The following is a 144179-nucleotide window of genomic DNA, read 5'->3' as shown; positions in this document are numbered from 1 at the left end:
AATAAGGACAAGGAAGGAGGAGTGCTGAAGGGGAAAGAACCCCACATGTCCCGGGAAGATGGAGAGAAAAGAGTTTTTATCTCCAAGTGGGGTGACCTCAATTAGCTATAGGCATAATGCCCAAGGCAGAAGTAGAACTGCATCAGTAATAATCATAGACTCATCCAGAGTCATGATGTACTTCCATGTACAAAACAATAATAGAAGGCAGTACTACTTACCAATGCCAGGTCACCGTAAATACCGGGTTAACACGTGGGGATCGGCATCCCAACACGTGTTTCGCGTTGGTGTGCTTCGTCGGAGGACGGATAAAAAGTGTGCACAGATACTGACCTTAAAAAGCCCAGGGGAACCTCCGAACCGCCCATTCCATTGCGCGTCACGGGGAGTTCTGTAACCAGAAGCACGCCGAGGTTCAGCGTCCACAGCGGAGACCAGATGGAAGAATACTTCCTGTGACGTCACTATTATTTCCGGGTCTCCGCTGTCAAGGACGCCACTGCGGTCATGCCTGGAGATCTGACACTCCCCGTGACGCGTCATGGGCACTGCCCACTTAAAAACGGGAATCACAATCAGCTCCCTCTATGCCTCAGAGGGTAAGCAGTACAGTGCTGGCCAAAAGTATTGGCACCCCTGCAATTCTGTCACAGAATTCTCAGTTTCTTCCTGAAAATGATTGCAGTCACAAATTCTTTGGTATAATTATCTTCATTTAATTTGTCTTCAATGAAAAAAATAAAAAAATTGTCATAAAGCCAAATTGGATATAATTCCACACCAAACATAAGAAAGGAGGTGGACAAAAGTATTGGCACTGTTTGAAAAATGATGTGATGCTTCTGTAATTTGTGTAATAACAGTGCCTGTAACTTACCTGTGGCACCTAACAGGTGTTGGCAATAATAAATCACACTTGCAGCAGGTGACATGGATTAAAGTTGACTCAACCTCTGTCCTGTGTCCTTGTGTGTACCACATTGAGCATGGAGAAAAGAAAGAAGACCAAAGAACTGTCTTGAGGACTTGAGAATCCAAATTGTGAGGAAGATATAGGTATACTCTTCTTATATAGATAAATTATATAGACTAAGGAAAAGGGGTAAGGTCAGGTGTTTAATACTTTACCATCTATGAGTGAGTGCAGGATGTGGGAAGAGGAAGGGAAAATGACGTTCTTCAAGATTTCTGCAAATAATATCATATAGAAATTAGTCTGGTATAACACATGTTGATCAATATTTTGGTAATAAAGGAAAGGTTAGTGTTAGACATCAACAACAGGGAGGACTGAGTATAGTCATAATGGCCAATCAATTTCTCTCTTCAGACCTCTTGGTGCCAGCGTTTGTGATTTATGTATCCGGTAGCTTAACTAGTATATAACTGATTATATGGTTAAACATTTCTATACATATGAATAACTTAAACCCATCTATTGTCACGAATTGTGCTGTATATCCCTGCTTACTATCTGATTCATACAACCACAGTGTATATCAATCCTTCCATCTCCTTCTCTGAGCTCTAACCTCATACCGTCAGTTTCTCTAAGTCCGACCATCACACTACCACGCATGCGCAATGCACGTCACTTAACATACCTTCTTTCATGCCGATATTTTCTAAGTGGGACAAAAACACCACTGCGCATGCGCGTCTATTTGTGGTATAGCGGTAACATACCGTTTATACCCTAATATAGCACATATGACCACAGACAATGGCGCATGTGCCGGCATCCTCCATCACTTCCGGGTCTGCAGCGTTAAATAGCCTGTTAACGCTGTAACACATTGCATACAGCCAAAACCTGGGAAGGCGGCGTACAGGTAATGTAATGAACTAACCATGCTCGTGCTCCCACTACCCACCTCCACCCTATTGAATACTTGTCTATTTTTGCCTTGTAGAGGAAGCTCCACTCCACCTATATAAGCGAACCCCTTATGAATGTTACGCAGGTAATATACATTAACCTTTATCTACCATAAATAATATCCCACATATAACCTCATAGCATCTGGAGGGACCTGCAGAGGCATTATGGTCACATACCCTTGTGGCGCCCTGGACTAGCCAGATAGTCACAGATAGGCCCTTGCACAACACCTGTCTTCTAAAAAGGTGTCATCAGCCAACCTTAAAACCCTAGTCACCTCCCTAAGGGTTTGATGGACACATCAGGGGGCGTGCCCAGGCAGTTGGACATGCCCACCGAGGAGTTCACAGGTCCTGAGACAGGAAAACACGGACAGATCAGTGAGAGTGAGTGAGGAGTAGAGGAGTAAAGTCTGACAGGTGTCTGGGTCGTAGCCTGGACACCTTGGCTAGGAGGCAGACTGTGGCCGCAGCCTGCAGGAGCCGGGAAGACAGCTCGGTGGAACCGTAAGGGACCGGGACAAGGTAGTGGCCCGCCGGTACCGAACTGGGGAACCGACTGGAAACAGTGGTATATTGACCCCCCCTTTTTGGGGGTATATAACTGGTCTTTCTGCTACATAATTAGCTGAAGTCTTTCATATTTGGCTGTTTGTTCTGTCTTGTGTATCCTTAAGGTTTTTTGTATGTAAAATTTTTTATAAAAAATATTTTTTGTATAATAAAAAGAATTGATATTTTAGAAACTGACTTTTTCTGTGAAATACTGGTAGTTCACTTCAAACCATTTTCTTCTGTGAAATACTTCAGCGGCGTGCTATTCCATCCGTTTTGCGCTTAGTTGCACAATCATTTATTTTTCAACAGTACAATGACCCCAAACACACCTCCAGGCTGTGTAAGGGCTATGTGACTAAGAAGGAGAGTGATGGGTGCTACGCCAGATGACCTGGCCTCCACAGTCACCAGACCTGAACCCAATCGAGTTGGTTTGGGGTGAGCTGGACCGCAGAGTGAAGGCAAAAGGGCCAACAAGTGCTAAGCATCTCTGGGAACTCCTTCAAGACTGTTGGAAAACCATTTCCGGTGACTACCTCTTGAAGCTCATCAAGAGAATGCCAAGAGTGTGCAAAGCAGTGATCAAAGCAAAAGGTGGCGACTGTGAAGAACATAGAATATAAGACAGATTTTCAGGTGTTTCACACTTTAAGTATTTCATTCCACATGTGATAATTCATAGTTTTGATGCCTTCAATGTGAATCTACAATTTTTAGTCATGAAAATAAAGAAAACTATTCGAATGAGGTGTGTCCAAACTTTTGGTCTGTACTGTAATATATATATATATATATATATATATATATAATGTGTATGTTTGTGTATATATGTATATATGTGTATATATGACAGCAAAACGTAACGGTGACCACTCTGCTTATTCTTCTTGACCTTTCTGCCGCCTTCGACACTGTTGATTACCATCTCCTTCTCTCTATGCTCCATTCTATCGGCCTAAAGGACACTGTTCTTTCCTGGTTCTCCTCCTATCTCTCGGGCTGCTCTCCTGGTTCTCTTCCTATCTTTCTGGCCGCTCATTCAGTGTATCATTTGCTGGCTCCACATCTTCTCCTCTTCCTCTCACTGTTGGGGTCCCTCAAGGTTCAGTCCTTGGCCCTCTTCTTTTCTCCCTCTACACTGCCCCAATTGGAATGACCATCAGCAGATTTGGCTTCCAGTACCATCTTTATGCTGATGACACACCGCTATACACCTCATCTCCTGAGCTCACCCCCGCTGTACTACAGAACACCAGTGACTGCCTGACTGCAGTTTGCAATGTCATGTCTGCTCTCTATCTGAAACTTAACCTTTCCAAAACTGAACTTCTCCTTTCCCTCCATCTCCCAACCTTCCTAAACCTGACATCTCCCTCTGTGTGTGGCACAACGATAAGTCCTAGGCCGCAGCCCGCTGCCTGGGGGTTATACTAGACACCGATCTCTCCTTCACCTCCCACATACAATCTCTTGCCGGCTCCTGCCGCTTGCACCTCAAGAACATCTCTAGAATCCGCCCCTTTCTCACTATGGAAACGACAAAAACCCTCACCGTGGCCCTGATCCACTCCCGCCTTGACTACTGTAACTCTCTATTAATTGGTCTCCCCCTAACTAGACTCTCTCTTCTACAGTCCATCCTTAATGCAGCAGCCAGGGTCACCTATCTGGCCAACCGCTACTCGGATGCCTCTGCTCTGTGCCAGCCATTGCACTGGCTGCCCATATATCACAGGATCCAATTCACACTGCTTGTTCTCACCCACAAAGCTCTCCACAGTGCAGCACCCCCTACATCTCCACCCTCACCCCACCCATCCTCTCCACAGTGCGGCACCCCCTACATCTCCACCCTCCTCTCTATCACCACAAAGCTCTCCACAGTGCGGCACCCCCTACATCTCCACCCTCCTCTCTATCAGCACAAAGCTCTCCACAGTGCAGCACCCCCTACATCTCCACCCTCACCCCACCCATCCTCTCCACAGTGCGGCACCCCCTACATCTCCACCCTCCTCTCTATCACCACAAAGCTCTCCACAGTGCAGCACCCCCTACATCTCCACCCTCCTCTCTATCACCAAAAAGCTCTCCACAGTGCGGCACCCCCTACATCTCCACCCTCCTCTCTATCACCACAAAGCTCTCCACAGTGCGGCACCCCCTACATCTCCACCCTCCTCTCTCTCACCACAAAGCTCTCCACAGTGCAGCACCCCCTACATCTCCACCCTCCTCTCTCTCACCACAAAGCTCACCACAGTGCAGCACCCCCTACATCTCCACCCTCCTCTCTATCACCACAAAGCTCTCCACAGTGCAGCACCCCCTACATCTCCACCCTCATCTCTATCACCACAAAGCTCTCCACAGTGCGGCACTCCCTACATCTCCTCCTCATCTCTGTCTATCACCACAAAGCTCTCCACAGTGCGGCACCCCCTACATCTCCACCCTCCTCTCTATCACCACAAAGCTCTCCACAGTGTGGCACCCCCTACATCTCCACCCTCCTCTCTATCACCACAAAGCTCTCCACAGTGCGGCACCCCCTACATCTCCACCCTCCTCTCTCTCACCACAAAGCTCTCCACAGTGCAGCACCCCCTACATCTCCACCCTCCTCTCTCTCACCACAAAGCTCTCCACAGTGCGGCACCCCCTACATCTCCACCCTCCTCTCTATCACCACAAAGCTCTCCACAGTGCGGCACCCCCTACATCTCCACCCTCCTCTCTATCACCACAAAGCTCTCCACAGTGCAGCACCCCCTACATCTCCACCCTCCTCTCTATCACCACAAAGCTCTCCACAGTGCGGCACTCCCCTACATCTCCACCCTCCTCTCTGTCTATCACCACAAAGCTCTCCACAGTGCAGCACCCCCTACATCTCCACCCTCCTCTCTATCACCACAAAGCTCTCCACAGTGCGGCACCCCCTACATCTCCACCCTCCTCTCTATCACCACAAAGCTCTCCACAGTGCGGCACCCCCTACATCTCCACCCTCCTCTCTATCACCACAAAGCTCTCCACAGTGCAGCACCCCCTACATCTCCACCCTCCTCTCTATCACCACAAAGCTCTCCACAGTGCGGCACCCCCTACATCTCCACCCTCATCACTATCACCACAAAGCTCTCCACAGTGCAGCACCCCCTACATCTCCACCCTCATCTCTGTCTATCACCACAAAGCTCTCCACAGTGCAGCACCCCCCTACATCTCCACCCTCCTCTCTATCACCACAAAGCTCTCCACAGTGCAGCACCCCCTACATCTCCACCCTCCTCTCTATCACCACAAAGCTCTCCACAGTGCGGCACCCCCTACATCTCCACCCTTCTCTCCATATATCACCACAAAGCTCTCCACAGTGCGGCACTCCCCTACATCTCCACCCTCCTCTCTGTCTATAACCACAAAGCTCTCCACAGTGCAGCACCCCCTACATCTCCACCCTCCTCTCTGTCTATCACCACAAAGCTCTCCACAGTGCGCCCCCCCCTACATCTCCACCCTCCTCTCTATCACCACAATGCTCTCCACAGTGCGGCACTCCCTACATCTCCACCCTCCTCTCTGTCTATCACCACAAAGCTCTCCACAGTGCGGCCCCCCCTACATCTCCACCCTCCTCTCTATCACCACAATGCTCTCCACAGTGCGGCCCCCCCTACATCTCCACCCTCCTCTCTATCACCACAAAGCTCTCCACAGTGCGGCACTCCCTACATCTCCACCCTCCTCTCTGTCTATCACCACAAAGCTCTCCACAGTGCGGCACCCCCTACATCTCCACCCTCCTCTCTGTCTATCACCACAAAGCTCTCCACAGTGCGGCACCCCCTACATCTCCACCCTCCTCTCTGTCTATCACCCCACCCGTTCTCTACGCTCTGCAAATGACTTTCGACTAACATCCACACTAATTCGACCCTCCCACTCCCGAATCCAAGACTTCTTCCGAGCTGCACCAAACCTCTGGAACGCTCTACCCCAAGAAGTTAGGACAAATCACAACTTACTCAGCTTCAGACGCTCCCTAAAAACGCATCTTTTTAGGGCGGCCTATCACACTCCCTAATCAAACTAATTTCACCTAATCCCTCTCCAACTTCTCAGGACATAACCCCACGTCAAACTCCATGGCACCCAAATGCATCTCAAGGTTCTGGCCAACTGGTCCAGGAAGCCATTATCTATCCCCCATGAGATGGCTGGATTGTCATTGTAAATAAGCACTTGTACCTTTCCCCTCCCCCCATCTCATTGTAGATTGTAAGCACTCACGAGCAGGGTTGCCATTTTTCCCTTTAAATATTGTATCTTCTATAATTGTTACTTGTTTGTATATGTTTATGTATATGATATGTATATGTATATGAGCCTCCTGAATTATAAAGCGCTGCGGAATATGTTGGCGCTATAGAAATAAAGATTATTATTTTTATATATATATATATATATATATATATATATATATATATATATATATATATATATATATAAAAATATATATATATATATATATATATATATCATGTGTGTCCAAACCTTTGGTCTGTACTATATATAAGGTATAATATAAATATGTACAGTATATATATATAACCCCTCCATTCTAATTACTTCACTAGGGAGCCGTGTACAGAGGAGTTGATATAATGAGGTCCTCAATCTATCCCCTCCATTCTAGTCTCCTCAGTGCAGAGCCCTCTACAGTGGAGTAGATATAATGAAGTGGTCACTATATCCCCTCCATTCTAGTCTCCTCAGGGCAGAGCCGTCTACAGTGGAGTAGATATAATGAGGTGGTCACTATATCCCCTCCATTCTAGTCTCCTCAGTGCAGAGCCGTCTACAGTGGAGTAGATATAATGAGGTGGTCACTATATCCCTCCATTCTAGTCTCCTCAGTACAGAGCCCTCTACAGTGGAGTAGATATAATGAGGTGGTCACTATATCCCCTCCATTCTGGTCTCCTCAGTGCAGAGCCGTCTACAGTGGAGTAGATATAATGAGGTGGTCACTATATCCCCTCCATTCTAGTCTCCTCAGTACAGAGCCCTCTACAGTGGAGTAGATATAATGAGGTGGTCACTATATCCTCTCCATTCTAGTCTCCTCAGTGCAGAGCCGTCTACAGTGGAGTAGATATAATGAGGTGGTCACTATATCCTCTCCATTCTAGTCTCCTCAGTACAGAGCCCTCTACAGTGGAGTAGATATAATGAGGTGGTCACTATATCCCCTCCATTCTGGTCTCCTCAGTGCAGAGCCGTCTACAGTGGAGTAGATATAATGAGGTGGTCACTATATCCCCTCCATTCTAGTCTCCTCAGGGCAGAGCCGTCTACAGTGGAGTAGATATAATGAGGTGGTCACTATATCCCTCCATTCTAGTCTCCTCAGTGCAGAGCCCTCTACAGTGGAGTAGATATAATGAGGTGGTCACTATATCCCCTCCATTCTAGTCTCCTCAGGGCAGAGCCGTCTACAGTGGAGTAGATATAATGAGGTGGTCACTATATCCCTCCATTCTAGTCTCCTCAGTGCAGAGCCCTCTACAGTGGAGTAGATATAATGAGGTGGTCACTATATCCCCTCCATTCTGGTCTCCTCAGTGCAGAGCCCTCTACAGTGGAGTAGATATAATGAGGTGGTCACTATATCCCTCCATTCTAGTCTCCTCAGGGCAGAGCCCTCTACAGTGGAGTAGATATAATGAGGTGGTCACTATATCCCTCCATTCTAGTCTCCTCAGTGCAGAGCCCTCTACAGTGGAGTAGATATAATGAGGTGGTCACTATATCCCTCCATTCTGGTCTCCTCAGTGCAGAGCCCTCTACAGTGGAGTAGATATAATGAGGTGGTCACTATACCCCTCCATTCTAGTCTCCTCAGTGCAGAGCCGTCTACAGTGGAGTAAATATAATGAGGTGGTCACTATATCCCCTCCATTCTGGTCTCCTCAGTGCAGAGCCGTCTACAGTGGAGTAGATATAATGAGGTGGTCACTATATCCCCTCCATTCTAGTCTCCTCAGGGCAGAGCCGTCTACAGTGGAGTAGATATAATGAGGTGGTCACTATATCCCCTCCATTCTAGTCTCCTCAGTGCAGAGCCGTCTACAATGGAGTAGATATAATGAGGTGGTCACTATATCCCCTCCATTCTAGTCTCCTCAGGGCAGAGCCGTCTACAGTGGAGTAGATATAATGAGGTGGTCACTATATCCCTCCATTCTAGTCTCCTCAGTGCAGAGCCGTCTACAGTGGAGTAGATATAATGAGGTGGTCACTATATCCCTCCATTCTGGTCTCCTCAGTGCAGAGCAGTCTACAGTGGAGTAGATATAATGAGGTGGTCACTATATCCCCTCCATTCTGGTCTCCTCAGGGCAGAGCCGTCTACAGGGGAGTAGATATAATGAGGTGGTCACTATATCCCTTCCATTCTAGTCTCCTCAGTACAGAGCCGTCTACAGTGGAGTAAATATATTGAGGTGGTCACTATATCCCCTCCATTCTGGTCTCCTCAGTGCAGAGCCGTCTACAAAGGAGTAGATATAATGAGGTGGTCACTATATCCCCTCCATTCTAGTGTCCTCAGGGCAGAGCCCTCTACAGTGGAGTAGATATAATGAGGTGGTCACTATATCCCCTCCATTCTAGTCTCCTCAGGGCAGAGCCCTCTACAGTGGAGTAGATATAATGAGGTGGTCACTATATCCCCTCCATTCTGGTCTCCTCAGTGCAGATCCGTCTACAGTGGAGTAGATATAATGAGGTGGTCACTATATCCCCTCCATTCTAGTCTCCTCAGGGCAGAGCCCTCTACAGTGGAGTAGATATAATGAGGTGGTCACTATATCCCCTCCATTCTAGTCTCCTCAGTGCAGAGCCCTCTACAGTGGAGTAGATATAATGAGGTGGTCACTATATCCCCTCCATTCTGGTCTCCTCAGTGCAGATCCGTCTACAGTGGAGTAGATATAATGAGGTGGTCACTATATCCCCTCCATTCTAGTCTCCTCAGGGCAGAGCCGTCTACAGTGGAGTAGATATAATGAGGTGGTCACTATATCCCCTCCATTCTAGTCTCCTCAGTGCAGAGCCGTCTACAGTGGAGTAGATATAATGAGGTGGTCACTATATCCCCTCCATTCTAGTCTCCTCAGGGCAGAGCCGTCTACAGTGGAGTAGATATAATGAGGTGGTCACTATATCCCCTCCATTCTAGTCTCCTCAGGGCAGAGCCCTCTACAGTGGAGTAGATATAATGAGGTGGTCACTATATCCCCTCCATTCTGGTCTCCTCAGTGCAGAGCCGTCTACAGTGGAGTAGATATAATGAGGTGGTCACTATATCCCCTCCATTCTAGTCTCCTCAGGGCAGAGCCGTCTACAGTGGAGTAGATATAATGAGGTGGTCACTATATCCCTCCATTCTAGTCTCCTCAGGGCAGAGCCGTCTACAGTGGAGTAGATATAATTAGGTGGTCATTATATCCCTCCATTCTGGTCTCCTCAGTACAGAGCCGTCTACAGTGGAGTAGATATAATGAGGTGGTCACTATATCCCCTCCATTCTGGTCTCCTCAGGGCAGAGCCCTCTACAGTGGAGTAGATATAATGAGGTGGTCACTATATCCCCTCCATTCTAGTCTCCTCAGTGCAGAGCCGTCTACAGTGGAGTAGATATAATGAGGTGGTCACTATATCCCTCCATTCTGGTCTCCTCAGTGCAGAGCCCTCTACAGTGGAGTAGATATAATGAGGTGGTCACTATATCCCCTCCATTCTAGTCTCCTCAGTGCAGAGCCCTCTACAGTGGAGTAGATATAATGAGGTGGTCACTATATCCCCTCCATTCTACTCTCCTCAGTGCAGAGCCCTCTACAGTGGAGTAGATATAATGAGGTGGTCACTATATCTCCTCCATTCTAGTCTCCTCAGTGCAGAGCCCTCTACAGTGGAGTAGATATAATGAGGTGGTCACTATATCCCCTCCATTCTGGTCTCCTCAGGGCAGAGCCATCTACAGTGGAGTAGATATAATGAGGTGGTCACTATATCCCTCCATTCTGGTCTCCTCAGTGCAGAGCCCTCTACAGTGGAGTAGATATAATAAGGTGGTCACTATATCCCCTCCATTCTAGTCTCCTCAGTGCAGAGCCGTCTACAGTGGAGTAGATATAATGAGGTGGTCACTATATCCCCTCCATTCTAGTCTCCTCAGTGCAGAGCCGTCTACAGTGGAGTAGATATAATGAGGTGGTCACTATATCCCCTCCATTCTAGTCTCCTCAGTGCAGAGCCCTCTACAGTGGAGTAGATATAATGAGGTGGTCATTATATCCCTCCATTCTGGTCTCCTCAGTACAGAGCCCTCTACAGTGGAGTAGATATAATGAGGTGGTCACTATATCCCTCCATTCTGGTCTCCTCAGTGCAGAGCCCTCTACAGTGGAGTAGATATAATGAGGTGGTCACTATATCTCCTCCATTCTAGTCTCCTCAGTGCAGAGCCCTCTACAGTGGAGTAGATATAATGAGGTGGTCACTATATCCCCTCCATTCTGGTCTCCTCAGGGCAGAGCCGTCTACAGTGGAGTAGATATAATGAGGTGGTCACTATATCCCGCCATTCTAGTCTCCTCAGTGCAGAGCCCTCTACAGTGGAGTAGATATAATGAGGTGGTCACTATATCTCCTCCATTCTGGTCTCCTCAGTGCAGAGCCGTCTACAGTGGAGTAGATATAATGAGGTGGTCACTATATCCCCTCCATTCTAGTCTCCTCAGTGCAGAGCCGTCTACAGTGGAGTAGATATAATGAGGTGGTCACTATATCCCCTCCATTCTAGTCTCCTCAGTGCAGAGCCGTCTACAGTGGAGTAGATATAATGAGGTGGTCACTATATCCCTCCATTCTGGTATCCTCAGGGCAGAGCCGTCTACAGTGGAGTAGATATAATGAGGTGGTCACTATATCCCCTCCAGTCTGGTCTCCTCAGTGCAGAGCCGTCTACAGTGGAGTAGATATAATGAGGTGGTCACTATATCCCTCCATTCTAGTCTCCGCAGTGCAGAGCCCTCTACAGTGGAGTAGATATAATGAGGTGGTCACTATATCCCTCCATTCTAGTCTCCTCAGTGCAGAGCCCTCTACAGTGGAGTAGATATAATGAGGTGGTCACTATATCCCCTCCATTCTAGTCTCCTCAGTGCAGAGCCCTCTACAGTGGAGTAGATATAATGAGGTGGTCACTATATCCCTCCATTCTGGTCTCCTCAGTGCAGAGCCCTCTACAGTGGAGTAGATATAATGAGGTGGTCACTATATCCCCTCCATTCTGGTCTCCTCAGTGCAGAGCCGTCTACAGTGGAGTAGATATAATGAGGTGGTCACTATATCCCTCCATTCTGGTCTCCTCAGTGCAGAGCCGTCTACAGTGGAGTAGATATAATGAGGTGGTCACTATATCCCCTCCATTCTGGTCTCCTCAGTGCAGAGCCGTCTACAGTGGAGTAGATATAATGAGGTGGTCACTATATCCCTCCATTCTAGTCTCCTCAGTGCAGAGCCGTCTACAGTGGAGTAGATATAATGAGGTGGTCACTATATCCCTCCATTCTGGTCTCCTCAGTGCAGAGCCGTCTACAGTGGAGTAGATATAATGAGGTGGTCACTATATCCCTCCATTCTGGTCTCCTCAGTGCAGAACCCTCTACAGTGGAGTAGATATAATGAGGTGGTCACTATATCCCCTCCATTCTAGTCTCCTCAGTGCAGAGCCGTCTACAGTGGAGTAGATATAATGAGGTGGTCACTATATCCCCTCCATTCTGGTCTCCTCAGGGCAGAGCCGTCTACAGTGGAGTAGATATAATGAGGTGGTGACTATATCCCTCCATTCTAGTCTCCTCAGTGCAGAGCCGTCTACAGTGGAGTAGATATAATGAGGTGGTCACTATATCCCCTCCATTCTGGTCTCCTCAGGGCAGAGCCGTCTACAGTGGAATAGATATGAGGTGGTCACTATATCCCCTCCATTCTAGTCTCCTCAGTGCAGAGCCGTCTACAGTGGAGTAGATATGAGGTGGTCACTATATCCCCTCCATTCTAGTCTCCTCAGTGCAGAGCCGTCTACAGTGGAGTAGATATGAGGTGGTCACTATATCCCCTCCATTCTAGTCTCCTCAGTGCAGAGCCGTCTACAGTGGAGTAGATATAATGAGGTGGTCACTATATCCCTCCATTCTAGTCTCCTCAGTGCAGAGCCCTCTACAGTGGAGTAGATATAATGAGGTGGTCACTATATCCCTCCATTCTGGTCTCCTCAGGGCAGAGCCCTCTACAGTGGAGTAGATATGAGGTGGTCACTATATCCCCTCCATTCTAGTCTCCTCAGTGCAGAGCCGTCTACAGTGGAGTAGATATGAGGTGGTCACTATATCCCCTCCATTCTAGTCTCCTCAGTGCAGAGCCGTCTACAGTGGAGTAGATATGAGGTGGTCACTATATCCCCTCCATTCTAGTCTCCTCAGTGCAGAGCCGTCTACAGTGGAGTAGATATAATGAGGTGGTCACTATATCCCTCCATTCTAGTCTCCTCAGTGCAGAGCCATCTACAGTGGAGTAGATATAATGAGGTGGTCACTATATCCCTCCATTCTAGTCTCCTCAGTGCAGAGCCCTCTACAGTGGAGTAGATATAATGAGGTGGTCACTATATCCCCTCCATTCTGGTCTCCTCAGTGCAGAGCCGTCTACAGTGGAGTAGATATAATGAGGTGGTCACTATATCCCTCCATTCTAGTCTCCTCAGTGCAGAGCCCTCTACAGTGGAGTAGATATAATGAGGTGGTCACTATATCCCTCCATTCTAGTCTCCTCAGTGCAGAGCCGTCTACAGTGGAGTAGATATAATGAGGTGGTCACTATATCCCCTCCATTCTGGTCTCCTCAGTGCAGAGCCCTCTACAGTGGAGTAGATATAATGAGGTGGTCACTATATCCCCTCCATTCTAGTCTCCTCAGTGCAGAGCCGTCTACAGTGGAGTAGATATAATGAGGTGGTCACTATATCCCTCCATTCTAGTCTCCTCAGGGCAGAGCCGTCTACAGTGGAGTAGATATAATGAGGTGGTCACTATATCCCTCCATTCTAGTCTCCTCAGTGCAGAGCCCTCTACAGTGGAGTAGATATAATGAGGTGGTCACTATATCCCTCCATTCTGGTCTCCTCAGGGCAGAGCCGTCTACAGTGGAGTAGATATAATGAGGTGGTCACTATATCTCCTCCATTCTGGTATCCTCAGGGCAGAGCCGTCTACAGTGGAGTAGATATGAGGTGGCCACTATATCCCCTCCATTCTAGTCTCCTCAGTGCAGAGCCGTCTACAGTGGAGTAGATATAATGAGGTGGTCACTATATCCCCTCCATTCTAGTCTCCTCAGTGCAGAGCCGTCTACAGTGGAGTAGATATGAGGTGGTCACTATATCCCCTCCATTCTAGTCTCCTCAGTGCAGAGCCGTCTACAGTGGAGTAGATATGAGGTGGTCACTATATCCCCTCCATTCTAGTCTCCTCAGTGCAGAGCCGTCTACAGTGGAGTAGATATGAGGTGGTCACTATATCCCCTCCATTCTAGTCTCCTCAGTGCAGAGCCGTCTACAGTGGAGTAGATATGAGGTGGTCACTATATCCCCTCCATTCTAGTCTCCTCAGTGCAGAGCCCTCTACAGTGGAGTAGATATAATGAGGTGGTCACTATATCCCCTCCATTCTAGTCTCCTCAGTGCAGAGCCCTCTACAGTGGAGTAGATATAATGAGGTGGTCACTATATCCCTCCATTCTAGTATCCACAGTGCAGAGCCATCTACAGTGGAGTAGATATAATGAGGTGGTCACTATATCCCCTCCATTCTGGTCTCCTCAGTGCAGAGCCCTCTACAGTGGAGTAGATATAATGAGGTGGTCACTATATCCCCTCCATTCTAGTCTCCTCAGTGCAGAGCCGTCTACAGTGGAGTAGATATAATGAGGTGGTCACTATATCCCTCCATTCTAGTCTCCTCAGGGCAGAGCCGTCTACAGTGGAGTAGATATAATGAGGTGGTCACTATATCCCTCCATTCTAGTCTCCTCAGTGCAGAGCCCTCTACAGTGGAGTAGATATAATGAGGTGGTCACTATATCCCTCCATTCTGGTCTCCTCAGGGCAGAGCCGTCTACAGTGGAGTAGATATAATGAGGTGGTCACTATATCCACTCCATTCTGGTCTCCTCAGGGCAGAGCCCTCTACAGTGGAGTAGATATAATGAGGTGGTCACTATATCCCCTCCATTCTGGTATCCTCAGGGCAGAGCCGTCTACAGTGGAGTAGATATGAGGTGGCCACTATATCCCCTCCATTCTAGTCTCCTCAGTGCAGAGCCGTCTACAGTGGAGTAGATATAATGAGGTGGTCACTATATCCCCTCCATTCTAGTCTCCTCAGTGCAGAGCCGTCTACAGTGGAGTAGATATGAGGTGGTCACTATATCCCCTCCATTCTAGTCTCCTCAGTGCAGAGCCGTCTACAGTGGAGTAGATATGAGGTGGTCACTATATCCCCTCCATTCTAGTCTCCTCAGTGCAGAGCCGTCTACAGTGGAGTAGATATGAGGTGGTCACTATATCCCCTCCATTCTAGTCTCCTCAGTGCAGAGCCGTCTACAGTGGAGTAGATATGAGGTGGTCACTATATCCCCTCCATTCTAGTCTCCTCAGTGCAGAGCCGTCTACAGTGGAGTAGATATAATGAGGTGGTCACTATATCCCTCCATTCTAGTCTCCTCTGTGCAGAGCCGTCTACAGTGGAGTAGATATAATGAGGTGGTCACTATATCCCCTCCATTCTAGTCTCCTCTGTGCAGAGCCCTCTACAGTGGAGTAGATATAATGAGGTGGTCACTATATCCCCTCCATTCTAGTCTCCTCAGTGCAGAGCCGTCTACAGTGGAGTAGATATAATGAGGTGGTCACTATATCCCCTCCATTCTGGTCTCCTCATGGCAGAGCCGTCTACAGTGGAGTAGATATAATGAGGTGGTCACTATATCCCCTCCATTCTGGTCTCCTCAGGGCAGAGCCGTCTACAGTGGAGTAGATATAATGAGGTGGTCACTATATCCCTCCATTCTAGTCTCCTCGGTGCAGAGCCGTCTACAGTGGAGTTGATATAATGAGGTGGTCACTATATCCCTCCATTCTAGTCTCCTCAGGGCAGAGCCGTCTACAGTGGAGTAGATATAATGAGGTGGTCACTATTTCCCCTCCATTCTGGTCTCCTCAGGGCAGAGCCCTCTACAGTGGAGTAGATATAATGAGGTGGTCACTATATCCCTCCATTCTGGTCTCCTCAGTGCAGAGCCCTCTACAGTGGAGTAGATATAATGAAGTGGTCTCTATTTCCCCTCCATTCTGGTCTCCTCAGGGCAGAGCCGTCTACAGTGGAGTAGATATAATGAGGTGGTCACTATATCTCTCCATTCCAGTCTCCTCAGTGCAGAGCCCTCTACAGTGGAGTAGATATAATGAGGTGGTCACTATATCCCCTCCATTCTGGTCTCCTCAGTGCAGAGCTGTCTACAGTGGAGTAGATATAATAAGGTGGTCACTATATCCCTCCATTCTAGTCTCCTCAGTGCAGAGCCCTCTACAGTGGAGTAGATATAATGAGGTGGTCACTATATCCCCTCCATTCTAGTCTCCTCAGTGCAGAGCCCTCTACAGTGGAGTACATATAATGAGGTGGTCACTATATCCCTCCATTCTGGTCTCCTCAGTGCAGAGCTGTCTACAGTGGAGTAGATATAATAAGGTGGTCACTATATCCCTCCATTCTAGTCTCCTCAGTGCAGAGCCCTCTACAGTGGAGTAGATATAATGAGGTGGTCACTATATCCCCTCCATTCTAGTCTCCTCAGTGCAGAGCCCTCTACAGTGGAGTACACATAATGAGGTGGTCACTATATAACTCCATTCTGGTCTCCTCAGGGCAGAGCCCTCTACAGTGGAGTAGATATAATGAGGTGGTCACTATATCCCCTCCAATCTGGTCTCCTCAGTGCAGAGCTCTCTACAGTGGAGTAGATATAATGAGGTGGTCACTATATCCCTCCATTCTAGTCTCCTCAGTGCAGAGCCCTCTACAGTGGAGTAGATATAATGTGGTGGTCACTATATCCCTCCATTCTAGTCTCCTCAGGGCAGAGCCGTCTACAGTGGAGTAGATATAATGAGGTGGTCACTATATCCCCTCAGTTCTAGTCTCCTCAGTGCAGAGCCGTCTACAGTGGAGAAGATATAATGAGGTGGTCCCTATATCCCTCCATTCTGGTCTCCTCAGGGCAGAGCCGTCTACAGTGGAGTAGATATAATGAGGTGGTCACTGTATCCCTCCATTCTGGTCTCCTCAGGGCAGAGCCGTCTACAGTGGAGTAGATATAATGAGGTGGTCACTATATCCCCTCCATTCTGGTCTCCTCAGTGCAGAGCCCTCTACAGTGGAGTAGATATATTGAGGTGGTCACTATATCCCCTCCATTCTAGTCTCCTCAGTGCAGAGCCCTCTACAGTGGAGTAGATATAATGAGGTGGTCACTATATCCCCTCCATTCTGGTCTCCTCAGTGCAGAGCCCTCTACAGTGGAGTAGATATATTGAGGTGGTCACTATATCCCCTCATTTCTAGTCTCCTCAGGGCAGAGCCGTCTACACTGGAGTAGATATAATGAGGTGGTCACTATATCCCTCCATTCTGGTCTCCTCAGTGCAGAGCCCTCTACAGTGGAGTAGATATATTGAGGTGGTCACTATATCCCCTCCATTCTAGTCTCCTCAGTGCAGAGCCCTCTACAGTGGAGTAGATATAATGAGGTGGTCACTATATCCCCTCCATTCTAGTCTCCTCGGTGCAGAGCCGTCTACAGTGGAGTTGATATAATGAGGTGGTCACTATATCCCTCCATTCTAGTCTCCTCAGGGCAGAGCCGTCTACAGTGGAGTAGATATAATGAGGTGGTCACTATTTCCCCTCCATTCTGGTCTCCTCAGGGCAGAGCCCTCTACAGTGGAGTAGATATAATGAGGTGGTCACTATATCCCTCCATTCTGGTCTCCTCAGTGCAGAGCCCTCTACAGTGGAGTAGATATAATGAAGTGGTCACTATTTCCCCTCCATTCTGGTCTCCTCAGGGCAGAGCCGTCTACAGTGGAGTAGATATAATGAGGTGGTCACTATATCTCTCCATTCCAGTCTCCTCAGTGCAGAGCCCTCTACAGTGGAGTAGATATAATGAGGTGGTCACTATATCCCCTCCATTCTGGTCTCCTCAGTGCAGAGCTGTCTACAGTGGAGTAGATATAATAAGGTGGTCACTATATCCCTCCATTCTAGTCTCCTCAGTGCAGAGCCCTCTACAGTGGAGTAGATATAATGAGGTGGTCACTATATCCCCTCCATTCTAGTCTCCTCAGTGCAGAGCCCTCTACAGTGGAGTACATATAATGAGGTGGTCACTATATAACTCCATTCTGGTCTCCTCAGGGCAGAGCCCTCTACAGTGGAGTAGATATAATGAGGTGGTCACTATATCCCCTCCAATCTGGTCTCCTCAGTGCAGAGCTCTCTACAGTGGAGTAGATATAATGAGGTGGTCACTATATCCCTCCATTCTAGTCTCCTCAGTGCAGAGCCCTCTACAGTGGAGTAGATATAATGTGGTGGTCACTATATCCCTCCATTCTAGTCTCCTCAGGGCAGAGCCGTCTACAGTGGAGTAGATATAATGAGGTGGTCACTATATCCCCTCAGTTCTAGTCTCCTCAGTGCAGAGCCGTCTACAGTGGAGAAGATATAATGAGGTGGTCCCTATATCCCTCCATTCTGGTCTCCTCAGGGCAGAGCCGTCTACAGTGGAGTAGATATAATGAGGTGGTCACTGTATCCCTCCATTCTGGTCTCCTCAGGGCAGAGCCGTCTACAGTGGAGTAGATATAATGAGGTGGTCACTATATCCCCTCCATTCTGGTCTCCTCAGTGCAGAGCCCTCTACAGTGGAGTAGATATATTGAGGTGGTCACTATATCCCCTCCATTCTAGTCTCCTCAGTGCAGAGCCCTCTACAGTGGAGTAGATATAATGAGGTGGTCACTATATCCCCTCCATTCTGGTCTCCTCAGTGCAGAGCCCTCTACAGTGGAGTAGATATATTGAGGTGGTCACTATATCCCCTCCATTCTAGTCTCCTCAGGGCAGAGCCGTCTACAGTGGAGTAGATATAATGAGGTGGTCACTATATCCCTCCATTCTGGTCTCCTCAGTGCAGAGCCCTCTACAGTGGAGTAGATATATTGAGGTGGTCACTATATCCCCTCCATTCTAGTCTCCTCAGTGCAGAGCCCTCTACAGTGGAGTAGATATAATGAGGTGGTCACTATATCCCTCCATTCTGGTCTCCTCAGGGCAGAGCCGTCTACAGTGTAGTAGATATAATGAGGTGGTCACTATATCCCTCCATTCTGGTCTTCACAGGGCAGAGCCGTCTACAGTGGAGTAGATATAATGAGGTGGTTACTATATCCCTCCATTCTGGTCTCCTAAGGGCAGAGCCCTTTACAGTGGAGTAGATATAATGAGGTGGTCACTATATCCCCTCCATTCTAGTCTCCTCAGGGCAGAGCAGTCTACAGTGGAGTAGAAATAATGAGGTGGTAACTATATCCCTCCATTCTAGTCTCCTCAGTGCAGAGCCCTCTACAGTGGAGTAGATATAATGAGGTGGTAACTATATCCCTCCATTCTAGTCTCCTCAGTGCAGAGCCGTCTACAGTGGAGTAGATATAATGAGGTGGTCACTATATCCCTCAATTCTAGTCTCCTCAGTGCAGAGCCCTCTACAGTGGAGTAGATATAATGAGGTGGTAACTATATCCCTCCATTCTAGTCTCCTCAGTGCAGAGCCGTCTACAGTGGAGTAGATATAATGAGGTGGTCACTATATCCCCTCCATTCTAGTCTCCTCAGGGCAGAGCCCTCTACAGTGGAGTAGATATAATGAGGTGGTCACTATATCCCCTCCATTCTAGTCTCCTCAGTGCAGAGCCCTCTACAGTGGAGTAGATATAATGAGGTGGTCACTATATCCCCTCCATTCTAGTCTACTCAGGGCAGAGCCGTCTACAGTGGAGTAGATATAATGAGGTGGTCACTATATCCCTCCATTCTGGTCTCCTCAGAGCAGAGCCGTCTACAGTGGAGTAGATAAAATGAGGTGGTCACTATATCCCCTCCATTCTGGTCTCCTCAGTGCAGAGCCGTCTACAGTGGAGTAGATATAATGAGGTGGTCACTATATCCCCTCCATTCTGGTCTCCTCAGGGCAGAGCCGTCTACAGTGGAGTAGATATAATGAGGTGGTCACTATATCCCCTCCATTCTGGTCTCCTCAGTGCAGAGCCGTCTACAGTGGAGTAGATATAATGAGGTGGTCACTATAACCCCTCCATTCTAGTCTCCTCAGTGCAGAGCCGTCTACAGTGGAGTAGATATAATGAGGTGATCACTATATCCCCTCCATTCTGGTCTCCTCAGGGCAGAGCCCTCTACAGTGGAGTAGATATAATGAGGTGGTCACTATATCCCTCCATTCTGGTCTCCTCAGTGCAGAGCTGTCTACAGTGGAGTAGATATAATAAGGTGGTCACTATATCCCTCCATTCTAGTCTCCTCAGTGCAGAGCCCTCTACAGTGGAGTAGATATAATGAGGTGGTCACTATATCCCCTCCATTCTAGTCTCCTCAGTGCAGAGCCCTCTACAGTGGAGTACACATAATGAGGTGGTCACTATATAACTCCATTCTGGTCTCCTCAGGGCAGAGCCCTCTACAGTGGAGTAGATATAATGAGGTGGTCACTATATCCCCTCCAATCTGGTCTCCTCAGTGCAGAGCTCTCTACAGTGGAGTAGATATAATGAGGTGGTCACTATATCCCTCCATTCTAGTCTCCTCAGTGCAGAGCCCTCTACAGTGGAGTAGATATAATGTGGTGGTCACTATATCCCTCCATTCTAGTCTCCTCAGGGCAGAGCCGTCTACAGTGGAGTAGATATAATGAGGTGGTCACTATATCCCCTCAGTTCTAGTCTCCTCAGTGCAGAGCCGTCTACAGTGGAGAAGATATAATGAGGTGGTCCCTATATCCCTCCATTCTGGTCTCCTCAGGGCAGAGCCGTCTACAGTGGAGTAGATATAATGAGGTGGTCACTGTATCCCTCCATTCTGGTCTCCTCAGGGCAGAGCCGTCTACAGTGGAGTAGATATAATGAGGTGGTCACTATATCCCCTCCATTCTGGTCTCCTCAGTGCAGAGCCCTCTACAGTGGAGTAGATATATTGAGGTGGTCACTATATCCCCTCCATTCTAGTCTCCTCAGTGCAGAGCCCTCTACAGTGGAGTAGATATAATGAGGTGGTCACTATATCCCCTCCATTCTGGTCTCCTCAGTGCAGAGCCCTCTACAGTGGAGTAGATATATTGAGGTGGTCACTATATCCCCTCATTTCTAGTCTCCTCAGGGCAGAGCCGTCTACACTGGAGTAGATATAATGAGGTGGTCACTATATCCCTCCATTCTGGTCTCCTCAGTGCAGAGCCCTCTACAGTGGAGTAGATATATTGAGGTGGTCACTATATCCCCTCCATTCTAGTCTCCTCAGTGCAGAGCCCTCTACAGTGGAGTAGATATAATGAGGTGGTCACTATATCCCCTCCATTCTAGTCTCCTCGGTGCAGAGCCGTCTACAGTGGAGTTGATATAATGAGGTGGTCACTATATCCCTCCATTCTAGTCTCCTCAGGGCAGAGCCGTCTACAGTGGAGTAGATATAATGAGGTGGTCACTATTTCCCCTCCATTCTGGTCTCCTCAGGGCAGAGCCCTCTACAGTGGAGTAGATATAATGAGGTGGTCACTATATCCCTCCATTCTGGTCTCCTCAGTGCAGAGCCCTCTACAGTGGAGTAGATATAATGAAGTGGTCACTATTTCCCCTCCATTCTGGTCTCCTCAGGGCAGAGCCGTCTACAGTGGAGTAGATATAATGAGGTGGTCACTATATCTCTCCATTCCAGTCTCCTCAGTGCAGAGCCCTCTACAGTGGAGTAGATATAATGAGGTGGTCACTATATCCCCTCCATTCTGGTCTCCTCAGTGCAGAGCTGTCTACAGTGGAGTAGATATAATAAGGTGGTCACTATATCCCTCCATTCTAGTCTCCTCAGTGCAGAGCCCTCTACAGTGGAGTAGATATAATGAGGTGGTCACTATATCCCCTCCATTCTAGTCTCCTCAGTGCAGAGCCCTCTACAGTGGAGTACATATAATGAGGTGGTCACTATATAACTCCATTCTGGTCTCCTCAGGGCAGAGCCCTCTACAGTGGAGTAGATATAATGAGGTGGTCACTATATCCCCTCCAATCTGGTCTCCTCAGTGCAGAGCTCTCTACAGTGGAGTAGATATAATGAGGTGGTCACTATATCCCTCCATTCTAGTCTCCTCAGTGCAGAGCCCTCTACAGTGGAGTAGATATAATGTGGTGGTCACTATATCCCTCCATTCTAGTCTCCTCAGGGCAGAGCCGTCTACAGTGGAGTAGATATAATGAGGTGGTCACTATATCCCCTCAGTTCTAGTCTCCTCAGTGCAGAGCCGTCTACAGTGGAGAAGATATAATGAGGTGGTCCCTATATCCCTCCATTCTGGTCTCCTCAGGGCAGAGCCGTCTACAGTGGAGTAGATATAATGAGGTGGTCACTGTATCCCTCCATTCTGGTCTCCTCAGGGCAGAGCCGTCTACAGTGGAGTAGATATAATGAGGTGGTCACTATATCCCCTCCATTCTGGTCTCCTCAGTGCAGAGCCCTCTACAGTGGAGTAGATATATTGAGGTGGTCACTATATCCCCTCCATTCTAGTCTCCTCAGTGCAGAGCCCTCTACAGTGGAGTAGATATAATGAGGTGGTCACTATATCCCCTCCATTCTGGTCTCCTCAGTGCAGAGCCCTCTACAGTGGAGTAGATATATTGAGGTGGTCACTATATCCCCTCCATTCTAGTCTCCTCAGGGCAGAGCCGTCTACAGTGGAGTAGATATAATGAGGTGGTCACTATATCCCTCCATTCTGGTCTCCTCAGTGCAGAGCCCTCTACAGTGGAGTAGATATATTGAGGTGGTCACTATATCCCCTCCATTCTAGTCTCCTCAGTGCATAGCCCTCTACAGTGGAGTAGATATAATGAGGTGGTCACTATATCCCTCCATTCTGGTCTCCTCAGGGCAGAGCCGTCTACAGTGTAGTAGATATAATGAGGTGGTCACTATATCCCTCCATTCTGGTCTTCACAGGGCAGAGCCGTCTACAGTGGAGTAGATATAATGAGGTGGTTACTATATCCCTCCATTCTGGTCTCCTAAGGGCAGAGCCCTTTACAGTGGAGTAGATATAATGAGGTGGTCACTATATCCCCTCCATTCTAGTCTCCTCAGGGCAGAGCAGTCTACAGTGGAGTAGAAATAATGAGGTGGTAACTATATCCCTCCATTCTAGTCTCCTCAGTGCAGAGCCCTCTACAGTGGAGTAGATATAATGAGGTGGTAACTATATCCCTCCATTCTAGTCTCCTCAGTGCAGAGCCGTCTACAGTGGAGTAGATATAATGAGGTGGTCACTATATCCCTCAATTCTAGTCTCCTCAGTGCAGAGCCCTCTACAGTGGAGTAGATATAATGAGGTGGTAACTATATCCCTCCATTCTAGTCTCCTCAGTGCAGAGCCGTCTACAGTGGAGTAGATATAATGAGGTGGTCACTATATCCCCTCCATTCTAGTCTCCTCAGGGCAGAGCCCTCTACAGTGGAGTAGATATAATGAGGTGGTCACTATATCCCCTCCATTCTAGTCTCCTCAGTGCAGAGCCCTCTACAGTGGAGTAGATATAATGAGGTGGTCACTATATCCCCTCCATTCTAGTCTACTCAGGGCAGAGCCGTCTACAGTGGAGTAGATATAATGAGGTGGTCACTATATCCCTCCATTCTGGTCTCCTCAGAGCAGAGCCGTCTACAGTGGAGTAGATAAAATGAGGTGGTCACTATATCCCCTCCATTCTGGTCTCCTCAGTGCAGAGCCGTCTACAGTGGAGTAGATATAATGAGGTGGTCACTATATCCCCTCCATTCTGGTCTCCTCAGGGCAGAGCCGTCTACAGTGGAGTAGATATAATGAGGTGGTCACTATATCCCCTCCATTCTGGTCTCCTCAGTGCAGAGCCGTCTACAGTGGAGTAGATATAATGAGGTGGTCACTATAACCCCTCCATTCTAGTCTCCTCAGTGCAGAGCCGTCTACAGTGGAGTAGATATAATGAGGTGATCACTATATCCCCTCCATTCTGGTCTCCTCAGGGCAGAGCCCTCTACAGTGGAGTAGATATAATGAGGTGGTCACTATATCTCCTCCATTCTGGTCTCCTCAGTGCAGAGCCCTCTACAGTGGAGTAGATATAATGAGGTGGTCACTATATCCCCTCCATTCTAGTCTCCTCAGGGCAGAGCCGTCTACAATGGAGTAGATATAATGAGGTGGTCACTATATCCCCTCCATTCTAGTCTCCTCAGGGCAGAGCCATCTACAGTGGAGTAGATATAATGAGGTGCTCACTATATCCCCTCCATTCTAGTCTCCTCAGTGCAGAGCCGTCTACAGTGGAGTAGATATAATGAGGTGGTCACTATATCCCCTCCATTCTAGTCTCCTCAGTGCAGAGCCGTCTACAGTGGAGTAGATATAATGAGGTGGTCACTATATCCCTCCATTCTGGTCTCCAGAGTGCAGAGCCGTCTACAGTGGAGTAGATATAATGAGGTGGTCACTATATCCCCTCCATTCTAGTCTCCTCAGTGCAGAGCCGTCTACAGTGGAGTAGATATAATGAGGTGGTCACTATATCCCTCCATTCTAGTCTCCTCAGGGCAGAGCCGTCTACAGTGGAGTAGATATAATGAGGTGCTCACTATATCCCTCCATTCTAGTCTCCTCAGTGCAGAGCAGTCTACAGTGGAGTAGATATAATGAGGTGGTCACTATATCCCCTCCATTCTAGTCTCCTCAGTGCAGAGCCATCTGCAGTGGAGTAGATATAATGAGGTGGTCACTATATCCCCTCCATTCTAGTCTCCTCAGTGTAGAGCCCTCTACAGTGGAGTAGATATAATGAGGTGGTCACTATATCCCTCCATTCTAGTCTCCTCAGTGCAGAGCCCTCTACAGGGGAGTAGATATAATGAGGTGGTCACTATATCCCTCCATTCTGGTCTCCTCAGGGCAGAGCCGTCTACAGTGGAGTAGAAATAATGAGGTGGTCACTATATCCCCTCCATTCTAGTCTCCTCAGTGCAGAGCCCTCTACAGGGGAGTAGATAAAATGAGGTGGTCACTATATCCCTCCATTCTAGTCTCCTCAGTGCAGAGCCCTCTACAGTGGAGTAGATATAATGAGGTGGTCACTATATCCCTCCATTCTGGTCTCCTCAGTGCAGAGCCCTCTACAGTGGAGTAGATATAATGAGGTGGTCACTATATCCCCTCCATTCTGTTCTCCTCAGGGCAGAGCCCTCTACAGTGGAGTAGATATAATGAGGTTATCACTGTATCCCCTCCATTCTAGTCTCCTCAGTGCAGAGCCCTCTACAGTGGAGTAGATATAATGAGGTGGTCACTATATCCCCTCCATTCTGGTCTCCTCAGGGCAGAGCCATCTACAGTGGAGTAGATATAATGAGGTGGTCACTATATCCCTCCATTCTAGTCTCCTCAGTGCAGAGCCGTCTACAGTGGAGTAGATATAATGAGGTGGTCACTATATCCCCTCCATTCTAATCACCTCAGGGCAGAGCCGTCTACAATGGAGTAGATATAATGAGGTGGTCACTATATCCCCTCCATTCTAGTCTCCTCAGGGCAGAGCCGTCTACAGTGGAGGGGCGATAATGAGGTGGTCACTAGATCCCTCCATTCTAGTCTCCTCAGTGCAGAGCCCTCTACAGTGGAGTAGATATAATGAGGTGGTCACTATATCCCTCCATTCTGGTCTCCTCAGTGCAGAGCCCTCTACAGTGGAGTAGATATAATGAGGTGGTCACTATATCCCCTCCATTCTAGTCTCCTCAGGGCAGAGCCGTCTACAGTGGAGTAGATATAATGAGGTGGTCACTATATCCCCTCCATTCTAGTCTCCTCAGTGCAGAGCCTTCTACAGTGGAGTAGATATAATGAGGTGGTCACTATATCCCTCCATTCTAGTCTCCTCAGGGCAGAGCCGTCTACAGTGGAGTAGATATAATGAGGTGGTCACTATATCCCCTCCATTCTAGTCTCCTCAGTGCAGAGCCGTCTACAATGGAGTAGATATAATGAGGTGGTCACTATATCCCCTCCATTCTAGTCTCCTCAGGGCAGAGCCGTCTACAGTGGAGGGGCGATAATGAGGTGGTCACTAGATCCCTCCATTCTAGTCTCCTCAGTGCAGAGCCCTCTACAGTGGAGTAGATATAATGAGGTGGTCACTATATCCCTCCATTCTGGTCTCCTCAGTGCAGAGCCCTCTACAGTGGAGTAGATATAATGAGGTGGTCACTATATCCCCTCCATTCTAGTCTCCTCAGGGCAGAGCCGTCTACAGTGGAGTAGATATAATGAGGTGGTCACTATATCCCCTCCATTCTAGTCTCCTCAGGGCAGAGCCGTCTACAGTGGAGGGGCGATAATGAGGTGGTCACTAGATCCCTCCATTCTAGTCTCCTCAGTGCAGAGCCGTCTACAGTGGAGTAGATATAATGAGGTGGTCACTATATCCCCTCCATTCTAGTCTCCTCAGTGCAGAGCCGTCTACAGTGGAGTAGATATAATGAGGTGGTCACTATATCCCTCCATTCTGGTCTCCTCAGTGCAGAGCCCTCTACAGTGGAGTAGATATAATGAGGTGGTCACTATATCCCCTCCATTCTAGTCTCCTCAGGGCAGAGCCGTCTACAGTGGAGTAGATATAATGAGGTGGTCACTATATCCCTCCATTCTAGTCTCCTCAGGGCAGAGCCGTCTACAGTGGAGTAGATATAATGAGGTGGTCACTATATCCCCTCCATTCTGGTCTCCTCAGTGCAGAGCCCTCTACAGTGGAGTAGATATAATGAGGAGGTCACTATATCCCTCCATTCTGGTCTCCTCAGTGCAGAGCCCTCTACAGTGGAGTAGATATAATGAGGTGGTCACTATATCCCCTCCATTCTGGTCTCCTCAGTGCAGAGCCCTCTACAGTGGAGTAGATATAATGAGGTGGTCACTATATCCCCTCCATTCTGGTCTCCTCAGTGCAGAGCCCTCTACAGTGGAGTAGATATAATGAGGTGGTCACTATATCCCCTCCATTCTAGTCTCCTCAGTGCAGAGCTGTCTACAGTGGAGTAGATATAATGAGGTGGTCACTATATCCCTCCATTCTGGTCTCCTCAGTGCAGAGCCCTCTACAGTGGAGTAGATATAATGAGGTGGTCACTATATCCCCTCCATTCTGGTCTCCTCAGTGCAGAGCCCTCTACAGTGGAGTAGATATAATGAGGTGGTCACTATATCCCCTCCATTCTGGTCTCCTCAGTGCAGAGCCGTCTACAGTGGAGTAGATATAATGAGGTGGTCACTATATCCCCTCCATTCTGGTCTCCTCAGTGCAGAGCCGTCTACAGTGGAGTAGATATAATGAGGTGGTCACTATATCCCCTCCATTCTGGTCTCCTCAGTGCAGAGCCGTCTACAGTGGAGTAGATATAATGAGGTGGTCACTATATCCCCTCCATTCTGGTCTCCTCAGTGCAGAGCCGTCTACAGTGGAGTAGATATAATGAGGTGGTCACTATATCCCCTCCATTCTAGTCTCCTCACTGCAGAGCCCTCTACAGTGGAGTAGATATAATGAGGTGGTCACTATATCCCCTCCATTCTGGTCTCCTCAGGGCAGAGCTGTCTACAGTGGAGTAGATATAATGAGGTGGTCACTATATCCCCTCCATTCTAGTCTTCTCAGGGCAGAGCCGTCTACAGTGGAGTAGATATAATGAGGTGGTCACTATATCCCCTCCATTCTAGTCTCCTCAGTGCAGAGCTGTCTACAGTGGAGTAGATATAATGAGGTGGTCACTATATCCCTCCATTCTGGTATCCTCAGTGCAGAGCCGTCTACAGTGGAGTAGATATAATGAGGTGGTCACTATATCCCTCCATTCTGGTCTCCTCAGTGCAGAGCTGTCTATAGTGGAGTAGATATAATGAGGTGGTCACTATATCCCTCCATTCTGGTCTCCTCAGTGCAGAGCTGTCTATAGTGGAGGGGCGATAATGAGGACCACAACAAATCCCCTCCATTGTAGGCGCAACCCTGCTGCTTCCTGCCCGCTGCACTGACGAGGCCCCGCCCCTTCCGGTGACGTGCTGCTTCCCGCCCACAGCGCTGCACTGACGAGGCCCCGCCCTTTCCGGTGACGTTATTCTTTCAGGAAATCCGCTCCACTCTAGACGCTCCCGCAGCCTGACAACTCCAGGCAGAATAAACATTGTATTTCTGAGTCCAGGTGATCACAGAGGTGATTATAATTGAAACGGGGGAGGGGGTGAGACCCCCATATGGAGGGGCGAATCCACAGAAGGGGGACTGCAGGGGGGGTGACACCACAGGAGGGGTGCTGCAAGGGGGGGGTGAGACCACAGGAGAGGGCTGCAGGGGGGGGGCGATACCACAGGAGAGGGCTGCTGGGGGGGGCGATACCACAGGAGAGGGCTGCTGGGGGGGGCGAAGCCACAGAAGGGGGGTATGCAGGAGGGGGCGATACCACAGGAGAGGGCTGCAGGGGGGGGCGAAGCCACAGAAGGGGGTATGCAGGAGGGGGTGAGACCACAGGAGAGGGCTGCAGGGGGGGGCGAAGCCACAGAAGGGGGGATGCAGGAGGGGGCGATACCACAGGAGAGGGCTGCAGGGGGTGGCGAAGCCACAGAAGGGGGGTATGCAGGAGGGGGTGAGACCACAGGAGAGGGCTGCAGGGGGGGGGGCGAAGCCACAGAAGGGGGGGATGCAGGAGGGGGCGATACCACAGGAGAGGGCTGCAGGGGGGAGCGAAGCCACAGAAGGGGGGTATGCAGGAGGGGGTGAGACTACAGGAGAGGGCTGCAGGGGGGGGCGAAGCCACAGAAGGGGGGTATGCAGGAGGGGGTGAGACTACAGGAGAGGGCTGCAGGAGGGGGTGAGACCACAGGAGAGGGCTGCAGGAGGGGGTGAGACCACAGGAGAGGGCTGCAGGGGGGGCAAAGCCACAGAAATGGGGGGGATGCAGGAGGGGGTGAGACCACAGGAGAGGGATGCAGGGGGGGAAAAGCCACAGAAATGGGGGGGATGCAGGAGTGAGTGAGATCACAGGAGGGGAGGCTGCAGGGGGGGGGCGAAGCTACAGGAAGGGGGGATGCAGGAGGGGCAAAGCCTGCATGATTATAGTTGACGCTCCATGTTGGAAGGGGGGCATGCACCGGGTGACGCTGTATGTTAAGGGCATGCACTGGGCGACGCTGCATGTTGGGGGGGGCTTGCACTGGGCGACGCTGCATGTTGGGGGGGCTTGCACTGGGCGACGCTGCATGTTGGGGGGGGGCTTGCACTGGGCGACGCTGCATTTTGGGGGGGGCTTGCACTGGGCGACGCTGCATGTTGGGGGGGGCTTGCACTGGGCGATGCTGCATTTTGGGGGGGGCTTGCACTGGGTGACGCTGCATGTTGGGGGGGCTTGCACTGGGTGAAGCTGCATGTTGGGGGGGCTTGCACTGGGTGACGCTGCATGTTGGGGGGGCATGCATTGGGGGCTTGCAGTCTCCCCTCCATCATTCCGCTCTAATGCACAGATATTAGAATATTCGTCTCCAAACACATGAAAAATTCTCCAAACCTGACCTGAGCCACTGCTTGTGATGGGGAAAGCTGTTTTCTCATTATGGCCTCCGGTGCGTGTTTAATCTTTTTTTGCACGTACCAGCGACACGGAGACACGTACACCAATGTTACCCTATGGTAACAGGCGCACACACGTAAAACCACACGGAACGTGTGTCCTTGTGGATTGTACGTGTGTGGGTTTTTAAACACGGCTGACATGTCCACGTATCTCCGGCATCACGCAGACACGGACCCGCTAAAGTCATTGGGTCCGTGTCTGCACGTATGTGATACGGACGTGTGTTTTCCGTACGGTCCGTGTGGGTTTTTTTGTTTTTAAAAAGGTGAAACTGCTTAAGACACACGGACTGAACACGAATATGACACGTGCGTATCTCACACATATATGGACATTCAACACGCACAGCAAGCATACGCCATCACACTGTCACACGTACCGGAGAAACGGACATCCAAAACGGAACACGGACCCGAAACCAGACCGCGAGACACGCACGTGTTTTCTGCGGACATGTGTTTCAGGCCTAAGGCTGCGCCGGAGGGGGTTATTGCCTGCGCCGGAGGGGGTTATTGCCTGCGCCGGAGGGGGTTAATGCCTGCGCCGGAGGGGGTTAATGCCTGCGCCGGAGGGGGTTAATGCCTGCGCCGGAGGGGGTTAATGCCTGCGCCGGAGGGGGTTATTGCCTGCGCCAGAATCCTCCCCAGCATCGTATATCCCAGCCAATCCACCCAGCATCGTACACCCCGTAAACCTGCCACCACAGGCATCCCCCACAGCATTTCACCCTCCTTGATTCCCCCCACCCCCATCCACCAGAGGCACCCCCACAGCATCGTACACCCTCCCCCTATATCCCACCATAGGCAAACCCCCAGTGTTGTACACCACCCAAATCCCGCCGCAGGCATCCCACCAACATCATACACCGCCAAAATTACATCGCAGACATCCCCCCAATGTCGTACACCGCCCAAATCCCACCGCAGGCATCTACCCCAGCGTCGAACACCGCCAAAATTACACCGCAACCATCCCCCCAGCGTCGTACATCGCCCAAATCCCACCGCAGGCTCCCCCCCCCCCAGCGTCGTACACCACCCAAATGCCACCGCATGCATCCCCCCCAGTGTCATACACTGCCCAAATCCCACCGCAGACATCCTCACTGCGACTTACACCGCCCATATCCCACCGCAGACATCCTCCCGGCGTCATACACCACTCAAATCTTCCGCAGGCATCCCCCTTAAGTGTAATACCCCCAAAACCACCAAGCATTGTACCACAAGCATCATACCATCCCAAACGTCGTACCCCCGAAAAAACTTCAAGCATTGTATACAAAGCGTCGTACCCCCCAAGCCCTTCCCAAGCGTCGTTCCCCCCCCCCCCCCCCTTCCCCCAAACCCACCTAAGTTCCACCACAGGCAATCCCCCTGCATTTTACACCACTACAAGCATCCTCCTCCATCATCTTACACCCCCCCCCCAAATTCCCCAGCATTGTACATTGTAACATCGCACTAGGGCCCCCCCCTTCCCGTGGAGCCCCAGCGGCATCGCATCAGGCCCCCCGACCAGAGGAGACCCCCAGTGGCATCACATTAGCCCCCCCACCAGAGGGGCCCCCAGTGAAATGGAATTATACCAATCTGCCTTTAGGCCCTTGAAGTCGCTCTGCTAACGTCAAGCCTTGAAGTCTGTGTCTTCTCAGGTGTTTCCCCTCTTGCAACCCCTAATTCAAGGAAAGAACCAACCATCGCTGAGTCCCAGTGTCCCTATTATCCTCAGTCCCTTAACAATATCCTCGTTGTTTGTTAGGACGAGGTCCAAGATGGCCGCTCCCCTCGTATATTCTTCTACTAGCTGAGAGGTGAAGTTGTCTGCAAGGAGGATAAAAATTGGCTGGAGCCTTTCCTCTTACCTGTGAGGGTTTCCCACTAAATGTCCGGGGAGGTGAAGTCTCCCATGATCACTATTTCATGTTTTTTTTTAAAATGTGGCCATTTGGTGTGAAATAATCTCTTCTGTGTGACCCGGTGGTGTGTAATAAACAGCTATTATCATGTGCTTCCCGTTATTTATTCCATGAATTCTCACCCAGATATCTTCTAATAGATTCTCATTCTTTGAAGCTTTAATTTCTGTGACATGTACAATGCCGCTCCTCCTCCTCATCTTTTGTTCTGTCCTTTGTGAATAAGTTGTCTTCTTCCATCTGTATGTTCCCATCGTGCCGGTCTCTCCACCAGGTTTCTGTGACGCGGATGACGCTATCCTCCTCCTTCTGTATTACCAGCTCTAGTTCTCCTTAATCCCAGGCTTTGTTCTCTATTGCTCCCTTTTCTTAGATTCCTTCTGAGTTTCCTGTCCTCTTTAGTATATCTCATATCCTTGTTTAGGCCTTCATCTGTATGTTCTCATTGTGCCAGTCACTCCACCAGGTTTCAGTGACACTGATGACGCCATCATTCTCCTCCAGTATTACTAGCTCTAGTTCTCCTTGTTTCCCAGGCTTTATGCTCTGTTTCTTCCCTTTTCTTAGATTCCTCCTGAGTATCCTGTCCTCTGTCCTCTTAACCACATTTAATACCATTGAGTAACGTAGTGTGGGCATACTGCCATGGGGGGGGATGTGTGTGTGCGCACCTCTTATCTATATGAGCTTCACATTGCATTCATCTCAGGGGACACTTAGGCCCCGTCACACACGAGATCGCTAACGAGATCGTTGCTGCGTCACAGTTTCCGTGACGCAGCAGCGATCTCGTTGTGTGAGATACCATCCAGCGATCAGGCCCCTGCTGTGACACCGCTAGTCGTTGCTGAATGGTTGGGACCATTTTCTTCAAAGGCGATGTCCTGCTGGGCAGGACGCATCGCGGTGTTTGACGCCTACGAACGACATCCTAACACAGACCCAATGCCCACTGAGATCGTTATACAGGTTGCTGATCGTTACTGCGTCGTTGGTAAGATCTGACTGTGTGACATCTCACCAGCGATCCTTATCCGGTCACATCGTTTTCGGGATCGCTGGTAAGTCGTTAAATGTGACGGGGGCTTTAGACTGTTCATTGGAAGGTCAGTGCATGTAGAAAATGGATCATCCTAGACATTTGACCATAGCCCCATTCATTGTGTGTCCAATACAACAGGAACCCATTGTTTATAAGCACCATATAGAAGACAGTATGGACACCACCGTTATACAGGTATCTACAGAGGGGTGAAAAGTGACAGCAGTGAGCATCCGACCGCTCGGACCGGCACCGATCAGAATGGGGAACTATTATCCCCGGTATAGAAGCAGCAGGGCGGCCGCCACTGCTCTGTTCAGTCTGTACGAGGAGGCTGGAAAAAGCCGAGTGTAGCGCGGAGATGGTGAATGATGGACGCCGGTCGTGTGTGCCCTGCACCTTCACCACAACCAGGGAAACAATCCCTGCTCTACCCATCCATGCCGATCCCACTGACCAATAACTTATCACCGCTCCTCTGGAGGCCGGGTAACTTATCACTAGAAATCCCCTTTAAATAATGAGATGCACAAATCCTAATAACTTACCTTTTATATTTTACCTCGAGCCAAAAAAAATTGTACACGAGCAATGAGCAGTGATGACGCCGCGTCTGCGTGTTCTTATGTCCCCGTGACCAGAAGACGTTTATGTCCTGTGTTACTGACGATAAGAGTCGTCCTGATCAGAGCGAAGCCGCAGAAATATGATCTTATGTCCTCTCTCCACACTAATAAGTGACCATCATAAAGCATCTGACAAGCCGAATCCCCCAATGTCACCTGTACGAATGATGATTCCCCCTGTCATATCCAGCTCCATCATAAAGACCCGGCACAACCGGAGCCGAGATCATCCAGAGAGCGACCAACAAGCATGGACGAGGACAAGAAGGAGACGACAAGAAGAATAACCGACCTCGCCCTACACATCATCTCCCTGCTGAGCGGAGAGGTAAACTCCTGTATATTCTATATTATCTGCTGAGTGGAGGGGTAAACTCCTGTATATTCTATATTATCTGCTGAGCGGAGAGGTAAACTCCTGTATATTCTATATTATCTGCTGAGTGGAGAGGTAAACTCCTGTATATTCTATATTATCTGCTGAGCGGAGAGGTAAACTCCTGTATATTCTATATTATCTGCTGAGTGGAGGGTAAACTCCTGTATATTCTATATTATCTGCTGAGTGGAGGGTAAACTCCTGTATATTCTATATTATCTGCTGAGTGGAGGGTAAACTCCTGTATATTCTATATTATCTGCTGAATGGAGGGTAAACTCCTGTATATTCTATATTATCTGCTGAGTGGAGGGTAAACTCCTGTATATTCTATATTATCTGCTGAGTGGAGGGGTAATCTCCTGTATATTCTATATTATCTGCTGAGTGGAGAGGTAAACTCCTGTATATTCTATATTATCTGCTGAGTGGAGAGGTAAACTCCTGTATATTCTATATTATCTGCTGAGCGGAGAGGTAAACTCCTGTATATTCTATATTATCTGCTGAGTGGAGAGGTAAACTCCTGTATATTCTATATTTTCTGCTGAGCAGAGAGGTAAACTCCTGTATATTCTATATTATCTGCTGAGTGGAGGGGTAAACTCCTGTATATTCTATATTATCTGCTGAGTGGAGAGGTAAACTCCTGTATATTCTATATTATCTGCTGAGTGGAGGGGTAAACTCCTGTATATTCTATATTATCTGCTGAGTGGAGAGGTAAACTCCTGTATATTCTATATTATCTGCTGAGTGGAGGGTAAACTCCTGTATATGCTATATTATCTGCTGAGTGGAGGGGTAAACTCCTGTATATTCTATATTATCTGCTGAGTGGAGGGTAAACTCCTGTATATTCTATATTATCTGCTGAGTGGAGAGGTAAACTCCTGTATATTCTATATTATCTGCTGAGTGGAGAGGTAAACTCCTGTATATTCTATATTATCTGCTGAGTGGAGAGGTAAACTCCTGTATATTCTATATTATCTGCTGAGTGGAGGGTAAACTCCTGTATATTCTATATTATCTGCTGAGTGGAGGGTAAACTCCTGTATATTCTATATTATCTGCTGAGTGGAGAGGTAAACTCCTGTATATTCTATATTATCTGCTTAGTGGAGAGGTAAACGCCTGTATATTCTATATTATCTGCTGAGTGGAGAGGTAAACTCCTGTATATTCTATATTATCTGCTGAGTGGAGGGTAAACTCCTGTATATGCTATATTATCTGCTGAGTGGAGGGGTAAACTCCTGTATATTCTATATTATCTGCTGAGTGGAGGGTAAACTCCTGTATATTCTATATTATCTGCTGAGTGGAGAGGTAAACTCCTGTATATTCTATATTATCTGCTGAGTGGAGAGGTAAACTCCTGTATATTCTATATTATCTGCTGAGTGGAGAGGTAAACTCCTGTATATTCTATATTATCTGCTGAGTGGAGGGTAAACTCCTGTATATTCTATATTATCTGCTGAGTGGAGGGTAAACTCCTGTATATTCTATATTATCTGCTGAGTGGAGAGGTAAACTCCTGTATATTCTATATTATCTGCTGAGTGGAGAGGTAAACTCCTGTATATTCTATATTATCTGCTGAGTGGAGGGTAAACTCCTGTATATTCTATATTATCTGCTGAGTGGAGGGTAAACTCCTGTATATTCTATATTATCTGCTGAGTGGAGGGTAAACTCCTGTATATGCTATATTATCTGCTGAGTGGAGAGGTAAACTCCTGTATAGTCTATATTATCTGCTGAGTGGAGAGGTAAACTCCTGTATATTCTATATTATCTGCTGAGTGGAGAGGTAAACTCCTGTATATTCTATATTATCTGCTGAGTGGAGAGGTAAACTCCTGTATATTCTATATTATCTGCTGAGTGGAGGGTAAACTCCTGTATATTCTATATTATCTGCTGAGGGGAGAGGTAAACTCCTGTATATTCTAAATTATCTGCTGAGTGGAGAGGTAAACTCCTGTATATTCTATATTATCTGCTGAGTGGAGAGGTAAACTCCTGTATATTCTATATTATCTGCTGAGCGGAGAGGTAAACTCCTGTATATTCTATATTTTCTGCTGAGTGGAGAGGTAAACTCCTGTATATTCTATATTTTCTGCTGAGGGGAGAGGTAAACTCCTGTATATTCTAAATTATCTGCTGAGTGGAGAGGTAAACTCCTGTATATTCTATATTATCTGCTGAGTGGAGAGGTAAACTCCTGTATATTCTATATTATTTGCTGAGTGGAGATGTAAACTCCTGTATGTCATGATGTATTTTACCTTCTCACTGTATTTGCTGTAATACTATGTCTTGGGATGTAAGTAACCATACCTTCCCCCCATCTCCTGTGTCTCTGGGCCCATAATGCAATTATCTCTTGTCCACACAGCCAGGGGAACTTCTCATTGTTTCGTAAGCAGTGGATAACGCCAACTACACAAACCTGTAGACATCTCGGAGCCAACCTTCTAGAATCTTCTAGTGGGCCCAACCATTGCATAGACCCCTACCCTTGAGGGGCGGGCCCACGAGCTCAGACAATTCACTCCTGTTTCTAAATGCAGTGTGGAGCTGAGTTTTGAAGAGGAAGGGAACGAGATCTGATTCTGCGGACAGATCTCGCCGTCCAGTGGATTGTGTGGGATTTCTGGGACTCTGAAGAGGACTATTTCGTCGTGATCTGGCACTTTGGATTATCGGGAGGTGCCCCCGAATCTGTTTTATTTGGACTTGTCGTGTGCTGTTCCTGTATTCCTGTTAGTAAACCTGTTGGATCATCCTCGGCCTGTTGTCTCTCTTTGCTCTGATGTACACCCCATCACAAACTGGTGGCAGCAGCGGGATCAGAGCAGAAGAAATGGAGGACAACGGCCAATCAACGTCTGAAACTAGAACCTCAGGATACAGGAACTGGACTGTGATGAGCCTACAAACAAAGGCCCGTGAATTAGGTGTCGGCTACAAAGGACTCTCTAAGGAGCAACTAATTGAGGCATTGGAAAACGCTTGCCTGCAAGATGGCACCGAGGAACAATTTCCACAGCAAGGGGAGCAAAGACGGGAGCTGGAGGTAAATACCCAAAAAAGTCAATGGGTTGTGTGGTACGAGGAGGAGATGGCCTTGCTGGGAGAGGAGACCACCATAGAATATAAGATGGAGGTCATGCGTGGAGCTAAAGAGAAGGAGCGCAGGATGGAGGAGATGGCACTGCTGGATAAGCAGCTCGCTGTGGATGCCGCGAGAGGTTCCAGACAGACTGTAACCCCAGCACCCATCATGAGGGAACTTCCCAGGGTGTCCCGCAAAGACTTCAAGCAGTTTAATGAGGCTGCTGGTGACATTGAGGGCTTCTTCCAGGACTTTGAGCATCAGTGTCGATTAATGGAAGTCCTAGAAAGGGAGCGCGTGCGGCATCTGGTTGGGCTCTTAGAGGATGGAGCTGCCGCAGCCTATAGAGCTATGGACCCTCGGTGGAACTGTGAGTATGCGGATATTAAACAGACTATTCTAGAACATTATGCTGTAACGCCAGACACTTACAGGACTCAGTTCCGTACTTTAGCATGTGATGAGGAAGTGTCCTTCAAGATGTATGCCCACAAACTCAAACATCTGTGGCATCGTTGGCTGGAGGCAGAGGAGGCAGAGAAGGCCTTAACCTTGGAGACCGTCCTCCAGGTCCTCCTAAAAGAGCAGTTTTACTTCAAGTGCCCCGCTGAGATCCGGGAATGGGTGCGTGAAAGGAGACCAGCCACTGTGGAGGAAGCTGCAGCTCTAGCTGATGAGGCTCTCACCATTAACCCTCAGTGGAAAAAACTACTACCCAGTGAGAAAAAAAAAACACCAACCCCCCAACGCTGGCGGCCCCTGGTCCTTCTGGCCCCAATGTTCACCATCACCCTAGACCGTCAACTCATGGGGACCTTCGTGTGACTGTGCCTCGCATTACTCGTGCTCCACCTTTGGGAATACGATGTGGAGGAAGAATCCCAGAGCGCAGATGTTATGGGTGTGGGCAGCCTGGGCACATGCAATTCCAATGTCCAGGTGTTCGGAGACAGAACAGCTACAGACCGCCTTTGCCTGTTCATTATCTACAGACACCTTCACCAGGAGAAGAGCTGGATTCTGTACCTGATGACTTGCCAAGTGACTCAGATATCCTGGCTCCCCTACCCGGAGTCTATGGGGTGCGAGCTCCAGCCACCTGTTCTTCTGATCTTCAGGACAAACATCTACAGGAGGTCGTGCTGGATGGCCAAAAAGTTGTTGGCTTCCGTGACACTGGGGCTTTCCTCACCATAGCCGATCCCCGAGTAATTCAACCACAAGCAATTCAAAAGGGACCAGGAATTGCCATTGAACTGGCAGGAGGTACCCAGAGATATATTCCAAGAGCGAGTGTGACCCTGGATTATGGCTTTGGGGCAAAACAATGTGTGGTCGGTGTGATGAGCGGCCTCCCTGCAGACGTTCTTCTAGGAAATGATGTGGGGAATCTTCATTGCCACTTTGTCGGTGCGGTAACCAGAAGTCAAGCCAAGAGAGCAGCCCATGTGGACGTGTACAACCCATCCATGGAAATGAGGCCACCAGAACTTCCATTACAGCCGTACTGTGGCCAAGCCTCTTACAGACCTGACCAAGAAAACAATGCCCCGGCTGGTGATCTGGACTCCAGCCTGTGATGAGGCTTTTAACCGGCTGAAGGACGCTCTGGTCTGCGATCCTGTCCTGGCTGCTCCAGACTACAAGCGGAGATTTATTGTGCAAACGGACGCCTCTGCTTATGGACTGGGAGCTGTCCTCAGCCAGGTGAATGCAGCTGGGGACGAACACCCCATTGCCTACCTCAGCAGGAAACTGCTGGACCGAGAAGTGGCCTATGCAACTGTTGAAAAAGAATGTCTGGCTGTAGTGTGGGCCCTTAAGAAACTACGGCCGTATCTGTATGGACGGGAATTCACTGTGGTTACTGATCACAATCCCCTCACCTGGCTGAACAGAGTCTCTGGGGACAATGGACGATTACTGCGATGGAGCCTGGCTCTGCAGCCCTATAACTTTACCATACAATATAGAAGGGGCAGCCAACACCAAAATGCAGATGGACTGTCCAGGCAAGAGGAGCCTTGAGTCCTGTCAGCCATGCCTGCGTGTACTTAACCAGCGACCTGTAGAGGTCCCTAGTACGTACACAAGTTGGGAGGGGAAGGAATTGTCATGATGTATTTTACCTTCTCACTGTATTTGCTGTAATACTATGTCTTGGGATGTAAGTAACCATACCTTCCCCCCCATCTCCTGTGTCTCTGGGCCCATAATGCAATTATCTCTTGTCCACACAGCCAGGGGAACTTCCCATTGTTTCGTAAGCAGTGGATAACGCCAACTACACAAACCTGTAGACATCTCGGAGCCAACCTTCTAGAATCTTCTAGTGGGCCCAACCATTGCATAGACCCCTACCCTTGAGGGGCGGGCCCACGAGCTCAGACAATTCACTCCTGTTTCTAAATGCAGTTGGGAGCTGAGTTTTGAAGAGGAAGGGAGCGAGATCTGATTCTGCGGACAGATCTCGCCGTCCAGTGGATTGTGTGGGATTTCTGGGACTCTGAAGAGGACTATTTCGTCGTGATCTGGCACTTTGGATTATCGGGAGGTGCCCCCGAATCTGTTTTATTTGGACTTGTCGTGTGCTGTTCCTGTATTCCTGTTAGTAAACCTGTTGGATCATCCTCGGCCTGTTGTCTCTCTTTGCTCTGATGTACACCCCGTCACACTGTATATTCTATATTATCTGCTGAGTGGAGAGGTAAACTCCTGTATATTCTATATTATCTGCTGAGTGGAGAGGTAAACTCCTGTATATTCTATATTATCTGCTTAGTGGAGGGTAAACTCCTGTATATTCTATATTATCTACTGAGTGGAGAGTAATCTCCTGTATATTCTATATTATCTGCTGAGTGGAGAGGTAAACTCCTGTATATTCTATATTATCTGCTGAGTGGAGAGGTAAACTCCTGTATATTCTATAGTATCTGCTGAGTGGAGGGTAAACTCCTGTATATTCTATATTATCTGCTGAGTGGAGGGTAAACTCCTGTATATTCTATATTATCTGCTGAGTGGAGAGGTAAACTCCTGTATATTCTATATTATCTGCTGAGTGGAGAGGTAAACTCCTGTATATTCTATATTATCTGCTGAGTGGAGAGGTAATCTCCTGTATATTCTATATTATCTGCTGAGTGGAGGGTAAACTCTTGTATATTCTATATTATCTGCTGAGTGGAGAGGTAAACTCTTGTATATTCTATATTATCTGCTGAGTGGAGGGGTAAACTCCTGTATATTCTATATTATCTGCTGAGTGGAGAGGTAAACTCCTGTATATTCTATATTATCTGCTGAGCGGAGAGGTAAACTCCTGTATATTCTATATTATCTGCTGAGTGGAGGGGTAAACTCCTGTATATTCTATATTATCTGCTGAGTGGAGAGGTAATCTCCTGTATATTCTATATTATCTGCTGAGTGGAGGGTAAACTCTTGTATATTCTATATTATCTGCTGAGTGGAGAGGTAAACTCTTGTATATTCTATATTATCTGCTGAGTGGAGGGGTAAACTCCTGTATATTCTATATTATCTGCTGAGTGGAGAGGTAAACTCCTGTATATTCTATATTATCTGCTGAGCGGAGAGGTAAACTCCTGTATATTCTATATTATCTGCTGAGTGGAGGGGTAAACTCCTGTATATTCTATATTATCTGCTGAGTGGAGGGGTAAATTCCTGTATATTCTATATTATCTGCTGAGTGGAGGGTAAACTCCTGTGTATTCTATATTATCTGCTGAGTGGAGAGGTAAACTCCTGTATATTCTATATTATCTGCTGAGGGGAGAGGTAAACTCCTGTATATTCTATATTATCTGCTGAGTGGAGGGGTAAACTCCTGTATATTCTATATTATCTGCTGAGTGGAGGGTAAACTCCTGTATATTCTATATTATCTGCTGAGTGGAGGGGTAAACTCCTGTATATTCTATATTATCTGCTGAGTGGAGGGTAAACTCCTGTATATTCTATATTATCTGCTGAGTGGAGGGTAAACTCCTGTATATTCTATATTATCTGCTGAGTGGAGAGGTAAACTCCTGTATATTCTATATTATCTGCTGAGTGGAGGGTAAACTCCTGTATATTCTATATTATCTGCTGAGTGGAGGGTAAACTCCTGTATATTCTATATTATCTGCTGAGTGGAGGGTAAACTCCTGTATATTCTATATTATCTGCTGAGGGGAGGGTAAACTCCTGTATATTCTATATTATCTGCTGAGTGGAGGGTAAACTCCTGTATATTCTATATTATCTGCTGTGTGGAGAGGTAAACTCCTGTATATTCTATATTATCTGCTGAGTGGAGAGGTAAACTCCTGTATATTCTATATTATCTGCTGAGCGGAGAGGTAAACTCCTGTATATTCTATATTATCTGCTGAGTGGAGAGGTAAACTCCTGTATATTCTATATTATCTGCTGAGTGGAGGGTAAACTCCTGTATATTCTATATTATCTGCTGAGTGGAGGGGTAAACTCCTGTATATTCTATATTATCTGCTGAGTGGAGGGGTAAACTCCTGTATATTCTATATTATCTGCTGAGTGGAGAGGTAAACTCCTGAATATTCTATATTATCTGCTGAGTGGAGGGTAAACTCCTGTATATTCTATATTATCTGCTGTGTGGAGAGGTAAACTCCTGTATATTCTATATTATCTGCTGAGTGGAGAGGTAAACTCCTGTATATTCTATATTATCTGCTGAGTGGAGAGATAAACTCCTGTATATTCTATATTATCTGCTGAGTGGAGGGTAAACTCCTGTATATTCTATATTATCTGCTGAGTGGAGAGGTAAACTCCTGTATATTCTATATTATCTGCTGAGTGGGGGGGTAAACTCCTGTATATTCTATATTATCTGCTGAGTGGAGGGGTAAACTCCTGTATATTCTATATTATCTGCTGAGTGGAGAGGTAAACTTCTGTATATTCTATATTATTTGCTGAGCGGAGCGTAAACTCCTGTATATTCTATATTATCTGCTGAGTGGAGGGGTAAACTGTAACATTATATCCCCCCAGCCTGTATCATATTGCAATCAGGCCTCAGCAGTAGCTATTGTCCTTGATTTGGTGGGGGTTGCATATATATTGTTCTCCTCTGCAGGGGGCTTCCCTAGTACACAATCTCTGGAGACTATAGGTGGTGTCACACACGACAACGACGTCGCTGCTAAGTCATCATTTTCTGTGACGTAGCAGCGAAGTCTCGTCGCTGTCGCTGTGTGTGACATCCAACATCGACCTGGCCCCTGCTGTGAGGTCGCCGGTCGTTGCTGAATGTCCAGCTTCATTTTTTGGACGTTGGTCTTCCACTGTGAAGCGCACATCGCTGTGTGTGACAGCAAGAGAGCGACGAACTGAAGCGAGCAGGGAGCCGGCGTCTGGCAGCCTGCGGTAAGCTGTAACCACGGTAAACATCGGGTAACCAAGAAGCTTTTTGCTTGGTTACCTGATATTTACCTTAGTTACTAGCGTCCGCCGCTCTCACGCTGCCAGTGCCGGATCCCTGCATACTGTGATAACATGCTCGGGGATCGCCTTTGCTGGGTTCAAAGGGCACGTATTCACCTCAGGCAGACAGCCGAATTCCAGGTGTAACTGACGCTTGGTCAGGTTTATTGCAGTGAAGCATAAACAAAAAAAAACACCAACAAAATAAATCCTTGCTTGTCCGGCGCTAACTATACAGGATGATATCCTAACTACAAACTGGAGGGTTTCCCCCTTCCAGCTAAACCTTACAAACATCGAGCACTGCTCCTACTCACAAGTGTCTCCTACACAGACAGGCTTTCTGTGTTCGCAGATGGAGCAGCCTCCCCCAACTTCCCAGACTCCTTTTACCTCCGTCCTTCACCTCCCATTAATCCATTAGTAGCCAGGTGATCCTGACCAGGCTAACTCACATAGGACCGATACCGGGGTGAGATATGCCTGCACTCATCCACTAATCTCACATGAATATCACAATACGTAGCTGGAGTACACATCGGGTAATTAACTCGATGTGTACTCTGGCTAGGAGTGCAGGGAGCCAGCGCTAAGCGGTGTGCTCTCACGCTGCCAGTGCCTGCTCCCTGCACACGTAGCTGGAGTACACATCGGGTAATTAGCCTGATGTGTACTCTAGCTAGGAGTGCAGGGAACAGGGAGCCGGCACTGGAAGCGTGAGAGCGGCGGACGCTAGTAAGTAAGGTAAATATCGGGTAACCAAGAGAAGTGCTTTCCTTGGTTACCCAATATTTACCTTAGTTACGCTTCTACGCGTCGCTGGGGGCTGGTCACTGGTCGCTGGTGAGATCTGCCTGTTTGACAGCTCACCAGCGACCATGTAACGACGCAGCAGTGATCCTGATAAGGTCTGATCGCTGGTCGTGATCGCTGCTGCGTCGCTATGTGTGACACCCCTTTAGTCTAGGATCTTCTTTCTAACTAGTAGCTACAAGTAGCAAATGTTAAGGGGGTGTATCTAAGGAGAGGTGGGAGATTCAGACACATGTTTTTTAGTTTAGTTATGCTTTGTTGGGTGAAGGGCGAGGACTTGTGCTGAGGCCAGCTCCTTTTTGCCCGTACATGGACAATTGGACATTGAGGATCAGCTGCCACGCTGCTGGATTTAGGGAACTCATCTGAGGACTGTTGTATTGTATGTAGATCTGTTTCCTTCCTGTGGACTCTAAAGAACCATTTGGATATTGGATGTTTTATGCTCCCTGCCTCAATAAATCTTCTTGGATTGTTCATCGGTCTGGTGTCCCTTACTGCTCTGTCGCATACCCCGTCACAAACTGGTGGCAGCAGCGGGATCAGAGCAGAAGAAATGGAGGGCAACGGCCCATCATTGTCTGAAACCAGAACCTCAGGATACAGGAACTGGACTGTGGTGAGCCTACAAATAAAGGCCCGTGAATTAGGAGTCTGCTACAAAGGACTCTCCAAGGAGCAACTAATTGAGGCATTGGAAAACGCTTGCCTGCAAGATGGCACCGAGGAACAATTTCCACAGCAAGGGGAGGAAAGACAGGAGCTGGAGGTAGATACCCAAAAAAGTCAATGGGTTGTGTGGTATGAGGAGGAGATGGCATTGCTAGGAGATGAGGTCACCACTGAATATAATATGGATGCCATTCGCAGATCTCAAGAGAGGGCATTGCTGGAGAGGAGGTTTTCTGTGGAAGCAGCTAGAGGCTCCAGACAAACTGTAACCACAGCACCAACTATGAGGGAATTCTCCAGAGTGTCCCGCAAGGACTTTAAGACATTTAATGAAGCTGCAGGCGGCATTGAGGGCTTCTTCCAGGGCTTTGAGCATCAGTGCCGATTAATGGAAGTCCCAGAAAGAGAGCGAGTCAGACACCTGGTGGGCCTCTTGGAGGGTGGAGCTGCCGACGCCTATAGAGCTATGGACCCTCAGTGGAATTGTGAGTATGGGGAGATAAAACAGACCATTTTGGAACATTATGCCGTGACCCCAGATACTTATAGGACTCAGTTCCGTACGTTAGCCTGTGATGGAGAAGTGTCTTTCAAGATGTATGCCCACCGACTGAACCAAGTATGCCATCGCTGGCTGGAGGGAGAGGGGGCCTTAACTTGGGAGATCTTCCTCCAGGTCATCCTGAAAGAGCAGTTCTATGCCAGGTGCCCTGCTGAAAACAGGGAATGGGTGCATGAGAGAAAGCCGTCAACTGTGGAACAAGCTGCCGCTCTAGCTGATGAGGTGCTCACTATCAAGCCTCAATGGAAAAGGCTACTAGTCAGTGAGAAAAAAACTACCAGCTCCCCAACACCAGTGGTCCCTTGTCCTTTGGCCTCCAATGTTCACCGTCCCACTAGACTACCAACACATGGCGGACCTCGTGGGAATGTGCCTCCTACTACTCCTGCCTCCACTTTGGGAGTACGACGTGGAGAAAGAATCATAGAACGCAGATGTTATGGATGTGGGCAGCCTGGTCATCTGCAAGCTCACTGTCCAGGTGTTCGGAGGCAAAACAGTTACAGACCCCCTTTGCCTGTCCATTATCTACAGACACCCTCAACAGGAGAAGAGCTGGATTCACTCCCTGATGATTTGCCAAGTGACTCTGATATGTTGACTTCCCTACCAGGAGTCTATGGGGTGCGAGCCACAGCCACCCGTTCTTCTGATCTTCAGCATAAACATCTACAGGAGGTCGTGCTGGATGGCCAAAAAGTTGTTGGCTTTCGTGACATTGGGGCTTTTCTCACCATAGCAGATCCCCGAGTAATTCAACCAGAAGCAATGCAAAAGGCACCAGGAATTGCCATTGAAATGGCTGGAGGTACTCAAAGATACATTCCAAGAGCGAGTGTGACCCTGGATTATGGCTTTGGGGCAAAACAATGCATGATTGGTGTGATGAGCGGCCTTCCTGCAGACATTTTTTTAGGGAATGATGTGGGGAATCTTCAATGCCACTTTTTCAGTGCGATAACCAGAAGTCAAGCCAAGAGAGCAGTAGATGTGGACGTGTTCAACCCATCACTGGAAATGAGACCACCCGAACTACCGTCACAGCCGGTGAGTGATTCTTCTTGTGGGTCTCATATGAATGTCACTTGGGATAAAGTTCAGTTTAGACAAGAGGTAGAGACTGACCCCACCCTGGCTAGCTTTAGAGCTCGGGCTGAAGTAGGGCAGTTAGGAGAAAATGGGGAAAAAATTATCAGAAAATGGACTTCTATATCGGATTACCAACGCTGACTCCTTAGATAAGCCCTGGACTTATAGCAAACAGCTGATCATTCCTCAGAAATACAGAATTTCCCTATTACACCTTGCTCATGACATTTCTACTGCTGGCCATCAAGGGAAAACCCGCACCGAGAGACGATTGACTCAAATTTTCTATTGGCCTCGAATTTCTCAAGCAGTGGCGCATTTCTGCCGAACCTGCGACATATGTCAGCGTTGAGGGCTACCTGGAGATAGGGAGTGGTTGCAAGGGTGCCTTTGTGCTATCATAGAAGAACCCTTTCAAAGAGTAGCTGTCGATATCATTGGACCTCTGGCTAAACCAAGTAAATCTGTAAAGCAGTATATTCTCACTGTTGTGGACTAGGCCACCCGATATCCAGAAGCCGTGGCCTTGTCAAGTATTTCTGTAGCCAAGGTGGCCGAGGCCCTTGTTACCATTTTCACCCGAGTAGGATTCCCAAGTAAGATCTTATCGGACCAAGGCTCCCAGTTCATGTCAGAGTTGGTGCAGTGTCTGTGGCACACCTGTGGAGTACGAGCAATTCGAACTACAGCATACCATCCTCAAACCAATGGACTTTGTGAATGGTTTAATCAAACACTGAAAAATATGCTAAGGGCTTTCACTGACAGGGATTCAGACTGGGAGAAGTACCTACCCCATCTCCTGTTCGCCTATCGGGACGTTCCCCAGGAGTCCACTGGGTTTTCCCCCTTTGAAATACTCTATGGAAGAAAGGTCAGAGGAACCTTAACTCTGCTAAAGGAATATTGGGAGGGGCAAGTTGAAGATACAGGAACCCCTGTTGTTCCATATGTCCTCAAGCTTCGGGAAACCCTGGCTCAACTTGCTAGTTTGGCTCAGGATCATGTCCGGATGGCTCAAACCAGACAGAAGACATGGTATGACCGCAAAGCACGCTATCGAGAATTTGTAGAGGGACAACAAGTCTTAATGATTGTTCCCCATTGGCAAAATAGAAAACTAAACGACACCAATTACCTTCTTGCTCTAGATGATCAGGGTCTAAGACAAAGGACTGTCCATGTGAATATGATTAAGGAGTACCATGATCGGACATTACCTATGATGGCAAGCTGTCGGCTGGCTTCAGAAGATGGTCAGGAGGATGAGGACCCATTACCTGATCTTGTTGAAGCAGCCAGAGGCCCATCGACTGTGGGACAAGTTCCTCTGAGAGATCACTTAGATTCCTTACAGAAAAAACAAATGCTGGGAGTGCTCCATCAGAGACAGGCTGCTTTCTCATCCCGACCAGGTCGAACCACAGTAACCCAACATCATGTGGACACTCAGGGCATCCGTCCCATACAACAGGCTCCCTACCGGGTACCAGAATCAGTTAGAAACACCATGCAGCATGAGCTGGAGGAGATGTTACAGCTTGGGGTGATTCAGGCCTCCCATAGTCCTTGGGCCTCTCCTGTTGTGTTAGTACCAAAGAAAGATGGGAGTACTCGATTTTGTTGAAGAGCGTATCCCCATCTGTATGGAATGTCTTTATCTATCTTTAACAAGGTCATTCCATGAAATATAAAACCAAGTGGCATATCAAACAGGTACGCGTTTCGGAGGGTTACCTCCTTACCTTTTCAATGGCCCTTCACTTGAATGGTTTTGTCTCAGACTAAGGAGGTAACCCTCTGAAACGCGTACCTGTTTGATATGCCACTTGGTTTTATATTTCATGGAATGACTTTTTAAGCAGTTGGAATAAAGAATTAGTTTTATATTCACTCTCGATTCTGGATGCTGGAATTTTTCTACAATATCCTACATGTAACATCTCTTAGGCAGAAAGGGTCAGACTGTTTGGGGTCCAGAGCCCTGTGCATACGATCCAATTAGACCCGATGTTCAGGATCACGCCAAAGAAGGTCATAAAAATACTCTGGTGCCCAGGACTCCAGCTGTGCTGTTTCCATTGACTCATTAAGGCCAATGATGCTCATTGTTGCAGCAGTGTCGATTTTTCAATGTCATCTAAATGGGTCATAATATCCTTTATTTTATGGTATGCTCTGACATATGGGATTCTATATGGGAAAACAGCTGTTGCTGTGTGTCCTCCATATCCGCCATTTGATGACCCACTTGTTTGATTTCTGCCTGCTGACTGGACATGTCTTGTTTCTGGGATGTTTTCCCAAGTAGTGTCTATTTCTTGTCTGGTCGGGATTGCTCTAGTATGTGCCTTCCATTCCCACACCTCGTCCCCACCGCACCTCTGTGTCTGGTCAGGCTGTGGGTGTTTGTTCCCTTCTCTCATGCGGCTTCGGGTCAGAGCACCTGAGCTGGGGCCCTGCTGTTCCTTGCTTGGTTGGCTGGACATTGTGCTCTCTGGGGGAAGCAGGCCCGCTCCCCGGGGCCGCAGTCTCTCTGCGTGGAGGGGACAGACTAGGGCTTTGATGTGTCCTGTCAGGGGAGTGCTGGGAGGTCTGTGAGGGGCTAAAGCTGCTTTCACACATCCGGATTTTTGCTCTGCGGCACAATACGGCGTTCTGCAGAAAAACCGCACCGGCTTTTGTAACGCCGATTGCGTTTTTTTTTTGCATAGACTTACATTAGTGCCGTATTGTGCCGCAGGGGCTTGCGTTCGGTCCGGTTTTTGCCGCATGCGGCAGATTTAGCCGATGCGGCGGCCGGATCGAACGTTCCCTGCAACGTTTTTTGCTCCGGCAAAAAACACCGCATCGCGCCGCATCCGGCCGCTGCGGTGCATTTTTCAATGCATCCCTATGGAGGCCGGATGCGGCGCGATGCGGAAAAAACCGCATCCGGTCGTCGCATGCGGTTTTTTCCACTGCGCATGCTCAGTAGCATGCCGCAACCGGAAAAAACCGGACCGGCCGCATGTAAAAACTTATGCAAAGGATGCGGTGTTTTCGCCGCATCCGTTGCATAGTTTTCACAGCCGGATTGAGCCGCAGGGCTCAAACCAGATGTGTGAAAGTAGCCTAACTGGGATCTCTCTGCTGCCTGCAGCTGAGGGGCCCTGTGAGTCTGTGGTTAGATAGTCATCTGACCTACCTAGGAGTGAAGCTGCTCCTTGTAAAGACTCCTGGATGGGCTGCTGCTGCCCATGTGTTCCCGTCAGTGCTATCTTTGAAGGCGCACTGCTGCTCGGCGGCACCGCTGCAGAGCCAAAGAAATGGGCTTTGTCCGCTCTCTCACCCTTCGAGGTTGCCGTTTCTTATGGACAATCGCTTCACTATGGGAACAGAAGTTTGATTTCTGGTGAGTGTTCTGTTGCGGGAATGCATGAGCTCTGTCTTCCTGCGTCTTATTCTGCCATCAGGTAGCCCCGCCCCTACTTAGGGCCGTTTTGCCAGGAGAAGACTGGGCCCCAGGTATCCAGCTCAGTGACAGGTGCGGAACCTGTATAGGGTCGGTGAGGGTGAGCTGCAGATTGTTGTCAGAGGTCATCACTTCCCCCTTTCCCTAGCAATAAGGCATTCCTTCCTGTGTGTTGTCCTATAGGGCTGGTATGGCCTCTCTCCCTATACCTGACACTGTGTAAACATGGAGGTGTGAAGATCTCTATTGATTTTACTTAGTATAGGTGTGACCGTGTCACCGACAGGTGTGACAATGGCCTCCACACACTGGAGACAGGCAGGTGTGACAATGGCCTCCACACACTGGAGACAGGCAGGTGTGACAATGACCTCCACACACTGGAGACAGGCAGGTGTGACAATGGCCTCCACACACTGGAGACAGGCAGGTGTGACAATGACCTCCACACACTGGAGACAGGCAGGTGTGACAATGGCCTCCACACACTAGAGACAGGCAGGTGTGACAATGGCCTCCACACACTGGAGACAGGCAGGTGTGACAATGACCTCCACACACTGGAGACAGGCAGGTGTGACCATGGCCTCCACGCACTGGAGACAGGCAGGTGTGACAATGACCTCCACGCACTGGAGACAGGCAGGTGTGACAATGACCTCCACACACTGGAGACAGGCAGGTGTGACAATGGCCTCCACACACTGGAGACAGGCAGGTGTGACAATGGCCTCCACACACTGGAGACAGGCAGGTGTGACAATGGCCTCCACACACTGGAGACAGGCAGGTGTGACAATGGCCTCCACACACTGGAGACAGGCAGGTGTGACAATGGCCTCCACACACTGGAGACAGGCAGGTGTGAATGAGGCCTAATACTAACCGGCATCTCTCCTTACACAGGATTACACAATAGTGGAGAAGACGACAGGTGACTGTGCGTCCCCCATCATTCATCCCCACGTATCCAGAGGACGGAGCAGTAATGAGTGCCCCATCACAGACGCCCCGCACTCCCCGATGCCGGAGAAGAAGATCCTAGATCTCACCAGAGAGATGACGGAGCTGCTGACCAGAGAGGTGAGTGCAGGGAATGCTGGGAAATTCTACAGTATACACTGAAGGATTCTGGGTAATGTCGGTATATGTCTCTCAGGTTCCTATCAGGTGTCAGGATGTCGCTGTCTATTTCTCCATGGAAGAGTGGGAGTACATGGAGGGGCAGAAGGATCAGGACCAGGACGTCAGGAGGAAAAATTACCCCACTAGGGTAGACAAGGACAAAAGCAACATGGCTGCACGGATATGGCTCCTCACCCTAGAGATAATCGACTTGTTAAAGGGAAAGGTGAGAATCTCCCGAGAGATCACACTTATCTCTATTACTATAACAGGAATGACTGAAAAGATGGAGGATTATTAGAATCTATGTGGTGATCACCATCTCTCACTGTATACAGGAGCAAATGGTGGTGAAGACGACGTCTGGGGAGTGTGTGACCCCCCATCTGTCTGGAGGACGGAGCGAGATCCAGAGCCGCAACACAGAAGCCCCGCACTCCCCGACACCTGAGAAGATCCTCCACCTCACCAACAAGATCACCGAGTTGCTGACCGGAGAGGTGACTGCTGGGAGATTATACAGTGTACACTGGAGGATTTTGGGTGATGAGAGGAGACTTCTGGGAGATTATACAGTGTACACTGGAGGATTTTGGGTGATGAGAGGAGACTTCTGGGAGATTATACAGTGTACACTGGAGGATTTTGGGTGATGTTGGTCTCGTTGGTTGTCAGGTTCCTCTCCGGTGTCAGGATGTCGATGTGTATTTCTCCATGGAGGAGTGGGATTATCTAGAAGGACACTGGGATCTGTACTCGGATGTTGTGGTGGAGGAGCGCCGGCTGTCTATATCACCAGGTTAGTGGAAACCTTTGTTTTCTGTGGTCGGCATTAGCAGATGTCATTGAGAACGTCATCATTTTTGGTACCTGAGCCTCATCTCATTTACCTGCCTCCAGCTGAGCTCATCTGGGGAGGTAGGTGGGAGCAGCTGGTACCTGGTTAAAACGAATCATGGCCCAGAACCAGTTTTCAGTTCTGGGAGATTCACCGTGCTGTAAGTACTGTACCATTTTTCCAAATGGAGTGCTCCTCCTCACAAGATCTCTGCCATTTCTATGACCACACGTCTAGTAACTTTCTTTAGTTTTTCCTTTTTATTGTTATGTCTTGTCCCCTTTGTAACTTCTCTTGTATATTTTTAGAATCACTGCCTAATTGTTGGATTAAATATATAACATTTTATAGTTTTGTTCCTCTTGCTCTGTAAACCGCTTTCCTGAAGCCTCGTGAAGCCAGACGTTACCGGTAACGGGTGTCCAATCTGTCTGTATAAACGATTGATGGTGGTAGCTAGTTTTTCTTGGCCATCGCTTCATCCATTAATCTTCAGTCAATTTTGGAATCGTCCTGACCATTATTGGCCGCGATAGTGCGATCTTTCCCAATCTCCATGACAATTGGAGGCAGTGAAGTGCTCTTCATGAGTTATAATTTATATTACACCAATGGGGCATTACCTGAGATCTTTCTCTGGGGACGTGCACTTCTTCACCTGTATAACATTGACCAATCATAAGCAGGCAGCATCACACAGGAGAAAAAAAAATGCCCCCAAAATACCCTAGACCAGATTTCTCCGTGTAAAACATGTATTGACTGACAGTCTGCTCTCCTCGCTGGTCTCACTGCAGAGACTATAAGTGCCGGGAGTAGAGTAGAGATTGCTTACACTTTTCAGCTTCCATCTCCTGGCGCTCAGTGTAAGGGAAGGGCAGTATTATACTGTGTGATGAACTCTTAGCTACCCATACACAGTATGATATCCCCTGTATACTGTGTCCCCACAGATTCTTACAGTGACAGGCCTGCATATCCTACATTGTGGAGAGGGGCAATGTGGGGTTGATATTTTTTGCAGGAAGCACAGTGAGGTGCAGCAGGGGGTTCCCTGAAAAATTCCCACAGGAAAATTGCCAATTGCAGCATCATGAAGTTTCAGATCTATGATGTTTGAGGTGCGGGTGAGGATGTTCACGTGATAGGTGATCAACTTGTGATTTACAGTTGACCTAGTGCAAAACTGCTGAAGATCTGTGGTTTGTAGCAGTCTGTCATTATCATCAATAGAGATACAGTCTGCTGTCCTCTCTCACTGATTCTGCCTTAATGTACCGTCACACATAACGAGATCGCTAGCGAGATCGCTGCTGAGTCATGGTTTCTGTGACGCAGTAGCGATCTCATTATGTGTGACATCTACCAGCGATCAGGCCCCTACAGTGAGGTCGCCGGTCGTTGCAGAATGGTCCAGGCCATTTTCTTCAAAGGCGATGTCCTGTTGGGCAGGACACATCGCTGTGTTTGACACGGTGTGACAGGGTCACAGTGACTGCTGAGATTGTTATACAGGTCGCTACTGCGACCTGTATCGTTCCTGCATCGCTGGTAAGGTCTGACTGTGTGACATCTCACCAGCGACCTCCCAGTGACTTACCAGCGATCCCTATTAGGTCGCATCGTTTTCGGGATCGCTGGTAAGTCGTTGTGTGTGACTGGGCCATAACTCCTCCCTCCAGCCCAAAACAGCAGCACATGCAGAACCACAGCAGTGTGATCCAAAGGAGCAATCGCTACTATCTCCACTCACAAAAGTATCACTGTATTATCTGTGGAGTTACATGGGACTGCAGCCCACAGCTAATACATTATCATGTCAGTGGGAGCCCACCAAAAGCAGGGTGCTGCTGGCAGAAATAGTTGGTCCTACATCTCCACCCAGCACCCCCTACATCTCCACCCTCATCTCTGTCTATCACCACAAAGCTGTAGAGGGAGAAAAGAAGAGGGCAGATGACTGAACCTTGAGGGACCACAACAGTGAGAGGAAGAGGAGAAGATGTGGAGCCAGCAAATAATACACTGAATGAGCGGCCAGAAAGATAGGAGGAGAACCCAGAAAGCACAGTGTCCTCTAGGCCGATTGAATGGAGCATAGAAAGAAGGAGAAGGTGGTCAACAGTGTCGAAGGCGGCAGAGAGGTCAAGAAGGATAAGTAGAGAGTGGTCATTATTACGTTTTGCTGTCAATAGCTCATTGGTCACTTTGACAAGGGCAGTTTCTGTTGAGTGTAAGGGGCAGAAGCCAGACTGTAAAGGATCTAGAAGAGAGTGAGTGGAAATGTAGAGAGAGTAGACCAGGCGCTCCAAGAGTTTGGAGATGAAGGGGAGATTGGAGACTGGTCTGTAGTTTGTGCAAGATGGGTCAAGAGAAGGTTTTTTTTAATAATTGAGTACTGATAGTGTTTGAGGGAGGAGGTGAAGATGCCAGAAGAGAGAGAGATTGAAGATTTTAGTTTGATGAGTAGTGACAACCGGAGAGAGGAACTGGAGTAGGTGTGAGGGGAAGGGATCAGTAGAGCAAGTGGTAGGATGAGAAGAAGAGAGCAGCCTGGAGACTTCTTCCTTTGCAACTAGATCAAATGTGGAAAGTGAGCTGGATGGGATGTGGGGAGGGATGGGAATCACAATGCTTTTTGGCTGGGAGCTGATGTCTCGGCGGATGTTTTCTATTTTCTCTGTTAAATAGGAGGCCAGGTCATCAGCATGAAGGTCTGTGATAGGGGTCTGTGCTTTGGGACTGAGGAGGGAGTGAAAGGTGTCAAAGAGCTTTTTTGGATTGTTGGATAGTGAGGATATCAGAGTGGTTAAGTAGATCTGTTTGGCGAGGTGATGGGCAGAGTTGTAGGTTCTTAACATAAAAGTGTAATGGATGAAGTTTTCTGGTGTTGTGGTTAGACCCAGAAGATTAGAGAGTCTCACAGGCAGTCAAGGGGGCTGCACAGAAACAAAACAGCTTTCATTGCAAGTGTGACACCACCTGAGCAGATCTCCAGTCCAGAACTGGTTCATGCTTCCAAATCCACAGTATGCCCAGAAACAGCGGATGCCTCATGAAAGGCTATCTCCGTATGCAGCATTCCCACACGTAGGACAACTTTTTTGATGACGAACTGGATGGCCTCGGGCAGAGGCCTTTTGTCCACCGGTCACACAGTAATTGGAGTTTGCAGCTGACTAACAGGAATCCAGTACCAATCCACTATAGTCTGTTGTATGAAATTCCCGTCAGAGCCAGAATCCAGAAGGCCCAGTTCAGAGAAGCTGGAGTCGCTAGTGGTTACAGACAGTCATATATAGATGTGAAGAGGACTTGCAATCACATAGGGTAGCCTCTCATACTGACCCTAGGCTGGAAAGTTTCCCAGCTTCTTGGGAAGAAGCGTATAAGATGTGCGGATTATACGTTCCGCAGTAGTAGCACCCCTTAGTGGTGCAACGGATCTCCTGGTGGCAGCGAGCTGGATGCACTTGATCAATCTCCATTAGCTACGCGACCGCTGGTACGAGGAACCGTGGGCCTCAGGACAGAGAATACTGGGTGCAATGGCCTCCTCTCATGTGCGTTCCTGAAAGCACAGTTCAATCTGAACAGCTAAACTAATCAGGTTGTCCAGAGACAATAGTAAAGTACTATCAGCCAACACGTCCTTGATTTTACCGGATAGGCCTCGCCAGAATGCTCTGACCAATGGCTTATTGGTCCACTGCAGCTCAACCGATAAGGTGCGGAATCTTATGGCGTGTTTGCCTCCGGTGAGATCCCTTAGTTGCAGGTCAAACAGTGCTTCAGTAGCAGATGCAATACGTCCAGGTTCATCAAAATCCTTCTGGAAGGCCTCAAGGAAGAGAGGCAGGTTGGAGACTAGTGGATCAAGCCTCTCTAGAAATGGATTGATCCAGTTCAGAGCTTCGCCCTCTAGGTGAGAAGCCAGGAAGGCCACTTAGAAGGCATCTGTGGGATACTGCTGCGGCAGGAGATGCAAGTGAAACTGGCACTGATTGAGAAACCTTCTATAAAGCTTCAGATCCCCTCGGTACCGTGGAGGTCTGTTGAGACAAGGGGGCAGACTGCCATCAGAGAGAGAAGCCGACACTGAAGGTGCCAAGACTGAAAGCGTAGAAGCTTAGCTGGTAGCATTCTGCAAGGATGTCAACCATTCGTCCACGGAGGCAAGATACTCACGACAATGCGTACCTTCCTGAAGAGAGAGCTCTTCTTGAAGGTTGGTAAGCAAAGCGTTGGTGGTAGCATGATGTGCCAGCTGCAGTGAGCTCAGTTGAATGTCCATAACCTGCAGAAAGGTCATGAGTTGGTGTTGTTTCTCCCATACATGAGCAAATTGTCGCTGAGCTGAGAACATGGGGGCAGTGGGGTTCATGGCCTGGGAAAACTGTTATGCTCGTCGGGCAAGCAGAGATTTAGCAAATCCACTGGGCTACAGCACACAGAAAACCCAGAGGGGCTTGACTACAGAACCACACCTAGAAAAGAAAAGAAAAAACTTGATGCCACACGGCCAGCACATGGACTATCATAGAATTGTATCTATAAAAACAGATGTCACTGTCCTGTAGCAGAGAACACTGTAAATGCCCCTGTGCATGACTGTAAATGACTAATAGCTGCTGAGATAAAAGCTGATCACATACGGATTGAATACGGATTCCTCACGGACTACTATCATGAGAAAAATCACAGACTTGCAATTGCATTGCATACGGATCAACACTCGGACAGAGCTCATCCTACTCTCTAGCATGAGAATCGGGCCGATTTTCCAATCGAAAGTGTGATGCCGACCTTAGATGTCTTACCTGAGGAGGTATCCATTAAGGCATTCATCAGGAGATTCAGGTCACCCCCAACACCACCTGAGCTGGACCTGCGAAGTCATCGAGCAGCTTGAAGCAATCTGAATGGAGTTTGCGCTGGCCAAAGTTTGGGCTGTAAATGTTTGCGATCACGAAGCTGTGTTGGTTCCAGGAGATCTGTAAAAAGATGTATCTACCAAGGGGGTCAATTAGGGATTTTAGCATTGTGGGCACAAATGTTCCGTGAAAGGCCACTGACACTCTTCTGCACTCGGCCTCCAGACAGTACCCAACTTGGTTCCATAGCACTAATCCGGATGCTATCTTGGGGACCGAACCAAACGAAAATGCGTCTCCTGTATCATCAGGACAGCTACTTTCTGCTTGTTGTTAAAGTGTAAAATTTGCCTACATTTCTCTGGAACATTAAAGGGAATCTGTCAGGTGTAATATGGCCCCGGGCCACGAGCAGTTCTGGGTGCATTTTGCTAATCCCTGCCTAACCGTCCCTGTATACACTAGCATAGATAAAGAGATCTTTAGAAAAAGGATTTCTAAAGATGTTTTTTTAATATGCTAATGCACGAGGGGACTAGCCCCAAGGGCGTTGCTTCCCTTGCTAGTCGCCCCAATTAGCATGTTAGTATATCCCTATGGACGTGCTATCATGCTAATGAATGTGCAGCGTCAAAGGATAATGTCACTCACCTCTTCGCCCCCGACACTGGATTTTGGTTCAGTGCGCATGACCCCGGAGTTTCTGTCATGCGCACTACTTCAGGTTGAAGCCAGGATGCGTTTACCTGGCTTCATCGTGTGCAAGACCCAAACTACAGGGTCATGCGCATTGAGCCAAAATCCCCCGTCGGACGCGATGGCAGCGGAGAGGTGAGTGAGATCATCCTTTGACGCTGCAAATTCATTAGCACGCCCACAGAGGCGTACTAACATGCTAATTGGGGTGACTAGCAAGGGAAGAAACGCCCTTGGGGCTAGTGCCCTCGCTCATTAGCATAAGATAAAACATCTTTAGAAATAGTTTTTCTAAAGAGCTCTTTATCTATGTGAGTGTATACAGAGATTGTTAGGCAGGGATTATAAGGCTAGGTTCGCACACTGCGTCTTTTTGACGCTGCGTTTTTGTGCGTTTTTGGCCGCTAAAAACGCACAAAAACGCACCTGCGTCGAAAAAACGCATAAAAAAACCGCATGCGTTTTTGCCGCGATTTGGTGCGTTTTTGGCTGCGTTTTTGATCTCTGCGTTTTGCTGCGTTTTTCCAATGCATTGCATGGGGGGAAAACGCAGGAAAGAACTGACATGTCCATTTTTTTTTTTAACTCAAAAACGCAGGTAAAAAAAAACAGATGTGTGCGGACAGCAAAAATGAAAACGCATAGACTTTGCTGGGGAAGCAACGTCCTGCAGTTTTGAGGCCAAAAACGCACCCGAAAAACGCGCAAAAACGCTGCGAAAAACGCACTGTGCGCACATAGCCTAAATATGCATCCAGAACTGCTCGTGGTCCTGGGGGCAGATTGCACCTGACAGGTTCCCTTAAAAGGAGCAAAACTTTGTCATTCATTTGGACTTTATAACATCAAGCAACTGGACTCAAATATCAGCCGAACACGCGAGAGAGGGGAAGCAGGTAGAGGGGGAGAGTAGAGAAAGATAGTAGAAGAAAGATAGACAAAACATGGGTATAAACCCTCCTATCCATGTGCATAGTTATCAGTGGAAGCCAACCACCCAGGCACTGGGGGGAAAAAGGTAACCAACAGCGATTGTTACCTCCTCGCCCCCTGCCCCAACCAGTAACACTAAATATAGTGCAAGAACCAATTGAAACAGAACAAATTATGCTAATCCTAAGGCTAGTTTCACACTTGCGTTGTTTTCCTTCAGTCGCAATCCGCCGTTTTGGAAAACAGCGGAATCCGCTGCTTCCCATAGACTTGTATGGACGACGGATTGCGACTGATGGACCTGCATTGCTTCCGCTGGCCGATGCTGCGTTGCTTCCGCAACGTTTTTTCACTGCGCATGCTCATCTTTTTTTTTTTTATCACATCAACTTTGTTTTGTCTCTCGGCCGAACGATCAGCTGATCGCCCGGCAGCCGGCTTTTGAGAGCGCTCAGCTGATCGCCCGGCAGCCAGCTTTTGAGAGCGCTCAGCTGATTGGACAGCTTTTGAGAGCACAATAGTCTGCCGCCGGTAAAACTGTAAAAAAAATAAGCAAATTCCGTTGTTTTTTACGATCCGTTGCATCTGTTGTGCCACTATATGCAACACATCCATTGCATCCGTCACACAAAGCAATGCAACGGATGCCGTTCAACGCAAGTGTGAAACTAGCCCAAGACGCATATAGAGTATGTGAGAACTACCTGAGCCTTCAACCATAAAAGACCAAAGACGGTCTTCAGAATCATGAACCATCACTGGAGAACCTCTTAGCTTTAAACATATGTAAAACGTTATATAGCAATTGTTCCATAACGTTACCCCCTGCAGGCAGAGAACGCCACTGTGTGGGATATGGCACAATTATATCAAGTGTTAAAACCTTTTAATCATATAGCAGACCCTTATGAAGTATTATCAAGCTCCCCTTGGAACCTCAGCCAACAAGATCCACGTGGGGGGAGGTCAGTCCCTGAACGGGAACAGACAGCAAGTTAAGGCCCGACGGCGGGGCCCAAAGTATCTCCACCTGTGGCCCCTGCATCTCTTTTCTTGTTGAAGCGTTGTACTGTCAGTCAGCCATCTGGGAGGTGGCATAGGAAGCTGTGGGGCGGAAGGCCAATCTGGAAGCTCCACTTTTGGTAAATCGAAAGTTTCAAGGAGCTTGGCAAGGTCCCCCAGTCCTCGGATGACCGCTGACTTCCCCTCCTTGATGGTTTAGTTGAAAGGGGAAACCCCATTTATACGGTATGTCCTCTTTTAGGAGTAATAAGAGGGGTTTCATGGCTCTTCTCAGTTGCAAGGTACGCCTTGCTAGGTCAGGCAGGATCAGTATGCGGGAGTCCATGAAAGTGATAGTGCCTTTCTGTCTAGCTGTGGCCATGATGGATTCCTTGGCTTTAAAAAAGTGCACCCAGCAATTGACGTCTTTGAGGCAGGAATCAGGAGGTGGTCTTGGTCCCAGAACCCTGTGGATGTGGTCCAGTTCAATCAGGCTGAACCATCCTCACCTAGGATCAGTGCAAATAGTTTCTGAGCAGTAGCATCCAGGTCAGGGGTGCTGATTGTCTCAGGAAGGCCTCTTATATGGAGATTATTCCACCAGTTGTGGTTCTCCAAGTCTTTTACCCCAGCAGCCAGCTCATCCAATCTTAAGGAGTTGCTTAGGATAACCTGTCTTTGTGCCTGCAGTTCCCTCAGCACCCCCTCCTGGGACTTCTCCACCTCCTCCACTCTGTCTGTCACTGCCACTGCTACAAACACCAAATCCAAGATGGCAGCCCCCAGTGCCTTCAGTAAAACTAGAATTAAATCTAATATATAAAGCTCAGTGTATGTATGTGTGTATGTATGAATGTATGTGTATGTATGTATGTATGTGTGTATGTCCGCTAAAGGAATTTGCACCGTGGCATTTACAACCAAGAAATTTTGCACAGACACTCCATGTGGCTCAGGGAACGTCATAGACTGTTTTGACGGGAAAATGTAACCCCGCACTTTACATTTACTGTCCAAAATCCTGCTTCCATTAAACTGAATGGAGGTGGGAGCTACAAGCTATTAATAGCAACTGTCAGTGGTTGCTATAGGAACAAAATAAACTGTTAGAATAAGAAGCTTATGTGTGAGGTAGTAAGATGTCAATGGTGAGACGGATAGAGAGAGATAGAAAGAGACAGACAGAGACAGACGGAGAAAACGACAGACAGAGACAGACCGGGCAAAGAGAGAGAGACAGACAGATGGGGAAACAAACAGACTGGGAAAGGGAGAGACACTCAGACACAGAGATGGAGATAGACTGATACAAATACAGACAGAGAGAGAAACGGACAGACAGAGACCTAAACACAGACAGACAAAGAAAGACACAGACCGAGAGACAAACGGAGACTGGGAGAGACAGAGAGATCGTTACTATCCCGGGCAATGCCGGGTACTACAGCTAGTAAAAACTTAAGTAGTAATTTTAATTTTGTATTAAAAATACTTTATTTCATAATCCCTATTATTAATACAAAAATAAAAAATTGCGTCACCCTTCCTTTAAATGAATGAAGCTCTGTTTTGTAAGGGTCCCGTTACACATAGCGATATACCAGCAATCCGACCTGGCAGGGATCGCTGGAATGTCGCTACATGGTCGCTGTTGAGCTGTCAATCAGGCAGATCTCCACAGCGACCAGCCACCAGCGACCCGTGTAACGACGGCTCCCTGCACACTCCGAACCGGCGCTCGTTGGTCTCCCGCTGTCAAACACGCCGTTGCGTGCTGCACAGCGGGAGACCAACGAGCAAAAATGGTCCTGATCGTTTTGTCACGATCAACGACCTCGCTGCTGCTTGTCACACACAGCGATATCGCTGGCAAGGTCGCTGATACGTCACAAAACCTGGGATGTTTCAGCGATCTCGCTATGTGTGACATGACCTTAAGATTTCTCTAGCCTGCTGGCAAATCCCTCAAGGTCTTTCTTAGTGGGGAGTGACTTAAGGTATTTACTTATCTCAGCAAGGTTCATCTCATCTGTACCATCCCAGTCCAGAGGCCTCCTGGTATGAGTCATCACCTCCTGCAGCGGCAAGCAGCCTGTGTGAGTAGCCGTCGCCATCTTGGACCTGGTGTGTCTGAAGCTCGGCGTGGTGCGGAATTGCAAAGACGATCCATGGCAGCTGCCAGGGTTCTGTTCACTTATGTGCCCGGTCTGGGAGTCCTCTTGGTTCTGCCCATAAGCTTTTGCCAGGAAAAACGTTGCTAGAAGTGGCAGCCGAGGAGCAGGGAAAGTGCACGTCCTACTCCGACATCGGTTAGCCACGCCCACCCGTCTAAATATGATTTTTATTAGTACTTGGGATCATTTATAATTATTGGGTCAGTTTTTTGGACTCTTGAGTACGTCCTTATGTAATTCTTAATCTGAATTTTGGTATTCAGTTTTAGTTTACTTCTGCTTTATGGACTTTTTGGTAATTTTCTTCCTTTATGCCAAGAGAAGGCTAGTTTTTCTGTTTTCTAGCTGAATATTATATTCATTATTTTTGTTTTTCATTTTCATATTAGTAATATTTTTAGATACTTTTTTACTTAGTCCCCGTATGGGGCATTAACGTTAAATCCTATGATCACTGGTGTAATACATTGCAGTGTACATTCATTCCAATGCATTACGCCTGTCAGTGAATAAACTGACAGAACACCTTTTAGACCCTGCTCTTGGTGTGGCCTAACAGCCACCGTAGCTGGCAGACACAGATTTTGTCATTTAATCTCAGGTTGCCATGTTAACTATCTGGCTCTCGTAATCCCGTCACTGCGGTCCCTATTGGGTGGTAGAGGGAGTCTGCTCCTTTTCCCAGCCTACGAAGTGCTGCGATCACTATTAATCATGGCATTTAGAGAGTTAAACAGCCAGGAGCGGTGCAAGTACCGGCCCTATCTTGCACAGCCGGAGCTCGGCTTTTACTTATGTCGAGCTCCAAGCGGCAATCATGTTGGCATTATTGGTGGCCAATTGAGAAATGACCCCCTAAAATTGAAAACACAATGGTAAAGATTTATTGACCCCTTATTGTGATGTGACATACATATAAGTTACATGGCGGGAGGCGTCTAGTGAATTTGCTCAAGAGCTTTTACTCATCTAACTGCATCAAAAATTGCTCGTGCCGGGGGCGCGTGGCCTGGACGCAGAGCAGAGAGGACGCACGTTAGCTCGGCTCCTGCAGACATTGCCGGTTTACTGGATTTTGTGACCCTCCTGGATTTGAAATCCGCATCTAGTGACAGCTAGAAGACCTCTGGTGGATGTGAGACACCGAGTGGGAACGTCAGCTGAACGGGAGGAAGAGGAGGAACGCTGGTGTTACTCACCCCGGGAAGGCCTGGTCTCCTGGAAAGCACACGTGGCAGAGGGAAAGTCCCTGCGTGTAGCTGTGGTGAGCGGAGCCCCTACAGAGAACGGTACAGTGCATCTGAGGAGGGGGCGTGCGGGTGCCCTGAGTGCAGCGGCGAGGAGCGGCAGTCCTGATTTCCTGAGCGGGGTGAAGAGGAACTGTAGTACGGCCACACACTGGCCTAGCCTGGAGGCCCTGACATTGTCTCGTGGCGCTACATAGTGGGGACATTCCGGTTCCCTTCCTCCAGACACAAGAGCGGAGAAGAGATGGAGGAGAACTCGGGGCAAAGCCTCAGAAAAGTTACTCAGGGCCCGCCATTTTTATATCTACAACTCCTTGCTCCCTGTATACCACTCTATCGCCACCTGGTGGTCACTGTTACATTAGCCTGCTGCAAGGGGAGCACAGGAGGGAGATATGAAGGTGATATACGTCCCTGCAGAATGTCTGCGTAGAGGGGGAGGCTTGCCCTACCGTCCATGTAGAGGACATAAGTGGACAGCTACAATTTTAATACACAAATAAGCTATATTGGAAGGAGACATAATACAGTGCACTGTCTGGGTGAAGATCTGGCTGGGCTGAGAAGAAGAGGTCCAGGCTGGTCATACAGATTACAAAGGGGACAGCCATTTGTGACCCCCTTAGACAAGTTTCTTACCAAGAGAGACTGTGCTGTGGAAGATCCTATGCCATCAAAGACAATCAACCCATAAAGGCAGTCAGGCTAAAAATAAAACTGTGTGGGCAGATCTATTGGATATGTACTTAGGGGTGCTTCACACATAGCGAGATCGCTGCTGAGTCACGGTTTTTGTGACGCAGCAGTGACCTCAGTAGCGATCTAGCTGTGTGTGATACTGAGCAGCGATCTGGCCCCTGCTGTGAGATCGCTGCTCGTTACACACTGTTCTGGTTCATTTTTTTGACGTTGCTCTTCCGCTGTGAAGCACACATCGCTGTGTTTGACAGCGAGCGAACAATGATCTGAATGTGCAGGGACAGGGATCCGGCGTCTGGCAGCCTGCGGTAAGCTGTAAGTAAGGTAAATATCGGGTATCCAAGGGAAGCCCTTTCTTGGTTACCCGATATTTACATTAGATACTAGCGTCCACCGCTCTCAGGCTGCCAGTGCCGGCTTCTGCTCCCTGCACATGTAGCCGGAGTACAGATCGGGTAAATAAGCACAGCGGTTTGCTTATTAACCCGATGTGTACTGTGGCTAGGAGTGCAGGGAGCCAGCGCTAAGCCGTGTGCACTGGTATTAAAGGTAAATATCGGGTAACCAAGCCCTTGGTTACCTGATATTTACCTTAGTTACCAAGTGCAGCGTCGCTTCCACACGTCGCTGCTGGATGGGGGCTGGTCACTGGTCGCTGGTGAGATCTGCCTCATTGACAGCTCACCAGCGACCATGTAGCGACGCACCAGCGATCCTTACCAGGTCAGATCGCTGGTGGGATCACTGGAGCGTCGCTAAAGTGTGACAGTACCCTTAGACTCTACGCCCTCGCTATCTGCTCTAGTGTCTCAGTAGGAGGACGGGGGAGGGTCACGTGACTCCCCATCAGAGACTGAGTTAGGTGATATGGAGCACCACTCTGACCATAAAAAATTGAAAAAGTATCTGGATCTTCTTGCTACCAAAGAGGACTTTAAATCCCTGATCTCAGAAGTGAAAGAAATCTGCAGGTCAGAAATTAACTGAATTCGCCAGGATGTTAAGCTATTAGCGGATAAAGTGGACTCTGTGGAAAGGGAGCACGATGTCACCAAACAATATGTTATCAAACTATAGAAAAATGTGACTTCTTATGCCCAAGCTTTGAGTGACACTAACAAACACCTGGAAGACCTGGACAACAGAGGCCGCCATAATAATATTCGAGTGAGGGGTGTCCCTGAGGCCACGGGCAATTTCGGGTGCATTTATTACTGCTCTGAAAAGTCTATATTCATGCCCCCTCAGCGTCGGTGAAACTTCCTTACACTATATCTCAACCTTTTCAGATACATAATGGCACTCATCAGGGATGCCCTTTGTCTCCTCTTTTTTATTTCAAATCTGTTTTATTATTAAGTTTATAAATCAAGCATACATCTTGAACATTTATAAAGATTATAATACATAAACAGTGATCTCTCAGTTTCGGAATGACAAAAATAACATCACATTGTAGATTTCATTGGAACTCTATAAGCTATCCTTATGCTAACACTCCATGGCAAACCATACACTAGAAATCAGAGTTCCAGCTAAACATGTCTTCCTGATAATTGACAAGACCACTCTCAGCATAAAACAATCCCCTTTTAAGTTATTGAATAAAAATTTAAGAAAAAGTAGAAAACTAGAAAAAAAAAAAAAAAAAGAACAGATATAAGCTTAGAAAAGAAGGAATCAAATAGAGTGAAGAAAGTAGGGTAAAGAGGGGGTGGGGGAAAAAAGTGTGTGGGGAGAGGGGAAGACAAGGTATGTCACCATTTCTCATCCCAAATAACCTGCCAGACTCACCGTGAACTCAGGAGACTCCATGAACGTAATCCACGGTCCCCACACTGTGATAAATTTTTCCGTGAGCCCATTAAGTTCAGCTGTGAGTTCCTCCATTCTCTGGAGGTTTGCCATCTCCTCTACCCAGTCAGCTAACGTGGGGCATCTAGTCTGTTTCCAGTATCTGGGAATAATTATACGGGCTGCCGCTAAACAAAATCGCAGCAGGTCCCTCTTTTGTGACTTGAATGAACCTGGGAGGATAGAGAGGAGGGCCACCTGGGGAGATCTCTCCACCTCACCCCCACTCATCTTTTTATACAGAGAAAACACTGAGTCCCAGAATGGTTGCAATTTAGCACAGCTCCACCATATATGTAACATAGACCCTTTTTCTGTACCACATCTCCAGCACATGTCGGACACTGAGGGAAAGATAGCATGCAATTTGGTCGGGTATTGGTACCACCTTGTGAGAATTTTATAGTTTTTCTCTTGGGCGGCACAAGCCAGAGAAAGTTTGTGGGTCCACAGAAACGCCCTGCTCCATCTGTCCTCCGAAATGTCCTCTCCCAGTTCCTCTCCCCATCTATAGACAAATTTGGGTTTGTCCGACATGTCTCTCTGGTTCAGCATTTTATAAATAAGAGAGATGACATGCCCAGGTGACGAACCCTGCAAGAACAATTTCTCAAATGGAGTAGGGGGGATCCTCAACTTCCTCTCCCTGTCCTGGTTGGATAGAAACGATTTCAGCTGCATATATTCTATCCAGGAAACCTCTCTCCCTGTGGCCCGTAGAGATGCATAAGGGGGCAGGGTATTTCCCTGGAGCACATGAAAAAAACGAGTTTCCTCCACCCGAGTATATCCCAGAAATTTATTGGAATGAAGCCCCGGAGGGAACTCCTGGTTGCCAAAGAGGGGGGTAAGTGGACCCCTCCCCTGTGAGAGAGAACCCCTCTTAACCTCACCGTCCCACGTCCCCATCACTGTCCAAATAAACTCCATTCCCTTCTCTATCTGTGACCTACTCTCCTTTCCCATCCATGAGAGGAAGTGCAAAGGGACTCCCAATCCGTCCTGTTCGATCGCGACCCATTGTTTCGAGTTCCTATGGAAGTGCCAATCCATTATCCTCGTTAGAATAGTTGCCCTGTAGTATAACTGGAAATTTGGGAGCCCTGCCCCTCCATTATTTTTGTGTCTGGTAAGAGTTTTTATGCTTGTCCGAGGTCTCCTATTCCCCCAAACGAACCTTGACAAAGCCGTCCGAATTTTGGAAAAGTAACTCCCCGGCAGCTGAATAGGTACCGTTTGGAACAAGAAAAGAAACCTAGGAAGAACATCCATTTTAATAGCGTTGATTCGCCCAAACCACGATAGTCTTTTTTTGTCGTACTTCTTTAAATCCCTAATTGTCCTCTCTAACAGGGGTAGAAAATTATGATGCATAATTTTTGTTGGATCCCGAGGTACAACTACCCCCAGATATTTTATAGCTGACGGTTGCCACTTAAAGGGAAAATTTTGGGTTGTACGGGCTAGATCTTCCGCCGACAGGGTCACATTCATAGCCTCTGATTTAGAGAAGTTCACTTTAAAATTACTTAAGTTACCAAACTCCTCGAACTCTTTGAGCAAAGACGGGAAGGATATGTGTGGCTGGGAAATAAACATGAGAAGGTCGTCAGCAAATAAAGCTAACTTGCGATTCCCTCCCCCGGCCTCTATCCCATGGATACTAGCATTATTTCTTATGGCGACCGCTAGATGCTCCATGACAATGACGTAGAGCAGAGGTGACAATGGACATCCTTGCCTTGTTCCATTGTGGACCTGAAACGATGACGACAGAAACCCATTCGTCCTAACTTTTGCTGAGGGTCTCGAATAAAGGGACGCAATCCTATCTAAAAATTTTTTGCCCAAACCCACCTGCTTTAGAGCGGCCATCATGAAATTCCAACTGACCCGGTCAAAGGCCTTCTCCGCATCCACTGAGAGTAAACACATGGGAAGAGAATGAGCCCTCGACCGGGTCATCAGGAGGAACAGTTTGTTGGTATTGTCACGCGCCTCCCGACCTTGTACGAACCCCACTTGATCTGTGTGTATTATCCCGGGCAAGGAAGGAGCAAGTCTGTTGGCTAAGGCTTTGGAAAAAAGTTTTAGGTCTAGATTGATCAGTGAAATGGGTCTGTAATTTGTAACTAACATGTGATCCTTCCCCGGTTTGGGGATAACACATATATGGGCTTCGAGAGATTGCGCCACCCATTGGGAATTTTCTGAGATGGAATTAAATACTTTAGTCAAGAACGGGGATAGCTGAGTTTGGAATATTTTATAAAATTTAGGGGTGAACCCATCTGGACCCGGACTTTTGCCTGAGGGAGATTCTTTAATGATAGATGCCACTTCTGCTTCTGTAAAGTCCGTCTCTAAATTTTCAACCTCAGCACTGGGTATAACCGGTAGGGCCGTTCTGGATACGTAGTCGTTTATTTTATTTTCTAATGCGTCATGTGGCATGTCTCCAAATTTGCCCTTTATGTTATATAGGTCTCTATAATACTTTTGGAACTGTTCCGCGATGAGAGTTGGGTTCTGAGTCGAAGAGCCGTCTGCTTGTTTAATCATGGGAATGTGGCTGGGGTCTCCCCTAGGGTGTAGAATCCTAGCTAGTGGTCTACCACATTTATCTGCATACTCATAGAGGAATCTTTTTATTCTAGTCCTATGTCGCTCATACTGTCGGTCGAGAATCGATTTAAGCTCCTCTCTATTTTTGACTAGCTCCGCCAGTGTCAAAGGTGATAATGTCTTCTTATGGGCCCTTTCCAGATCTGAAATATTCTGAAGTAGGGACAAAATGGTTTGGGCTCTCTCTCTCTTAAGCCTAGCCCCATGTTTGATCAAAACCCCTCTCAACACACATTTAAGTGCCTCCCACTGCACGGGAAGGGCTGTGGGGTCTTCTGAGTGTATTTCTAAAAATTCATCAATTGTGTTCTGTAGATCCTTCATGCACCCCTGATCCCCAAGCAGACTATCGTTCAGCCGCCAAGACCACGGCCTCCCTGCCCCATCTGGGATAGTAAGGCTCAGGAATATAGGAGCGTGGTCAGACCAGGATATACTGCCTATAGAGGCCTGTATCTGCCAAGTCAGAGCCTTTTGGCTCACAAGAAACAGGTCTATGCGGCTGTACGAGGAGTGAGCCGGGGAGAAGTATGTGTAGTCACGCTCCACTGGGTGTAACGTTCTCCACACATCTACCAATCGAAGCTCTTGTATTGAGCGTTTAACTTTTGTTAGCTTTCTGAGAGAGAGAAAATTGTGTCCCGAAGTTGTATCTACCTTAGGGTCCAAAGTGAAGTTTAAATCGCCACCCACGATCACGGTCCCTTCTGCGAATTCATCCAATGATGACAGGAGAGAGGAGCAGGACGTCGCCGGATCTCTGTTTGGTAAATACCAATTGACAATGGTAAAGATAGATGAATTAACATTAATTTTCAGAAAAATGAATCTTCCCTCAGTGTCCACTCTCGTGTCCAGAACCGTGTGCACCAGGGCTTTATGGATGCCTATAGACACCCCTTTTGATTTTGACTCTGGGTTGGTGCTATGGACCCATTTGGTGTAATATCTGTCTTTAAAGTTAGGGAGGTGACCAGTTTTGAAATGTGTTTCCTGAATCAATAATATATGGACTCGTTTCTTATGCATGTCAAAGAATACCTGAGACCGTTTTTGCGGGACATTGAGGCCTCTCACATTCAATGAGCCAAAGGTAATCTGCGTCATTCTGAGGAGGAGGAACGGTGAGGAACCGGGAAGATGGGGATGGGAAGAGAGGTGTGGGTGGAGAGAATAGAGAAGGTTAGGAGAGGGGGAGAGAAAAAAAAAAAAAAAAAAAAAAAAAAAAAAAAAAGGAGGGGGGGGGGGGGTAGAAAGATTAAGTATATGAAGGAAACTACAAACAAAGAGAGAGTACCGTAGGCAAAAAGGTCAAAGCACCTCTTGCCTGTAGGGTCGTAACGTGACCCTTATACTTGGTCAAATAGACTAGAGGTAAATGCAGAAAAATAAGAATCTCTATATACCAGGGATGTTAATCCTACGCCACTACCCTGTGGCGTGTTATCCCAATCAGGGAGGGAACTTTCCACAAAGGAGCCCCCTGCCCTGGACTAAAAAACAGCTTTTAACTATATATATTTTGATTTGCAACTAAAGCTCTGTATAAAGAAGGGAGAAGGGGCTTTGAGAGGGTATTGTACCTTATAATGTTGAGGGGCGCCCCCCATTACACCCAGGATGGAAGGAGGGAACCCCCCACCCCCCTGTCCAGGGCGATACAATAACCCCACAACGCGAAATTCCCATCAGGACCAGAGGATAGACTCCATCGTACTGTGATCCTATAACCAAAAACATACTAGAACAATTTAATCCACCATTCTCTTATACATCAGACCGGCCTCCCTCCTCTTTCTCTATGAGAGCCACGCATCCGATCACCGGCTGGGACGGTGACTCCCCCCCCCATTGGAAAGTCCGGCCAGTCCTCTATAGGCACTAATGGAATGTCCAAGGCCGCGGTGAACGAGGGTAAATCCGCCGGAGACCGAAGAACATGCATTCGTCCCGCGTGCCGAACCTGCAGGCGGAAGGGGAACCCCCAGCTATATGGAAACTCGTATGAGCGGAGAATGTCCAGCAGAGGTTTAAGAGCTCTTCTCCTTTGTAAGGTAAAACGGGATAGATCTTGTAGAATCTGGATTTGGCTCCCCTCATACGATGGTGATACTCCACTGCGGAGCTTAAACAGAATGGCCTCCTTAATAACATAGCGGTGGACCCTACAGATCACATCCCGAGGTCGGTCGTTCTGGGCTGGTTTGGGGCCCAACGCTCTATGCGCTCTATCCAATTCCAGGGGTTGGCTTGATGGTTCACCCAGAATATTATTGAAGATCACTTGAAGGGTACCATGTAAGTCCTTGGACTCGACAGACTCAGGCAGGCCGCGCACTCTGAGATTGTTTCTTCGGCCCCTATTTTCAGCATCATCCATTGCTTCAACCACGTATTGTATTTGGCGGGAGTGTTGTTCTAATAGTGCCCCGTGGGCCTGTGAAGTGTCCTCCATATTCTGAATTTTAGCTGCCTGCACTTGACTCTGGGTGTCCACTCTCTCCACCTCCCCCTTCAGGGCTGACAGCTCTGTGCGGTACGCCTGCTCCAGCCTGGTTATATATGCCTCCATATCTTCCCTGGTGGGTATAGCTGAGAAACGTGCCCGCATCTCATTAAGCTCTGTCAGAACTCCTGACTCTTGTGTTGTTGTTATGGCTGGCCCTGTCCCTGCATGCTTGTCTGCATCTGGTAACTTTAGATTTATGTTGTGCTTCTCCCTGGGTACAGTCTCACTTCTGTCAGGGACCTGTAACTCATTTGCAGTGCAGTGTCCCCCCTCCTGAAATTCCTCACACTCCTGCATGTGTGTTATAAGAGAGGACGTTACTTCCCCCTCCAGAGGCCTCCAGGCTTCAGGGCTACTGTTTGTATCAGCAGGCACTTCCCCCGTGCTTCTCACTCCGGGTTTCCCCTGTACCTGTAATCTTGGGCTGTCTGGCCTTATCTTCTGTATCTCCTCTTCACTCCGGGTGGTCTCTCCTCTCAGTCCCGTCAGCTGCTGAGCCTTTCCCTGCATCTCCATAGCTGCCATCTCACTGCTGCACGCTGAGCTCACCTCGTGTGTAGCCTTAGCAGCCATCTTGGGTGCCACCTGTGAAGCTTCTCTCTGCCCCGGCCTGGATAAAAAGTGTTTGATCCCTCTCTCCTCCGATTGTGAAGCTCTGCTGCTGCACCCCTGGGATCTCCCTCGTCTCCTCCGCTGCATAGCCTGTGTTACAGAGTCCTCAGTTGCGTGGATCATCAGTTATAAAGTCCAGTGGCAGGAGCTAAGACAAGTCACGTCCTCACTCCTTCATAGCCAGGACACGCCCCCCCTGTCTCCTCTTTTTTGTTATGTGCATCGAGCCATTGGCTTCGGCTATTTGCATGGACCCTAATATACATGGGGTAATGGTACGAGACAAAGAGATTATCCTTATATGCGGATGATGTCTTACTGATATTGTCCCAGCCACATATCACCCTCCCGAATTTGCATACCCTACTATTACAATTTGGAAGGCTGTCGGGATATAAGGTTAACCAGAGCAAAAAACGGAGGCTTTGCCTCTTAACATTCCACCGGCACGGGTCTCCTCCTTGCAGGAAAACCACAACTATAAATGGAAAGTTATATCCTTGACATACTTGGGCATACAATTAACATCTAAGTATAAGCTCTTATACCAGCATAATTATCCCAGCTTATTTACTGAACTAAAAAGACTCTTACTCAATTGGAACAAGCTCCCACTGTCTTTATTTGGAAAGATTTCCACTGGCAAAATGTCTGTCTTGCCGAAGCTACTTTATTTGAGACCCTTCCGGTGTGTGCGCCATGCAAAGAGTTGCGCAATATACAGTCCATTATACTTCAATTTGTTTGGGCCCATAAGAGACATAAGGGTGCTTTACACGCTGTGACATCGCTAATGATATATCGTCGGGGTCACGGTGTTTTTGACGCACATCCAGCGTCATTAGCGACATCGCAACGTGTGACAGCTAGGAGCGACAATCAACGAACTCAAAAATCGTTGATCGCTGACACGTCGCTCTTTTTCATAATATCGTTGGTGGTGCATGCCGCTGGTTGTTCGTCGTTCCTGTGGCATCACACATCGCTATGTGTGACACCGCAGGAATGACTAACATCTCCTTACCTGCGACCACCGGCAATAAGGAGGGAAGGGGATGGGCGGCATGTTCTGGCCGCTCATCTCCGCCCCTCCTCTGCTATTGGGCGGCCACGTAATGACATCGCTGTGATACTGAACGAACCGCCCCCTTAAAGGAGAGATTGTTCGGTGTCTTCAGCGACGTTACTAAGCAGGTATGTGCGTGTGACGCTGCAGTAGCGATACTGTTCGCTACGGCAGCAATGACCCCCATGTCGAAACAGCGATGTGGGCGGGTGCTATTGCGCACGACATCGCTAGCTATCGCTAGTGATGTCGCAGCATGTAAAGCACCCTTTAGAATTAAAAAAAGTGACTTTGCTTCACAGTAGACTGAGGGGAGGACTGGGGGTCCCTGATATAACTAGGTACTATTGGGCAGTACACTTGCGTCACATTCATGAATGGTCCAATCGTTGTGCCTTCTCTAGATGGATGGAAATAGATACGTTATGGCTCGCCCCAATACATCCCAACTCTTACCTCTGGGGCACGTCATCTAACAAGCCTGATCCACATACCCTGGGCCCTATAGCCTTTACTAAGAGGATATGGGACTGCTGTGTTAGTTTCCACTTAATCTGAATGCTCTCCTCTGAGATCTTTTCTTTTTAACCCCAGGATGCCGGATGGTATGCAGGGTACAGCGACTAAAACATGGTTCAACAAGAAGCTCCTTTTTGTTTTGCTGACATAGTAGACGCACACTCCAAGGTCCTTCTCCCCTACGCCACTATATCCACTAGATTTAATCTCTCTGGCAACTCCCAATATCGGCACCTACAAGTTAGACACCTAATGCGCTCCCTTTTCTTTGTCGCTCCATTGGGAGACCCAGACCATTGGGAGACCCAGACCATTGGGTGTATAGGCTATGCCTCCGGAGGCCGCACAAAGTATTACACTAAAAGTGTAAAGCCCCTCCCCTTCAGCCTATACACCCCCCGTGCTCCCACGGGCTCCTCAGTTTTTTTGCTTTGTGCGAAGGAGGCAGACATGCACGCACAGCTCCACAGATTGGTCAGCAGCAGCTGCTGACTATGTCGGATGGAAGAAAAGTGGGCCCATATAGGGCCCCCAGCATGCTCCCTTCTCACCCCACTCTTGTCGGCGGTGTTGTTAAGGTTGAGGTATCCATTGCGGGTACGGAGGCTGGAGCCCACATGCTGTTTTCCTTCCCCATCCCCCTCAGGGCTCTGGGTGAAGTGGGATCCTATCGGTCTCTAGGCACTGAGACCGTGCTTCATCCACAACTCCCGTGGAGCCTGCTGGATAGAAGCCGGGTACCGTTCAGGGACATGGCCCTGCTACGTGGAGGTACTCTGTATCCCTGTGGGGACCGCGCACAGCAACACTACAGCTTTGCTGGGTGTGCTAGTGCACCGGGGACCGCGGCGCTGACCGGGTTAAAATGTACCATTACACACTCAGCGTTGCTGAGTGTGTTTTATGTATAGGGACTGCCGCGCTGACCGCCGCTGCCACGGAAACACTGCGGCGCGGCTGGGACTTGTAGTGCGCCGGGGACTTCCGCGCTGGCCGCGCATATACGGCGGCCGCGCTTATTACTCGAGTCCCCGGCTTTTTGCGGCCTAGTTTCCTTCTCCTCCCGCCCTCAGCCCTGACAGGCAGGGGAAGGGCGGGAAGCTGCACAGAACGAGCAGCACTGAGGGCTGGAGCATGCTTTGCATACTCCACCCCTCTCACTGTGCACAGTGCGGCTCCAGTTCCCGCACTTTCTCGGCCACGCCCACGACTCCCTCCTCTCCTCAGGACGCCGGCAGCCATTCCTGTCAGCTCCTCGGACGCAGCAGAGGGGGACAAAGTCTGGGAGACCCAGGCAGGGACTTGGGTGGCCTCACAACCGCTTGAAGCGGGTGGTAAGCAGCACCTGTGGTGCTAGCCCCATTGTGCAGTAGTGTAACTATACTGTATATGTTTATGGTATATACTTTACACTGTATGGGGCACAGTTGATTTCTGGCTATATACCCTATTGTGTTGCTCAGGGAAGATAATAGCATGGCGCCCACAAAAGGCAGGGGTGCCAAAACACAGGCTTATTATGCTGCCTGCGCCGCATGTACGACCCCGCTACCGGCAGGTTCCACTGACCCTCATTGTATACAGTGCTCGGGCCCTGTGACACTTACTCAGCCAGAGCCTCTGCTAAGAGGGGCCCAGGGGGAGCCACCTGCTGACAATGTCCAGGTGACGGGGACAGAGTTTGCAAAACTCTCTGAGACTATGGCTAAGATACTAGAAGCCTTGCAGTACAGGCCGGTATCTCAGCACAGGGACTCTGTTGAATCTTTTTTCCCTGGCCCCCCTCAGTTGGACCAACAATGTCCTCCCGGGGTATCTCATAGATCCCAGGCTGAGGGTTCTGACACAGACCCCAGCCCCAGACCGACTAAGCGAGCTCGCTTAGATTTTCCCTCGACATCATCATATTGTTCAGGGTCTCAGCGAGGGGAATCTCGAGTTGATGAAGCGGAGGTAGCTGATCAGGATTCTGATCCTGAGGGCGCTCTCAATCTTAATACTCCAGACGGGAACGCCATAGTGAATGATCTTATTGCATCCATCAATCAAATGCTGGATATTTCTCCCTCAGTCCCTCCAGCAGAGGAGTCGGCTTCTCAGCAGGAGAAATTCCGGTTCAGGTTCCCCAGGCGTACACCGAGTATGTTTCTGGACCACTCTGATTTCAGAGAGGCAGTCCAGAATCACCATGCTTGTCCAGATAAGCGTTTTTTCTAAGCGCCTTAAGGATACACGTTATCCCTTTCCACCTGATGTGGTTAAAGGTTGGACTCAGTGTCCCAAAGTGGATCCTCCAATCTCCAGACTGGCGGCTAGATCCATACTTGCAGTGGAAGATGGGGCTTCACTCAAAGATGCCACTGACAGGCAGATGGAGCTCTGGTTGAAATCCATCTATGAAGCGATCGGCGCTTCTTTTGCCCCAGCATTCGCAGCCGTATGGGCGCTACAAGCTATCTCAGCAGGTCAAGCGCAAATTGAAGCAGCCACATGCACGTCCGCGCCACAAGTGGCGTCCATTACCACTCAGACCTCGGCATTTGCGTCTTACGCTATTAATGCTGTCCTGGACTCTGCGAGCCGTACGGCGGTGGCAGCCGCCAATTCGGTGGTACTCCGCAGGGCCTTGTGGCTACGGGAATGGAAGGCAGATTCTGCTTCCAAAAAGCGCTTAACCAGTTTGCCAATTTCTGGCGACAGATTGTTTGGCGAGCGTTTGGATGAAATTATCAAACAATCCAAGGGAAAGGATACATCCTTACCCCAGCCCAAACCGAACATGCCCCAACAGAGGAGAGGGCAGTCGAGGTTTCGGTCCTTTCGGGGCGCGGGCAGGTCCCAATTCTCCTCGTCCAAAAGGCCTCAGAAAGAGCAAAGGAACTCTGATGCATGGCGGTCTAAGTCACGTCCTAAAAAGACCACCGGAGGGGCAGCTAACAAAGCGGCTTCCTCATGACTTTCAACCTCCTCATTCCGCATCCTCGGTCGGTGGCAGGCTCTCCCGCTTTTGCGACACCTGGCTGCCACGAATAAAAGACCGCTGGGTGAGAGACATTCTGTCTCACGGTTACAAGATAGAGTTCACCTCTCGTCCCCCGACTCGATTCTTCAGGTCATCCCCGCCTCCCGAGCGAGCAGAGGCTCTTCTGCAGGCGCTGCGCACTCTGAAGGCAGAAGGAGTGGTGATCCCTGTTCCTCTTCAGCAACAGGGCCACGGTTTTTACTCCAACTTGTTTGTGGTCCCAAAGAAGGACGGGTCTTTCCGCCCTGTCCTGGACCTGAAACTACTCAACAAACACGTAAAAACCAGGCGGTTCCGGATGGAATCCCTCCGCTCCGTCATTGCCTCAATGTCCCAAGGAGATTTCCTTGCATCGATCGATATCAAAGATGCTTATCTCCACGTACCGATTGCTCCGGAGCACCAGCGCTTCCTGCGCTTCACCATAGGAAACGAACACCTGCAGTTCGTGGCACTGCCGTTCGGTCTGGCAACAGCCCCACGGGTTTTTACCAAGGTTATGGCTACTGTAGTAGCGGTCCTACACTCTCAGGGTCACTCGGTGATCCCGTACTTGGACGATCTGCTGATCAAGGCACCCTCTCAAGAGGCATGCCAACGCAGCCTCGAAGCTACCCTGGAGACTCTCCAGAGTTTCGGGTGGATCATCAATTTTCCGAAGTCAAATCTGACACCGGCCCAATCGCTGACATATCTTGGCATGGAGTTTCATACCCTCTCAGCGATAGTGAAGCTTCCGCTGGTCAAGCAGCAGTCACTACAGAAAGGGGTGCAATCTCTCCTTCAAGGCCAGTCACACCCCTTGAGGCGCCTCATGCACTTCCTGGGGAAGATGGTGGCAGCAATGGAGGCAGTCCCTTTCGCGCAGTTTCACCTGCGTCCTCTTCAATGGGACATCCTACGCAAATGGGACAGGAAGCCGACGTCCCTCGACAGGACTGTCTCCCTCTCTCAAGCGACCAAAGCTTCCCTTCGGTGGTGGCTTCTTCCCACTTCATTATCGAAGGGGAAATCCTTCCTACCCCCATCCTGGGCGGTGGTCACGACGGACGCGAGTCTGTCAGGGTGGGGAGCGGTTTTTCTCCACCACAGGGCTCAGGGTACGTGGACCCAGCAAGAGTCATCGCTCCAGATCAATGTTCTGGAAATACGGGCAGTGTACCTTGCCCTGAAAGCGTTCCAGCAGTGGCTGGAAGGCAAGCAGATCCGAATTCAGTCGGACAATTCCACAGCGGTGGCATACATCAACCACCAAGGCGGCACACGCAGTCGGCAAGCCTTCCAGGAAGTCCAGCGGATTTTGCTGTGGGTGGAAGCAACGGCCTCCACCATCTCTGCAGTTCACATCCCAGGCGTGGAAAACTGGGAAGCAGATTATCTCAGTCGCCAGGGCATGGACGCAGGGGAATGGTCCCTTCACCCGGACGTGTTTCAGGAGATCTGTTGCCGCTGGGGGGTGCCGGACGTCGACCTCATGGCGTCCCGGCACAACAACAAGGTACCGATGTTCATGGCACGGTCTCAAGATCCCAGAGCTCTGGCGGCAGACGCCTTAGTTCAGGATTGGTCGCAGTTTCAGCTCCCTTATGTGTTTCCTCCGCTGGCACTGTTGCCCAGAGTGTTACGCAAGATCAGGCCCGACTGCCGCCGCGTCATCCTCGTCGCTCCAGACTGGCCGAGGAGGTCGTGGTACCCGGATCTGTGGCATCTCACGGTCGGCCAACCGTGGGCACTACCAGACCGACCAGACTTGATATCCCAAGGGCCGTTTTTCCATCTGAATTCTGCGGCCCTCAACCTGACTGTGTGGCCATTGAGTCCTGGATCCTAGCGTCTTCAGGGTTATCTCAAGACGTCATTGCCCCTATGAGACAGGCTAGGAAACCAACGTCCGCCAAGATCTACCACAGGACGTGGAAAATTTTCCTGTCGTGGTGCTCTGCTCAGGGTTTTTCTCCCTGGCCTTTTGCCTTGCCCACTTTTCTGTCCTTCCTTCAATCTGGACTGGGAAAGGGTTTGTCGCTCGGCTCCCTTAAGGGACAAGTCTCAGCGCTCTCTGTGTTTTTCCAGAAGCGCCTTGCCAGGCTTCCACAGGTACGCACGTTCCTGCAGGGGGTTTGTCACATCGTTCCTCCTTACAAGCGGCCTTTAGAACCCTGGGATCTGAACAGGGTGCTGAGGGTTCTTCAGAAACCACCATTCGAGCCAATGAGAGATATTTCTCTCTCACGCCTTTCGCAGAAAGTGGTTTTCCTAGTTGCAGTCACTTCTCTTCGGAGAGTGTCTGAGCTAGCAGCGCTATCATGCAAAGCCCCTTTCCTGGTGTTTCACCAGGACAAGGTGGTTCTACGTCCGGTTCCGGAATTTCTCCCTAAGGTGGTATCCCCCTTTCATCTCAATCAGGATATCTCCTTACCTTCTTTTTGTCCTCATCCAGTTCACCAATGTGAAAAGGATTTGCACTTGTTAGATCTGGTGAGAGCACTCAGACTCTACATTTCTCGTACGGCGCCCTTGCGCCGCTCGGATGCACTCTTTGTCCTTGTCGCTGGCCAGCGTAAAGGGTCACAGGCTTCCAAATCAACCCTGGCTCGGTGGATCAAGGAACCAATTCTCGAAGCTTACCGTTCTGCTGGGCTTCCGGTTCCCTCAGGGCTGAAGGCCCATTCTACCAGAGCCGTGGGTGCGTCCTGGGCTTTGAGGCACCAGGCTACGGCTCAGCAGGTGTGTCAGGCGGCTACCTGGTCGAGCCTGCACACTTTCACGAAACACTATCAGGTGCATACCTATGCTTCGGCAGATGCCAGCCTAGGTAGACGAGTCCTTCAGGCGGCGGTTGCCCACCTGTAGGAAGGGGCCGTTTTACGGCTCTATTACGAGGTATTATTTTACCCACCCAGGGACTGCTTTTGGACGTCCCAATGGTCTGGGTCTCCCAATGGAGCGACAAAGAAGAAGGGAATTTTGTTTACTTACCGTAAATCCCTTTTCTTCTAGCTCCAATTGGGAGACCCAGCACCCGCCCCTGTTTTTTTGTGTACACATGTTGTTCATGTTGAATGGTTTCAGTTCTCCGATATTCCTTCGGATTGAATTTACTTAAAACCAGTTTATAATTTTTTCCTCCTTCTTGCTTTTGCACCAAAACTGAGGAGCCCGTGGGAGCACGGGGGGTGTATAGGCAGAAGGGGAGGGGCTTAACACTTTTAGTGTAATACTTTGTGCGGCCTCCGGAGGCATAGCCTATACACCCAATGGTCTGGGTCTCCCAATGGTCTGGGTCTCCCAATTGGAGCTAGAAGAAAAGGAATTTACGGTAAGTAAACAAAATTCCCTTCTTTTCCTCCCTAGAAGTCTCTACTCCCACACGTTTTGAAAGACTATGCAGAGCTGGGGTCTCCACCAAGGGCCTTATCTCAGATATATATCGTATTTTAATTACCCCCTACACTGAAGCAAGCCAAATCATACATATATTAGTAAATGGGAGAATTTTCTTGGTGAGACCATTCCCTTGTGTATGTGGAGACTGATCTGGGATACTGCCTCAAAAACATCCTCGTGCTATGTCTATAACGAAAATCAGTACAAATTACTCATGTATTGGTATCACACCCCATCACTACTACATAAACTAAATCCAACTATACCCGACAACTGCTGGAGATGTGGTACTACAGGGGGAGACATACCGCACATATTCTGGGTATGCCCCAATATCCAGTGCTTCTGGAAGTTGGTACAATCTCTTATCTATGAAGTAACTGACCTTCAGATACCCCTGGATCCTAAGTTTTATCTATTAAATATTCCACCTGTCCAATTGGGAAAGAGAGTGAAAAGGTTACTATTACACAAACCACAGCGGCCAGCTGGTAGCCCGTAACTAGAGGTTGACTTATCCGCCCTCACTTAGTGATCTCCATTCTCTGATCCAAGATGTGAGGAGGATGGAGTACTTATCTGCCATGTCAAATAATATGGGGGATCTATTCGAGAGTGTTTGGTCCCTTTGGGATATTTACTGGGCTAATAAACATAATGGCTTGGCATGGTCATGATGGAAGTTTGATATACTCACCCCCCCCCCCCATTCCGTTCCCTCCTTCCTTATGTCTCCCTGTCTAGTATTGTAACGTTCGTATTGTCACATTCCTTGTTTCTATTGTTAGGCTCTGTGCGCACTGGGAAATGAAATTTCCTTGAGAAAATTCCGCATGCTCTCAAAGATTACCGCACCCGCGGTAAAAAACCGCGGGAAACCGCACCCGAAAACCGCATGCGGTTTGCCGCGGTTTGCTGCGGTTTTACCGCGGTATTATTCGCGGTATTGCCGCGGTTTTGGCGCGTGCGAGTTGGGATGTGCTTTATTGCATTCAATGCAATAAAGCACATTGAAAAAAAAAAAAAGTCATTTAATTCTGATAGTAGATAGACAGAAGAATAGATAGAGGGATAGATAGATAGACAGACAGATAGATAGAGGAATAGATAGATGACAGATCGCTGCATTTCCCACGGTCGGCAGTGAGTTCACATTACCGGCCGTGGGAAATGACGGTAATTACCTCTGCTGTCTGCTGCTTTCATTCAGCGCTGTGTCTGTGACAGTCGCGGCTGGATGGAAGCAGTGCAGGACCCTGTGGATTATGCCGGAGCTGTGTGGATTACGTCGGAGCTTTGTTTGGGAGGGGTTAATAAAATGGTGAACGAGGCTTGTTTGTTTTATTTAAAATAAAGGATTTTTGGTGTCTGTGTTTTTTCACTTTACTTACGGGTTGATCATGTCAGCTGTCACATAGACGCTGCCATGATCAAGCCTGGGGTTAATGGCGGTGGTCCCCCATCACCATTAACCCCTTGTATTACCTTGCTGCCACTGCTACACGGTGGCAAGAAGAGCCGAGGACACGCCGGTGCTGCCGCATATATGTATGCGAAAGTGCCGGGGCAGCTGCGGCTGATATTCTCGGCTGCCGGAGGGGGAGTGAGGCGGGGGACATTATCCCTGCCCCTCTCCCTCCCCAGCCTGAGAATACCGGGCCGCCGCTGTGTGCTTACCTCGGCTGGAAGGTGAATATGAAGTGGAGCCCACGTTCTTTGTTTTCTATATTTCCGTTTTCTTTCTATATGTGTTCTATGTGTCTGTGTCTATGTGTTCTATGTCTGTGATGTGTTCTATGTGATCTGTGTGTGTGTTTACTCTGCACGGCTTCCTCTTCCTGTAATGACATCACTTCCCTGCAAAACCGCAGACAGGCGATGTACATTACCGGAGGTAAACCGCGAAATACCGCAGGGAATAACGCAGGAAAACGCAGTGAACCGCACAGAATTTGCTGCCTGCGTTATTCCCTGTGGGATTTCACGATTACATTGGAGTCAATGGAGTGAAATCCCGCAGCGATGTGCGGAAAAGAAGTGACATGCACTTGTTTTTGCTGCGGGATTCCCGCAGCAAAACATGCAGCTGTCAAATTCCGCCCAGTGCGCACAGGATTTTTTTTCTCCATAGGATTTGCTGGTGATTCACTGCAGAGATGTTATGAACATTTTCTGCAGCGAAACATGCAGCAAATCCGCGGAAAATCCGCGGCAAAATCCGGTAAGTGCGCACAGGGCCTAATAGTGAATAAGATATGTGCCATGATTTAAGGTTCAAAGTTATGCTCACATGCTTGTGGGACATATCCATGTATTTTATTTTCCTTGTTTATCTTGAAAAATGTAATGAAAATTCAGTTATAAAAAAAAAAATTGCTCGCGCCTTTCCAGACCAACAGGAATGTTTGAGGTTTGAAAATCCAAGTGTTTGCTATCCTTAAAAACAAAGGGATTAACCAGGAAGGAGAGGAGGAATCAAGACGGATTATTTGCTGCAAACAATTTAGATTATAAAATTTATTTTGTATAATTAGGAAGTGGCAACTCAGTGTCAAAGATTTCTTGATTCCCTCACCAATATGTGATGTACAGGGTGGGCCATTTATATGGATACACCTAAATAAAATTGGAATGGTTGGTGATATCAACTTCCTCTTTGTGGCTCATTAGAATATGGGAGAGGGTTAACTTTTCAAGATGGGTGGTGAACTTGGCGGCCATTTTGAAGTCGGCCATTTTGGATTCAACTTTATTTTTTCCAATGGAAAGAGGGTCATGTAACACATCAAACGTATTGAGAATTTCACAAGAAAACCAAGGGTGTGCTTGGTATTATTGTAACTTTATTCCTTTATTAGTTATTTACAAGTTTCTCTTTGTTTACAGCCATTGACGTGTCACAGAGGTTAACACGTGAGGAGCAGATAGAAATTGTGTTGATGTCTGGTGAACGCATTACCCGGGTCATTGGAGCAGATTTCAATGCAAGACACCCTACGAGACCACCCATCTCCCATGCTACAGTTAGCAAACTGCTTTCCAAATTTCGTGAAACAGGTTCAGTGTTGGATATGGCCACCAAGGTCTCCCAATCTGATCCCCTAAAGGCTGCTTTACACCTTACAATTTCGCATACGATATCGTATGCGATGTGACCCGCCCCCATCGTATGTGCGGCACGTTCAATTTGTTGACCGTGTCGCACAAACTATTATTTCCCGTCACACGTACTTACCTTCCATACAACCGCGATGTGGGCGGCGAACATCCACTTCCTGGAGTGGGAGGGACGCTCGGTGTCACCGTGACGTCAAGTGGCAGCCGGCCAATAGAAGCGGAGGGGCGGAGATGAGCGGGACGTAATCATCCCGCCCACCTCCTTCCTTCCGCATTGCCGCGGGACGCAGGTAAGCTGTGTTCATCGTTCCCGGGGTGTGACACACAGCGATGTGTGCTGCCTCGGGAACATTGAACAACCTGACGTTCAATTTTTAGTAATTGAACGACGTGCATGCGAACAACGGTTTAACGTTCTATCGCAATCGCACAGAGGTTTCACACGCTACAATGTAACTAACGATGCCGGATGTGCGTCACTTACGACGTGACCCCGCTGACACATCGTTAGATAAATTGTAGCGTGTAAAGCCCGCTTTAGACTTTTATCTTTGGGGGTCATCTGAAGGCAATTGTCTATGCTGTGAAGATACAAGATGTGCAGCATCTGAAACAACGGATACTGGAGGCCTGTGCGAGCATTTCTTCTGCAGTGTTGCTATCAGTGTGTCAAAGTGGGAGAAGAGGGTTGCATTGACAATCCAACACAATGAGCAGCACTTTGAGCACATTTTATAAGTGGTCATAAAATTGTAAATAATTAATGAACAAATAAAGTTGCTTTAAAACCAAGCACACCATTGTTTTTCTTGTGAAATTCTCAATAAGTTTGATGTCACATGATCCTCTTCCCATTGAAAAGATAAAGTTGGATACAAAATAGCTGCCATGGTCACCACCCATCTTGAAAAGTTTCCCCCCTCCCATATACTAATGAGCCACAAATAGGAAGTTGATATCACCAACCATTCCCATTTTATTTAGGTGTATTCGTATAAATGACCCACCCTGCAATGCAGGTTACATGGCCGGTGAAATGTATCGAATTGGCTCATGAACTTTTGGCTCAAAAACGTGCATCAAAAATGACGTGTTATTCCAGTCTAATAGAAATATTTGTAAATTTGTCTGAGCTGTGATTTAAAAAAAAATTAAAAATAAATTTCATTTTTTTTTTATCTCCAACAGAAAATGCAAGTGATCATTCTGGAGGAAATGTCATGTTATCACTAGAATGTAATGTAAAAGATGAAGAGAACATGTGTCAGTCCTCAGGAAAAAACCTCATTACAATTAATGTACATCAAGGAGATCCTGTTAAATGCAAGAGAAATCACACAAGAGAGAAGCTGTACTCATGTTCAGAATGCGGGAAACGTTTTAAAGTAAAATCACATCTTGTTGGACATCTAAGAATTCACACAGTGGAGAAGCCGTACTCATGCTCAGAATGTGGGAAACATTTTTCAAACAAACATAATCTTATTAGACATCAAAGAATTCATACCGGAGACAAGCCGTTTTCATGTTCAGAATGTGGGAAATGTTTTATTATAAAATCACAACTTGTTAGGCATCAGAGAATTCACACAGGAGAGAAGCCATATTCATGTCCAGTATGTCAGAAACGTTTTACACACAGATCAAGCATTATTAAACATGAGAATGTTCACACAGTAGAAAAGCCGTATTCATGTTCAGAATGTGGGAAATGTTTTAAAGATAAATCAAATCTTATTCAGCATAAAATAAGTCACACAGGAGAGAAGCCGTATTCATGTTCAGTATGTCAGAAAAGTTTTACATATAAATCAAGCCTTGTTGAACATTTGAGAGTTCACACAGGAGAAAGGCCGTTTTCATGTTCAGAATGTGGGAAATGTTTTAAAAGTAGAGCAAATCTTATTACGCATAAAAGACGTCACACAAGAGAGAAGCCGTATTCCTGTTCAGAATGTCGGAAATGTTTTACTGCAAAATTTCGTCTTGTTATACATCAGAGAATTCACACAGGAGAGAAGCCATATTCATGTTCAGTATGTGGGAAATGTTTTACACAAAAATCAAGTCTTGTTAAACATCAGAAAGTTCACACAGGAGAGAAGCTGAATTCAGGTTCACTATGTGGGAAACAGTTGAAAGAAAAGTCAAATATTGTTACACATGAGAGAAGTCACCCTGGAGAGAAGCTGTATTCATGTTCAGAATGTCATAAAGTTTTTAAACTTAAAAGAAGTCTCACTGCACATGAGAGAATTCACACAGGAAATACATACTCATGTTCCGACTGTGGAAAACTTTTAATGAGTAAAGCAAATCTTCTTTCTCATGTGAAAAGGCACACAGAGAAAAAGACGTATTCATGTTCAGAATGTGTAAAAAATTTTACGAGAAAAGCAAATCTTCTTTCTCATATAAAAACGCACACAGGAGAGAAGACATATTCATGTTCAGTATGTTGGAAATGGTTTACACAAAAATCAAGCCTTGTTAAACATCAGAAAGTTCACAAAGGAGAGAAGCCATATTCATGTTCAGAATGTGGGAAACAGTTTAATACTGAAGCTCTGCTAAGTGATCATCAAAGAGATCACACTGAAGAGAAGCAATTTACATGTAGTGAATGTGGGATGTGTTTTATATATGAATCAACTCTTCTCAGACATAAGAAAGTTCACAATCAGATTGTGGAAAATGTTTCTTTAAACAAATAATTTCAGGTTAAATATCCAAGAAGTTACACAGCAGAGAAGCTGTATTCATGCTCAGAATGTGGAAATTGCTTTATAAGCAAAGACAAGCTTCATACTCATCAGATAAGTCACACACAGGGGAAGCTGTTTTGATGTTTAATATGAAAAAATGTTTTATAAAGCAATTAAAGCAAAAATATTTATCTTTTTTACAAGTCAGTAATATTATTTGTAGACATTAACTTTTTTATTGCATACACTGAAGCTGCCAAACACCAAAATTACATTTACCTGGTGTCAACTGTGACATGGATCCTTTGGGGACAATGATCCTGACCGGCTCTATAATTAGTGATGGGCGATCCCGATCTGTAAAGTGTACACGATCCCGATCACAAGCTGTCCTGGGAAGCTCGTGTTACAGATTCAGTATGGTTTGGGTCCAGGGGCTCTAAAAAAAAAAATAAAAGCAACCTATTAAAAAAACATTATGATCATACTTACAGGTCCCGCAGTGCGTCATGCAGACAGTCTCCCGGCCACTGCTTCCACGACCGATCATTGCTGTGCCGCCCGGTATCCAGCACTGACTAAAAGGACCTTCCATGACGTCATAGCTATGTGACCAGTCAGGTGTGAATGTTGTACAGACATTGGCTTACAGACTGGTCACATGAGTATGATGTCTGCTAAAGGTCCTGTTAACTAAACTTTGACAGTCACTGTGTGAGTGTCGCATCGCATCACGGAGCACAATCTCCCGACAGGAGCGGGTCAGCCTCATGTGTTTCCATGCAGCTGAGGCGCTCCTGTCCTGAGAGCATCAGGTGCGGGGTGATACAATGCGAGAGTGCAATCATACCCTCAGTCACAAATTAGTAGAATGAGAAAAGGCACTCGCCAAGATGAAATACAATGTCCTTTATTTCATAAAAACGAGGATAGGTAGGGAGAGGATACGGAGGGCGAGGACCTCTCCCTACCTGTTCTCGTTTTTATGTAATAAAGGACCTTGTATTTTATCTTGGTGAGGTCCTTTTCACATTCTACTAATTTGTGATTTTTCCTTAATTGTTCCTATGATTGGCACCTCCTATTTTTGTGTCCTAGTTCTCTTTTTTAGCTACTGATTTTTCTTTTGCTAATTTAACTCTTGTTGGAGTCAGTAGTGCTGGACTTTCTGCTCGCTGTGCTTTTTTTTCAATACCCTCACTGTCAGCCTGCTTCTTGCTCTGTAGTGAGCGATGTAGCGAAGCTGACATGGCTCTCTCTCTCTGATTTTCACTTTGTATAGACGCTGTCTGTACAGAGTGATGAAGCAGACATTGCTGTCCCTGTGAACTGCGTCGGACTACGTATTTTTTTATAATAAGGATGGAGTCTCTAAATGGTTTCTTTTTTATTTCTAATAAAAACATTTTTTCTAAGAAACAATGCACCATTTCCAGGGTCTGCTGCGGGCTGCCGAGAATCCCAGCCCCCAGCTGCCTGGCTTTCCCTGACTGGCGATCAAAATGTGGCGGGATCCCACGCATTTTGTTTCAATTTTTTAATAAAACAAAAAGTGCTTCCCTGTATTTTGATTGCCAGCCAAGGTAAAGCCAGGCAACTTGGGGCTGGAACTCTGAGCAGTCCGCAGCCGCCCTGGAAATGGCGCATTGTTTTTTAGCGCCATTTCCAGGCGCTTTACCTGGCTCATCCAGCGTACCTGGTAGCTCGCTGGGTAATAAAGGGGTTAATATCAGCTTTGTATTCTCAGATGGTACTAAGCCTGAAATTAATGGTGTCACGCCAAATTAGACATGGTCACCTTGAATTACTAGTAAACAGTAAAAAAAAAAAATTTTTACTAGAAATAATACAAAAAACATTTAGACTCCATCTTTATTATAAAAACAATTCTAAAGGCTGCTTTACACGGTACGATCTATCGTGCAATTTGACGATCGATCGTACCCGCCCCCGTCGTTTGTGCGTCACGGGCAATTAGTTGCTCGTGGCGCACAAAGTCGTTAACCCCCGTCACACGCACTTACCTGCTGTGCGACGTCACTGTGGGCGGCAAACATCCTCTTCCCGAAGGGGGAGGGACGTTCGGCGTCACAGCGACGTCACATAGCGGCCACCAAATAGAAGCAGAGGGGCGGAGATGAGCGGGTCTTAAACATCCCGCCCACCTCCTTCCTTCCGCATAGCCGGCGGGTGCCGCGGGACGGAGGTAAGCTGCTGTTCATCGTTCCCGGGGTGTCACGCGGAGTGGCGTGTGCTACCCTGGGAACGATGAGCAACCGGCGCCATTTTAATTAAACGAGATTATGAAACCGAGCGCCGAGTCCACGACTCACGATTTGTGAGCGATACTGCGTTGCTCGGAGGTATCACACAGCCTGACGTCGCAAGTAATGCCGGATGTGTGTCACAAAAACCGTGACCCCGACGATCTATCGCACGATAGATCGTCTCGTGTAAAGCACCCTTAAATCCGACGTAATCCACAGGGAGAGCATTGTCAGCTCTTGTTTCATCACTGTGCACAGACAGCATCTATACAGTGTGAGAAGCAGGCTGACACTGAGGCTGGAGTTCCACTTACGTATGACTGGTGCAGTCTCGCATGGGCATCACTCCGCAAGGACTGACACTCTCCGGACACGAGCGCATCAGCTGTATGGAAAGACATGCAGCCGACCGCTCCTGTCAGCAGAGTGTGCGGCCGAACCGGGTGTTGCTGATGTGACACTAGCACATTTGCAGTCAAAGTTCAATTAACAGGACCTTCGATGATGTCATAGCCATGTGACCAGTCTGTAAGACAATGTCTATACAAAAACTTAGAAATAATTCCTAAATATAAAATTAGCCCTGAATTAAGGGTTTATTATAATTATTTATTTCTATCCTTATTCCAGTAGTAAAAAACGTGCGATAATGATCACATAAATACACATAAACACCAGTATATAAACTTTAGAAAAATTATTCCTCTAAATGGTCGTGAAGCCCTGGCCGGCGGCTGCCACATTCAGATAGAAAATTTTTTTTTAGGATTAAAATCAATTATAGTGAAGAAGAGTTGGACGGTTTTGTTTTTTGTTCTTTTACCAGATGAAAAAAATAAAAAATAAAAACGTCCAATAAATATTTTTCCAGTGATACGGTCCGTTAAAGTCAGAACAGTATTTTTGGAGTTTTTTTAAAACCTCACAAGAAAAGCTACAACTCCTCCACGTTTTGCAGATATTAATAGAAGCCACGCGCTCCACATAAAACCAAGCTCCCCTTCGTATGTTTAAACTTCCCGCACTCCTAGCGCTGATCCACAGGAGTAATGCAGGAATGCAACAATACACCGGGACACCCGTGACGGGTACCTAGTGCAGGTTACCTGATAAATGACACCGGTCAGGAGATCCCAAGGTAGTGCAGTCTCTTCGCGATGTAGCTTTCTCGTGCCTGGATAGAGTTGTTTAGACCATATCTCCCCTGTACGGAATCCTATGCCTGGAGACACAGATGCTGGCAGGACATGGCTCCGTTCTGAGAAGGCAGGGAGATCGTTAGTTTCCGGGGTTAGAGGTTCTTCCAAGGCACGGGTGAGAAGGCTTTTCCTGAACTGTTTGGGCGTCCACCCGCTATACAGATTAGGAGTTTTAAAGGTCTAAGATGGATCGGACAATTAAGCCTTCACCGCAGATAATAGACTGAGCAAAATCCAACAAGCTTTTCGAGGGCATTAACGGTCCCCTTCATCAAGGATGGCTCAGTCACTCCATTGGATGCTATTTACAGTATAGTATAATTGGATTGAAATTCATCATAGTAAAAAATACATAAACCATGTATAAGTCCACATAAAAGGTCCATATATACTATACACATTCAGTGCGGGATTTTTTGTACAGGATTTTTTTTCTTTTAAAAAAAACAGCAATTTTTTGCAAATTTTTTGCGGTAATCACAAAACTCCTTATGACATACCATATTTAAACGTAAGGACTCTATACAAGCCTGTACAGTAAAATGTATACATATATTCATACAACAGTATGCGATATTACAATCTGCTTCATCCAAACTACAGATGCAAAATAGAAAAAAGTATTTATAAAAAAAATTATTCCTAATATTGTTAGATTTAAAAAATAAATAAATACCTAAATAAAAGGGGCACACAAGTAAAAAAAAAAAAAGAAGATACAGCTCACCGTATGATATTATGCTGGTCATAGGCTATGTTTTGAGGGGAAATTTTAACCCCACGCTTTACAGTTATTCACCAAAAAACCTGCCTCCATTAAAGCGAATGGAGCTGGGAGTCACAATGCAGCCAGAACTTCAGAAGAATGCGCAGCACGCCCTTAAATGGAATAATGGCGTGTCACAATGCAGCCAGGGAACGAGACAGACACAGACAGGGAAGGAGGCAGAGGCAGACACCGACAGGGTAAGAAACAGACATAGACAGGGTAAGCGACAGACACAAAGACAGACACAGACATACTGAAAGGGAAAGAGACAGGCACAGGGAGACAGACAGACAAAGACAGGTAAAGAGATTGAGACAGACAGAGAGAGAGACAGAGAGATATATACAGAGGGGGAGACAGACAGAGAACGGGAGAGAAAGGGAGAGACAGTTACTATGCCGGGCAGCGGATATTGTGTGCAGAATAAATTTTTGTTAATACATTCTATTTTGTTAACAATTATTAAGCCGGGTAGTACAGCTAGTATATAAATACACGCATACATATATATTATACACACACATATATATGAACACACATATACCAGCTTTATAATTGCAATAATTTCACGACTAATGTTTTATTGCTTTTTCAGGAAGCCGGGTAGTACAGCTAGTTTTTAATATTTCTGATATGTTCACCAACTCTTCTACATATGGGTCTTATTGTCCTCCCAATATGACTTTTTTGACAGGTACACTGGATACTATAGATCACTCCTTTTGTTTGACAGGTGATTAGGTCTCTAATGATGACTTCTTCTTGTCCTTTCAAAAAAAAATTTCCGTGTTATATTTTTAGTATTTTTTACAAACTGCATTTTCTACATGGAAAGTAACCCTTCAAATTGCATATACCTCCTTTTTTCTTGATACAAACAAGGACCACATACAGATCGCATGTCGGTATTAGCAACAACTCACTAGGAATAATAACAAGAAACAGAAATAGGAGTCTTTAGATTTTCAGAAGCAAGAAAAATACCCAAACAAGCAAATATTTTTAAATATTTATTCAAGTCATGCGCTTAGGGTATAACAAATATGCAGACTAATAAATAAGGACAAGGAAGGAGGAGTGCTGAAGGGGAAAGAACCCCACATGTCCCGGGAAGATGGGGAGAAAAGAGTTTTTATCTCCAAGTGGGGTGACCTCAATTAGCTATAGGCATAATGCCCAAGGCAGAAGTAGAACTGCATCAGTAATAATCATAGACTCATCCAGAGTCATGATGTACTTCCATGTACAAAACAATAATAGAAGGCAGTACTACTTACCAATGCCAGGTCACCGTAAATACCGGGTTAACACGCGGGGATCGGCGTCCCAACACGTGTTTCGCGTTGGTGTGCTTCGTCGGGGGACGGATAAAAAGTGTGTACAGATACTGACCTTAAAAAGCCCAGGGGAACCTCCGAACCGCCCATTCCGTTGCGCATCACGGGGAGTTCTGTAACCAGAAGCACGCCGAGGTTCAGCGTCCACAGCGGAGACCAGATGGAAGAATACTTCCTGTGACGTCACTATTACTTCCAGGTCTCCACTGTCAAGGACGCCACTGCGGTCATGCCTGGAGATCTGACACTCCCCGTGACGCGTCATGGGCACTGCCCACTCAAAAACGGGAATCACAATCAGCTCCCTCTATGCCTCAGAGGGTAAGCAGTACAGTGCTGGCCAAAAGTATTGGCACCCCTGCAATTCTGTCACAGAATTCTCAGTTTCTTCCTGAAAATGATTGCAGTCACAAATTCTTTGGTATAATTATCTTCATTTAATTTGTCTTCAATGAAAAAATAAAAAAATTGTCATAAAGCCAAATTGGATATAATTCCACACCAAACATAAGAAAGGAGGTGGACAAAAGTATTGGCACTGTGTGAAAAATGATGTGATGCTTCTGTAATTTGTGTAATAACAGCGCCTGTAACTTACCTGTGGCACCTAACAGGTGTTGGCAATAATAAATCACACTTGCAGCAGGTGACATGGATTAAAGTTGACGCAACCTCTGTCCTGTGTCCTTGTGTGCACCACATTGAGCATGGAGAAAAGAAAGAAGACCAAAGAACTGTCTGAGGACTTGAGAATCCAAATTGTGAGGAAGATATAGGTATACTCTTCTTATATAGATAAATTATATAGACTAAGGAAAAGGGGTAAGGTCAGGTGTTTAATACTTTACCATCTATGAGTGAGTGCAGGATGTGGGAAGAGGAGGGGAAAATGACATTCTTCAAGATTTCTGCAAATAATATCATATAGAAATTAGTCTGGTATAACACATGTTGATCAATATTTTGGTAATAAAGGAAAGGTTAGTGTTAGACATCAACAACAGGGAGGACTGAGTATAGTCATAATGGCCAATCAATTTCTCTGTTCAGACCTCTTGGTGCCAACGTTTGTGATTTATGTATCCGGTAGCTTTCTCTTTTCTGTAAAAGCTCGATATGATTGCCCCTCGTCTAGGTCTGTGCACCTATTGATCAACATGTGTTATACCAGACTAATTTCTATATGATATTATTTGCCGGAATCTTGAAGAATGTCATTTTCCCCTCCTCTTCCCACATCCTGCACTCACTCATAGATGGTAAAGTATTAAACACCTGACCTTACCCCTTAGTCTATATAATTTATCTATATAAGAAGAGTATACCTATTGTTTACAATATTGGGACCCTTTCCTTTAAAATATATACAAGCAAATGTCTGCATGTAACTAATCAATATTTGATTTCAGGTCATTATAGCTTCCTCCTGGACTTCTAAATGAATATATAGCATTGATTCTATACTTGAACATTGCTGTGCAGAATATTTGATTTCAGGTCGTTTTGTTTTGTTTGATCTGTCTCCTGAACCTCTAAACTAATATATAACAGTGATTATATGGTTAAACATTTCCGCCCACCGAGGAGTTCACAGGTCCTGAGGCAGGAAAACACGGACAGATCAGTGAGAGTGAGTGAGGAGTAAAGTCTGACAGGTGTCTGGGTCGTAGCCTGAACACCTTTGGCTAGGAGGCAGACGGTGGCCTCAGCCTGCAGGAGCTGGGAAGACGGCTCGGTGGAACCGTAAGGGACCGGGACAGGGTAGTGACCCGCCGGTACCGAACCGGCGAACCGACTGGAAACTGCAGCACAAAGGGGGGTACTCAGACCCTGAAACGAGGTCCAGAAACTACTGGACTGAGTTAATTAACTGATAGAGGTCTGGACTTTAGGTCCTTTCGCACCCAAGTCCCGACTGAAGACAACAGCCCACCGAGGGGGATAGAAGGCCACTGCTCAGGCATAGAGACCCACGGGCCAGTGCCTGCAGGCAAAGAGCTCTCCCGACATATACATAGCCGGGGAGCGGACTCCCGTCGCGGAAGCGTACGCAGTCAACAGCTACACAACACTGCAGGAGAAAGGCAGAGACCACCAACAGGGTGGGGGACCAGACGCAGCCGACTGCGGGCACCGACCACCATCATCTTGGTTTACCAGAGACTTGTGTGTGTCAATCATCGTGAGTACAACAGTGCCATCCGGCCGTGCACCGCCCTACACCAACACCGACTTCCCCAACGGGTCCCGGGGCCATCACCCCGTACCCACGGAGGGGTTAACACCTTGCTGCGCATCATCTCCCCCGGGTGCCCAGTAAACAGCAGCGGTGGTGTCCACGTTCACCACAACCCGTGGGTGGAGTCACGAACTTAACCAAACCACGGCCTCGGACGTAAACCTACGTCCCCTCCAAAGCGCCAGTCCCCTTTCAGAGTGAAGTGACCCCGGGTCCGGAGGCGCTAGAGCCACCCACAAACGAGCCCGGATCCGAGCGGCTCGGCTGCAGCCGAGCGCGGGCGGTACACCCTGACCTTGATTCACATCTTTACAAACACGATCCTTTGCATTTAATATGATTTCTTTTCATTCTAGTATGTATCTGACACATTCCACTATTGCACCGGATTGCTGAATAAACATATCATTCATATTAATCTTGTTCCTTGTTGATGGAAGCGCCCTTCACTACACTATAGAAGTATTTTTCCATATGGTGATAATCGCCTGCAGCAACTACAAGGTATTTGTTACAGTAGGGCGTATACTTGCTTATACATATACTGCTTATATGGAGGACTAATGGGGTTACCTTATACATGGACTATAGGGGTGCATTATATATGGAGGATTATAGAACTGCATAATACAATATGAAGGACACCTTATACATGGAATGCAAGGGTGCATTATACATGGAGAACTATGGGGCTGCATAATACAATGTGAAGGGCTATGGGGCGGCGTGATAATACATATAGGACTATGGGGGCTACATTACATGAGGACTAATGGCATTACCTTATACATGGACCATAGGGCTGCATTAGAATACATGAAGGACTATGAGGGGAATAATACAATACACTGTGTGCAGAATTATTAGGCAAATGAGTATTTTGATCACATGACACTTTTTATACATGTCGTCCTACTCCAAGCTGTATAGGCTGAGAGCCAACTACCAATGAAGTAAATCAGGTGCTGTGCATCTCTGTAATGAGGAGGGGTGTGGTGTAATGACACAACACCCTATATAAGGGGTGTGCAATTATTAGGCAACTTCCTTTACTTTGGCAAAATGGGTCAGAAGACAGATTTGACGGGCTCTGAAAAGTCCAGAATTGTGAGCTGTCTTGCAGAGGGATGCAGCAGTCTTGAAATTGCCATGAAACGCTTAATTCTTCGGTAATCACGCTTCAAAAGTTTGACAAATAGCCAACAGGGTCGCAAGAAGCGTGTTGGGCAAAAAAGGCGCAAAATAACTGCCCATGAATTGGGGAAAATCAAGCGTGAAGCTGCCAAGATGCCATTTGCCACCAGTTTGGCCATATTTCAGAGCTGCAACGTTACTGGAGTATCAGAAAGCACAAGGTGTGCCATACTCAGGGACATAGCCAAGGTAAGGAAGGCTGAAAACCACCACCTCTGACCAAGAAACATAAGATAAAACCTCAAGACTGGGCCAAGAAATATCTTAAGACTGATATTACAAATATTTTATGGACTGATGAAATGAGAATGACTCTTGATGGGCCAGATGGATGGGCCAGAGGCTGGATCAGTAAAGGGCAGAGAGCTCCACTCCGACTCAGACACCAGCAAGGTGGAGGTGGGGTACTGGTATGGGCTGGTATCATCAAAGATGAACTTGTGGGACCTTTTCGGGCTGAGGATGGAGTGAAGCTCAACTCCCAGACCTACTGCCAGTTTCTGGAAGACAACTTCTTCAAGCAGTGGTACAGGAAGAAGTCGATATTGTTCAAGAAATACGTAATTACTTACCGGTAATGTGTTTTTTCTGAACCCATGACGGCACCACGAGAGAGGGGATCCGCCCTTCAAGGACAGGAAACCTCCAGAATAAAAAGGGGCGGCACCTCTCCCCGCATCAGTTGATTACCGAGCATGACAGGACCTCCGAAACAAGGAACATCGTTAAAAAACATATCCCGCCACCATAACCGCCCAGTGAAGAGGAGTGAAAAGGGAAGCAAACTAGCAACCCCCAAGTGCAGGGAGGGAATGTAAGGGTGCCGTCATGGGTTCAGAAAAAACACATTACCGGTAAGTAATTACGTATTTTTCCAGCACCCATGACGGCACCACGAGAGAATTACAGAGAGGAAGACCTAGGGAGGGACAACAGTTTGCAGAACCCGCCTCCCAAAGGTGATGTCGGTGAACGACAAATCAAGGCGATAGTGATTAAAAAAGGTGGACGGAGAAGACCAGGTTGCCGCCTTACATATCTGCTCAATGGAGACCTCCGATCTCTCCGCCCAGGAAGATGCCATCGCTCGCGTGGAGTGTGCCTTCAAACCAGGAGGTACGTCTTCCCCCCCGGCCGCGTAGGCAACCGAGAGGGCATCCCTGATCCACCTTGCCAAGGTGGATTTAGAAGCCTTAAGCCCCTTTCTACAACCCTGGAAGACTACAAACAGAGACTTATCCCTCCTCCCTTCCGAGGTGACCAACAGATACCGTTGAAGACAACGCCTAACATCCAGGCAGTGCCATCCCACCTCCTCCGGAGTAGAAGGGTTGGCATAAAAAGAGGGGAGCACTATTTCCTGTGATCTATGGAAGTGGGAATGCACCTTCGGCAAATAGGCAGGGTCAGTTCGTAAAACAACTCGGTCATCAAAAAACTGGGTATACGGAGGAGAAATGGATAAGGCCTGAAGGTCACTAACCCTACGGGCAGAAGTGAGTGCGACCAGGTGAATCGTCTTAAGGGACAGATGCTTGAGAGAGATAGAATCTAAGGGCTCAAATGGGGGCCGTGTTAAAGCTGAAAGGACCAAGTTAAGGTCCCAGGACGGAAGTGGCATGGTTCCCCGAGGCTTAGACCTAGCACAGGACCTAACGAACCTAGATATCCAGGGATCTCCAGCCAGGGCATGGTTATACAAGGCGCTCAGTGCGGAGATTTGCACCTTAAGGGTACTAACGGAGAGACCCAGTTCCCAACCCTTCTGGAGAAATTCCAGGACAACCGGGATGGAGGGTGGTTTAGTAGGATCCGCACCCGAAGAGGTCAGGAATTTCGCCCAAATACGCCCATAAATGCGAGTAGTGACAGGCTTTCTGCACTGCATCAATGTGGAGATCAGACCCTGAGAAAACCCCTTAGTGCCTAATAGCGACCTCTCAAGAGCCACGCCGTCAGGTGTAACCGGGTGTGCTGTGGGTGGAAGGCTGGACCCTGGGATAGGAGATCCGGTAGGTCTGGGAGAACCCACGGATCGGTGACTGACAGATGCGTCAGCCAATAAAACCAAGGCCTCTTCGGCCAAAAGGGTGCTATGAGAATCACGACTGCTTGATCCTCCCGTATCTTCCTGAGCACTGCAGGGAGGAGGATGAGTGGAGGGAAGGCATATGCGAGGCGGAAGTCCCACTTGAGCAACAGCGAGTGGGGATGATCCCTTGGATCCAGGGAACAGAATCGGGGAACCTTCCTGTTGGCCCGAGTTGCAAAGAGGTCTATCTCGGGAACCCCCCACATCCCTGTTATCCTGTTGAAAACGGACTGATTTAGAGACCATTCGCCCTGGTGAAACTGGGTGCGACTGAGAAAGTCCGCCAAATCGTTCTCCTTCCCTCTGATGTGCACTGCTGACAGGGAACCCAGATGAGCCTCTGCCCGAGACATGATCCTGCTTGCGACGGACATGAGGTGTCTGGAGCGAGTACCCCCCTGGTGGTTGAGATAAGCTACTGTCGCTTGGTTGTCCGACAGAACTTTTACATGTCGACCCCTTAACCACGGCATGAAATGACCTAATGCCTTTTCCACCGCCAGCAATTCCCTTGTATTCGAGGAATTTTGAGCTTCTTCTCCAGATCAACGTCCCTGAATGAAATGAGCGTCCAGATGTGCCCCCCAACCGTAGAGACTGGCGTCGGTGGTTACCACCACGGGCTCTGGCGCCCTCCAAGGCACCCCTCTGCCCAAGTGGACCGGATCTAGCCACCAATGGAGGGACTGCAACGTGCGATGTTTGAGAACGATGAGTCTGTCCAGATGGTCCCCGTGAGCCGTCTGATGCTGTAAGATATTCCACTGTAGGACCCTGGTGTGTGCCTGAGCCCATCTGACGGCCGGGATGGCCGCAGTCAGGGAGCCCAGGAGGGACATCGCACCCCGGAGAAACAGACGCCGGTGCCTCAGAGTCCGGTCTATCTGGGTCCGAAGGGCTTCCACTTTGGAAGGAGGCAACCGACAGAGCTGAGTGTTGGAGTCCCAAGTGAGTCCCAGAAACAGCTGAACCTTTAATGGAATTAATCTGGACTTTTCCTCGTTGATCACCCAGCCCAACTCCCGCAGGGAAGCTTGCACCTGCCGGAGAAGGGCCGCACAATGAAGAGCTGAGGCGCCCACAATCAAGAAGTCGTCCAGATAAGGAATCAGAAGGACCTCTCTCTGACGCAGATATGCCGACATTTCTGCTATTATCTTTGTAAAAATCCTCGGGGCGATGGCCAGACCGAAGGGGAGGGCTCTGTATTGGAAATGGCAGACCCGACCGTCCATGTGGAGGGCTATCCTGAGGAAGCATTGGAAGAGAGAGTGGATTGGGACATGATAATATGCATCGCGTAAGTCTATGACCGCCATGTGACAGTGGGGATACAGATATTTCACTATGGACCGCACGGACTTCATCTTGAAGCTGTCTATTTGAAGGAACCGGTTGAGGGCTTTCAGGTTGATGATTGTGCGATAGGAACCGTCGGGCTTCCCTACCAGAAAGAGGGTGGAATAGAACCCTTCTCCCTGTTCCCTTGTGGGAACTTCCACTAGAACCCTCTTGAAGAGGAGGTGACGAACCTCTGCTTCCAACGCCAGCTGTTCCGCCGGAGAACGACGCAGAGGGGTAACCACGAACCGGGGAGGAGGAGGCCGAAGGAAGGGGAGCCGGAGGCCAGAGCATATCAGGGCCAGTATCCATGCACTGGAGGAAATCCTTTCCCAAGCCGGAAGGAACTGAGAGAGCCTCCCTCCGACCTGGGAAAGCGAGTCACTTGGACGACTTATTCTGATCTTTTGAGGGGCCCTTGAACATGAACCCCTTTCCCTGAGTCTTTCTATCGGACCAGGTATTCCGATCCCGTGGTCGGGTGGGGCGGCGAACTGGCTTCCTCCGAAAGGACCGCCGTGAAGAAGGAAACGATGGAAAGGGAAAGCCGCCCTTCTTGTCGCTAGCTTTTTCCAGGATGTCATCCAGTACCGGCCCGAACAGAAATTCACCTTGACAAGGGATATTGCAGAGTTTAGACTTAGTTTGCAGATCCCCCGGCCAGCATTTCAGCCAGAGAGCCCTTCTAGCCGCATTGGAGAGGGAAGCTGACTTTGCCGCCAACTTAGTGGAGTCCGCCGAGGCGTCCGCAAGGAAGGCCGCCGCCCCCCGCAACTTGGAGAGGGAGGACGCAATCTCCTCCTTAGGTGCTCGGGATCTAAACTGGTCTTCCAGTTCGTCAATCCATATAGTCAGGGATCTAGCCGTACAGGTAGCCGTAATGGCGGGTCTTAGTCCTCCGGCAGCAGCTTCCCAGGTATTCTTTAGGAAGTGATCAGCTTTCTTATCTAATGGGTCCTTCAGGGAGCCCATGTCCTCAAAAGGCAAGGCAAACTTTTTGGACGCCTTAGCGACAGCCACATCCAATTTTGGCGCCTTATCCCATGTGGAGCAGGAGGCCTCCTCAAATGGATATTTTCTCTTAAAGGCGCCAGGAATGGAATGCTTCTTATCAGGTCTCTTCCATTCCCGGGCAATTAAGGCTTGTATCTTATCCACCACCGGGAAGGAGCGTCGTTTCTTCTGCTCCATGCCCCCGAACATCCTATCCTGGATAGATTTTTCAGGTTTCTCATCCGTGAGGCCCATGGTGGTCCTCACCGCCTTAACTAACTTCTTCATATTATCTAGTGGGAAGCACTGGCGACCCCCTGAATCACTATCAGAGGAGGAGCGGGAAGTAGAGCCAGAGGAATCACATTCCCCATCCGACCTATCAGAGTTCTCGTGGGTAGGCGAAGGGGCTCGAGAACCCCCAGCACTTTGTGCTCCAGACAGGGATCGGAGGGAGTCCCTGACTTCTTCCCGTATGAGGGACCGGAGGTCGGAGGCAAATCCTGGCTGTTCCTCCGACAAAGTCTGCTGAATGCAGCCTTTGCACAATCTCTTAGTCCAAGAACCAGAAAGTTCTTTACAGCACAAGGCGCATTCCTTATGTCTGGATTTAGATAAACACTTCTTAGGTTTACTGCGATCCTATAAAAAAAACAGACAATATGACCGCCATTAAAAGCGGAACATCTGAGTTGCACTCACCCACCGATGCCCAGAGGCTATACCGGTTCAGCAGGGCCCTCATCTGACTAACGTCCTCTAGAAGGCCGTCTTCTGTCAGGAGAGTCAGGGTCCTTCCGCTTGGAGGACCGGTCATCAGTCCCCCCACGCTTGACCCCTGAGCCGGTGACACTGTCATCCTTGCCACCCTTCTGCTGCCTCTTCAGGGAGGCAGTATCACGATCAGAGGGAGGCTTTGGAGAGGAGGGAGGCGAAGGAGACGCTGCGGACTGCTTGTCCGTCATGTTAACAGAGCACAGGCATCATAGAGGAATTTGCCGCTCTGATTTTCAAAGAAAGTCTGGCGACTCCGCCCCCACTTCTGGCGGATGTCCCATCCGGCTCCACAGGCCGCCCGTCCAATAGGAGAAAACGCGCGCCTGCGCACAGCCCGGACATCTCCTTTCCACCCATAACATGGCGCTCCTCCCGGAAGCGCCACATCAGCAGCCGCCACGAGGACGCCCTGCAGGGATCGCAGCAGGCGTCCCCCATACCTCGGCCTGGTGCCGCACGCAGACAAGGCGCTGGTAAGGAGAGGAGGGGGGGAGGAAGGGAAGAAGCCCGTGCGCAAACATAACCCCCGTGGGTACGCTGCGACGGGAGAGCCCTGCGGATAATGCCTTTGGAAGATCCACTTACCCGCCCCGCAGGCTCCTGGCGCTCCTATCAAGCGCGCTGTACGCACACCGGACCCCCATGGGTCTGTTGCGGCAGCTCCCCAGCACCTCGGCCGACCGCAGCAGGACCCGTGCCGCTGCCAGAACCGGCTGACCGGGCGCCGGACTTGAATCTTCGGCCCATCAGGACCTTCCTGGATCTACTGGATCTCTGGAGGCTCCCTGTTCAAGGACAGGAAACCAACTGATGCGGGGAGAGGTGCCGCCCCTTTTTATTCTGGAGGTTTCCTGTCCTTGAAGGGCGGATCCCCTCTCTCGTGGTGCCGTCATGGGTGCTGGAAAAAAACATGATTCTCATGCAGGACAATGCTCCATCACATGCATCCAACTACTCCACAGCGTGGCTGGCCAGTGAAGGTCTAAAAGATGAAAAAATAATGACATGGCCCCCTTCTTCACCTGATCTGAACCCCATAGAGAACCTGTGGTCCCTCATAAAATGTGAGATCTACAGGGAGGGATAACAGTCCACCTCTGGGAACAGTGTCTGGAGGCTGTGGTGGCTGCTGCACGCAATGTGCATCGTAAACAGATCAAGCAACTGATAGAATCTATGGATGGTCGGCTGTTGAGTGTCATCATAAAGAAAGGTGGCTATATCGGTCACTAATATTTTTGGGGTTTTGTTTTTGCATGTCAGAAATGTTTATTTCTAAATTTTGTGCAGTTATATTGGTTTAGCTGATGAAAATAAACAGTGAGATGGGAATAGATTTGGTTTTTATTATGTTGCCTAATAATTCTGCACAGTAATAGTTACCTGCACAAACAGAATCCTCCTAAGATAGCCACATCTAAAAAAAAAATCTGCTCCAAAATCCAAATTCCAAAAATATTAAGCATTGATATTTATGAGTCTTTTGGGTTGATTGAGAACATAGTTGTTGATCAATAATGAAAAAAAAATCCTCTAAAATACAACTTGCCTAATAATTCTGCACATAGTGTATGAAGGACTATGGGGACTGCATTATAATACATATAGGACTATGGGGCTGTGTAGCGCCCCTGAGACCCTCAGGGCACTATAGGGAACTGCATCCTCTTGGGGATGCAGGACCTACCCCCTGGGACATGGAGGACCAGTACCGATTCCATCAAGACACGACCAAAAACTTAGTTCTCCACTCCACACTGGGCATAGAGGGTTCACCATGTATGGGGATGGTCACCTTGAGAATGAATTCCTGGGTATAGCCAGCCTGGTGGGAGGGGTCACTCAATCCGTAGTGAGTAGTGAGTCGAGTAGCACACAGGAGAGGTGTGCAGACGTGCCTGAGCTGGGTTTGTGTAACGGTGACCCCGGGGCACAGGAGAGAGGTCGCCAGGACGGGTACCGGAGATACCACTGGGACCAGAACACGCATGGGGCACAGGGCCCTAGGTCAAGCGTCCGTTTCGAACGGTTTGATAAATACCTGCCCGGTGAGGACACCTTCATGGACTTCACTGAACCAAATAATCCGGGGGCATGAGCAGTAAACTAGGATCGGGGTTCAGACACTTACCTCCCCGCAGGGTCCGCGCTGCCCGCCGTACAGAGGAGACTGTACCCCAAAGGGACAGTCGGGGCCCCCAAACAGTTTAAAGCCAGCCGGGCGGTAAAAAGCATCAGCTGATGTTGTCAGGTGACTTCATCAGCTGATTACCGCCGGGTCCTGCAGCGATCGCTGGAGAGTCTGCACAAAAGGGAGTAGTTTTATTTTTTCCACTGATGCATCAGCTCATTGTGTAAACGGTGTTCATACAATCAGCTGATGTGTCATCTGATTCATGTCCTTGAACCTGACACATCATCTGATCGCTTTGCCTTCCAGCAAACTGATCAGATGATATTGGATCTGGATTGGACGGCGCGGGACCCTTGACCCAGGATTACTGCGGAGGGGGGGGGGTCTTTAGTTCAATAAAGATGGAGTCACTAATTGTGTTGTGTTTTATTTCTAATAAAAATATTTTCCTGTGTGTTGTGTTTTTTTTATCTTTACTAGAAATTCATGGTGGCCATGTCTAATATTGGCGTGACACCATGAATTTCGGGCTTAGGGTAAGCTGATAATATACAGCTGGCCCTAACCCCATTATTACCCAGTGAGCCACCGGGCATCAGGGCAGCTGGGAGAGTTGAAAAAGCGCCAGAAGATGGCGTTTCTATGAAAGCTACGGACTGCAATTCGCAGCGGGGGTGCCCAGGAAGCGTGGGCACCCTGCACTGCAGATTCCAATCCCCAGCTGCCTAGTTGTACCTGGCTAGACACAAAAATTGGGGGAAGCCTACATCAGTTGTTTTTTAATTATTTCATGAAATTCATGAAATAATTAAAAAACAAAAAGGGCTTCCCTATATTTTTGGTTCCCAGCCGGGTACAAATAGGCAGCTGGGGGTTGGGGTCAGCCCATACCTGCCTGCTGTACCTGGCTAGCATACAAAAATATGGCGAAGCCCACGTCATTTGGGGGGGGGCAAAAAACTCCTGCATACAGTCTTGGATGGAGGATACTGAGCCTTGTAGTCCTGCAGCTGCTATCTATCTCCTGCATACACTAGTGCAGTCATGGCGAACCTTTCACAGGCCGAGTGCCCAAACTGTAGCCTTAAACCCATTTTTTTTCCCGAAGTGCCAACCAATCCTATTATGTAAATAATTGATTGTAACCTTACCTTTGCAGTCTTCTCTTCTCTCCAGCAGGGGGCATCACGCTCATGCTTACCACACATTGAAGCTGAGCCTCTGCCCTTTCCAGACACAGCAGTTGGATTGATCCCTCTGGAAAAAATTGCAGCATATTAGACCGAGATTTTAGCCTGGAATGCAATCAGATGTCACCTGTAATCCACATCTACATTTCAAAGTCTAAACATCCTGAAATCCCATAAAGACGTACGAGTTGCTCCCCTCCCCCTTTCATTGTGTAGTTCTGTCCCCCTTCCTGGCCACTTCCTGGTAAACATGTCCCCCATCCGGATATATATTACCTACATTCTGGTATATTTCTCCCCTTCATGGCCCCATCCTGGTAAATGTACCCCATCCTGGTAAATGTACCCCATCATTGTAAATGTATCCCATCCTGGCATGTTCCCCCATGCTGTTAAATGACCCCATCCTGGTAAATGTACCTCATCCAGGCATGTTCCCTTATCCTGGTAAATGTCCCCTTTCCTGGTAAATGTACCCCATCCTGATAAATTTCACCCTTCCTGCTAAATGTTCCCCATCTTGGCATTTGTCCTCATCCTGGCATGTTCATGTACCCCCATCCTGGCATATTTCCCCCCATCCTTTCATGTTTCCCCCCATCCTGGTAAATGTATCCTCCATTCTGGTAAATGTACCCCTTACTGGCATGTTCCCCTTCCTGCTAAATGTACTCCATCCTGGCATGTTTCCCCCCATCCTTGCAGCCATGTTTCCCTCCATCCTTGCAGCGATGTTTCCCCCCATCCTTGCAGTCATGTTTCCCTCCATCCTTGCAGTCATGTTTCCCTCCATTCTTGCAGTCATGTTTCCCCCCATCCTTGCAGTCATGTTTCCCCCCATCCTTGCAGCCATGTTTACCCCCATCTTTGCATGTTTCTCTACATCTTTGCATGTTTCCCCCATCCTTGCAGCCATGTTTGCCCTGTGCTCTGTTTGCCCCGTGCTCTGTATGTTTGCCCCGTGCTCTGTATGTTTGCCCCGTGCTCTGTATGTTTGACCCGTGCTCTGTATGTTTGACCCGTGCTCTGTATGTTTGACCCGTGCGCTCCATGTTTCCCCCGTGCTCCCATGTTTGCCCCGTGCGCTCCATGTTTACCCCGTGCGCTCCATGTTTGCCCCGTGCTCCCATGTTTGCCCCGTACGCTCCATGTTTGCCCCGTGCGCGCCATGTTTGTCCCGTGCTCCCTTGTTTCCCCCGTGCGCTCCATGTTTGCCCCATGCTCCCTTGTTTCCCCCGTGTGCTCCATGTTTGCCCCATGCTCCCATGTTTCCCCCGTGCGCTCCATGTTTGCCCCGTGCTCCCATGTTTCCCCCGTGCTCCTATATTTCCCCCGTGCGCTCCATGTTTGCCCCGTGCTCCCATGTTTCCCCAGTGCGCTCCATGTTTGCCCCGTGCTCCCATGTTTCCCCCGTGCGCTCCATGTTTCCCCCGTGCTGGCTCTGTCCCCCACACCTTGGCACAGCCGCACACAGCTTAAAAATAAAAAAAATTCACCTTGCAGCAGCCGCTCCATCGCTGCGTCCTCAGTTAGTTCAGTTCCCGCGTGGCCACAAGACGCTGGCGCCGCCTACTGACGCTCCTCCGTCTCCTAGGCAACAGGCCTGCGGCTCAGGAGAGGAGGCATGTCAGAAGGAGGAGAGATGTCTACTCTGCTCCAACACCACTTTGCACTGTTGGCGCGATCACACCGACAGTGTAAAGTGGCTGAATGTGGCGACAGCGCGCGTGCCAGCAAAAAGGGCTCTGTGTGCCCAGTCTTGCACACGTGCCATAGGTTCGCCATCACTGCACTAGTGGATGGAGTATGCTGAGCCTTGTAGTTCTGCTCCCCTGCCTCTCCCGCCAGCATACAGTCCTGGATGAAGCATGCTGAGCCTTGTAGTTCTGCAGCTGCTGTCTGCTCTCCTGCATACAATAGTGAATGAAGCATGCTGAGCCTTATAGTTCTGCTCCCCTGCCTCTCCCTCCAGCATACAGTCCTGGATGGAGCATGCTGAGCCTTGTAGTTCTGCTCCCCCTGCCTCTCCCTCCATCATACAGTCCTGGATGGAGCATGCTGAGCCTTGTAGTTCTGCTCCCCTGCCTCTCCCTCCAGCATACAGTCCTGGATGAAGTATGCTGAGCCTTGTAGCTCTGCAGCTGCTGTCTGCTCTCCTGCATACACTAGTGGATGAAGCATGCTGAGCCTTGTAGTTCTGCAGCTGCTGTCTGCTCTCCTGCATACACTAGTGGATGAAGCATGCTGAGCCTTGTAGTTCTGCAGCTGCTGTCTGCTTTCCTGCATACAGTTCTGGATGGACAATAAAATAGGAGTTGCCCAGCTCACCTAATCTGATGGAAATCCAGATGCCATGGATAGTGCACGGAGGAAGAAAAAGGTCATCCAGTCCTTGTAGGAATGATAAGAGGAAAATTCACCAGCACTTAAATCCGGGCAAAATGTTTCTTTAAAATGAAAATTCTTTATTTACATATCATTAAAAAGTCCATACTGTGGTGATCAAGCCCATGTTAGAACATGGGCTTGATCACCACACTATGGACTTTTTAATGATATGTAAATAAAGAATTTTCATTTTAAAGAAACATTTTGCCCGGATTTAAGTGCTGGTGAATTTTCCTCTTATCAGTTCTGGATGGAGTATGCTGAGCCTTGTAGTTCTGCAGCTGTCTCCTCTCCTGCATACACTATTGGATGGAGCATGCTGAGCCTTGTAGTTCTTCTCCCCCTGCCTCTCCCTCCAGCATACAGTCTTGGATGGAGCATGCTGAGCCTTGTAGTTCCGCAGCTGTCTGCTCTCCTGCATACACTAGTGGATGGAGTATGCTGAGCCTTGTAGTTCTTCTCCCCCTGCCTTTCCCTCCAGCATACAGTCCTGGATGGAGCATGCTGAGCCTTGTAGTTCTGCAGCTGCTGTCTGCTCTCCTACATACACTAGTGGATGGAGTATGCTGAGCCTTGTAGTTCTGCAGCTGCTGTCTGCTCCCCTATAAGTATACTGTATACTGCATATACTATAAGTCGTATATGTATTATAATTCACCCCATAGTCCTTTATATTGGATTATGCAGCTCCATAGTCCTCCATTTAAAAGGGATCCTTTATATAGTATTATGCACTCCTTATATTCCTCCATATAGTATTATGCACCCCTTATGTTCCTCCATATAGTATTATGCACCCCTTATATTCCTCCATATAGTATTATGCACCCCTTATATTCCTCCATCTAGTATAATACACCACTTATATTCCTCCATATAGTATTATGCACCCCTTATATTCCTCCATATAGTATTATGCACCCCTTATATTCCTCCATATAGTATTATGCACCCCTTATATTCCTCCATATAGTACAGTACACCACTTGTATTCCTCCATATAGTATTATGCACCCCTTATATTCCCCCATATAGTATTATGCACCCCTTATATTCCTCCATATAGTATTATGCACCCTTTATATTCCTCCATATAGTATAATACACCACTTATATTCCTCCATATAGTATTATGCACCCCTTATATTCCTCCATATAGTATTATGCACCCCTTATATTCCTCCATATAGTATTATGCACCCCTTATATTCCTCCATATAGTATACCACTTATATTCCTCCATATAGTATAATACACAACTTATATTCCTCCATATAGTATTATGCACCCCTTTTATTCCTCCATATAGTATTAAGCACCCCTTTTATTCCTCCATATAGTATTATGCACCCCTTATATTCCTCCATATAGTATTATGCACCCCTTATATTCCTCCATCTACTATTATGCACCCCTTACATTCCTCCATCTAGTATAATACACCACTTATATTCCTCCATATAGTATTATGCACCCCTTATATTCCTCCATATAGTATTATGCACCCCTTATATTCCTCCATATAGTATAATGTACCACTTATATTCCTCCATATAGTAAAATACACAACTTATATTCCTCCATATAGTATTATGCACCCCTTTTTATTCCTCCATATCCCCTTCAGCCCCCAGCCTGTTTTCACCTTAAAGACCCGGCCATTTTTTGCAATTTTGACCAGTGTCACTTTGACAGGTTATAACTCTAGAACACTTCAACGGATCCTGGCGATTCTGACATTGTTTTTTCGTGACATATTGTACTTCATGTCAGTGGTAAATTTAGGCCGATATGTTTTGCGTTTATTTGTGAAAATTTCGGAAATTTGGCAAAAATTTTTAAAATTTCGCAATTTTCAAAATTTGAAATTTTATGCCCATAAATCTGAGAGATATGTCACACAAAATAGTTACTAAATAACATTTCCCACTTGTCTGCTTTACACCAGCGCAATTTTTGAAAAAAAAAAAAAAATTCTGTTAGAAAGTTAGAAGGGTTCAAAGGTCATCAGCAATTTCTCATTTTTCCAACAAAATTTACAAAAAATTTTTTTTTAGGTACCACATCACATTTGGAGTGATTTGAGAAACCTAGGCGACAGAAAATACCCAAAAGTGAACCCATTCTAAAATCTGCACCCCTCACTCTGCTCAAAACCACATCCAAGAAGTTTATTAACCCTTTAGGAGCTTCACAGCAACCAAAGCAATGTAGAAGAAAAAATGAAAATTGTACTTTTTTAACACAAAAATGTTACTTTAGCCATATAAATTAGCATTTTCACAAGGGTATCAGGAAAAATGCATCATAAAATGTATCGTGCATTTTCTCCTGAGTACGCAGATACCTCATATGTGGTGGAAATCAAATGTTTGGGCACACAGCAGGACTCGGAAGGCAAGGAGCGCCATTTGAGTTTTTGAGTGCAAAATTAGCTGCACTCATTAGCGTACGCCATATCGGGTTTGAAGACTCCCTGAGGTGCCTAAACAATGGAGCTCCCCCTAAGTGACCCTATTTTGGAAACTAGAGCCCTCAAATAATTTTTCTAGATGTTTGATGTGCACTTTGAACCCCTGGGGTTTCACAAAGGTTTATACGTTGAGCCGTGAAAAGAAAAAAATTTTTTTTTACCACAAAACTGTTGTTTCAACCAGGTAGCTTTTTAAATCACAAGGGTATCAGGAAAAAATGCACCATAAAATGTATTGTGCGTTTTCTCCTGAGTACGCAGATACCCCATATGTGGTGGAAATCAAATTTTTGGGCACACGGCAGGACTCGGAAGGCAAGGAGCGCCATTTGAATTTTTGAGTGCAAAATTAGCTGCACTCATTAGCGGACGCCATGTCGGGTTTGAAGACCCCCTGAGGTGCCTAAACAATGGAGCTCCCCCATAAGTGACCCCATTTTGGAAACTAGAGCCCTCAAGTAATTTTTCTAGATGTTTGATGTGCACTTTGAACCCCTGGGGGCTTCACAGAAGTTTATAACGTTGAGCCGTGAAAAGAAAAAAATTTTTTTTTACCACAAAACTGTTGCTTCAACCAGGTAGCTTTTTTTATCACAAGGGTATCAGGAAAAAATGCACCATAAAATGTATTGTGCATTTTCTCCTGAGTACGCAGATACCTCATATGTGGTGGAAATCAAATGTTTGGGCACACAGCAGGACTCGGAAGGCAAGGAGCGCCATTTCACAGCAAAATTGGTTGGAATTATTAGCGGACGCCATGTTGCGTTTGGAGACCCCCCCTGAGGTGCCTAAACAATGGAGCTTCCCCACAATTGACCCCATTTTGGAAACTAGACCCCTCATGGAATTTATCTAGCAGTTTAGTGAGCACTTTGAACCCCTGGAGGCTTCACAAAAGTTTGTAATGTTCAGCCGTGAAAATATTTTATTCTTTTTTTTACCACAAAATTGTTTTTTCAAACAGGTAGCTTTTTTTTCACAAGGGTATTAGGAAAAAATGCACCATAAAATGTATTGTGCAATTTCTCCTGAGTACACAGGTACCTCATATGTGGTGGAAATCAATTGTTTGGGCGTACGGCGGGGCTCAGAAGAGAAGGAGCGCTATTTCACAGTAAAATTGATTGGAATTATTAGCAGACGCCATGTTGCATTTGGAGACCCCCTGAGGTGCCTAAACAATGGAGCTCCCCCACATGTGATCCCATTTTGGAAACTAGACCCCCCCCCATACAAAAAAATTAGTTTGGCGAAATAAAAAATACAGACATTAGTAAAAAAAAAATGAATAAAAAAAATATTATGAGCGCCTGCCACTAAGACCAGTGCCAAACGTGAGAGCAATGCACGAGTCTCGCATCGCATCATCCACTGCAGTCTGGAAGCGAGCAACTGCGCTGGATAATGCGATGCGAGAGGGCGGGGCGGCAGATGAGAAAGGGCGCAGCGGATGGAAGATGGGAAAGGGCGCAGCGGATGGAGGAGCGGCAGAGGATGGGAAAGGGCGCAGCGGATGGATGATAGGAAATGGCGCAGCGGATGGAGGAGCGGCGGAGGATGGGGGGGAGGGAGGTGAGATGGGGATACCTACCTTACATGATGGATCTAGGCAGCAGGATCACAGCAGACAGAAGAGGCAGCAGATGAAGGAGGCAACAGATTGAGGAGTGTGAGAGGGGGCAGTAGATGAAGAGGATGGGAGAGAGCAGGCAGCAGATCGGGGAGGGGGGCAGAGTCTGATAGGAGAGAGAGAGATGGCACATGGAGGAGGGGGGGGCCCGGGGGGAGGGGGGCCCCCAGAACATGGAGGGAGGAGGGTGGCTTTCAGCACATGTGGGGGGAGGGTGGCTTGCAGCACATGTGGGGGGAGGGTGGCTTGAAGCACATGTGGGGGGAGGGTGGCTTGCAGTACATGGAGGGGGAGGAGGTGTAGTGGCGATGGAGAAGGGGCAGCCGATGAAGGAGGCGGCGGCCGATCGGGAACAGTGGGGGCCGATTCGGGGGCAGCAGCGGCTGAAAAAGGTGGGTGCGACGGCGCCGGGGACAGTGGCGAACGTGGCGGTGGGGACAGTGGCGAGCGTGGCGGCGGGGACAGCGTCGGGGCTGGCGGTGGCGATCGGAGCCGCGGCGGGGCTGGCGGTGGCGGGAAGGGCGATCGAAGACAGCGGCGGGGCTGGGGCTGGCGAGCGGGGCGATCGGAGACAGCGGCGGGGCTGGCGGTGGTGGGCGGGGTGATCGGAGACAGCGGCGGGGCTGGTGGTGGCGATCGGAGCCACGGCGGGGCTGGTGGGGCGATCGGAGACAGCGGCGGGGCTGGCGGGCGGGGCGATCGGAGACAGCGGCGGGGCTGGCGCTGGCGGGGGGGGTGATCGGAGACAGCGGCGGGGCTGGCGGTGGCAGGCAGGGCGATCGGAGACAGCGGCGGGGCTGGCGGTGGCGGGCGGGGCGATCAGAGACAGCGGCGGGGCGATCGGAGACAGCGGCGGGGCTGGCGGTGGCGGGCGGGGCGATAGGAGACAGCGGCGGGGCTGGCAGGGCGATCGGTGACAGGGGCGGGCGATCGGGGACAGCAACTTACCGATGGGCACCCGCAGAGACCGCTCTCCTCGGCTTTCAGGGACGGACACAGGTCACCGGCCCCAGATCCACGGTGATTGGAGAGATCGGTCACAAGACCGGTCTCTCCAATCAGAGCTGGGGGCGGGTGAAGCACCGATCACCCAGCTCCAGCCAATGGCAAGTGCTACAGCAGCACTGATCAGGGCTGGATTTCAATGTTCCAGCCATTTTCAATGGCTGGAACATTACAGTGACTGTAATTGGCTGAGCGGCGTTCGTCAGCCAATCACAGCCTCTGTAGGTTCGGGGAAGAGGCACCACCCCTCCTGAGGTCAGGCAGAGGTCCCCTCCTTCCCGAATCTACTGTTTAATTAAACAAATTGGACTCCCCGGGGCTCCGGGACCGCGATTTCGCCATGACGTACTGGGTACGTCATGGGTCGTTTAGCACCATGTCACCATGACGAACCCAGTACGTCAAGTGTCGTTAAGGGGTTAATATAGTATTATGCACCCCTTATATTCCTCCATATATTATGCACCCCATATATTATATATTCCTCCATATAGTATTATGCACCCTTTATATTCCTCCATATAGTATAATACACCACTTATATTCCTCCATATAGTATTATGCACCCCTTATATTCCGCCATATACTAGTATGCAACCCCCATATAGTGCACCTGTGCTGCCCTGGCAAAACCAGGGTGTCACAGAGGTCTGCATCCATCTTTTTGGTGCAGATCTCACTCTCTCTTGGGGAGATTCTAACACAGTGACACACAACACCAGTGGGCGGAGCTAAGAGGTCTGAAGTGTCTGGGAGGAAACTATATAGGGAGTTTCCGGTTTTGCAGTGAGCAGTCAGTCTGCAGGAAGCGTAGAGTCTGGAAGGAGCACCGGTGTGGAGCTTGGGAATAGGTGCAGTAAGGACCTTAGGAATAGGCCAGCCGCTTCTGGGACCTGAAGTGGACCGAGACAGGGTAGTGGCCCCCCGGTGCAGACTGTCGGGACCCGGTTCGGACCTGTGCACGGAGCAGACACAGACCTCAGGCAAGAGAAGAGCACCTGTAGTACACCACTGGGTGAGGGGCCCGTCCTCACAGCAGCCGAGGGCACCAGTTACCAGCAATTTGGTTTACAAAAGACTCTGTGTTGATTGAACTCACCACATCAGTGTTTACTGACCCTCCACATCAATACAGCCTCATCCAGCACCACGACTACCAACTGTAAGTGTTCTACTTCTTGCCTCCTAAAGACTGCTCCCGGCAACCTCTCACATTACCCTGGGCCCCGGGACTATACCTCCCCTACTCGTGGAGGAGATCCCACCTTGCTGCCCCACTCCATCAGTCCCGGGCACGATCCCCAGAGACAGCGGCGGTGCCACCATCTCATCACCGCAACCCACGGGTGGCGTCACAGACAATTTCCCTTGTAAATAACCCCTTTTCACTTGTGGGCGGTGGACCGCTGCTCGTGCCCGGGTCCGGTCCCCACACGAGCCACAGTAAAGCCCCAGATCCGAGCGTCCCCGAGCAGCCCCTTAGCTACGGTTGGCCCCCACCCGCAACACACCACCGTATTGTGTGCCCCAATATAGTATTGTGCACCAATATATAGTTATATGCAGCCCCCATATACTATTTTGCAACCCCCATATAGTAGTATGCTTCCCCATAGTCCTCCTGCCATCCTGATTAAATACACAAATATACTCACTTCTCCTCATTCCCCACTGCCCGAGTCTCCTCAGCGTGTGTCCATTGTTCTGCCCCTCTGACATTTTAGCACAGCGGCGCGCAGTAGTGACGTCACCGCGCTCCTCTGTGCTGACACATCAGAGTGTCACAGACACAGCGGGAGAATGATGAGAAAGGGACTGCTCTGCTCCTTCTCTCATCATTCCTTTCATATGTTTTGGCATCTGTGATGCCGATATAAATGAAAGTGCGATCCTTGGCAGGGGGCCCGTGGGAGGGTGATCGATGCCAGCGCTGTCATCGGGCTCCAGTGACTAATGGGCCTTATAGCGGTGAAGTGGCCTGCCTCTATTGGTGGTATACCACTAGTGGAGGCTAGAGGGAGATCATCAAAGAATCCACTCCAATCTAGACAGCTCACTAGTGAATCATCTAGAATGGAGTTGCTAAAATGAGGTCCTCAACAAATCAACTACGATCCAATATTGTAGATTGTGACAACTCTGCTGCACTGTTATGCTTCTCCCTGTGAGGCTCTGCCCAATCTTCAGAAAAACCTCCAGTCTAGTCACTGCAGCACCGTCCATAGTGGAGGCTATGATGAGGTCCTCAAAAATTCCACTCCAATCTAGCCAGCTCACCAGTGAATCATCTAGAATGGAGGGGCTAAAATGAGGTCCTCAACAAATCAACTACGATCCAATATTGTAGATTATGACGACTCTGCTGCACTGTTATGCTTCTCCCTGTGAGGCTCTGCCCAATCTTCAGAAAAACCTCCAGTCTAGTCACCGCAGCACCGTCCATAGTGGAGGCTATGATGAGGTCCTCAAAAATTCCACTCCAATCTAGCCAGCTCACCAGTGAACTATCTAGAATGGAGCTGCTAAAATGAGGTCCTCAAAAAATCAACTACAATCCAATATTGTAGATTCTGACGACTCTTCTGCATTCTGTTACAAACTGCACCAAATCTGCAACAAAAATGTGGCGCCCCTGAGGCTTCCGTCGCCACAGGTCATTGCACCCCATCAGCGGTGTGATGCCCCATTCTGGGGGAGGAAGAGAGTGAACTCCGGTCCCCTGGTAAATCCACACTACACCCATTGTTAGGTACATACTGGGACCAGGGAAAGTGGCAGGCAACCCTCCCATGCTGCATGCTGAGAGGGGCTGTAAGACCCATCCCTGCTCGCATAGGGTGGTAGCTTAGCAACTGGGGAGGTGGGAGGAGCCACCAGAGAGCAGATAGAGAAAGGAAGGTCAAGTTAGTTTCAGTTTACCTCAGGGAGTGAGAGAAGCAGCATGTAGTTGGAGGAGAAGAACGAGAGAAAGGAGGGAGGAGGAGGCCTGCTGGAGGCAGGCAAGGAAGAGAAAGAAAAGAAAGAAAGAAGGAAAGAAAGCTCCAAGTCAGCCAGGAGCAGAGGAACTGAAAGAGACGCTTCCTGGTGAAGACCCTGGGACCCAGAGGTCCAGGTGACACCACGTAGGAACAGCAGGAGTCGCAGGGCCGCGGGTAGTCCTGGAGGTATCACGAGCAGTCCTTGATAGGTACCGAAGCGAGGGCCTAGAGGCGCCACGGGTAGTTGCAGGCTGCGGTGGCCTGTTCCACATTGACATCGGTGGAGTGATTAAGCTGCGACAGGGGACGGTCCCTAGAGACTGGAGGAGTGCAAAGACAATCTCCAAACAGTAAAAACCGAGGCCCAGGGAACGTTGTAAACTCCCAGGGCCAGAACCCATAGCAGACCTTCAGAAAAGGGGTAATCAGCCGACAGGTGACCCCCCAGCCTGGAGGCTGTAGTGGAGGCCAAGCCAGGTCCACCCTAACAAAGGCAAGGCTAAGGGAGACAGCAGAAGAAAGAGACACTAAGAGGAGGGCACCGGCTTTTGCTCTCTGAATCACCCAGAAACGGCGGAGGTCCCTGACAGTGGTCCCAGCAGTCTGAGGGTCCCTACAGCTGTGACAAGAACTGTGAGTAAAGAACTTGAACTGCACCCTTGGAGTGGTCTCTGTTATTTCCGCTGCATAGACATTCACAAGCACCAACTGTGCCCCGGGCATTGCTCCACCTGTGGGGAGCAGTACTACCATTGCTGCCATAACATCATCCCGGAGGCCTCACACAGCAGCGGCGGCTTATTAGCCGCATACCACAGGTGGCGTCACGAACACAACCATTAACAAGCAAGCCACATATTCAACTGACACCCACCAGGGCCACGGAGCCGGGCCCAGCCACCACTGACTACCACCGGACTAGTCCGGCCCGGCACCGGGTGTCCCATAGCCCTGGGGTGGGCGAGTCAAAAACGTACTGTGTGCACACAGCCTTACGCTTCTCCCCGTGAGGCTCCACCCGCTCTACAAAAATGTCAATATCGAGGCTGGGACTGGAGGGTGTAAAGTAAAACTCAAAATGAAATTTTACCCTATAGAAATACATAAAAAATGTAACAGTGCGGACGTTTGCTCCATTAAAAACTTGAGCAATTCATGAAAAAGCAATAACACATCAGTCATGAAATCATTAAAAATTATAAAGCTGGTATATGTATGTTTATACATATGTGTGTGTATAATATATATATATATATATGTATATATATATATATATATATATATATATGTTTTTGTGTGTGTCTATATATATGTGTGTGTGTGCATATTTATGTGGGTGTGTATATATATATATATATATATATATATATATATATATATATAATATACATACAGTACAGACCAAACGTTTGGACACACCTTCTCATCTCTAGAATTACTGTTAAGAGGAGACTTTGTGCAGCAGCCTTCATGGTAAAATAGCTGCTAGGAAACCCCTGCTAAGGACAGGCAACAAGCAGAAGAGACTTGTTTGGGCTAAAGAACACAAGGAATGGGCATTAGACCAGTGGAAATCTGTGCTTTGCTGTGATGAGTCCTAATTTGAGATCTTTGGATCCAACCACTGTGTCTTTGTGCGACACAGAAAAGGTGAACGGATGGACTCTACATGCATGGTTCCCACCGTGAAGCATGGTGGAGGAGGTGTGATGGTGTGGGGGGGCTTTGCTGGTGACACTGTTGCGGATTTATTCAGAATTGAAGGCATACTGAACCAGCATGGCTACCACAGCATCTTGCAGCGGCGTGCTATTTCACAGAAAAAGTTACTTTCTAAAATATCAATTCTTTATTATACAAAAAAATATTTTTTATAAAAATGTTTACATGCAAAAAACCTTAAGGATACACAAGACAGAACAAATAGCCAAATATGAAAGACTTCAGCTAATTATGTAGCAGAAAGACCAGTGATATACCCCCAAAAAGGGGGGTCAATATACCACCGTGCCAATCGACCTACAATGTATGTGATTGGAAAAATTTGGTCCAGGTATGTCTATATTCTGAGGCTCTCACAAATCCGAGGTGAGAAAACTGGGAGTGTCCAGAATACATTCGCCCCGACCAAACTGTCCCTGAAGTCACAGATGTATTTGTGGAGACACGGGGCTCAGTGGGTGCTCTTGTCCACTAAAACCCGCCGCCTTTAGAAAGACAGCGTGGCTCAGGGCTCATCCCAACTGAACGCCGGCCTCCTTAACCGTGGGCGTAACACTACTTAGACAACACAGGGTGAGGGAACCACAATAATTAGACTTTATTGGATCCCCAAACAATTAACGGCACATAACACAACCAGCAAAACACACAAATGTAACCGGCAACAGAGTCTCACCATTCCGCTGGCTCACCAGGGATTATAATGTCCTTGCCTCAGAGGTTCCAGGGCCGCTTACTCCAATCCAGCAGCACCCTGCTTTTGGCGGGCACCCACCGAGAAAGGAATAATGCCAGATTTAGGAAGCTGTGTGAGGTCTGCAAAGTCTGTAACAGGTGACTGAACTGTCCCAACCTGAGTGTCCTCCTTAGGTAGTCCTGGTATGATGATACAATCCTGGCAGCCAGAGTCGAAATCCCTAGGCTGTGGATATGGTCTCCAACCGGAACCGGAGTCCCTAGATTGAAGCCATAAGATATCCTGATCCTCTAGTCAGCTCCGAAGAGCTTAGACTGGATCCATCAGCATCCATCAACAACCCCCTGGTGGCTTAAAGAAAATCCCTTTTATAGCCACAGCCTTCCACTTGGATACACTGCGTCCTCATCGATTGGTTGGCCAAGAGCGCCTCTCTCATTGGATGAATCTCAAGCTGCATGGACAATGTTCATCCAAATGAGGTCTACAGAAAGACTGAGGGTTTACATGGAGTCTGCAAGTCACAGACTCAACAATGGCTACTAAGGTAATCACATTAGCAATACACAACTACAATACAATGATTACTTGAAAAGTCTAGAGAAACAATACGTCTGGCTTTCAGTGGCCAACACAATTACATGAGTCCACAAGAGTCTTGTAAAAACAATGACGGACTTCTCCCCCGTCTATAAGCAATCTATCATGCTGTCTGGCTGAATTTTAAGAAACTTTAACCCATGAGAGTCCATGTCGTCACAGTATTTACATGACATTATTTGCAAACTCCTGATTAAATTACATTCAATATTTTTCACTCGACGCGTTTCTCCTCCTACATCGGAGGTTCATCAGGGGTGTATAAAGCGTGTCATAAAACATTCGGTACAAAATGTGAGGAGAGAGATAATAGGCATATATGGATACCACAGACGTTATATGGAAGACCTCATCACTGAAGATTTGTATGTCAGCAGCTCTCTAGATTTTAATCCAAATCTTTTATAAGGCAAAATTGAATTTCTTCAGTATTATTAAAGGTTTCTGTCACAAACCACCGGGGGGGTCACTCAGAAATCCCCCGCGCTGGCTACCAGTACGTCACAATCGGGGGGTAACAAGTGGGGGTCACCCCTACTTTATACCTCCCGACCGACAGACAGAGCACGTGACGCGCTCTCTAGCGCCCCTCTTATAGTCAGGCCAATTATGGAATTGCCCGACGATAAGCAAGGAGGCCGCTATACTACTTATGCCGATTATTGAAGGGTCCCCGGTGAGAGTAGGGTATATATTCCCCCGACCTCCGCGGGCGGAATATATAATATCTTCCCGGATCTCACTGGCCTCCCCACAATAATCCTTGGCACAACTCGCTGCCACCAACCGCTTCACGGTAACTATTAGCCGAACACACAGACGTGGGATTCAAGATCGAGATAACAGAACAGCCCAAGATTAATTATATGATTTAATCACCTAAAGCACACTAGAAACTACAATATATACAATAGGGAATCTACAGAATATACAGTTATGTCAGAGTACAGTTACAGATAAAGCATGGTTTACAAACAGGCATACACAGTTCAATCAGTTACCTTGTGCGTCTGGCCACAGGGGGGCGCTGTAGACCAGGTTTCCAGGAACTCCCTCACAGGTCTTTCCCAACCAGGCCCCCGAGCAGAAGAACGCTGGAAAATGGCCGAAGTAGGGTTATCAACCTGGGCAGATCCAGGTCCCCTCCTACCTTAGTGACCTCACAGGGAAGCACTGCCACTCCCCCTGCATGGATCAGAATTATCCAGCCAAGGGGATATTGGCCATAACTTTGCCTGGGAGCGTCGTAGGCGGACGCCAATGCTCTCATTGTGACAGTTATGAATTTAGCTACAGAACGAGGGGACTCATGACCTGTCTGCCAGTTCCCCATTGGCTGATATCACGCCTGGGGCATTTCCCAATGTCCTGCTCCCATAAAAAGGGGGTGCCGGCATCGTCCACATGCGGAGACACCATTTTTATGGTTGCCATATTTATCGGAAATATGGCTTGCGAGATATGAACCATTTTTTACTGGAGTCGTTCTGTCTGGCTATTTCCATAGCCTTGCTAACTAGCTAGCAGCCCCCACTACAGGGTGACGGCAGGGAGTCATCCTGTGTCCATTGTTCTCACATCACCTAATTTCCATATCACAGGACATGGCCATGGATTTGTTGCTAAACCAGTTGTGTGAAGGGAAGGGGGGGTGACACCAGGAGAGGGCTTCCTGACATGACTTGAATGTCATGATTTATCGTCATATCTCCGGATTTACCTCACACCTCCCCCCTTTTGAGGGCGCTAGGGGGCAGCACACTCCGGTGTTCCCCCGTGCGCCCGTCCGCGACCTCTCCTTGTCGGGACAGCCCGTCTGCGTTACCGTGGTCACGGCCCCTTTTGTGGCGAATGGTGAAGTTGTATTGCTGGAGCGCAAGGCTCCATCGCAACAATCGCCCATTCGTCCCAGAGACGGTGTGCAACCAGCTGAGGGGATTGTGGTCCATCTCCACGATGAAGTGGCGCCCGTATAGATAGGGTTGCAGACGCTGCAGGGCCCACACTATGGCCAGGCACTCCTTCTCCATCGTGGAATAGGCAACTTCCCTTGGTAACAGCTTCCTGCTCAGGTACAAGACTGGGTGCTCTTGGCTCGCAGAGTCCACCTGGCTGAGCACCGCACCGAGGCCGAAGTCACTGGCGTCGGTCTGTACTACAAATGGCCGCGTGAAGTCGGCTGCCTGTAGCACGGGCGGGCTGGACAGGGCGTCCTTTAGGGCCCGGAAGGCTGTCTCGCAGTCCATTGTCCAATCGACTGCAGAGGGCAGCTTCTTCTTGGTGAGGTCCGTCAAGGGCTTTGCCAGGCTACTATAGCATGGAACAAACCTCCTATAGTACCCAGCGGTCCCCAAGAAGGACATCACCTGCTTCTTGGTCCTGGGGGTGGGCCAGGATGCGATGGCTTCCACTTTCTCAGGCTCGGGCTTCAGTGTTCTCCCACCTACCCGGTGACCGAGGTACTGGACCTCGCTCATGGCCAGCTGACACTTTCCCGGCTTGATGGTCAAACCTGCCCGGTGGATCCGCCTGAGCACCTGTGCTAGATGCTCTAGGTGGTCCTCCCAGGTGGGACTGAAGACGGCAATGTCATCCAGGTACGCGGCCGCGTACCCTTCAAGTCCCTTGAGCAGGGTGTTGACCATCCGCTGGAAAGTGGCAGGGGCATTCCTCATCCCGAATGGCATCACCGTGGACTCGTACAGTCCAAATGGGGTAATAAAGGCAGAGCGTTCCCTGGCCTTGCGAGTCAGGGGGATCTGCCAATATCCCCGGCTCAGATCCATGATGGTCAGGTACTGAGCCCCGGCCAACTGATCGAGCAGGTCATCGATGCGTGGCATTGGGTACGCATCGGCGACCGTGACAGCATTGAGCCCCCTGTAGTCGACGCAGAACCGCGTGGTTCGGTCCTTCTTAGGGACGAGGACTACAGGCGAGGCCCAAGCGCTGTTGGATGCCTGGATCACCCCCAGCTTCAGCATCTCGTCAATCTCCTGGCGCATGTGTTGCTGCACCTCCAGGGAGACCCGATATGCTGAACGCCGGATCGGGGGATGATCCCCAGTGTCCACGTGATGGACAGCCAAGTCAGTCCTTCCGGGCTGGTTGGTAAACAACCCCCGGAAGGGGTGTAGGGTGGCCCACAGCTGGGACCGTTGGTCCTCCAAGAGCTGGTGGCCAACCTCCACATCCTCAATGGATCCGCCTGCCCTAACCTGGGCTAGCATATCCAAGAGGGTTTCTGCTTCTCCCTCCTCGGGCAGGTTGCACACAGGGAGTGCACATGCCTCCCGCTCATGATGTGCCTTCATCATGTTCACATGGAAGGGCTTCCGCCTTCCACGGGCAGGGTCCAGGGTGACCAGGTACGTCACAGGGTTGAGCTGCTGGTACACGAGGTATGGGCCTTCCCAGGCTGCCTGAAGCTTGTCCTGTGGTACGGGGACCAGTACCCACACCTCTTGACCCACTTGGTAGGTCCTCTCACAAGCGTTCTGGTCGTACCAACGCTTCTGATCGGCCTGGGCTTGAGCCATATTGTCGTGTACCAGTTGCGTCAAGGCCTGCATTTTGTCCCGGAAGCGCATGACATACTCGATAACCGACACTCCAGGGGTGGCCAAATCCCCTTCCCAAGCCTCTTTCACCAGAGCCAGGGGGCCCCGCACACGTCGCCCGTACAGGAGCTCAAACGGTGAGAATCCTGTTGAGGCCTGTGGAACCTCCCGGTAAGCAAATAACAGGTGTGGGAGATACCGCTCCCAGTCACGCCCGTGGGAGTCGACCAACATCTTAAGCATCTGCTTTAAGGTGCCATTGAACCGCTCGCACAGGCCATTAGTCTGTGGATGGTACGGGCTGGCCACCAGATGTCGCACCTGGACTTGCTTACAGAGGGCCTCCATCAGCTGGGACATGAATTGGGTCCCCCGGTCAGTGAGCATTTCCTGGGGAAAACCCACTCGGGAGAAAATCTCCAGCAATGCGGTGGCCACCTTGTCAACCCGAATGGACGACAAGGCCACTGCTTCTGGGTACCGGGTGGCATAGTCCACTACCGTCAGTATGAAGCGTTTCCCGGAGCTGCTGGGGATGGCCAGCGGGCCGACCAGATCCACAGCCACCCTCCTGAAAGGCTCATCGATGATTGGCAGAGATACCAGTGGGGCTTTGGGGTGTGGCCCCGCCTTCCCCACTCTCTGACAGGTTTCACACGAACGGCAGTAGGCAGCCACATCGGCCCCCATTTTTGGCCAGTAGAAATGCTGGTTCAACCTGGCCTTGGTCTTAGCGATCCCTAGGTGTCCGGCCATCGGAATCTCATGTGCGATCCGCAACAACTCCGTCCGGAACGGATAGGGTACCACCAACTGTCGGTCCCTGGGCCACGCCTCCGGTGAACCCTGCTGGACCGTGGCCCGGTACAGCCGTCCTTGGTCCCAGACCACTCGCTCCGGGTCCGAGTCCGAGGGAGGCTGTGCCGCCTGCTCCTTTAGAGCTTTCAGGCTGTCGTCAGCTTCTAACGCTGCCTGAAACTCCTGACTAGACGTGGCCAGAATCGACGAGACTGTCACATCTTCAGTCAGTACCCCGGGACCTGTGTCCTGGCCTCCACCTGACTCGGCTGCCACTTGGTCAGAAGGGGAAGAGCTATCGGACCTCCGGGAGGCCCCTTGGCTTCCAGCACTCCCACTGCGGGTGACAGCGGCCACAGCCGCTGCGACCGTGGGTCGTGCCTGCTCCTCCTCCGTTCCGGACCAAGTCGCCGGTTCAGGCAGACCTACCTGGCTTCCTGACACCCCGGTTGTGGGGGAACCATGCACCGAGATCTTACCTGGGAGCACTTCCGCTCCTGGACCGGCCCCAATCTCACCTGCCTGTTCCCCTCCTGCAGCAACAGAACCCCGCTGTGAAATCTCTGGGGACCCCACATTTGCTGTGGTAGCCCCCACCCCACACACTGGTCCTCCCCCTGCAGCACCCTGCTCTCTGCTTATCCCTGCAGAGGGCAGCAGATCCCAGCTCACAGGCTGGTTACTTGTAGAGGCATTGTCACACCTTTCTCTGACCCCCTCCCCTGTCACAGCTGCAGCTGTGTGTGTGTCTATGGTGTCTGTGCAAGCAGAAATATCAGAGTTCACTCCCTCCTCCCTTACATCATTCATAGATAACACATTAACATTGTTAGGAGTCATGTCAGTACGGGCTGAAGGTTCAGCCCTTGGTTGGGGCCCAAACTGGGAGGTTATCTGCCCCAAATCTGTCCCAAGTAGCACGTTTGCAGGGATCCGATCAGTTACCCCCACCTCTCTCACCCCCCGCCCTGCGCCCCAGTCCACATAAATGTCAGCAACAGGCAGCGCCGGGTCAGTGCCTCCAATCCCGGAGACAGCGAGGGTTTTTCCAGGGATCAAGTCTTGGGGGGACACCATCTCAGGCCGCACCAGAGTCACCTCCGAGGCGCTGTCTCGCAGTCCTATGGTCACAGACCGGCCGACGGTGACAGGTTGGAAGCTGTCCAGGGACCTACCACCACCCCCACCCACACAATACACCTTGGGCGGCCCTTGGGACGGGGACGGAGCCGGGGCCTTGGGACGCTGAGGGCACATGGCCTTGAAGTGTCCAGGTAGGTTGCACTGGTGGCACCGTCTTGGTTCCGCCACGGGCCTGGAGAGGGGAGTTGAGGGGGACACCCCCTGCAGTCTAGGGGCAGGTGGGGCAGTCGCAGAATTCATCTTACCCCCTCTCCAGGTGCTGCTGGTGGCCGCTCTCCTGGCCTCAGGGGCCCGGTTGTTGGTGTAGTCATCGGCAAGGGCAGCTGTAGCCGTGGACCCCTTTGGCTTCTGGTCTCGGATGAACTGGCGGAGATCCTCAGGGCAGTTCCACAAGAGTTGCTCCGTGATGAACAAGTCCAGGATCTCCGGTCCGGTGGAAAGCTGCAGGCCTTGGGTCCAGTGGTCGGCAGCTCGGGCAAGTGCCCGCCGGTGGTCAGCCCAGGAGTCCTTTGGTCCCTTCTGTAGGCTCCGGAACTTCTTGCGGTAGGACTCTGGAGTGAGGTTGTACTGTTGGATCAGGGCCCGCTTGATGGTGTCGTAGCCCTGATCTGCCTCAGCAGGCAAGTCCCCAAGGATATCCAGGGCCTTACCCCTTAAACGGGGGGTCAGGTATTTGGCCCACTGGTCCTTGTTCAGATGGTGCTGCAAGCAAGTCCGTTCAAAAGCAGTCAAGAAAGAGTCCAAGTCTCCATCCTTCTCCAGCACTGGGAAGTCCTCAACACGGACCTTTGGAAGTTTGGTGTCTTGAAGGTCACGTGCGGCTGATGAGGGCCGGAGCTGAGCTAGCTGCAGCTGGTAGTCACGCTCTGCCTGGCGCTCTTCACGCGCTGCCTGCCGCTCCGCAGCCTCAGCCTCACGCGCTGCTTGCCGCTCTGCCTGCCGCTCCGCAGCCTCACACGCTGCCCTGCGCTCTGCCAGGAGTGCCTGGTAGCCCTCCCGGTCTCCAGCCTGGAGTAGGGCCATAGCCATTTGAAGAAGGCTATCCGAGCCTCCCAGGCTCGGTGGAATGGCACGTGGTGATCTGCGGCCCGCTGCGGAGCCTGGTGGTTCACTGTCCATTGCAGAGCGGAGGGCTGGCATCTGGCTCGTTGAGGACCCTTGGGTGAGCTGCTCCTCATCTTGTCCATAATTGCCAGCTTGTGCGCTGTCCTCTGCAGAACGGTTTTCTGGCGTCGAGCTCCTGGAGGACTCGTGGGCAACCTCCTCATCGTCTCTGGCCTGAGCATCGGCCATTCCTTTGGCTTTGCTCCTGGTGCTATCAGCCATTGTTGCAGACTTTGGTCACTGACACAGAACTGACACCTGATGCCTCCACACACCTTACAGTATCTGCACTCTGACACTCTAGTGTTGAGCTGGTCTGAAGACCCCAGCAGCCACAGCTGCTGCAGGCAGTCTTTAGTGTCTGGGAGTATGGGTCTCACACTCACACACACTATTATCTCGATCCCACCGCTATGCCACCAATATGTCACAAACCACCGGGGGGGTCACTCAGAAATCCCCCGCGCTGGCTACCAGTACGTCACAATCGGGGGGTAACAAGTGGGGGTCACCCCTACTTTATACCTCCCGACCGACAGACAGAGCACGTGACGCGCTCTCTAGCGCCCCTCTTATAGTCAGGCCAATTATGGAATTGCCCGACGATAAGCAAGGAGGCCGCTATACTACTTATGCCGATTATTGAAGGGTCCCCGGTGAGAGTAGGGTATATATTCCCCCGACCTCCGCGGGCGGAATATATAATATCTTCCCGGATCTCACTGGCCTCCCCACAATAATCCTTGGCACAACTCGCTGCCACCAACCGCTTCACGGTAACTATTAGCCGAACACACAGACGTGGGATTCAAGATCGAGATAACAGAACAGCCCAAGATTAATTATATGATTTAATCACCTAAAGCACACTAGAAACTACAATATATACAATAGGGAATCTACAGAATATACAGTTATGTCAGAGTACAGTTACAGATAAAGCATGGTTTACAAACAGGCATACACAGTTCAATCAGTTACCTTGTGCGTCTGGCCACAGGGGGGCGCTGTAGACCAGGTTTCCAGGAACTCCCTCACAGGTCTTTCCCAACCAGGCCCCCGAGCAGAAGAACGCTGGAAAATGGCCAAAGTAGGGTTATCAACCTGGGCAGATCCAGGTCCCCTCCTACCTTAGTGACCTCACAGGGAAGCACTGCCACTCCCCCTGCATGGATCAGAATTATCCAGCCAAGGGGATATTGGCCATAACTTTGCCTGGGAGCGTCGTAGGCGGACGCCAATGCTCTCATTGTGACAGTTATGAATTTAGCTACAGAACGAGGGGACTCATGACCTGTCTGCCAGTTCCCCATTGGCTGATATCACGCCTGGGGCATTTCCCAATGTCCTGCTCCCATAAAAAGGGGGTGCCGGCATCGTCCACATGCGGAGACACCATTTTTATGGTTGCCATATTTATCGGAAATATGGCTTGCGAGATATGAACCATTTTTTACTGGAGTCGTTCTGTCTGGCTATTTCCATAGCCTTGCTAACTAGCTAGCAGCCCCCACTACAGGGTGATGGCAGGGAGTCATCCTGTGTCCATTGTTCTCACATCACCTAATTTCCATATCACAGGACATGGCCATGGATTTGTTGCTAAACCAGTTGTGTGAAGGGAAGGGGGGGGGGGGGGGTGACACCAGGAGAGGGCTTCCTGACATGACTTGAATGTCATGATTTATCGTCATATCTCCGGATTTACCTCACAGTTTCAACTGGTGTCTGGGGGGGGGGGGGTGGTGATAGAGTGCAAGTTCCACATCAACAAACTTTTAGACGATATTTTTTGTTCCAAGATGGTTACTATTGTAGTTTCCCTAGTCCATACACTAGTGCATAAATAGTTTCAGCAGATAATTTAGACAAGGTCTTGTTTCTCAATGTGGAACACAGCAACCCCAGAACCTCCTCACATGGCTGGGAAGCATCGTTTTATGACACGCTATATACACCCCTGATGAACCTCCGATGTAGGAGGAGAAACGCGTCGGGTGAAAAATATTGAATGCAATTTAATCAGGACTTTGCAAATAATGTCATGTAAATACATCTGTGACTTCAGGGACAGTTTGGTCGGGGCGAATGTATTCTGGACACTCCCCGTTTTCTCACCTCGGATTTGTGAGAGCCTCAGAATAGAGACATACCTGGACCAAATTTTTCCAATCACATACATTGTAGGTCGATTGGCACGGTGGTATATTGACCCCCCTTTTTGGGGGTATATCACTGGTCTTTCTGCTACATAATTAGCTGAAGTCTTTCATATCTGGCTGTTTGTTCTGTCTTGTGTATCCTTAAGGTTTTTTGTATGTAAAAAATTTTATAAAAAATATTTTTTGTATAATAAAGAATTGATATTTCAGAAAGTGACTTTTTCTGTGAAATACTGGTAGTTCACTTCAAACCATTTTCATCTGTGAAATACTTCAGCGGCGTGCTATTCCATCCGGTTTGTGCTTAGTTGCACCATCATTTATTTCTCAACAGGACAATGACCCCAAACACACCTCCAGGCTGTGTAAGGGCTATGTGACTAAGAAGTAGAGTGATGGGGGGGCTACGCCAGATGACCTGGCCTCCACAGTCACCAGACCTGAACCCAATCGAGATGGTTTGGGGTGAGCTGCACCGCAGAGTGACAGCAAGAGGACCAACAAGTGCTAATCATCTCCGGGAACTCCTTCAAGACTGTTGGAAAACCATTTCCGGTGACAAGAGAATGCCAAGAGTGTGCAAAGCAGTAATCAAAGCAAAAGGTGGCGACTGAAGAACGTAAAATATAAGACATATTTTCAGGTGTGTCACACTTTATTTCATTCCACATGTGGTAATTTTTGATGCCTTCAATGTGAATCTACAATTTTTAGTCATGAAAATAAAGAAAACTCTTTGAACTCTTTGAGGTGTATCCAAACTTTTGGTCTGTACTGTGTATATATATATATATATATGTGCATGTTTGTTTGTGTGTGTGTATATATATATATATAAACAATATCATGTGTGTCCAAACTATTGGCCTGTACTATATATAATGTATAATATAAATATGTACTGTATATGTATATATAATTCCCTCCATTCTAGTCACTTCACTAGGGAGCCGTGTACAGAGGAGTAGATATAATGAGGTGGTCACTATATCCTTCCATTCTAGTCTCCTCAGGGCAGAGCCGTCTACAGTGGAGTAGATATAATGAGGTGGTCACTATATCCCTCCATTCTAGTCTCCTCAGGGCAGAGCCGTCTACAGTGGAGTAGATATAATGAGGTGGTCACTATATCCCTCCATTCTAGTCTCCTCAGTACAGAGCCGTCTACAGTGGAGTAGATATAATGAGGTGGTCACTATATCCCTCCATTCTGGTCTCCTCAGTGCAGAGCCCTCTACAGTGGAGTAGATATAATGAGGTGGTCACTATATCCTTCCATTCTAGTCTCCTCAGGGCAGAGCCGTCTACAGTGGAGTAGATATAATGAGGTGGTCACTATATCCCTCCATTCTAGTCTCCTCAGTGCAGAGCCGTCTACAGTGGAGTAGATATAATGAGGTGGTCACTATATCCCTCCATTCTAGTCTCCTCAGTACAGAGCCGTCTACAGTGGAGTAGATATAATGAGGTGGTCACTATATCCCTCCATTCTGGTCTCCTCAGTGCAGAGCCCTCTACAGTGGAGTAGATATAATGAGGTGGTCACTATATCCCTCCATTCTAGTCTCCTCAGTACAGAGCCGTCTACAGTGGAGTAGATATAATGAGGTGGTCACTATATCCCTCCATTCTAGTCTCCTCAGTGCAGAGCCGTCTACAGTGGAGTAGATATAATGAGGTGGTCACTATATCCCCTCCATTCTAGTCTCCTCAGTGCACAGCCCTCTACAGTGGAGTAGATATAATGAGGTGATCATGTGAAGCCCCGAGAACGCTGTGTCGGTGCATTACCTTCAGGGACTCCACTCTGCTGGATCCTGTCACAGGTAGGAAATCTTCTATTTGTCGTGACGCCACTCTCAGAATTGCGGTCAGTGGTGACCGCCACTGCAGGTTGAGGGTCGCCTGGGGCTGATGGTGTGTGCAGTCAGTTGGGATAGCCTCCTGAGAGTGAGGCAAGCCCCAGGGCCCTGTGTAGGTGTGTAGAACCACAAGGCGCAGAATAATTCCACACAAGCAGGATGTCTTTCAGGGGTTTTACTCACAGTTGATGGCAGGGTGAGTAACCCGGGCGTAGCTGGGATGAACCAGGCTGGAACCAGGTATCCTTCAGGCTGACTTCTGATGGTGACTACCAACTCGCCTTCCTTAGCCCTTGGTGGTTTGGGGTAACCCCGACTTTTAGTCCCTATGGGGGTCACCCAGGGAAGTTGCTGAAGCCTCTCTCCCCTTCGTTTGCCGTTTGCTTGTTGCCTGGACCAGATCACTCCAGCTGCTTGCCTCCTGTGAACTATGGGCCCTAACTGTGGCTACGTGGCTACGGCTTTTGGGTGTTGTGGTGTGGGCTTTGAGGGCCCCACACCGGCAGGTTTAGCAAGGAAAGGTGGATCTATCCCCGCTCCGGGATCTGCCGCCCGTTTGGGCCTGGTACTCCCTAGCAGTCTCCTTACTTCCCACTCTGTGCTCTCTCTTTAGCTGGAGACGGGTTTCGGGTAGCACTCCTAGGTGACCGTTCTCCCCCGTCGGTAGCCACTGCGCGGGCGCTGTCAGACTGCAACAGCCCCAGGGGTAGGGGTCAGCTCCTCTCGGAGCTCCCTGGACTCTGCACTGAACCGGCTCACTGCTCCTCCTCTCCTGTTCTTGCCTACGCCACCTAGCAACCAGGCTCTCTTACCACACCCCTTGAGAGGAGATGGAGGCTTTTGGCCCCCTCCACTATTCCAGTGAAGGTGAAGGCTTTTCCCCCTCCTGGGATCCCCAGGGGTCCTCTCATAGGTACATGTGTGAGACCTGATCACTATGCGCCTGTGTAGTCACACCTCGGTCAGCCTTCTGGATTACCTGTATTGTACTGTCCCCAGCATGGGTGCAGTACTCAGTGGTGCCTGACCAGGTCAGGGGCGCCACATTCCCCCTTAGTTATCACCAGCACGTCCTCGGGCTGCAAGACAACATTTTAAAATGCATAAAACAGTAAAAACATGGTAAAACATTTAAAACCACCAGGTACCATACATCACCACCCTCCACCCACAAGTCCGTTAACCCACCCAAAACCCTCTCACGTTGGCCGCGCCTTCAGCCACTTCTGGCAGGATGTAGAGGCGGCTTTCGTGGTCTGGTGGTCTTCAGGGCATACCTGGCCTGGTGAAGCCGCGCCTTCAGCCACTTCTGGCAGGATCCAGAGGCGGCCTCCACAGTTGGTGCTGACCAGGTACCCTCTTTGTGGTGGAGAGCCAGGCCCCATAAACAGGCATGCTCTCTGGTTGCAGGTAAGCCAAGGCCCTATATACGGACGTGCTCCCTGGTTGCAGACGAGCCAAGCCCCTAAACAGGCTGACGCTGGTGGTGGTGGTGCCCTCTGGTGTAACTATTTACACTGCGAGAGTTTGTGGCTATAGCCAGTTCATAGCCTTAAGGTTCATTTCTCACATTAGTTTATGTGGGCACATTTCTTGAACTTGAAAACGTTGCAAAACTTCAAACTGGTCAAACAGTAACTTGGTGTACTTTACTTTATGCAGATTCCTCCTTACCAGGGCTTGGGCCTGTAGGGCTGCGGCACCTGCTGCTTTCTTGATCTCTTTCTTCTTCCGTGTCTGTTTCTTTTTCTTTAGGACATGGTGTTACATCTAGCGCATACCAGCCTCTTTCGCCTTGATGCATGGTAAACTGCACTGTGTCTCCCATTCTTAGGTTTCTTCCAGGATGTCCTCTGGGCAAATGAGCTCTAACGTCTCTTCTGTTGACAAAAATGCCTTCTTTCATACCAGGTGCTACTATGAAGCCGTATCCTGATTTTAGGCTGAAATCTTCCACTACTCCTCGACAAAGGGGTCCTCTGACCTGGGCTTTGGCTCTTCTCAGGAACCGTTTCTCCTCTAGGTCTCTGGCCGTTATGTCATCTCTCTGTTCTGGAGACTGCGGTGCAGGGAAAGACTGGGTTCTGTTACGGCGCCGTGTCTTGCGGGCTGGATTCTGCGAGGTACAGCTTACAAGCTCCCAGGTGAGGCTTTTGGGCAGATCTTCTTCAGCAGACGGTGTTAGGTCTTCCTCATCCCAGCGGGAATATGGCAACATCTCCGGCTCTGGGCATGGATCCACTGCTGGTGGCTCCTGAGTCAGCTCCTCAGCTTCCTGGCCTCCCCTCCCCCTTAGTTCTTCTGAGCACTCCGGTGGTGGCAGTGCTGGGGATGGGTGCTCTTCAGCCGGCCCAGGCGGGGATCTCTTTGGCATGGTTGCTGCAGAAGTCGCCTTGGGGGTATGCGGAGGGAGCATGTACCGGTCCACCATCTCCTGTGGGAACTTGGCCTCCAGGTCAGCCTTCAGCTGCCAGTATGCGGGGTCCTCACCTACCAGGGACTTCCTAGCAGGGACTTCCTTAGACTGGGGAGCGGTGTCTGCTCTGGCCTTGCAGGCCGGGGTAAACAATGGTACGTCTGTCTTGTCTTGGCGGGCCGCGCCCTGTATGGCGGCGGCCTGGTCTTGGCGGGCCGCGCCTGGCATGGCGGCGGCCTGGTCTTGGCGGGCCGCGCCTGGCATGGCGGCGGCCTGGTCTTGGCGGGCCGCGCCTGGCATGGCGGCGGCCTGGATGGGCGTTTCTGGCGCAGCTTGGATCGGCGTCGCAGCTGCGATGGGGTCTTTGCAGGCTGGGCTGGGCGTCGCTGCAGCGATCTGGGCTTGGCGGGCCGCACCTGACGGGGCTGCGGCCTGGTTCAGCACCTCACTTGCGGCGCGGACGAGCGTTGCGGCTGCGGTAGGGTCTCGGCGGGCCGGGCCTAGCATGGCGGCGGCCTGGGTCAGCGTCACACCTGCGGCGCGGATGAGGGTCGCGGTGGCAGCCGGTTCTCTGCGGGCCGGACTGGGCGTCGCTGCAGGGACCGGGTCTTGGTGGGCCGAGCAGGGCATCGCTGCGGCGACCTGAGCTTGGCGGGCTGCACCTGGCGTGGCTGCGGCCTGCTTCAGCGTCGCCGCGCCGGACGCCTCTTCAGGGACCGCGGATGTGGCAGCAGGGGTCGGGGCACTCGCGCTGGCAGGGGCATCACTGGACTCACCCATCGGTGGCAGCATCGGGGTCTGAGTCGTCACCGCCCGGTCTGGCACTCGGCGCGCGGCTCTCTCTTCGTAGGCCTGAACCGCCGCGGTCATTCCCAGGAACTCCGCACGTCCCTCTCTGATCAGCCTTCCGACCCTGGCCTCCAGTTGATCGCAGAACTCGGCGAGCTCCCGACACCACCAGGCAGCGGAGCCTGCATTCAGACGCCATTTTCTCTAACAACAAGCCGCTGGCTTCTTTTCCGTTCCGCCGTCTCCGGACGCTTCCGCTCTCTTCACAAGCGAGGTCAGGACTCTGCAGGGGATCTCTGGGTAGCCACACCTCTTCGTGGGCGGTAACTTCTCCCAGCGCGGGCTGCTGTTGTTTTTCGGCGTGCTTTTCATGGTGGCAATATGGCGGCGCTTCCAATTTTTCAAGCGGACCGCCCAGGCACATGGTCACCTGTCTAGACAGGTCTAGTCCTTATCCTGTTCGTGACGCCAGATGTGAAGCCCCGAGAACGCTGTGTCGGTGCATTACCTTCAGGGACTCCACTCTGCTGGATCCTGTCACAGGTAGGAAATCTTCTATTTGTCGTGACGCCACTCTCAGAATTGCGGTCAGTGGTGACCGCCACTGCAGGTTGAGGGTCGCCTGGGGCTGATGGTGTGTGCAGTCAGTTGGGATAGCCTCCTGAGAGTGAGGCAAGCCCCAGGGCCCTGTGTAGGTGTGTAGAACCACAAGGCGCAGAATAATTCCACACAAGCAGGATGTCTTTCAGGGGTTTTACTCACAGTTGATGGCAGGGTGAGTAACCCGGGCGTAGCTGGGATGAACCAGGCTGGAACCAGGTATCCTTCAGGCTGACTTCTGATGGTGACTACCAACGCGCCTTCCTTAGCCCTTGGTGGTTTGGGGTAACCCCGACTTTTAGTCCCTATGGGGGTCACCCAGGGAAGTTGCTGAAGCCTCTCTCCCCTTCGTTTGCCGTTTGCTTGTTGCCTGGACCAGATCACTCCAGCTGCTTGCCTCCTGTGAACTATGGGCCCTAACTGTGGCTACGTGGCTACGGCTTTTGGGTGTTGTGGTGTGGGCTTTGAGGGCCCCACACCGGCAGGTTTAGCAAGGAAAGGTGGATCTATCCCCGCTCCGGGATCTGCCGCCCGTTTGGGCCTGGTACTCCCTAGCAGTCTCCTTACTTCCCACTCTGTGCTCTCTCTTTAGCTGGAGACGGGTTTCGGGTAGCACTCCTAGGTGACCGTTCTCCCCCGTCGGTAGCCACTGCGCGGGCGCTGTCAGACTGCAACAGCCCCAGGGGTAGGGGTCAGCTCCTCTCGGAGCTCCCTGGACTCTGCACTGAACCGGCTCACTGCTCCTCCTCTCCTGTTCTTGCCTACGCCACCTAGCAACCAGGCTCTCTTACCACACCCCTTGAGAGGAGATGGAGGCTTTTGGCCCCCTCCACTATTCCAGTGAAGGTGAAGGCTTTTCCCCCTCCTGGGATCCCCAGGGGTCCTCTCATAGGTACATGTGTGAGACCTGATCACTATGCGCCTGTGTAGTCACACCTCGGTCAGCCTTCTGGATTACCTGTATTGTACTGTCCCCAGCATGGGTGCAGTACTCAGTGGTGCCTGACCAGGTCAGGGGCGCCACAATCACTATATCCCCTCCATTCTAGTCTCCTCAGTGCACAGCCCTCTACAGTGGAGTAGATATAATGAGGTGGTCACTATATCCCCTCCATTCTGGTCTCCTCAGTGCAGAGCCGTCTACAGTGGAGTAGATATAATGAGGTGGTCACTATATCCCTCCATTCTAGTCTCCTCAGTGCAGAGCCGTCTACAGTGGAGTAGAAATAATGAGGTGGTCACTATATCCCTCCATTCTAGTCTCCTCAGTGCAGAGCCCTCTACAGTGGAGTAGATATAATGAGGTGGTCACTATATCCCCTCCATTCTAGTCTCCTCAGTGCAGAGCCCTCTACAGTGGAGTAGATATAATGAGGTGGTCACTATATCCCTCCATTCTAGTCTCCTCAGTACAGAGCCCTCTACAGTGGAGTAGATATAATGAGGTGGTCACTATATCCCTCCATTCTAGTCTCCTCAGTGCAGAGCCCTCTACAGTGGAGTAGATATAATGAGGTGGTCACTATATCCCCTCCATTCTAGTCTCCTCAGTGCAGAGCCCTCTACAGTGGAGTAGATATAATGAGGTGGTCACTATATCCCCTCCATTCTGGTCTCCTCAGTGCAGAGCCGTCTACAGTGGAGTAGATATAATGAGGTGGTCACTATATCCCCTCCATTCTAGTCTCCTCAGGGCAGAGCCGTCTACAGTGGAGTATATATAATGAGGTGGTCACTATATCCCTTCCATTCTAGTCTCCTCAGTGCAGAGCCGTCTACAGTGGAGTAGATATAATGAGGTGGTCACTATATCCCCTCCATTCTGGTCTCCTCAGGGCAGAGCCGTCTACAGTGGAGTAGATATAATGAGGTGGTCATTATATCCCCTCCATTCTAGTCTCCTCAGTGCAGAGCCGTCTACAGTGGAGTAGATATAATGAGGTGATCACTATATCCCTCCATTCTAGTCTCCTCAGTGCAGAGCCCTCTACAGTGGAGTAGAAATAATGAGGTGGTCACTATATCCATCCATTCTGGTCTCCTCAGTACAGAGCCCTCTACAGTGGAGTAGATATAATGAGGTGGTCACTATATCCCTCCATTCTGGTCTCCTCAGGGCAGAGCCGTCTACAGTGGAGTAGATATAATGAGGTGATCACTATATCCCCTCCATTCTGGTCTCTTCAGTGCAGAGCCCTCTACAGTGGAGTAGATATAATGAGGTGGTCACTATATCCCTCCATTCTAGTCTCCTCAGTGCAGAGCCCTCTACAGTGGAGTAGAAATAATGAGGTGGTCACTATATCCCTCCATTCTGGTCTCCTCAGTGCAGAGCCGTCTACAGTGGAGTAGATATAATGAGGTGGTCACTATATCCCCTCCATTCTGGTCTCCTCAGTGCAGAGCCCTCTACAGTGGAGTAGATATAATGAGGTGGTCACTATATCCCTCCATTCTAGTCTCCTCAGGGCAGAGCCGTCTACAGTGGAGTAGATATAATGAGGTGGTCACTATATCCTTCCATTCTAGTCTCCTCAGTGCAGAGCCGTCTACAGTGGAGTAGATATAATGAGGTGGTCACTATATCCCCTCCATTCTAGTCTCCTCAGGGTAGAGCTGTCTACAGTGGAGTAGATATAATGAGGTGGTCACTATATCCCTCCATTCTAGCCTCCTCAGTGCAGAGCCGTCTACAGTGGAGTAGATATAATGAGGTGGTCACTATATCCCCTCCATTCTAGTCTCCTCAGTGCAGAGCCGTCTACAGTGGAGTAGATATAATGAGGTGGTCACTATATCCCCTCCATTCTAGTCTCCTCAGTGCAGAGCCGTCTACAGTGGAGTAGATATAATGAGGTGGTCACTATATCCCTCCATTCTGGTCTCCTCAGTGCAGAGCCCTCTACAGTGGAGTAGATATAATGAGGTGGTCACTATATCCCCTCCATTCTAGTCTCCTCAGCACAGAGCCGTCTACAGTGGAGTAGATATAATGAGGTGGTCACTATATCCCCTCCATTCTAGTCTCCTCAGTGCAGAGCCGTCTACAGTGGAGTAGATATAATGAGGTGGTCACTATATCCCCTCCATTCTAGTCTCCTCAGGGTAGAGCTGTCTACAGTGGAGTAGATATAATGAGGTGGTCACTATATCCCTCCATTCTAGCCTCCTCAGTGCAGAGCCGTCTACAGTGGAGTAGATATAATGAGGTGGTCACTATATCCCCTCCATTCTAGTCTCCTCAGTGCAGAGCCGTCTACAGTGGAGTAGATATAATGAGGTGGTCACTATATCCCCTCCATTCTAGTCTCCTCAGTGCAGAGCCGTCTACAGTGGAGTAGATATAATGAGGTGGTCACTATATCCCTCCATTCTAGTCTCCTCAGGGCAGAGCCGTCTACAGTGGAGTAGATATAATGAGGTGGTCACTATATCCCCTCCATTCTAGTCTCCTCAGGGCAGAGCCGTGTACAGAGGAGTAGATATAATGAGGTGGTCACTATATCCCTCCATTCTGGTCTCCTCAGTGCAGAGCCCTCTACAGTGGAGTAGATATAATGAGGTGGTCACTATATCCTTCCATTCTAGTCTCCTCAGTGCAGAGCCGTCTACAGTGGAGTAGATATAATGAGGTGGTCACTATATCCCCTCCATTCTGGTCTCCTCAGTGCAGAGCTGTCTACAGTGGAGTAGATATAATGAGGTGGTCACTATATCCCCTCCATTCTGGTCTCCTCAGTGCAGAGCCGTCTACAGTGGAGTAGATATAATGAGGTGGTCACTATATCCCTCCATTCTGGTCTCCTCAGGGCAGAGCCGTCTACAGTGGAGTAGATATAATGAGGTGGTCACTATATCCCCTCCATTCTGGTCTCCTCAGTGCAGAGTCGTCTACAGTGGAGTAGATATAATGAGGTGGTCACTATATCCCCTCCATTCTGGTCTCCTCAGTGCAGAGCCGTCTACAGTGGAGTAGATATAATGAGGTGGTCACTATATCCCCTCCATTCTGGTCTCCTCAGTGCAGAGTCGTCTACAGTGGAGTAGATATAATGAGGTGGTCACTATATCCCCTCCATTCTGGTCTCCTCAGTGCAGAGCCGTCTACAGTGGAGTAGATATAATGAGGTGGTCACTATATCCCTCCATTCTAGTCTCCTCAGGGCAGATCCGTCTACAGTGGAGTAGATATAATGAGGTGGTCACTATATCCCTCCATTCTAGTCTCCTCAGTGCAGAGCCGTCTACAGTGGAGTAGATATAATGAGGTGGTCACTATATCCCCTCCATTCTAGTCTCCTCAGGGCAGAGCCATCTACAGTGGAGTAGATATAATGAGGTGGTCACTATATCCCCTCCATTCTGGTCTCCTCAGTGCAGAGCCCTCTACAGTGGAGTAGATATAATGAGGTGGTCACTATATCCTTCCATTCTAGTCTCCTCAGGGCAGAGCCGTGTACAGAGGAGTAGATATAATGAGGTGGTCACTATATCCCTCCATTCTGGTCTCCTCAGTGCAGAGCCCTCTACAGTGGAGTAGATATAATGAGGTGGTCACTATATCCCCTCCATTCTGGTCTCCTCAGGGCAGAGCCCTCTACAGTGGAGTAGATATAATGAGTTGGTCACTATATCCCTCCATTCTAGTCTCCTCAGTGCAGAGCCCTCTACAGTGGAGTAGATATAATGAGGTGGTCACTATATCCCCTCCATTCTAGTCTCCTCAGTGCAGAGCCGTCTACAGTGGAGTAGATATAATGAGGTGGTCACTATATCCCTCCATTCTAGTCTCCTCAGTGCAGAGCCCTCTACAGTGGAGTAGATATAATGAGGTGGTCACTATATCCCCTCCATTCTGGTCTCCTCAGTGCAGAGCCGTCTACAGTGGAGTAGATATAATGAGGTGGTCACTATATCCCCTCCATTCTAGTCTCCTCAGGGCAGAGCCGTCTACAGTGGAGTAGATATATTGAGGTGGTCACTATATCCCTCCATTCTGGTCTCCTCAGTGCAGAGCCGTCTACAGTGGAGTAGATATAATGAGGTGGTCACTATATCCCCTCCATTCTGGTCTCCTCAGTGCAGAGCCCTCTACAGTGGAGTAGATATAATGAGGTGGTCACTATATCCCTCCATTCTAGTGTGGCGCCCCTGACCTGGTCAGGCACCACTGAGTACTGCACCCATGCTGGGGACAGTACAACACAGGTAATCCAGAAGGCTGACAGGGGTGTGGTACACAGGCGCATAGTAATCAGCTCTCACACATGTACCCATGAGAGGACCCCTGGGGATCCCAGGAGGGGGAAAAGCCTTCACCTTCACTGGAATAGTGGAGGGGGCCAAAAGCCTCCATCTCCTCTCAAGGGGTGTGGTAAGAGAGTCTGGTTGCTAGGTGGCGTAGGCAAGAACAGGAGAGGAGGAGCAGTGAGCCAGTTCAGAGCAGAGTCCAGGGAGCTCCGAGGAGAGCTGACCCCTTCCCCTGGGCTGCTGTAGTCTGACAGCGTCCGCGCAGTGGCTACCGACGGGGGAGAACGGTCAACTAGGAGGGCTACCCGAAACCCATCTCCAGCTAGAGAGAGAGCACAGAGTGGGAAGTAAGGAGACTGCTAGGGAGTACCAGGCCCAAACGGGCGGCAGATCCCGAAGCGGAGATAGATCCAGCTTTCTTTTGCTAAACCTGCCGGTGTGGGGCTCTCAAAGCCCACGCCACAACACCACAAAAGCCGCAGCCACGTAGCCACAGTTAGGGCCCATAGCTCACAGGAGGCAAGAAGCTGGAGTGATCTGGCCCAGGCAACAAGCACACGGCAAACGAAGGGGAGTGAGGCTTCAGCAACTTCCCTGGGTGACCCCCATAGGGACTCAAAGTCGGGGTCACTCCAAACCACCAAGGGCTAAGGAAGGCGAGTTAGTAGTCACCCTCACAAGTCAGCCTGAAGGACACCTGGTTCCCGCCTGGTTCATCCCAGCTACACCCGGGTTACTCACCCTGCCACCTGAAGTGAGTAAAAACCCTGAAAGACATTCTGCCTGTGTGGAGTTATTCTGCGCCTTGTGGTACTACGCACCTACACAGGGCCCTGGGGCTTGCCTCACTCTCAGGAGGCTATTCCAACTAACTGCACTCACCATCAGCCCCAGGCGTCCCTCAACCTGCAGTGGCGGTCCCCACTGATCGCAATACTGAGAGTGGCGTCACGACAAGAAGAAGATCTCCTACCTGTGACAAGATCCAGCCGAGTGGAGTCCCTGAAGGTAATGCACCGACACAGCGTCCCAGGGGCTTCACATCTGGCGTCACGAACAGGATAAGGACTAGACCTGTTCAGACAGGTGACCATGTGCCTGGGCGGTCCGCTTGAAAAGTTGGAAGCGCCGCCATATTGCCACCATGAAAAGCGCGCTGAAAAACAACAGCAGCCCGCGCTGGGAGAAGTTACCGCCCACGAAGAGGTGTGGCTACCCAGAGATCCCCTGCAGAGGTCTGACCTCGCTTGTGAAGAGAGCGGAAGCGTCCAGAGACGGCGGGAAGGAAAAGGAGCCACAAGCCTGCTGCTGCAGAGAGAAGAGATGGAGTCCAGACGTGGATACCCAGAGCCAGGCTCTGCTGCCTGGTGGTGCCGGGAGCTTGCTATCTTCTGCGATCAGCTGGAGGCCAGGATTATGCGACAGCTCAGTGAGGGACGCACGGAGCTTCTGGAGATGGCTGCGGCGGTTCGGACCTACGAGGAGGGAGCCGCGCGACGCCTGCCAGATCGAGCGGCGACGACTCAGATCCCGATGGTGCCACTGATGGGTGAGTCCAGAGTTGCCCCGGCCAGCGCAAGTGCTCCAACCCCTGCTGCTACGACCGCGGTCCCAGAAGAGGCGCCCGGCGCGGCGACGCTGAGCCAGGCCGCAGCCATGCCAGGTGCGGCCCGCCAAGCCCAGGCCGCCGCAGCGATGCCCTGCTCGGCCCGCCAAGCCCCGGCCGCCGCAGCGATGCCCTGCTCGGCCCGCCAAGCCCCGGCCGCCGCAGCGATGCCCTGCTCGGCCCACCAAGACCCGGTCCCTGCAGCGACGCCCAGCCCAGCCTGCACAGATCCCATCGCAGCTGCGACGCCGATCCAGGCCGCCGCCATACAGGGCGCGGCCCGCCAAGACCAGGCCGCCGCCATACAGGGCGCGGCCCGCCAAGACCAGGCCGCCGCCATGCCAGGCGCGGCCCGCCAAGACCAGGCCGCCGCAGCGATGCCCTGCGCGGCCCGCCAAGAAAAGACTACATCACCATTTACCCCGGCCTGCAAGGCCAGAGCAGACACTGCTCCCCAGTCTAAGGAGGTCCCTGCAAGGAAATCCCTGATAGGTGAAGACTCCGCATACTGGCAGCTGAAGGCTGACCTGGAGGCCAAGTTCCCACAGGAGATGGTGGACCGATACATGCTCCCTCCGCACACCCCTAAGGCAACCCCTGCAGCAACCACGCTGAAGAGTCCACCGCCTGGGCCAGCTGAGGAACACTCATCCCCGGCGCTGCCACGACCAGAGTGCAGCGAAGAACTAAGGGGGAGAGGAGGGCAAGAAGCTGAGGAGTTGCCCCCGGAGCCAGCAGCAGTGCTAGTCCCAGAGCCGGAGATGCTGCCATATTCCCGCTGGGACGAGGAAGACCTGACACCTCCTGCTGACGAAGAAGACCTGCCCAACCGCCCTACCTGGGAGCTTGTGAGCTGCACTTCGCAGAATCCAGCCCGCAGGACACAGCGCCGCAGTAGAACCCAGTCTTTCCCTGCACCGCCATCCCCAGAGCAGAGAGATGACATCACGGCCAGAGACCTACAAGAAAAAAGGTTCCTGAGAAGAGCCAAAGCACAGGTCCGAGGACCCCTTTGCAGAGGAGTAGTGGAGGACTTCAGCCTCAAGTCAGGATACGGGTTCATCGTAGCACCTGGTATCAAAGAAGGCATTTTTGTTAATAGGAGAGACGTCAGAGCCAATCTGCCCAGAGGACATCCTGGAAGGAACCTGCGTACAGGAGACTCCGTACAGTTTACCCTGCATCAAGGAGAAAGAGGCTGGTATGCCCTAGATGTAGTGCCATGTCCCAAAGAAGAAAGGAAAGACAGCCATAAAGAAAGAAAAGACCAAAGACCTAATGAAGAGACAACTACAGATGAGGAAAAAGGTCAAGAAAGCAACAGGTGCCGCAGCCCTACAGGCCCAAGCCCTGGTGAAGAGGAATCTGCCTAAGTTTAAGTAAAGTACAGCAAGTTTTGACCAGTTTGGAAAGTTTGTTTTGCAACGTTTTAAAGTTCAAGAATGTGCCCACAAAAACTATTGTGAGAAATAAACCTTAAGGCTATGAACTGGCTATAGCCACAAACTCTCGCAGTGTAAATAGTTACACCAGAGGGCACCACCACCACCAGAGTCAGCCTGTTTAGGGGCTTGGCTCGTCTGCAACCAGGAGGAGCCCGTCCGTATATAGGGCCTTGGCTCACCTGCGACCAGAGAGCATGCCTGTTTATGGGGCCTGGCTCTCCACCACAAAGAGGGTACCTGGTCAGCACCAACTGTGGAGGCCGCCTCTACATCCTGCCAGAAGAGGCTGAAGGCGCGGATCCACCAGGCCAGGTATACCCTGAAACCACCAGCCCATGAAAGCCGCCTCTACATCCTGCCAGAAGTGGCTGAAGTCGCGGCCAACGTGAAAGGGTTTTGGGTGGGTTAACGGACTTGTGGGTGGAGGGTGGTGATGTATGGTACCTGGTGGTTTTAAATGTTTTACCATGTTTTACTGTTTTATGCATTTTAAAATGTTGTCTTGCAGCCCGAGGACGTGCTGGTGATAACTAAGGGGGAATGTGGCGCCCCTGACCTGGTCAGGCACCACTGAGTACTGCACCCATGCTGGGGACAGTACAACACAGGTAATCCAGAAGGCTGACAGGGGTGTGGTACACAGGCGCATAGTAATCAGCTCTCACACATGTACCCATGAGAGGACCCCTGGGGATCCCAGGAGGGGGAAAAGCCTTCACCTTCACTGGAATAGTGGAGGGGGCCAAAAGCCTCCATCTCCTCTCAAGGGGTGTGGTAAGAGAGTCTGGTTGCTAGGTGGCGTAGGCAAGAACAGGAGAGGAGGAGCAGTGAGCCAGTTCAGAGCAGAGTCCAGGGAGCTCCGAGGAGAGCTGACCCCTTCCCCTGGGCTGCTGTAGTCTGACAGCGTCCGCGCAGTGGCTACCGACGGGGGAGAACGGTCAACTAGGAGGGCTACCCGAAACCCATCTCCAGCTAGAGAGAGAGCACAGAGTGGGAAGTAAGGAGACTGCTAGGGAGTACCAGGCCCAAACGGGCGGCAGATCCCGAAGCGGAGATAGATCCAGCTTTCTTTTGCTAAACCTGCCGGTGTGGGGCTCTCAAAGCCCACGCCACAACACCACAAAAGCCGCAGCCACGTAGCCACAGTTAGGGCCCATAGCTCACAGGAGGCAAGAAGCTGGAGTGATCTGGCCCAGGCAACAAGCACACGGCAAACGAAGGGGAGTGAGGCTTCAGCAACTTCCCTGGGTGACCCCCATAGGGACTCAAAGTCGGGGTCACTCCAAACCACCAAGGGCTAAGGAAGGCGAGTTAGTAGTCACCCTCACAAGTCAGCCTGAAGGACACCTGGTTCCCGCCTGGTTCATCCCAGCTACACCCGGGTTACTCACCCTGCCACCTGAAGTGAGTAAAAACCCTGAAAGACATTCTGCCTGTGTGGAGTTATTCTGCGCCTTGTGGTACTACGCACCTACACAGGGCCCTGGGGCTTGCCTCACTCTCAGGAGGCTATTCCAACTAACTGCACTCACCATCAGCCCCAGGCGTCCCTCAACCTGCAGTGGCGGTCCCCACTGATCGCAATACTGAGAGTGGCGTCACGACAAGAAGAAGATCTCCTACCTGTGACAAGATCCAGCCGAGTGGAGTCCCTGAAGGTAATGCACCGACACAGCGTCCCAGGGGCTTCACACTAGTCTCCTCAGTGCAGAGCCCTCTACAGTGGAGTAGATATAATGAGGTGGTCACTATATCCCCTCCATTCTGGTCTCCTCAGTGCAGAGCCCTCTACAGTGGAGTAGATATAATGAGGTGGTCACTATATCCCTCCATTCTGGTCTCCTCAGTGCAGAGCCCTCTACAGTGGAGTAGATATAATGAGGTGGTCACTATATCCCTCCATTATGGTCTCCTCAGTGCAGAGCCGTCTACAGTGGAGGGGCGATAATGAGGTGGTCACTATATCCCTCCATTCTAGTCTCCTCAGTACAGAGCCGTCTACAGTGGAGTAGATATAATGAGGTGGTCACTATATCCCCTCCATTCTAGTCTCCTCAGTGCATAGCCCTCTACAGTGGAGTAGATATAATGATGTGGTCACTATATCCCTCCATTCTAGTCTCCTCAGTGCAGAGCCCTCTACAGTGGAGTAGATATAATGAGGTGGTCACTATATCCCCTCCATTCTAGTCTCCTCAGTGCAGAGCCCTCTACAGTGGAGTAGATATAATGAGGTGGTCACTATATCCCTCCATTCTAGTCTCCTCAGTACAGAGCCGTCTACAGTGGAGTAGATATAATGAGGTGGTCACTATATCCCTCCATTCTAGTCTCCTCAGTGCAGAGCCCTCTACAGTGGAGTAGATATAATGAGGTGGTCACTATATCCCTCCATTCTAGTCTCCTCAGTGCAGAGCCGTCTACAGTGGAGTAGATATAATGAGGTGGTCACTATATCCCTCCATTCTAGCCTCCTCAGGGCAGAGCCCTCTACAGTGGAGTAGATATAATGAGGTGGTTACTATATCCCCTCCATTCTGATCTCCTCAGTGCAGAGCCCTCTACAGTGGAGTAGATATAATGAGGTGGTCACTATATCCCTCCATTCTAGTCTCCTCAGTACAGAGCCGTCTACAGTGGAGTAGATATAATGAGGTGGTCACTATATCCCTCCATTCTAGTCTCCTCAGTGCAGAGCCCTCTACAGTGGAGTAGATATAATGATGTGGTCACTATATCCCTCCATTCTGGTCTCCTCAGTGCAGAGCCCTCTACAGTGGAGTAGATATAATGAGGTGGTCACTATATCCCCTCCATTCTAGTCTCCTCAGGGCAGAGCCCTCTACAGTGGAGTAGATATAATGAGGTGGTCACTATATCCCCTCCATTCTGGTCTCCTCAGTGCAGAGCCCTCTACAGTGGAGTAGATATAATGAGGTGGTCACTATATCACTCCATTCTAGTCTCCTCAGTACAGAGCCGTCTACAGTGGAGTAGATATAATGAGGTGGTCACTATATCCCTCCATTCTAGTCTCCTCAGTGCAGAGCCCTCTACAGTGGAGTAGATATAATGAGGTGGTCACTATATCCCTCCATTCTGGTCTCCTCAGTGCAGAGCCGTCTACAGTGGAGTAGATATAATGAGGTGGTCACTATATCCCCTCCATTCTAGTCTCCTCAGTGCAGAGCCCTCTACAGTGGAGTAGATATAATGAGGTGGTCACTATATCCCCTCCATTCTAGTCTCCTCAGTGCAGAGCCCTCTACAGTGGAGTAGATATAATGAGGTGGTCACTATATCCCCTCCATTCTAGTCTCCTCAGTGCAGAGCCGTCTACAGTGGAGTAGATATAATGAGGTGGTCACTATATCCCTCCATTCTGGTCTCCTCAGAGCAGAGCCGTCTACAGTGGAGTAGATATAATGAGGTGGTCACTATATCCCCTCCATTCTAGTCTCCTCAGTGCAGAGCCGTCTACAGTGGAGTAGATATAATGAGGTGGTCACTATATCCCTCCATTCTAGTCTCCTCAGTGCAGAGCCGTCTACAGTGGAGTAGATATAATGAGGTGGTCACTATATCCCCTCCATTCTAGTCTCCTCAGTGCAGAGCCGTCTACAGTGGAGTAGATATAATGAGGTGGTCACTATATCCCCTCCATTCTGGTCTCCTCAGGGCAGAGCCGTCTACAGTGGAGGGGCGATAATTAGTTGGTCACTATATCCCTCCATTCTAGTCTCCTCAGTACAGAGCCCTCTACAGTGGAGTAGATATAATGAGGTGGTCACTATATCCCCTCCATTCTAGTCTCCTCAGTGCAGAGCCCTCTACAGTGGAGTAGATATAATGAGGTGGTCAATATATCCCTCCATTCTGGTCTCCTCAGTGCAGAGCCATCTACAGTGGAGTAGATATAATGAGGTGGTCACTATATCCCCTCCATTCTAGTCTCCTCAGTGCAGAGCCCTCTACAGTGGAGTAGATATAATGAGGTGGTCACTATATCCCTCCATTCTAGTCTCCTCAGTGCAGAGCCGTCTACAGTGGAGTAGATATAATGAGGTGGTCACTATATCCCCTCCATTCTGGTCTCCTCAGTGCAGAGCCATCTACAGTGGAGTAGATATAATGGGGTGGTCACTATATCCCTCCATTCTGGTCTCCTCAGTGCAGAGCCATCTACAGTGGAGTAGATATAATGAGGTGGTCACTATATCCCTACATTCTAGTCTCCTCAGTGCAGAGCCCTCTACAGTGGAGTAGATATAATGAGGTGGTCACTATATCTCCTCCATTCTAGTCTCCTCAGTGCAGAGCCCTCTACAGTGGAGTAGATATAATGAGGTGGTCACTATATCCCCTCCATTCTGGTCTCCTCAGTGCAGAGCCGTCTACAGTGGAGTAGATATAATGAGGTGGTCACTATATCCCTCCATTCTAGTCTCCTCAGTGCAGAGCCGTCTACAGTGGAGTAGATATAATGAGGTGGTCACTATATCCCCTCCATTCTGGTCTCCTCAGTGCAGAGTCGTCTACAGTGGAGTAGATATAATGAGGTGGTCACTATATCCCCTCCATTCTGGTCTCCTCAGTGCAGAGCCGTCTACAGTGGAGTAGATATAATGAGGTGGTCACTATATCCCTCCATTCTAGTCTCCTCAGTGCAGAGTCGTCTACAGTGGAGTAGATATAATGAGGTGGTCACTATATCCCTCCATTCTAGTCTCCTCAGTGCAGAGCCGTCTACAGTGGAGTAGATATAATGAGGTGGTCACTATATCCCCTCCATTCTGGTCTCCTCAGTGCAGAGCCCTCTACAGTGGAGTAGATATAATGAGGTGGTCACTATATCCCTCCATTCTGGTCTCCTCAGTGCAGAGCCGTCTACAGTGGAGTAGATATAATGAGGTGGTCACTATATCCCTCCATTCTAGTCTCCTCAGTGCAGAGCCCTCTACAGTGGAGTAGATATAATGAGGTGGTCACTATATCCCTCCATTCTAGTCTCCTCAGGGCAGAGCCCTCTACAGTGGAGTAGATATAATGAGGTGCTCACTATATCCCCTCCATTCTATTCTCCTCAGTGCAGAGCCGTCTACAGTGGAGTAGATATAATGAGGTGGTCACTATATCCCCTCCATTCTAGTCTCCTCAGGGCAGAGCCCTCTACAGTGGAGTAGATATAATGAGGTGGTCACTATATCCCCTCCATTCTAGTCTCCTCAGGGCAGAGCCGTCTACAGTGGAGTAGATATAATGAGGTGGTCACTATATCCCCTCCATTCTAGTCTCCTCAGGGCAGAGCCCTCTACAGTGGAGTAGGTATAATGAGGTGGTCACTATATCCCTCCATTCTGGTCTCCTCAGTGCAGAGCCCTCTACAGTGGAGTAGATATAATGAGGTGGTCACTATATCCCCTCCATTCTGGTCTCCTCAGTGCAGAGCCTTCTACAGTGGAGTAGATATAATGAGGTGGTCACTATATCCCCTCCATTCTAGTCTCCTCAGGGCAGAGCCGTCTACAGTGGAGTAGATATAATGAGGTGGTCACTATATCCCTCCATTCTAGTCTCCTCAGGGCAGAGCCCTCTACAGTGGAGTAGATATAATGAGGTGGTCACTATATCCCTCCATTCTGGTCTCCTCAGTGCAGAGCCCTCTACAGTGGAGTAGATATAATGAGGTGGTCACTATATCCCTCCATTCTAGTCTCCTCAGGGCAGAGCCCTCTACAGTGGAGTAGATATAATGAGGTCCTCACTATATCCCCTCCATTCTGGTCTCCTCAGTGCAGAGCCCTCTACAGTGGAGTAGATATAATGAGGTGGTCAATATATCCCCTCCATTCTGGTCTCCTCAGTGCAGAGCCCTCTACAGTGGAGTAGATATAATGAGGTGGTCACTATATCCCTCCATTCTGGTCTCCTCAGGGCAGAGCCCTCTACAGTGGAGTAGATATAATGAGGTGGTCACTATATCCCCTCCATTCTGGTCTCCTCAGTGCAGAGCCCTCTACAGTGGAGTAGATATAATGAGGTGGTCAATATATCCCCTCCATTCTGGTCTCCTCTGTGCAGAGCCGTCTACAGTGGAGTAGATATAATGAGGTGGTCACTATATCCCTCCATTCTGGTCTCCTCAGTGCAGAGCTCTCTACAGTGGAGTAGATATAATGAGGTGGTCACTATATCCCCTCCATTCTGGTCTCCTCAGTGCAGAGCCCTCTACAGTGGATTAGATATAATGAGGTGGTCACTATATCCCCTCCATTCTAGTCTACTCAGCGCAGAGCCGTCTACAGTGGAGTAGATATAATGATGTGGTCACTATATCCCTCCATTCTGGTCTCCTCAGTGCAGAGCCGTCTACAGTGGAGTAGATATAATGAGGTGGTCACTATATCCCCTCCATTCTAGTCTCTTCAGTGCAGAGCCGTCTACAGTGGAGTAGATATAATGAGGTGGTCACTATATCCCTCCATTCTAGTCTCCTCAGTGCAGAGCCGTCTACAGTGGAGTAGATATAATGAGGTGGTCACTATATCCCCTCCATTCTATTCTCCTCAGTGCAGAGCCGTCTACAGTGGAGTAGATATAATGAGGTGGTCACTATATCCCC

At 49.2% G+C, this 144179-nt stretch overlaps 1 protein-coding gene across 1 annotated transcript; it reads left to right on the top strand.

The window, feature by feature from the left end:
* Positions 1 to 28114: 28114 nt before the first annotated feature.
* LOC142297102 (uncharacterized) lies at positions 28115 to 83968 on the top strand. Its single transcript, XM_075341363.1, has 7 exons — positions 28115 to 28208; positions 33401 to 33538; positions 49700 to 49876; positions 49953 to 50144; positions 50257 to 50418; positions 50594 to 50717; positions 82278 to 83968. Exons 2-7 carry the CDS (start codon positions 33461 to 33463, stop codon positions 83801 to 83803), a joined length of 2259 nt encoding a protein of 752 aa, XP_075197478.1. The 5' UTR covers positions 28115 to 28208; positions 33401 to 33460; the 3' UTR covers positions 83804 to 83968.
* The last annotated feature ends 60211 nt before the right edge of the window (positions 83969 to 144179 follow it).

Source organism: Anomaloglossus baeobatrachus, chromosome 3 (assembly GCF_048569485.1).
Source record: "Anomaloglossus baeobatrachus isolate aAnoBae1 chromosome 3, aAnoBae1.hap1, whole genome shotgun sequence".
Lineage (NCBI taxonomy): Eukaryota > Metazoa > Chordata > Amphibia > Anura > Aromobatidae > Anomaloglossus > Anomaloglossus baeobatrachus.
This window is presented reverse-complemented; position numbering and strand designations above follow the sequence as displayed.

Bases quoted from the DNA above. Each gene is read 5' to 3' on its own strand.
- LOC142297102 (XM_075341363.1), top strand. From the start codon at position 33,461: ATGGACGAGGACAAGAAGGAGACGACAAGAAGAATAACCGACCTCGCC. The intron at 33,539-49,699 runs GTAAACTCCTGT...CTCCTTACACAG, and splicing joins TCTCCCTGCTGAGCGGAGAG to GATTACACAATAGTGGAGAA. The intron at 50,145-50,256 runs GTGAGAATCTCC...CACTGTATACAG, and splicing joins TCGACTTGTTAAAGGGAAAG to GAGCAAATGGTGGTGAAGAC.